The sequence below is a fragment of the Schistocerca nitens genome, chromosome 8 (genome assembly GCF_023898315.1).
Source record: "Schistocerca nitens isolate TAMUIC-IGC-003100 chromosome 8, iqSchNite1.1, whole genome shotgun sequence".
In the NCBI taxonomy this organism is placed as follows: domain Eukaryota; kingdom Metazoa; phylum Arthropoda; class Insecta; order Orthoptera; family Acrididae; genus Schistocerca; species Schistocerca nitens.
In genome coordinates, this window is record NC_064621.1 from 174,874,750 (window position 1) to 175,018,928 (window position 144,179).

A 144,179-nucleotide genomic window follows, 5' to 3' on the forward strand; every position below is an offset into this window, starting at 1 on the left:
GTTGGTGGTAAGTTCTTATGGGACAAAACTGCTGAGGTCATCGGTCGCTAACCTTACACACTATTTAATCTAACTCAAACTAATTTATGCTAAGGACAACACACACCCCTATGCCCGAGGGAGGACTCGAACCACCAACGGGGGGAGCCGCACGAACTGTGACAAGGCGCTTCAGACTGTGCAGCTACCCCATGCGGCAAGGAGAAGCGACAGGATGATGAGACATATGTTGAGACATCAGGGAATGACTTCCATAGTGCTAGAGAGAGCTGTGGAGGGCAGAAACTGTAGGGGAAGACAGAGATTAGAATACATCCATAATTGAGGAGGTAGCTTGCAAGTGCTACTCTGGAATGGAGAAGCTGGCACAGGAGAGGAATTCATGGCAGGCAGCATCAAACCAGTCAGAAGACTGATGACCGAAAAAAGAAAAGATAACGGTACCTCTTTCTACTTTGACTACCCCATGTGTGTCGTGAACAGTTTTTTCTCGCGATAGTCAACACTGGAAGAGTAATCATGTACATGGCTTCAAAATGAGGAAACAATCCTCTTCAAAATGGAACACCAAAACATCTTTTACCCCATCGCTATGAAAAATGAGATTAATCGTATAGATTACACCATTCAGACAGCTGTTTGGAAACATTCACACAATGCCACACTCTTCCAGTTTCCATATGTTGTGATGGCTTCCACATTTTTGGCAATGAGATTTATTGCCTTTGTGTTTTATTCCTACCACACTGTGCATTGTGGGAGCAGCATAGTTTACACCATACGATGCTCAGCTTTCTGTAAGAGCCAATGGATCAAAACGTGTTAATGTTGGTTGAGCACCTGGCACAGACCTCGAAGTCATGGTAGAAGCACAGAGTGTATGACAGTGTACAGAGCTGTAGTCATACACTTCGGATGTGTTACAGCTGAATAACATTGTATTAAACTGCTTAGGAAAGAACAACACAAGAATCCTCTGCTGTGATTGATAGTCTGTTGGATATGGTCCTCCTCCAGTACAGCCAACAAAACTTTACATAGGTCTATGGAAGTGACTTCGACTATTGGCCACCTGCTCTGTTGGAGTGATACGTGTATATGTAATATGCTTGATGTCAACCATGCAGACTGTGGTTGTTTTTTGATATGTCAATAGAGAGAGACATGGTAAAATCTTACAGGAGGTACAGTTATAAGGAATGGTATGAGTGGTTAAAGTTTGGATGCAGATAGTTTGTAGTTTTTTACCTACACTGGATGTTACAAAATAATGATGAGGAGTGTTCTCAAGTGTGCGAAATGAATGTGTATCGGTATTTCATACATCTGAAATGAATTGAATGCCCTTGTGCATACCAGTTGGTAATTTGAACATGTGGAATGCTCTCAAACTACACTGAGTTTGCTAATAAAACTAACAAAAGTGGACTGTATCTATTTTCATGGAATCATGACTGTTTTTCTATTGTCATCATGATTGCATGTTTAAAAGTAGGTGCTACAACACGTTCGGTGTACTTCATACTTCATAAACTCTAATTATAAAGTAGACACCACTTGAATTACAGCTCATTGTGGAACCTGGGAGTGATAATGGTTTTCCTGACGTGTGAGTAGATTACGTGAAACAGGCTGTTCTGTGATGATCAAATTGCTTATGAAACTACAATTCAAGAATCTATTGGGAATGATTTTCTGCCAGATGACAAAACTTTACAGGCAGGTCGGTATACGGGAGTTATAGAACACAAATGTAAAATGTAAGCACGCAGAGAGTATTTGTTTTCGATGTATTGGAAGAGAGAGTTGTGGTAAACTCTTATAAGAAGTTCTATTACAAGACAGGCTCTCACAATGTTTCCTAAAAGCCAGTGTGATGTAGCATCACACTGGTAAAAGGGAACCTGCCGTAGTGCACAAGACAGCAATGTCCTCTTGAATTATGGTTGTTGTCGAAATTGTTGTTATGTAAAATGATTGTGTTTTTTCTGACATATGAGTAAATGGCGTGATAGTCTGTATGCTGTAATGTTAATTCACATGTCTGAAAGGTTTGTAATATACACATGCATGATTATTTATTTACAGACACTGATTTATACCTTAGGGATGCTCTCAGGCTATGTAATTTCTCCATAAGCGGAAAGAAATCACTCCAGCCTCTGCAGTTTGATCTTCTATAATCAGTGGCAGTGCTGTAGGCTTTTTTCACTTCGTTGGATATCTCAAATAACGGAAGGCAGGGCAAGAGAGAGATGCGAATTGCATCCTGCTGTCGAACATAAAAACTATACCTACACTCCTGGAAATGGAAAAAAGAACACATTGACACCGGTGTGTCAGACCCACCATACTTGCTCCGGACACTGCGAGAGGGCTGTACAAGCAATGATCACACGCACGGCACAGCGGACACACCAGGAACCGCGGTGTTGGCCGTCGAATGGCGCTAGCTGCGCAGCATTTGTGCACCGCCGCCGTCAGTGTCAGCCAGTTTGCCGTGGCATACGGAGCTCCATCGCAGTCTTTAACACTGGTAGCATGCCGCGACAGCGTGGACGTGAACCGTATGTGCAGTTGACGGACTTTGAGCGAGGGCGTATAATGGGCATGCGGGAGGCCGGGTGGACGTACCGCCGAATTGCTCAACACGTGGGGCGTGAGGTCTCCACAGTACATCGATGTTGTCGCCAGTGGTCGGCGGAAGGTGCACGTGCCCGTCGACCTGGGACCGGACCGCAGCGACGCACGGATGCACGCCAAGACCGTAGGATCCTACGCAGTGCCGTAGGGGAACGCACCGCCACTTCCCAGCAAATTAGGGACACTGTTGCTCCTGGGGTATCGGCGAGGACCATTCGCAACCGTCTCCATGAAGCTGGGCTACGGTCCCGCACACCGTTAGGCCGTCTTCCGCTCACGCCCCAACATCGTGCAGCCCGCCTCCAGTGGTGTCGCGACAGGCGTGAATGGAGGGACGAATGGAGACGTGTCGTCTTCAGCGATGAGAGTCGCTTCTGCCTTGGTGCCAGTGATGGTCGTATGCGTGTTTGGCGCCGTGCAGGTGAGCGCCACAATCAGGACTGCATACGACCGAGGCACACAGGGCCAACACCCGGCATCATGGTGTGGGGAGCGATCTCCTACACTGGCCGTACACCACTGGTGATCGTCGAGGGGACACTGAATAGTGCACGGTACATCCAAACCGTCATCGAACCCATCGTTCTACCATTCCTAGACCGGCAAGGGAACTTGCTGTTCCAACAGGACAATGCACGTCCGCATGTATCCCGTGCCACCCAACGTGCTCTAGAAGGTGTAAGTCAACTACCCTGGCCAGCAAGATCTCCGGATCTGTCCCCCATTGAGCATATTTGGGACTGGATGAAGCGTCGTCTCACGCGGTCTGCACGTCCAGCACGAACGCTGGTCCAACTGAGGCGCCAGGTGGAAATGGCATGGCAAGCCGTTCCACAGGACTACATCCAGCATCTCTACGATCGTCTCAATGGGAGAATAGCAGCCTGCATTGCTGCGAAAGGTGGATATACACTGTACTAGTGCCGACATTGTGCATGCTCTGTTGCCTGTGTCTATGTGCCTGTGGTTCTGTCAGTGTGATCATGTGATGTATCTGACCCCAGGAATGTGTCAATAAAGTTTCCCCTTCCTGGGACAATGAATTCACGGTGTTCTTATTTCAATTTCCAGGAGTGTATTTTGCTCATAAAAGTAAAAGAAAATGGACAGCACCTTTTTTCGTGGGTAGAAGACATTTATTATCGTCGTGATTGTGGTTTCTTTCTTTAACAGATGCTCGCTTATAGGAGGTGTGTTGACATATGTTCTCCATCGCAGAATGGCTGGCTGCTGGAGGCTTTGGGGGTGGGCCAACTGTGTGTGTGTATGTGTGTGTGTGTGTGTGTGTGTGTGTGTGTGTGTGTGGCTGTCGGAGGCAGTTGTGCTTTGGTTGCATTTTACACGAACAAGCAAGTTGTGTCCGTCATTTATCTCGCTTTGGTCATGGAAGCGTTATGGTCTTCTGTGTTAACAAAGAACTGCTGCCTGGAATATGCAACTGCCATTGTCCCGAGGTGGTCTGTGTGCTGACGGCGAGTGCACCCTCGTCTGCTGGTGGGAGGCTGCTATGCCGCAGTTGGTTCCAGCTGGCTGTTTGGAAAAGCCTGTATCCTCCCGTAGCTGGAACGATGGGGTAAGAGTGCCTCTAATTTCGCTAGTTCCTGACTGTACACCCAGGAGAACGCAGCTTCTGCTACTGCCCCTCTCTCCTGTTGAATCTAATTTCCCTAGTACCTTGTACATATGTTGCATTATGACGCATTGATTGCGAGTTCTGGCTTTTTTCCATGACAATTTCGATGTCTAATTAGGACAGTAAAGCACTTTCCATCAGTTGTGGTTGTGTGTATTGCCTTCGATTACCTCAGGTGCAGGATGATTGTCGAGAAATTCAGGGGGAGGCATATGTAGCGAACTCTGGCGTCAAACAGCAATATATAAAGTCCTCAGCTGTATGCTTACAGGTCATACACTTCTTAAACTCCTCTCTGTCCAACACCACCAGCTTGTAGGTGAAGGGTACAGTTTGGATAGGTCTGCGTTTAGTTTCGAGTGACATTGTGAAATTGTTTCCCAGCAGGTTAACACCAGTTGTTTGGCTTCATCAATTTGTGAGTTTTATTGCGATTTTAGGCTCTCCTCGTGTAGCGCTATGCATATAGTTGTGTAACTGGGACCGATCTTTAATTTTGTGTAAGTAGGACCGATCTTTGCTTCAGTTTCCCGTGCAAAATAAGTAAAGTACACTAACCTAAACTTCCTCTCCTGTATCTGGGCAGGCATTCCATCCAGGAGGATAGGGTTTAAAGCCCCAGAAAGGCCACCATCATTTTAAATTTCCCTCCAATTCCCGGTGGTGGGGGGGAGTCATCACAGCTCTGGGTCAAAGAAATTCCCACCAAAATCCGAAATTCCGCCACAATTCGGAATTCCCGCCAAATTCCGAAATTCCTGCCAATAGGGTAGGTGGAGGAGAGGGGAGGGAGAGGAGGTGGGGAACCATGTACCAGCTGAGGAAAACACATTACGTCATCTGGGGATGGGGGTTCCGTGAAGGTGCGATTAATTAATTGATGAATTTAATTAATTTGCATATCAATTTGATAACAATTTCACATCAAAACTGCACCCGGAACCATAGCGCCCTGCTACATCTCTCATTAGGATAATTGTCCATGTCTCGTTGTCAGAACTTTGCTGCAGTGGTTTGAGGGCCATTCAAGTGAACTCACATTGACGTCTCGGCGACAGAGTTCGCCTGATATATATCCTATGGAACCCATTTGGGTCGCTATCGCATCACCACGTATGCAAATCAGCGGCCCGGTATTTACTTGTATTACATGACCTTGCGTAGACATCTAATGCCACATACCTCCACAAACCTACCAACAAACTGACATACAGAATCAGTGATGTACTGGCTCATCAGTGTAAAGGGGTACTGCTCAGGCCAGCTGCAACATGAACTTTTGGCTTTATTTCTTGGTCTGTGTCTTATTCCACAATCTGAGCAATTACTAAGGGTATTCCTTGATCACAAACGTATGTGAACAGACGGCAGTACATGACAACGAAGAGGTCAAGTTAAACCCAGATTTCATTTCTCTGATTCCATCTAATACGGAAAAATTATATAATTTCCAAAGACTATTTCGGTAATGCATCAAGAAAACTGATGTAACATAAATTTCAGATTTAGCAGTTCACCAAATTTTTCGACGTGTTCCCTTGAAAAGTCTCCATCTTTGAAATTCGATGAACTCAAGACAATGACAACATATTTTCTCAATGAACATGTCTTTAATTTAGTTCTTCTGAATATGTAAACAATGAACCGTTTCTAATGCAAGATCGCTTACCCCAAATTTAAATGTTTAAAGTTTGTTAACAGATGGAATTATAACAGAAACCGAGTACCGAAGAGCTTGAAATGTATGGACTGTATTCAAGTGTAAAACACTTGGAGACTATTCCGATTTATTTTTAAAAATTGACGTGCTGCTGCTTCCCGATGTATTTGAAAACTTTCACAGCCTTTGCCTTAAGACATGAACCGGATCACAAACTAAAAAAGTTTCCGGCAAATCGTGTAGAACTATGTTACTCTTACACCGATAGGTTCATCTGTCTACTCCAAATACCTACGAGTATATCTAAAGTGACTTGCATACAAGATCCATGCTTCCGGTTTCCCAGGGATTAACAGATACGATATTCCGCCGGTGAATAAAAAAGATCTTGGTTTAATGAAAAGGAGCTTAATGGTGAGCCTATTGCAGAACCTGTCGGTTTGCGTGCAAAAATGTATGCTCTCGAGACCCGACCTGGGCTCATAATGTGCACAGCAAAAGGTATAAAATAATCTTCTATTAATAGGTTAACCGTTGACGATTACAGGCAATGTGAGCTAGATTCGGATGTAAAAACTACTGTGCAATTTGTAAGTCAATCAAAGCAACGTGTTGTTTATACCGTTAAATAACACAAACTGGCTTTATGTGCGCAGGACGGTAGTGTGGGGCATCCGAGAGCACACAGAAGTTCCACAACACGACGTGGGAAGGACTCTACTAGTGTCTAAATAGAGCTGGAGGGAACTGATACCATGAATCCCGCAGGGCTGGCCATAAATCCGTAAGAGTACGAGGGAATGGAGATCTCTTCTGAACAGTACATTGCAGTCATCCTAGATATGCTCAATAATGTCGTGTCTGGAGAGTTTGGTGGCCAGCGGAAGTGTTTAAACCCAGAAGAGTGTTCCTGGAGCCACTGTGTAGCAATGCCGGACGTGTAAGGTGTCGCATTGTCCTGCTGGAATTGCCCAACTCAGCCGAAATGCACACTGGACATGAGTGGATGCAGATGATCAGACAGACGTGTTACCTGGTAGACTCGTATCTAAACGTATCAGAGGCCCCATATCACTCCAACTGCACGAACTCCACACCATTACAGAGCCTTCGCCAACCTGAACAGTCCCGTTCCGACATGCAGCGTCCTTGGACTCGTGAGGTTATCTCCGTATCCGTACACGTCCATCCGCTCGATAGAATCTGAAACGAGACTCGTCCAATCAGGCAACATATTTCCAGTCAACAACAGTCCAATGTCGGTGTTGACGGATCCAGGCGAGGCGTAAAGCTTTGTGTCGTGCAGTCATCAAGTGTATACGAGTGGGCCTTCGGCTCCGAGAGCCCATATCGATGATGTTTCGTTGAATGGTTCCTACGCTGACACTTGCTGTGTGAAATATCGTACGGAAAAATCCCCACTTAATTGCTGCATTGGAGATGTTGTGTCCCGACTGTAACACCACGTTCAGCCTCACTTAAATCCTGATAACCTGCCTTCGTAGTAACAGTAACCGATCCAACAACTGTGCAAGACCCTTGTTGTCTTATATAGGCGTTGCCAACCGCAGCGCCGTATTCTGCCTTTTTACATATCTCTGTATTTGAATAAGCATTCCTATACTAGTTTCTTTGGTACTTCAGTGTACTTCCGGATAACATAAATACACTCCTGGAAATTGAAATAAGAACACCGTGGATTCATTGTCCCAGGAAGGGGAAACTTTATTGACACATTCCTGGGGTCAGATACATCACATGATCACACTGACAGAACCACAGGCACATAGACACCGGCAACAGAGCATGCACAATGTCGGCACTAGTACAGTGTATATCCACCTTTCGCAGCAATGCAGGCTGCTATTCTCCCATGGAGACGATCGTAGAGATGCTGGATGTAGTCCTGTGGAACGGCTTGCCATGCCATTTCCACCTGGCGCCTCAGATGGACCAGCGTTCGTGCCGGACGTGCAGACCGCGTGAGACGACGCTTCATCCAGTCCCAAACATGCTCAATGGGGGACAGATCCGGAGATCTTGCTGGCCAGGGTAGTTGACTTACACCTTCTAGAGCACGTTGGGTGGCACGGGATACATGCGGACGTGCATTGTCCTGTTGGAACAGCAAGTTCCCTTGCCGGTCTAGGAATGGTAGAACGATGGGTTCGATGACGGTTTGGATGTACCGTGCGCTATTCAGTGTCCCCTCGACGATCACCAGTGGTGTACGGCCAGTGTAGGCGATCGCTCCCCACACCATGATGCCGGGTGTTGGCCCTGTGTGCCTCGGTCGTATGCAGTCCTGATTGTGGCGCTCACCTGCACGGCGCCAAACACGCATACGACCATCATTGGCACCAAGGCAGAAGCGACTCTCATCGCTGAAGACGACACGTCTCCATTCGTCCCTCCATTCACGCCTGTCGCGACACCACTGGAGGCGGGCTGCACGATGTTGGGGCGTGAGCGGAAGACGGCCTAACGGTGTGCGGGACCGTAGCCCAGCTTCATGGTGACGGTTGCGAATGGTCCTCGCCGATACCCCAGGAGCAACAGTGTCCCTAATTTGCTGGGAAGTGGCGGTGCGGTCCCCTACGGCACTGCGTAGGATCCTACGGTCTTGGCGTGCATCCGTGCGTCGCTGCGGTCCGGTCCCAGGTCGACGGGCACGTGCACCTTCCGCCGACCACTGGCGACAACATCGATGTACTGTGGAGACCTCACGCCCCACGTGTTGAGCAATTCGGTGGTACGTCCACCCGGCCTCCCGCATGCGCACTATACGCCCTCGCTCAAAGTCCGTCATCTGCACATACGGTTCACGTCCACGCTGTCGCGGCATGCTACCAGTGTTAAAGACTGCGATGGAGCTCCGTATGCCACGGCAAACTGGCTGACACTGACGGCGGCGGTGCACAAATGCTGCGCAGCTAGCGCCATTCGACGGCCAACACCGCGGTTCCTGGTGTGTCCGCTGTGCCGTGCGTGTGATCATTGCTTGTACAGCCCTCTCGCAGTGTCCGAAGCAAGTATGGTGGGTCTGACACACCGGTGTCAATGTGTTCTTTTTTCCATTTCCAGGAGTGTACATTGACTTGGGGCAATCACCACATGAAAACGATGAAGATCGATTTTATTGTAAAGAGCTGAAAAATGTAAATAATGTAACATTAGTATGTTCTGCCGAAATGATTAGCATTTGATCGGTATCTGCCCGCAGGTTGAAGGTCAGCATCGGCCGGCCAAAGTGGCCGTGCGGTTGAAAGCGCTGCAGTCTGGAACCGCAAGACCGCTACGGTCGCAGGTTCGAATCCTGCCTCGGGCATGGATGTTTGTGATGTCCTTAGGTTAGTTAGGTTTAACTAGTTCTAAGTTCTAGGGGACTAATGACCTCAGCAGTTGAGTCCCATAGTGCTCAGAGCCATTTTTTTTTGAAGGTCAGCATCGATATGGCGGTGCAGCACAGCTCACCGGTAAAATGTGCTTGCGGCTCTCGCTGTCGCTATAAAGCGAAGGGCATGGCTACTGTGACTTGAGCAGGCGTGCGGGATGCCTCGCAGACGTACGCACGAACAGGACCTTCAAACCGGTGAGTTTGAAGGAGGGGGCATTATTGGCATTAGAGAATGTGATGCATCCATCCAGGAAATTGCTGCTCGTGTGCTGAAGGCCGCAAAACTCAAAGAGATGTGTCAGATTACACCACCCACACCACCCCTCGAGAAGTTCGACGCCTCATCCGAATGCGGTTGCAGGACAGATCTGCATCCTCCTCGTCTCTGGCGCAACAGTGGAACAGTGTAATGCATCGTACGCTATCAGGGATGACAGGTCGTCGCCGTTTATTACTGCGTGGGTTACGTGCGCGTCGTCCACTTCTCCGCCTACGTTTGAGGAATGTGCATAAACGTGCTAGACGGCAATGGTGTATTGAAAGACGTCACTGGGGACAGGAACGGCATCAGATAGTGTTTTTGGACGAATCCAGGTTCTGTTTGTTTGAAAACTATGGCTGTATTTTGGTTCGCAGCAGCATGGGGGAGCGGCATCATTTACTGCGTTCGCATAAGACTTACGGCCCCAACTCAAGGCCTTATAGTGTGGGGTGCTATTGAGTACTACCATAAATCACAGTTGTTGCTTGTCCAGGGCACTGTAACCAGTGTGACCAACATGAATGGCATACTGCAACCTGTAGCCGTATCCTTTCTGCAGACGCCCCTGACGCCATTTTTCAGCAAGACTGTTCACTACTACCTGCTGCTGCAATAAAACTTTTCTTCTTGGTACTGGATGTCAACGTTTTGCCCTGGCCCGCCCCCAGACTCGTCGCCAATCGAAAATGTGTGGGACTTCAGTGATCCATCGTAATTGCTCTGATAGTGAATATGTAAAAACATTGTATGTAAAAACAATGAATGTTAAACACTGCGTGCAGAAATAGTGAATGTAAAACATTATATTTAAATACACTGCATGAGAAAAATAATTCTGGGTATCTTTTGTTTCAGTTTTCAGTAGAGAGAGAGTATGTGACTGCGTGTGTTTCCGTGTGAAAGGAAATCTTTCCACAAACAGTTACCGAGTCATTTTGTACGAGAGGTAACGTGTGCAAGGAGTACAGAATTCGACGTATGAAGTACAGAGGCATATGTGAGCATGCGATACGAGACAAATATCTTTGAAATGATGCCATTTTACGTAAATATCTTTGTCCTTGCGGCCTGTGTAGATTATAATTTTCTTTTCTGCAGAACTTTCGACTTGTTGTCACATTACACAACTGGTTGCCTAAATACTACAATATGACTGGCAAGAGAGGGCGAGAAAGAAGGGGAAAGGGTGGATGGGATAGGGAGGGCAGAGGATGGTACGGGGGGGGGGGGGGGAGAAGGGGCAGGGCTTGTTATGTGCTGCTGCTGCTGATGATGATGAAGGTCTCATTGATAAAGAGAGCATGGCCTCGTCACTGACTTAAAAAGGTGAGCCAGAACGTCCAATATAAACAAATGTGTTAGACGGTGCCCATCCGTACTACTCTGGAGTGTTTTCAGTTAACCTTCTAATGTGTTGAAACGCAAACCGTAAAAACTCTAGGGACACAAACGATACATGGATGTTTCTATAGCCGGCCTGAGTGGCCGAGCGGTTCTAGGCGCTACAGTCTGGAACCCAGCGACCGCTTCGGTCGCAGGTTCGAATCCTGCCTCGGGAATGGATGTGTGTGATGTCCTTAGGTTAGTTAGGTTTAAGTAGTTTTAGGGGACTGATGACCTCAGATGTTAAACCCCACGGTGCTCAGAGCCATTTGAACCATTTGATGTTTCTATATATCGAGATTAGCATCGATGTATTGAATGGCGATACGTTACCGACGCGTCGACGACAAAACACCAAAAACTTCGACATCTTTCAACAGCGGATCATCATTCCACTGCTGAATGCTCAGCCTTCGAAGCGTCGGGGCTCGTAATCCGTGCAATGCTACATTTATTGCTGTCCTCGTGATTTTTTGTAATTTTGAGCTAGTAGGTAAGAAAAATGAGTTTCACAAGGTTATCGTATACTTCAAATACGATTAACTTAGTCGTAACTAAATTCACTGAGGATGCAAAATACTGCATTGAACTTATAAGTAAGTTTCGAGATATTGTCCAGTATATTAAAGGGAGCGTCATGCAAGTGACGAGTTACGGAAAAGACAGGTAGAGACTAAACTAAAGGATGGCCAAATTAATACACATATATATTTTAACTGGATTTGAGGCTCCCCCATTAGTTTCCACCAGCGAGCTAGAATCTGTCAAAAAAATAGCGAAATTGCTAAGACCATTTAAAAAATTAACAAAAGAAATTTCAGGAGACACTTACGTTACAATAAGCGAAGTGTTTCCGTTAACCAGCTGTGTTCGGCACGCAGTCGAAAATATTACACTTATAAATGAAATATAAAAACGAAATAAATAAACTAGTAGGAAGAAGGGTAGAACACTTCGCCATTAGGGCAATTTCAACAATTTCTGACGAAAGATTCAAGTGTAGGCACTTCAAATATGCCGTCGCTAAATCAAGTGTAGTTAGTTACTTAATGTAATTAGTTACTTAAATAAATGTGTTCGAGGATTCAGTGTACCTACAATCAAGAACGACACATCCGATGAGTCAGATAAGGAAGAGTCTGACATCTGAAAATTCCACAACGTGACAAGTAAGTGATCAGCATCTGCTGGAAACATTCGTGAGAGTGGAGTTCAGAGCCCATACTGAAATCAAGATATGAACGTAAACACTTTTCACAAATCTCGATATAAGTAATCTACACGGCACCGTCACGTCTGAACTAAACGAGACTGCGACAGTATTTGCCCGAGCCACATACGAGACTGAAGATATAATAGTATTAGGATCACAACATATGAATTTCCCTGAGTAAATTTATAACATGGTCGCAGCATTTTAGCTGTGAGTAATTTCCTCTCCCCTCCCCCCCTCTCTCACTCTCTCTCTCTCTCTCTCTCTCTCTCTCTCTCTCTCTCTTTCTCTCTCTCTGTATGTGTGTGTGTGTGTGTGTGTGTGTGTGTGTGTGTGTTGAGGTCGTCATTGGCTAGCGTTTGAAGAGCGTGTGGACGTATTATCCGTAGTATTCGTGGATAATGATTTTCCGAGCCTCATGTTGGAGTCAGAAATGTGTAAAAATTAACGATGCGTCTAGAAAGGAAGGAAATGCATTTGGTGATTCAATATTAAATTTCAGTGTGAAAGTTCGGACAATAATTGTAGCACATAGAAGAGAGTTGCGCGTGATCTATCAAGCAAAATAAATGCCCATTCTTTTTACTTTGATTGTGTTCCAACATTCAAACAAAACCTTTTATGAACCATTGCTAAGGCATCCCGTCGAAAAGAAAGAAACTGAGCTATAAGAAGACAACAATGACTAATGGCTATAGGTAACGGCCACTAGTACAAATTCGAGGCAATAATCAAATCCAATTATAAAGTTGAACATTACACAATGTGTATCTTGTAATGTGACGTGCGACAACTGAATGATGTTACTGACCAGAATGGATAGTAGTGCAGCTGATAAATGGATGTCATAAAAGTACTTATTCATTCGAGTGGATGATCGATAGAAATAATAAGAAAGCATTTTGTTGATTCCAGGAGATAAGACCGAAACTATACCCAAATGGAAGGTGGATAGATTATATTACAAAATCTGCAACAGCAATATGGATGTCGGTCCAGGAAAGTCCCCCGTCCTGCACTCGGTATCAGATGACAGGTAAATAGGACGACTGAGCTGAGCTGCTTGCATCAAGTATTCCCGGAGCCATTTAAGATACATTGGTAGAAATGGAAATATTATACGATGAAAACCTTAATCGAACGCCACCAAACTGATACTCTAGCATTTTTTTGCATGTGGGATATTGTGATCTTCAGTGCGAAGACCAGTTTGATGCAGCTCCCTCTACAATGCCCCCCCCCCCCCTCCCACACACACACCCACGCTTCCGACCAATGGTGAATTGGTGATCCCTTGATCTGTCGGAATGTATCCTATCAACCAATTCCTTTACTCAAATTGTTCCATAAATTCCTTTTCTCCTCAGTTCTGTTACGTACTGCTCATCAGTTACGTAATCTATCCCTCTAATATTCAACATTCTCTGTAGCACCACGTTTCAAGAGTTTCTATTCTCTTCTTGTCTAAACTGTTTATCTTCCATGTTTCAGTTGCACACAAAGCTACACTCCAAACAAATACCTTCAGAAAGGCTTCCAAATGTTCGAATGTGTGTGAATTCCTAAGGGACCAAACTGCATAGGTCATCGGTCCATAGACTTACACACTACTTAATCTAAGTCTCTCAGCATCTCCTGATTTAATTTGACTACATACCATTACACTTGTGTTTCTTTTGCTGACGTTAATCGTATGTTCTCCTTCCAAGACACTCTCCATTCCTTTCAAGTGCTCTTCCAATTCCTTTGCTGTCTCTGACAGAGTTACAGTGATTATCAGCAAAACTAAAAGTTTCTATTTTTTCTCCCTGAACTGCAGTTAGTTCACCGATTTTTTCATTGGTTTATTTTACTGCTTGCTCACTTTACACATTGAATAACGTCAGGGACGGGCTATAACCCTGTCACATTTTCTTCCTAAGCGCTTCCCTTTTAAACCCTTCGACTCATAACTGCCGTCTGGTTTCTGTTGTAAATACACTACTGGCCATAAAAATTGCTACACCACGAAGATGACGCGCTGCAGACGAGAATTTAAACAGACAGAAAAAAGAAGCTGTGATATGTAAATGATTAGCTTTTCAGAGCATTTACACAAGGTGGGCGCACGTGGCGACAACTACAACGTGCTGGCATGAGGAAAGTTTCCAACCGATTTCTCATACACAAACATCAGTTGACCGGCGTTGCCTGGTGAAACGTTGTTGTGATGCCTCGAGTAGAAATGCGTACCATCACGTTTCTGACTTTGATAAAGGTCGGATTGTTGCCTATCGCGACTGCAGTTTATTGTATCGCGACGTTGTTGCTCGTGTTGGTCGAGATCCAATGACTCTTAGCAGAATATGGAATCAGTGGGTTCAGGACGGTAATACGGAACGCCGTGCTGGATCCCAACGGCCTCGTATCACTAGCAGTCAACATGACAGGCATCTTATCCACATGGTTGTAACGGATCGTGCAGCCACGTCTCGATCCCTGAGTCAACAGATGGGGACGTTTGCAAGACAGCATGGACTATCAGCTCGGAGACCATGGCTGCGGTTACCGTTGACGCTGCATCACAGACAGGAGCGCCTGCGATGGTGTACTCGACGACGAACATGAGTGCACGAATGGCAAAACGTCACTTTTTCGGATGAATTCAGATTCTGTTTACAGCATCATGACGGTCGCATCCGTGTTGGGCGACATCGCGGTGGACGCACATTGGAAGCGTGTATTCCTCATCGCCATACTGGCGCATCAGCCGGCGTGATGGTATGGGGTGCCATTGGTTACACGCCTCAGTCACCTCTTGTTCGCATTGACGGCACTTTGAACAGTGGACGCTACATTTCAGATGTGTTACGACCCGTGGCTCTACCCTTCATTCAATCCCTGCGAAACCCTACATTTCAGCAGGATAACGCACGATCGCATGTTGCAGGTCCTGTACGGACCTTTCTGGATACAGAAAATGTTCGACTGCTGCCCTGGCCAGCGCATTCTCCAGATCTCTCACCAATTGAAAACGTCTGGTCAATCGTGGCCGAGCAACTGGCACGTCACAATACGCCAGTCACTATTCTTGATGACCTGTGGTATCGTGTTGAAGCTGAATGGGCAGCTGTACCTGTACACGCCATCGAAGCTCTGTTTGACTCAATGCCCAGGCGTATCAAGGCCGTTATTACGTTCAGAGGGGGTTGTTCTGGGTATTGATTTCTCAGGATCTATGCACCCAAATTGCGGGAAAATGTAATCACATGTCAGTTCTAGTATAATGTACTTGTCCAATGAATAACCGTTTATCATCTGCATTTCTTCTTGATGTAGCAATTTTAATGGCCAGTAGTGTAGTTTTTCGCTCTACGTATTTTATCCCTGAATAGTTCAGAATTTCAAATCGAGTATTCCAGTCAACAAGGTCAAAAGCTTTCTCTAAGTCTACAAATTCTATAAACGTGGTTTGCCTTTCCTCAACCTATCTTCTGAGATTAGTCGTAGAGTCAGTATTGCCTCGTGTTTTCCAACATTTCTCTGGAACACAAACTGATCTTCTGCGAGGCCGACTTCTACCATTTTTTCCATTCGTCTGTAAAAAATTCATGTTAGTATTCTGCAGCGAAAATTTATTAAACTGACAATTCAATAACATTCACACTTTTCAGCAACTGCTCTCTTTGGAATTGGAATTATTACATTCTTCTTGAACCCTGAGGGTATTTCGCCTGTCTCATAAATTCTGCACACCAAATGGAATAGTTTTATTATGACTATCTCTCCCACGAATATCAGCAGTTTTGATGGAATGTCGTCTACGCCATGTATCTTGTTTCGCCTTAGATCTTTCAGTGCTCTGTTAAATTCTTCTCACATTATCACACCTCCCATACATTCTTCACCTGCGTCCTCTCTCCTTCTATAGTATTGCCTTGGAAGAGGCGACTGGTGGGAGGACGGAAGGGGAAGTGGTTCTGTGTCATGAGCCACTTTTCAAGTTCGCTCCTTGGCATTTTTCCTCGGAAGGATGGTGGTAGGCGCAATGAAAGACGATTCACGATTAGTTATTTATCTTCATAAGTTACAAGCAGTGTCTTGACACGTTGTTGACATCTGCTGCCGACGCCTGTCGAGGAATTGCGTCGGAAGCGGCCTTCAGCCCGCTCATGGTAGCTGACGCCGCACGCCCGTTCCTCGACGGCTGCCGCTATGGCGGTCGCCTCCCGCGGTAGCTTCGGCGCTCGCCATTGCGATGGCACGGCAGTGAGTCAAGGTGCCGTGTTTGTTGGCGTTACACCCGTCGATTTGGGAGGTGCTCTGTTCCCTCCCGCTCACCGTCGCTTTTCATCTACATCTACATCTACATGTACATTTATACTCCGCAAGCCACCCAACGGTGTGTGGCGGAGGGCACTTTACGTGCCACTGTCATTTCCTCCCTTTCCTGTTCCAGTCGCGTATGGTTCGCGGGAAGAACGACTACCGGAAAGCCTCCGTGCGCGTTCGAATCTCTCTAATATTACATTCGTGAACTCCTCGGGAGGTATAAGTAGGGGGAAGCAATATATTCGATACCTCATCCAGAAACGCACCATCTCGAAACCTGGCGAGCAAGCTACACCGCGATGCAGAGCGCCTCTCTTGCAGAGTCTGCCACTTGAGTTTGCTAAACATCTCCGTAACGCTATCACGCTTACCAAATAACCCTGTGACGAAACGCGCCGCTCTTCTTTGGATCTTCTCTATCCCCTCTGCCCACCCGACCTGGTACGCATCCCACACTGATGAGCAGTACTCAAGTATAGGTCGAACGAGTGTTTTGTAAGCCACCTCCTTTGTTGATGGACTACATTTTCTAAGGACTCTCCCAATGAATCTCAACCTGGCACCCGCCTTACCAACAATTAATTTTATATGATCATTCCACTTCAAATCGTTCCGTACGCATACTCCCACATATTTTACAGAATTAACTGCTGCCAGTGTTTGTTCCGCTAATAAAGGATCCTTCTTTCTATGTATTCGCATTACATTACATTTGTCTATGTTAAGGGTCAGTTGCCACTCCCTGCACCAAGTGCCTATCCCCTGCAGATCGTCTTGCATTTCGCTGCAATTTTCTACTGCTGCAACTTCTCTGTATACTACAGCATCATCCACGAAAAGCCACATGGAACTTCCGACACTATCTACTAGGTCATTTATATATATTGTGAAAAGCAATGGTCCCATAACACTCCCCTGTGGCACGCCAGAGGTTACTTTAACGGCTGTACACATCTCTCCATTGTGAACAACATGCTGTGTTCTGTTTGCTAAAAGCTCTTCAATCCAGCCACACAGCTGATATGATATTCCGTAGGCTCTTACTTTGTTTATCAGGTGACAGTACGGAACTGTATCGAACGCCTTCCGGAAGTCAAGAAAAATGACATCTATCTGGGAGCGTGCATCTAATATTTTCTGGGTCTCGTGAACAAATAAAGCGAGTTGGGTCTCACACGATCGCTGTTTCCGGAATCCATGTTGATTCCTACAGAGTAGATTCTGGGTTTCCAGAAATAACATGATACGCGAGCAAAAAACATGTTCTAAAATTGTACAATAGATCGATGTGAGAGATATAGGCCTATAGTTTTGCGCAACTGCTCGACGACCCTTCTTGAAAACTGGAACTACCTGTGCTCTTTTCCAATCATTTGGAACCTTCATCTGTTCAACTGCGATGACGGTTGTCGTGTAGCTGTGTGGTACGACGATGCTGCACGGCAGGCCCTGGCCCATTCGCCGAAGTATTAGGAACGCTGGTGTCCAAATGGGATGATAGGAAAGACCCTCCATCTATCTGCGGCAGAGGCAGATTTAGGCGTTGAACTCTGCGACTAGTGATTATGTCAAGGTAGCCATCTCTCCCCATACCGGCTATCGTTGCTCAGCAGCGTGCAGTAAATCTACAAGAGACTTGTGCCATCTTTTTACTGTAATCAGGGAATCGAGCTCTAACGTTATGTATGCCATAGATCCGTCTGACCGGCTGCCTTACGAACTAAAACGCTGCGGCTAATGTTTACCCAACATCACCTGTCACGACCGCATGGGTCTCATTGTTATGAAGGCGTAGTGGTTCTCACTTTGCAGTGCTTGCTTAACGAGTTTGTTATAGAAATTTTGTAAGATAACTAGTTACAGTTGTCAAATATTTGAAGCAGTGCATTTTTGAGCCATCAGCTGTACAAATACAATTTTATTCTCTTCCGGTGTCAAATAACCATCTCCACAGGAGGAAAAGCTGTACAATGATTATTTTGTCTGATTGGTAACAGACAAATTAGTTTTAGTTCATCTGCGTTTATGGAGCAACTGTATGAACGTACACTACTGGCCATTAAAATTGCTACACGAAGAAGATACGCAGATGATAAACGGGTATTCATTGAACAAATATATTATACTAGAACTGACATGTGGTTACATATTCACGCAATTTGGGTGCATAGGTCCTCAGAAATCGGTACCCAGAACAACCACCTCTGAACGTAATAACGCCCTTGATACGCCTGGGCATTGAGTCAGAGCTTGGATGGCTTCTACAGGTACGGGTGCCTATGCAGCTTCAACACGATACCACAGTTCATCAAGGGTAGTGACTGGGGTACTGTGACGAGCCAGTTGCTCGGCCACCATTGACCAGACGTTTTCAGTTGGTGAGAGAACTGGAGAATGTCCTGGCCAGGATAGCAGTCGAACATTTTCTGTATCCAGAAAGGCCCGTACAGGACCTGCAACATGCGGTCGTGCATTATCCTGCTGAAATGTAGGGTTTCGCAGGGATCGAATGAAGGGTAGAGCCACGGGTTGTAACACATCTGACACGTAACGTCAACTGTTCAAAGTGCCGTCAATGCGAATAAGAGATGACCGAGACGTGTAACCAATGGCACCCCATACCATCACGCCGGGTGATGCGCCAGTATGGCGATGACGAATACACGCTTCCAATGTGCGTTCACCGCGATGTCGCCAAACACGGATGCGACCATCATGATGCTGTAAACAGAGCCTGGATTCACCCATAAAAATGACGTTTTTACATTCGTGCACCCAGGTTCGTCGTTGAGTACACCATCGCAGGCGCTCCTGTCTGCGATGCAGCGTCAAGGGTAACCGCAGCCATGGTCTCCGAGCTGATAGTCCATGCTGCTGCAAACGTCGCCGAACTGTTCGTGAAGATGCTTGTTGTCTTGCAAACGTCCCTATCTGTTGACTCAGGGATCGAGACGTGGCTGCACGATCCGTTACAGCCATGCGGATAAGATGCCTGTCATCTCGACAGCTAGTGAGTGATACGAGGCCGTTGGGATCCAGCACGGCGTTCCGTATTACCCTCCTGAACTCACCGATTCCATATTCTGCTAAGAGTCATTGGATCTCGACCAACGCGAGCAGCAATGGCGATACGATAAACCGCAATTCCGTGAGGCTACAATCCGACCTTTATCAAAGTCGGAAACGCGATGGTACGAATTTCTCCTCGTTACACGAGGCATCACAACAACGTTTCACCAGGGAACACCGGTCAACTGCTCTTTGTGTATGAGAAATCGTTTTGAAACTTTCTTCATGTCAGCACGTTGTAGGTGTCGCCATCGGCGCCAACCTTGTGTTAATGCTCTGAAAAGCTTATCATTTGCATATCGCCGTATCTTCTTTCTGTCGGTTAAATTTCGTATTTGTAGCACGTCATCTTCGTGGTGTAGCAATTTTAATGGCCAGTAATGTATGGTTGGAGTTGCTTTGGAAATATAGTATCCATGACTCATTATTACACAGTTTTTCCTCTTGTGGAGGTTTTTTTGACTGGAACTGGTAGAGAATAAACGTGTATTTGTACATCTGATAGTTCAGACATGCATTTCTTCAAAGAGTTCTTTTTAGTATGGGACTGGTTGGTTAAAGCTCCTGGCACGCGTCGTTGTATTATCACGTAGCGAAGGTGACGTGATCCTGTCTAGCTCCTCTGCCTAGTGCATTTCAGCTGAGATCCGCTGTCTGTCTTGCTGTCTGAAGCGTCAATATTGTTTTTTCTCCTGACCCTCTCGCGGTGGTGAAATGTTATTCGTCGCACCCGCCTCGTGTGGACACCGTCGTGATGTAAGCGAGATAGCATCGCTCTGGGACTTCGAAAATTTTAAACGTTTGCTGCCCTGTGCAAGGTTGGCATCCAACAGTTTTCAAGTCAATCTCCCTTGTATAGTCCCTCTTCAGACCTTCCGCCTTCCAGCCGGCTTTCCCTTCTGTTGGCCGCGCGGAATTAGCTGAGCGGTCTCAGGCGCTGCAGTCATGGACTGTGCGGCTGGTCCCGGCGGAGGATCGAGCCCTCCCTCGGGCATGGGTGTGTGTGTTTGTCCTTAGGGTAATTTAGGTTAAGTAGTGTGTAAGCTTAGGGACTGATGACCTTAGCAGTTAAGTCCCATAAGAGTTCACACACATTTGAACATTTTTCCCCTTCTTTGCTTAAAACTAGTTTTCCATCCAAGCTCTTGACATTCATTCAGCTGCTTCTCTTTTCCCTAAAGTCCTCCTTAATTTTACTATAGACACTGTGTATCTTTCCCCTAGTTATACGATGTGTTCAAAAAGTCTCTCCGCAGTGCCGTATCATTGTTAGCCGCGCGTGCCGTATGACTGTTCGCCTGCCTGGGTTACTTCCATTCAACTGAACTCTCCCAATGTTTTCATTTATCTCAGCCAGCGTCAGTAGTGTCGTTGGTGTGTGTCGTTACGTGTTGACGTGAAAGTTTTGTGGTGTCACTGCCAGACACCACACTTGCTAGGTGGTAGCCTTTAAATCGGCCGCGGTCCATTAGTATACGTCGGACCCGCGTGTCGCCACTGTCAGTGATTGCAGACCGAGCGCCACCACACGGCAGGTCTAGAGAGACTTCCTAGCACTCGCCCCAGTTGTACAGCCGACGTTCATAGCAATGGTTCACTGACAAATTACGCTCTCATTTGCCGAGACGATAGTTAGAATAGCCTTCAGCTACGTCATTTGCTACGACCTAGCTAGGCGCCGTGTTCAATTGATATTTATATTGTGAAGCATGTATCATCAAGAGCGATGTTCTACAATTATGGATTAAAGTTAAGTATTACAGCAACTGCGTCCGTTTTTCTAAGTCCTCATTTCTCTGACCTGTTCCAGACCTCACGCCAGTCAGCGTGAGCTTAACGCGTGCCTTTCGGCTACCGGTCATAGTGGATTGGCTGTCTGGCCAGTCCACTACAGCACGTTTTATCTCCTTTGTTAGTTTGTTTCGATTTTGTCACTGTTAAAATGCTAACCATTGAAGAATGTGTGTTTTTAGTCGAAGAACTGTTCGAAGCTGGCAGTAAATACACAGTTTCAGTTAGTCATACATTTAATTCAGTTTTCCCGGAGACAACACTCCCACATCGCGGTACTGTGCGAGATTTGATTAACAAATTTCGAAGTACGGGTTCAGTGACAGATGCACCGAGAAGTGGTCGTCCTAGCATTTTGTCTGAGGATAAACTACTCGATATTTCCGATAAAACGACCATGAGTCCGAACAAGTTAGTAAGAAGACTCGCCAAGGTAATCGATGTTAGTGTCGGAACGGCCCACACAGCTGTAAGGATAAAAATTAGAAATTTTCCCATACAAAGTAACAGTCGTGCAAGAACTGAAAAATACTGATCATGGCAAGAGAGTGCATTATTGTGAATGGTTCAAACATTTCGTTCAACAAAATGGAAGGGATATTCTTAAAGAAACGCTTTTCACTGATGAGGCGTGGTTTCATTTATCCGGGTACATGAACTCGCAAAATTCTCGTATGTGGAGTATTGCAAATCCATTGTGTATTCGTGAGGAACCACTTCATTCTGTGAAAATAAGTGTTTCTATTGCAATTTCTAGAGAACTTGTGTCAAGTTAAATACTGAACGGTTATTTTCATCAGGATGGTGCAACCGCGCATACAGTTTGCGTCTAAATGTCACTGCTTACTGATGTTTTTGGTGTTCGCATAATTTCACAGGGACTTTGGCCTCCACGATCGCCTGACCTAACACAACCTGAGTTTTCCTTCTGGGGTGCAGTGAAAGCAACTGTCTATAAAAACCGTCCAAAACCAATCGATGAATTCAAAACTGCAGTATACACTTTCACTGCTTCTGTTACAGAAGAAGTGTTACAGCTTGTGTTTGGAAACATGATTAGACGAATTGAATTGTGTGTTCAACAACAGGGGGGACACTTTCAACATTTAATGTGAAAATTCGTAAGTAAAAATGAATATTCAATAAATTAATAACTTGTATTTCACTAAGTTTCATTTCGATATATTCATTGCGGCATACGGCACGCGCGGCTAACAATCATACGGCACTGCGGAGAGACTTTTTGAACACCCCGTATATACTTTGCTACATTACATTTGTTCTCTGACCTTCCCTGCCTTCCATTTTGCACTTCCTGTAAGCCTCATTTTTTAGAAGTTTGTATTCTCTTTCGCCTGCCTTATTTGCTGCATTTTTATGCTTTCCCTTTTCGTCAGTTAAATTCAGTATTTCCTGTGATATCCGAGGATTTCTACTAGGCCTCGTCTTTATACCTCTTTGATCCTGTGCTGCCTTCTCTATTTCATCTCCCAAAGCTGCCTATTCATCATCTACAGTAATCCTTTTCCCCGTTTCAGTCAATCGTTACGTAATATTCCCTCTGAAATACTCACCAACCTCTGGTTATTTCAGCTTATTCGGGTCCCATCTCTTTAATTGTTTACCTTTTCGCAATTTCTTCAATTTTAATGTACAGTTCATGACCAATAAAATGTGCTCACAGGTTAAATTGATAAAAATTTCAACCTTACGTGAGCTTATTACCAAAACATAAAGCAGCAATTTATACACACGAAGAGTGGTATGGGCCATTGTGGTCATTTGGTGCGTCTAATGTAACTGGGACTTCTCAAGTATAAATCACAACATTTCCTGCGGGCGTTCTCTTGCAGATTATTGTCATGGTTCGGACTTTGAGAAAGGTCATATAATTGGCACAAGGCTTGGGAACACGGTATCAACAGATCAGAAGGCAGTTGGCGGTAGTGCAATGGCTGCAGGGCGCGCGGTGGTCACATGGACTCAGGACAAAAGAGTGGGAAGAAGACTAGGCACGATTCCTTACAGAAGTATTACGTCACGAAAAGATCGGAATATTGTTCGACTGAATCTGACGAATAGACGGATGACATCAGCTGAAGTCTGGGCAGAGATTACAGGCAGAGTGTCAGCAAGCAGCGTCGGGAACAGATCACTGGAAGCTGGGTTGAGATCTCGCGTTACCACGCGTCGTTTACCGCCGACGCCATGCCACAGACTACAAGAGGCCTGCATGGTACGGGGCCACAATCAGCTGGGGCATTCCGTGGTGTTCAGCGATAAGTCCAGCTTCTTCATCTTTTGGCGGTCAGATTGTCGCCAACGTGTCCATCAACGAGGTGCTGGAAGATCACAGAAAGCAGAGATTCTCGAGGTCCGTATTCTCCAAATCCTGGAGTCATCGTGTTGCGAACTACTCGATATGACAACAGGCTAACTTGGTAAGTAATTGTAGAAGGAAGGCAGAAAACCTTTTTGTTTGTTTGGTTTTTGGCCTTCCGAGTTTGTACTCTATTTAGCCATCGAGAAGTTTACATAGAAGACGTAACTGTACACAGAAAATACATATAAGCATATTTACAGATTTGATATCTCAAGCTGTCAGCTTTGCTCCACAAAAAATGTTTAACAAATAGAATAATAAGTAAACTATACATGCCGTGTAGTCTAACGCACAGCTTTCCGGGCGGGAAGGAGCACCTGGTCCCTGGCACAAATCCGCCAGGCGGACTTGTGTCGAGGTCCGGTGAGAGGGCCAGTCTGTGAATGGTTTTTAGGTTTTTATGCGGTTTTCCATCTGCCACGGTGAATGCGTGCTGGTTCCCCTTATTCCGCCACAACTACACTGTGTCGGCGATTGCTGCGCAAACAAGCTCTCCACGTACGTGTACACCACCCTTACTCTACCACGCAAACATAGGGGTTGCACTCAATTGGTGTGAGTCGTTCACCGCGGGGGGGGGGGGGGGGGGGGGAGGGGGAGAGGGGGGAGGGGGGGTTCGTGTCCACCGGGGGCAGAACCGCACAATAACCCTGGGTTCGGTGTAGGGCGGCGGAGGGGTGAAGTGGACTGCGGTAGTCATCGTGGCGTTGTGGACCATTGCGGCTGCGGCGGGGACGGAGCCTCTCCGTCGTTTCTAGCCCCCCGGTTAACATACAACATACAAACTATAGATATTTGATGTGATGCTTTAGTTTCTCCCGGTGTAAACAATATTCAAATAACTTACAGTAATGAGTAATGTAGCCGGGTGACGTCGTCGACAACCGACGATATTTTGACTGGAGCGCACCCTGCCATTTTCAAGGCAAAATTATTGCAAATAAGCCTTGTTCAATGGAATAAAACCTCGCTTTTCAGAGAAGGAGTTTCTCTGAAAAGTGAGGTTTTAAATTCCCTTGAACAGCGCTTATTTGCAACGATTTTGCCTTGAAAAGGTAACACGCACACACTGTAAACATTAGCGCTACATCTAACCAAAGATGACCGACGTCAGAAGTTATCGACAGTGAAATTAGTAGTCACCGAATGAGGTAGTATAAACTCTGTCCCTCCGTCTGTTGACAGGGGAGACAGCAGCAGTATTTCATGCAGAATTTAAACAAAGACAACCAACTCTTTTAGATACGATATTGCAGTGCTTGTGTTATTCTGAATTACGATACAAAGTTCCTTTGGACTTGCATGCATGCAATGTCGTACTTATCCGACGACACCGGGCCAGCAACTTTCAAGTAAAATCTCACACATGTATCGGAATATACATAATGGATGTACGAGCAGAAATTGTAGATGCATGGCTGACGACGTATGGAAGTTTGGGTCTGGCTGTGAGTCGTGCACGGATAGCCAAATGGTAAGGCGACCACTCGCGATAAGCGGGAAATCCAAGGTTCGAGTCCCGGTCCGGCACGACTTTTCATTATAGTCACTCCATTCCACAGCAGGTAGTTGTCAATATTTGCAATTGCGAACACATTTAACGTACCATCTCTGTTGGTCACACTATCAGAACCGTGCAGGAGCGGTTTATTGAGCACAAACGCCACACATCCTTACAACAGCCGGCCAAATCTGCCATTGCCGAACGTTGTCTTAGCACCGACCATCTTATAGAATGTAACAACACGGAGATTCTGGCATGCACTTCCAGATATTGGGATAGTATTATTAAGAAAGCTGTTTAAATTAGCAAGTAACGTTATAAATAGAGATAGTGGCCTTTTGTTTAAATTCTTTCTGGAATCCTGCTATCTCCCTTGTCAAAAAAAAAACTGAGTGATAGTGTTTATCCTACCTCACCCGTTGATTATCAATTTCACTATCGAAAACTTCTGAAGTCGGTCATCTTTCGTTTGTGATGGAGCTAGAGCTTACAGCGCGCGCGCGCGCGAGCGTGTGTGTGTGTGTGTGTGTGTGTGTGTGTGTGTGTTCAAATGGCTCTGAGCACTATGGGACTCAACTTCTGAGGTCAGTAGTCCCCTAGAACTTAGAAGTACCTAAACCTAACTAACCTAAGGACATCACACACATCCATGCCCGAGGCAGGATTCGAACCTGCGACCGTAGCGGTCTCGCGGTTCCAGACTGCAGCGCCTAGAACCGCACGGCCACTTCGGCCGGCTGTGTGTGTGTGTGTGTGTGTGTGTGTGTGTGTGTGTGTGTGTGTGTGTGTGTGTTATCTTTTCCACCTTTCTCTGAAAACCAGGATTTTAAATTCCCTTGCACAGCGCTTACTTGCTGCAGTTTTTCCTCGAAAAACGGCAGGGTGTGCTACTATCGAAATATCGCCGGTTGTCGAAGTCGTCACCAGTCTGCATTCCCTTAAGTCATTTAGACATATTTATGTTGTCGATTCACACCACTTCTTAAATCTAACAATAAGCGATACGGACAAATGAAAATATGAGCCCTCTAGATTTTTCCCTATTCTCTTAATAAAACTAACAGTCACTTTATACTGGAGAATGTCTTTGGAATGAAGACGCTGACTGAGAGAGGAGCTAACCGATAATCATCAAAGTTTTCAGAAATTCAGATCTTTCATTGTCAAATTTGGAACACGAAAACAAGGTGTGGTTTCCATCAGCTTCTGACTCAATCACATTCACATGTAGGGGGATCTTAAATGTTGATACTCTGCAGACGTATACGAAATGAGACATGGTTAAAGCAGGCTCAAATGATGGTGGATATCGTAGATCGGTCCAATGCGTCCTCGTAAACTGAGGCCTTGTAATAATTTGTCTTTGTAATGGTACACAATATCCGTCTTTCATTTGTTGGGACACATTTCACATCTCTTGGCACTGCTGATTTCCGTAGCTTTTCGCTTGAAGTTATTACCCAACCAAGGTATTGTCGCAGAAGAAACTGAGCAGCACAGTCAGTGTAGTGTATTGGATATGATACTAGACGCTTTCATGGAGGGTCGTCAGTTCAAAACTCAGCTGAAGTGCAATATTTTCATTTCTATATTCGGTTCGAGTACATTCTAGAAGTATCCAAAAATGTCAAGTATCATTGTAGTGGAATGTTCTGTAATTGCACATATAAAGTATGTGTTCTGGCCGGAGGTAGTTCGCTCCGCGCTCTTGTATGCGCAAGTGCTCAATAAACCTTCGTTAAGTGAAGTTAGTGTTCGTCTTTCATCTGATTACACCTTCTTCTACGTGACATTATTCTGGTGTAGCGCTGGGTATTGAATCTTGTGATAGCGCACATTATCGACGTCACAGTGGCTCCCATCAGGCCACGACAGAGCCGCCGTTTACGTGGCGAGAAACCCGAGTTTGAGCCATGTTCAACGGATCGCAGTCTATCGGAGAAAGCAGAAGAAGAGGACGTTACGATGACAGCAACTGTGTGACACCACATGAGACATCCTTCCGGGTTCTCTGGTGACGACGGCCAAGATGCAAACAAGTGGCTGAAGGTATATGAGCGTATAGCCAAATTTAACAAACGGGATGACACCGGTAGTTTGGCTAACGAATTTTTCTACTTGGAGGGCATTGCAGTGCAATGGTATGAGAACAACGAGGAGAAGCTCAAAAGCTGGGAAGTACTCCAGGCGGAACTGCGAAGTATTTCAGCGACACACAACGACAGAAGTGCAAGGCTGAAGATAAATTAAAGTGCAGGGCACAGCGTCCAGGACAAACGACAGCATCCTATATTCAAGACGTCTTCGAGCTGTGTAAAATAGTGGATCCTAGAATGAAGGAGGAAGATGAGGTTGCACATCTCATGAAGGGTGTTACTGAGGACATGTATCAAGCCCTACTCCTCACGGAGGTTTCGACTTCATAAAATGGTACCAGTATATCGAGACAATGCATCTGAACGGCTTCCGAACGTCATATCGATGTCTGTGATGGAGGAAGAAATTCATTTCGCAAGTGTTCTTCGTCAGATAGTGAGAGAGGAAGTTCAGAAGGCACTTGGATTGCACTGCGAGCAAAACACGGAGACGCTTCAAGAGGTCATAAGGGAGGAAGTGGAACAGACATTGAACCCAATCTCTCGTCCTTCATTTCCCTTTAAAACGGTAAAAAAGTCGAGACCCAGGCGAAGCTACGTTCCTGCAATGCCGCATGAAGAACCTTTTTCGGCACCAAGGAAAACTGACGTCTGGAGGACCCAGGATAACCAACCGGTATGTTTTCACTGCGGACAACTGGGACAAGTGGTGCGCTGTTGTCGAGAAAGGTGGCGGATGTTTGCTGACACCCGTGCCAGAAGACAGCAGACCGATGCGGCCCCCCACGAATTCCTTTCCTGTGCTAACCTCTTCAACCCAGAGTAGCACTTTCAACCTACGTCCTCAATTATTTGCTTGACGTATTCCAATCTCTGTCTTCCTCTACAGTTTTTGCCCTCTACAGCTCCCTCTAGTACCATGGAAGTCATTCCCTCACTCTTAGCAGATGTCCTATCATCCTGTCCCTTCTCCTTATCAGTGTTTTCTACATACTCCTTTCCTCGCCGATTCTGCGCAGAACTTCCTCATTCCTTACCTTATCAGTCCACCTAATTTTCAACATTCGTCTATAGCACCACATCTCAAATGCTTCGATTCTCTTCTGTTCCGGTTTTCCCACAGTCCATGTTTCACTACCATACAATGCTGTACTCCAGACGCACATCCTCAGAATATTCTTCCTCAAATTAAGGCCGGTATTTGATATTAGTAGACTTCTCTTGGCCAGAAATGCCTTTTTTTCCATAGCGAGTCTGCTTTTGATGTCCTCCTTGCTCCGTCCGTCATTGGTTATTTTACTGCCTAGGTAGCAGAATTCCTTAACTTCATTGACTTCGTGACCATCAATCCTGCTGTTAAGTTTCTCGCTGTTCTCATTTCTACTACTTCTCATCACCTTCGTCTTTCTCCGATTTACTCTCAAACCATACTGTGTACTCATTAGACTGTTCATTCCGTTCAGCAGATCATTGAATTCTTCTTCACTTTCATTCAGGATAGCAATGTCATCAGCGAATCGTATCATTGATATCCTTTCACCTTGTATTTCAATTCCACTCCTGAACCTTTCTTTTATTTCCATCATTGCTTCCTCGATGTACAGATTGAAGAGTAGGGGCGAAAGGCTGCAGCCTTGTCTTACACCCTTTTTAATATGAGCACTTCGTTCTTGATCGTCCACTCTTATTATTCCCTCTTGGTTGTTGTACATATTGTATATGACCCGTCTCTCCCTATAGCTTACCCCTACTTTTTTCAGAATCTTGAGCAGCTTGCACCATTTTATATTGTCGAACGCTTTTTCCAGGTCGACAAATCCTATGAAAGTGTCTTGATTTTTCTTTAGCCTTGCTTCCATTATTAGCCGTAACGTCAGAATTGCCTCTCTCGTCCCTTTACTTTTCCTAAAGCCAAACTGATCGTCACCTAGCGCATTCACAATTTTCTTTTCCATTCTTCTGTATATTATTCTTGTAAGCAGCTTCGATGCATGAGCTGTTAAGCTGATTGTGCGATAATTCTCGCACTTGTCAGCTCTTGCCGTCTTCGGAATTGTGTGGATGATGCTTTTCCGAAAGTCAGATGGTATATCGCCAGGCTCATATATTCTACACACCAACGTGAATAGTCGTTCTGTTGCCACTTCCCCCAATGATTTTAGAAAATCTGATGGAATGTTATCCATCCTTTCTGCCTTATTTGACCGTAAGTCCTCCAAAGCTCTTTTAAATTCCGATTCTAATACTGGATCCCCTATCTCTTCTAAATCGACTCCTGTTTCTTCTTCTATCACATCAGACAAATCTTCACCCTCATAGAGGCTTTCAATGTATTCTTTCCACCTATCTGCTCTCTCCTCTGCATTTAGCAGTGGAATTCCCGTTGCACTCTTAATGTTACCACCGTTGCTTTTAATGTCACCAAAGGTTGTTTTGTCTTTCCTGTATGCTGAGTCTGTCCTTCCGACATTCATATCTTTTTCGATGTCTTCACAGTTTTCCTGCAGCCATTTCTTCTTAGCTTCCCTGCACTTCCTATTTATTTCATTCCTCAGCGACTTGTACTTCTGTATTCCTGATTTTCCCGGATCATGTTTGTACTTCCTCCTTTAATCAATCAACTGAAGTATTTCTTCTGTTACCCATGGTTTCTTCGCAGCTACCTTCTTTGCACCTATGTTTTCCATCCCAACTTCTGTGATGGCCCTTTTTAGATATGTCCATTCCTCTTCAACTGTACTGCCTACTGCGCTATTCCTTATTGCTGTATCTATAGCGTTAGAGAACTTCAAAGTATCTCGTCATTCCTTAGTACTTTCGTATCCCACTTCTTTGCGTATTGATTCTTCCTGACTAATGTCTTGAACTTCAGCCTACTCTTCATCACTACTATATTGTGACCTGAGACTATATCTGCTCCTGGGTACGCCTTACAATCCAGTATCTGATTTCGGAATCTCTGTCTGACCATGATGTAATATAATTGAAATCTTCCCGTATCTCCCGGCCTTTTCCAAGTATACCTCCTCCTCTTGTGATTCTTGAACAGGGTATTCCCTATTACTAGCTGAAACTTGTTACAGAACTCAATTAGTCTTTCTCCTCTTTCATTCCTTGTCCCAAGCCCATATTCTCCTGTAACCTTTTCTTCTACTCCTTCCCCTATAACTGCATTCCAGTCGCCCATGACTATTAGATTTTCGTCCCCCTTTACATACTGCATTACCCTTTCAATATCCTCATACACTTTCTCTATCTGTTCATCTTCAGCTTGCGACGTCGGCATGTATACCTGAACTATCGTTGTCGGTGTTGGTCTGCTGTCGATTCTGATTAGAACAACCCGGTCACTGAACTGTTCACATTAACACACCCTTTGCCCTACCTTCCTATTCATAACGAATCCTACACTTGTTATACCATTTTTTGCTGCTGTTGATATTACCCGATACTCATCTGACCAGAAATCCTTGTCTTCTTTCCACTTCACTTCACTGACCCCTAGTATATCTAGAGTGAGCCTTTGCATTTCCCTTTTCAGATTTTCTAGTTTCCCTAAAAAGTTCAAGCTTCTGACATTCCACGCCCCGACTCGTAGAACGTTATCCTTTCGTTGATTATTCAATCTTTTTCTCATGGTAACCTCCCCCTTGGCAGTCCCCTCCCGGAGATCCGAATGGGGGACTATTCCGGAATCTTTTGCCAATGGAGAGATCATCATGACACTTCTTCAATTACAGGCCACATGTCCTGTGGATACACGTTACGTGTCTTTAATGCAGTGGTTTCCATTGCCTTCTGCATCCTCATGTCGTTGGTCATTGCTGATTCTTCCGCCTTTAGGGGCAATTTCCCACCCCTAGGACAAGAGAGTGACCTGAACCTCTATCCGCTCCTCCGCCCTCTTTGACAAGGCCGTTGGCAGAATAAGGCTGACTTCTTATGCCGGAAGTCTTCGGCCGCCAGTGCTGATTATTTATCAAAATGTAGGCAGTGGCGGGGATCGAACCCGGGACCGAAGACGTTTTTGATTATGAATCAAAGATGCTACCCCTAGACCACGGGTACATCATCACCGACCTCACCCGATCGCCAACTGCGAAAATGAACAAGAAGATGTGGGTGCAGGACGACGTAGGTCACCATCGCCGCAAGCTAGCCGCTGGAGAGGACGCTCCCCAACACGCCGATCAAGATCTCCATCGCCGTTTAGAAGCTCCAGCCGATAACCCAGCCGCCGCAACCTGGAAAACTAAAGGGTGTGACCTTCCTTGGAGGTGAGGCCGCCAAAGAGAAAAACCCTCCGCCGTCGATCATTACAAAAATGATCTGAAACTACGTCGATATCCTCATGGATGGCCGACCAGCCCAAGCTCTTGTGGACTCTGAAGCATCATATTCAGTTATTTCGCCAGTTGCCGAAAACCGTATTCGTCGACAGCAAAACATCTGTGCTGAAGGTGGCTAATAGGAAATATGTAAAACCTACAGCAAGATGTGGGTATAAGTGGCCATACACAGCCCTTAGAATTCATCGTCTTACAAGAGTGTAGTCATGATGTCATTCTCGGATGGGATTTTTTGAAAGCTTCTCAGGCAATTATAGATTGCGGTCGCTCGAAGATTATGCTAGACGATATGAGATACTGTGGACAGGAAGATGCGCATCCGAGTGTGTGGAGACCCTGGGCGCTTAATGAAGTGATCATTCCTGCAGTCAGCACTAGAAAGGTAATTGCCATGTGTCATGGCATCCATCAACACATGGATCTTGTAGTGGAATGTAAGAGAAGTATAACACTGAAGAATAACTTGGTCATCCCAGCCTCTGTCGTCTCGTTTAAGAACGGATTCGGTGAACTGTGGATACTTAACTGTCGTCGAAAACCGCAGATCCTTCTAAGACGCATGTGTGTAGCAAACGCTGAGCCGTTAATTGCCGAACAGCTGAGCGTCATAGAAACCACCCATGCCGAGTCTGTGGGCGAAATTGGCGCCACCACTGCGAGACAAGAACTTCTAGCTCGACTATCACCAGATGTCACTAAGGAACAACAGAAGAAGCTACTTGCCATTCTTCAAGAGTTCTCTGAATGCTTCAATCCACAGGCGAAGAGCAAATTAGCAAATCGACGGTGAGACGCTGGATTAGCACTGGAGGCCATTAACCAATAAGCCAGGAAGCATACTGTGTGTCAACAACGGAACGTCGAATAATTCGCGACGAGATAGAGAAAATGATGAAGAATGATATCATTCAGCCTTCGCAGAGCCCATGGTCGTCATTTTACACTATATTGCGACAAGTTTCCCAGCCGGCGCCTCCTGACGTTGTCTGAAAGATATCCAAATAGTGATATATCAGGATTTGCTGTGGACGCGCTTTAAGAGGACAGATAGGTAGTCTATTGTAATATCGTTTATTGACATTAAACTGGTCGAAAACACGAAAATCTCGAGACCAGCTTTTATTATGGATCATCTGAGAATCTGGATGCGGTTACGACTATTCCCATAAGATGAGTATGTGATTGTCTTGCTGATGTCTTCCGATAGTACAGAATGAAAATCTCGTCAGGAAGAAGGATGGCAGTTGGCGCTTTTGTGTTGATTACAGGAAGCTTAATAAGGTAACTAAAAAGGACGTTCACCCTCTTCCACGAATTGACGATACACTAGATTGTCTGAAGGGAGCTAGGTTTTTCTCATCCATGGACATGTACTCGGGATACTCGCAAATCGAAGTAGATGAGGCTGATCGTGAGAAAACTGCATTCATTACCCTGAGGGTCTGTACGAGTTTAAGGTAATGGCATTTGGTTTGTGTAATGCACCGGCAATGTTTGAACGGATGATGGATAATCTTGTAAGTCATCTAAAGTGGACGATGTGTCTTTGTTATTTAGATGACATTATAGTGTTTGATGAACACATAAAAGACTGAGGGCCGTTCGTAAGTGTCTCCAACAAGGCGGACTGAAACTTAATCCAAGAAAGTGTCTCTTTGGAGCAAAAGAAATTAAAATACTTGGACACCTTGTGTAAAACGAAGGTGTGCGGCCAGATCCAGGAAAGGTAAGATCTGTAACGGAATTTATTATTCCTAAAAGTATTAGAGATGCGAAAAGCTTCCTCAGATTATGTTCTTATTACCGTAGTTTGATCAAAGACTTTTGTATCAAAGCCAGGCCACTCCAAGAGTTGTTAAAAGCCGATGCTAAACTTATTTGGGGTGTTGGTCAACAACATTCTTTCGACGTGCTGCGAAAACTCTGACGACTGACCCTGTACTTGGTCTGTATGATGAGAGAGCACCTACAGAACTACACCCAGATGCCAATGGGTATGGGATCAGCGCTGTTCTGGTGCAAATTTTGAATGGAAAAGAGAAGGTTATAGCCTATGCTACTAGGACACTTACAAAAGCCAATAAAAATTACTCAACTACAGAAAGAGAACGTCTTGTTGTGATCTAGGCCATGTGCAGATTTCGACAATATCTCTATGGAAGGCCATTCACAATTGTTACAGACCATCATTCACTTTGTTGGTTGACAGGTCTGAAGGATCCAACAGGACGACTCGCCAGATGGGCACTACGTCTTCAAGAGTATGTATGACATTACCATAGTGAACAAAAGTGGAAGAAAACACCAAGATGCCGACTGTCTCTCAAGAAACCCTGTGAAAGACCATCAAGACTTTGATGAAGATAGTGACTGTCTCGCTGCACTCCAGGATCTCTCTGCTGAGCAGAAGAGGGACGCCAGGATATCTCAAATTATGCTTGCCTTAAATCGGTCAGAGGATGTGAAAGGACAATTTAAGGTAATTGATGGATTACTTTACTAGAAAAACTTTGAACCGTTTGGAAAGAGGTAGATGCCGGGGATTCCTAAATACATGTGCTTAGATGTTCTACAGAAATTCCATGACACGCCTCAGGCCGGACATTTAGGATTTATTAAGACATACGATAGGATCCGCAAGAGATTTTTCTGGCCAGTTTTATTTAGGAGTGTCCGTCACTTTGTGTCGCACTGTCGAGAGTGCCAGAGGAGAAAGGCAGTTCCTCAGAAACCACCCGCCCGACCCATACCAATTCCACCAGCCGAAACGCCTTTCCAGCGTGTTGGGATTGACCTCCTCGGACGTCTGGAAACGTGCATTGCAGTAGACAGTAGGCGTCGATTACGTGATGAGATAAATGGGATTTTATAGAAGTACTAATTACTATTATCTTCCGTGGTTGCTGTTTTGTGCTGATTCTTATGTTGTAATTTTACAATCGAAGTTTGTATCTTGACATTAAACTATTGTTAGTTTCTACAAATTTTTCTGTTTGTTTGAAGTTGTTATTTAACAGCCAACTTGCTCTTGTACAAATCTTTCGAGGTTAAGTTACATACAGGAGCTCAGGTCTTACTGTAGTTAATTAGAGAAACATCTTTACATTCCACATCATTTTCCCTTACAGTTGGTCTATTGGTCCAACCATATCCAGTCAGACATGGACAGTGCCTTTTTTAAATTAAAGTTTATTGAAGTCTTCGGATTTCGTAATTAGACTCACAGAAACAGATCCAACTGGAGCATAAGCTGCCGCATACAACCGCAACCGGCTTGATGTTCAAGATAGATAAATCCTAAGTTCCGAATATTCTGATTTTTTCTAACTACTTATCGGAGTCTTGAGAATATCTTTGAGATCCACGATACCCTGGAAGAAATTAGTGTAAATGAGTTTCGGAAAGCTAAATTCATACTGATACCGCTGTAATTAATATACGTTGTTTAGCGAGGATTTCGTTGCATTTCATTTGTAGTAAACAGAACTACCATGACTAAAACGGTTTCGGAAATTTTTGATGGGAATAGCTTCTCTGAATCTCCCTGTATGTTAGCAGCAGTCCTACCACACAGCCCTGCGATACTTTCACCTTCTGCAATGTTCCCCTGCTCAGAACGAGTCACTGAATCTCATAATTTATACTGTTTGTTCATTGTGCACTATCGGAAGACATCAGCAAGACAATCACATACTCATCTTATGGGAATAGTCGTAACCGCATCCAGATTCTCAGATGAACCAAAACAAAAGCTGGTCTCGAGATTTTCGTGTTTTCGACCAGTTTAATGTCAATAAACGATGGTACAATAGACTACCTATCTGTCCTCTTAAAGCGCGTCCACAGCAAATCCTGATTCATCACTATTTGGATTTCTTTCAGACAACTTCGCAATAAAGTGTAAAATGATAGTGCTGAAAAGCGAAGAGGGAGAAATGACACATAATGACAAGGAAAATGCCAAAATCATGGCAAAAGCATTTAGTAAACTTTTGAATTGTGAAGAACCCCAGAAACTTTTAGTAATTAATACAGACACACCCATCAAGACTCCACCTGATCTCATAAATCCTCCAACAATCCAAGAGGTATATACAGCACTCAGAGAGATGAAAAATTATAAGGCATGCGGAGAAGACCAAGTTTTTGCAGAAATGTGGAAATACGCCAGTGATACAGTTCGAACATCCTTAGACATAGCCCTGACAAAAATCTGGATAGCAAAAAAGTTTCCCGAACATTGGACCAGAGCCATAATCCACCCACTCCACAAAAAAGATGATAAAAGCAACCCAGATAATTAAAGAGGTGTCTCTCTCTTAGACTGCACATACAAGATTCTCTCCAGAATCCTATACAAGAGGATCAAAGAGCAACTAGAGGAAGAATTAGGTGAATACCACGGAGCCTTCAGGCCTTGGAGAAGCTGTGCAGAACAGATCATCACTTTAAAAGTAGCCATAGCATATTACAAGAAACGAAATCAACCTCTTGCAATAACCTTCGTGGACTTTAAAAAAGCATATGACTGTACCCATAGACGTTCAATGTTAAAATTCTTGAGAAATTTCGGGCTCCATGCAAAATTAATCAAATTGATAGAACTCACCTTAACCAACACTGTATCAATAGTCGAGTTCGGGGGGTGGGGGGAAGTCACTGAGCCATTTATCATAAAAACAGGTTTAAGGCAAGGAGATTGCTTCGCACCCCTGCTGTTCAACTGTGCTTTAGAATACATCATGAGGGAATGGTACAAGATAAGCCGAAAGAACATCCAAATTGGAAGACCCAAAGACAAAATAAGTTTAAATTGCCTAGGATTTGCTGATGACCTTGCTCTCTTGCCCAACAGTATTCAGGAAACCAAACAACAAGTTATCTCACTACAATAAATAGCACAGAAAATTGGTCTTGGAATATCCTTTGAAAAAACAGTCATCATGTTAAATGACCCACCACTCATAAACAAAATTGCCATAGGAAACAACGAAATCAAAATTGTAGATAAATTTAAATATCTGGGATAAATCATAACATGTAACTTCAATGAAAAGCCAACATGGCATAACAGAATAAACAAATTGGATAGAGCACAATATATCACGAAGGACACTTATAACAAAAAGGGCCTGTCAATAGCAACAAAATTAAAACACTACAAACCAGTCACTCAACCAGAAATAACATACGCAAGTGAAATTACCTTCAAAACAGCTAACACTGCGCAAATAGACAAAATACTCAAAAATAGAGAGAAGAATCATCAGAAAGTGCATCAACAAACCGTACCAGAAAGATGGACACTTGTGGAATAGTAAGTACAACATTAAGTGGATTACAGAAATCAAAGAAGATATGGATGAGCTACAGATTTCACTGGAAAACCTAAGAAACGAAACTGAAAAAACTAGGAAACTAACAGACAAAAAAACCATACTGCGGCCGGTCGGTGTGGCCGAGCGGTTCTAGGCGCTTCAGTCTGGAACCGCGTGACCGCTAGGGTCACAGGTTCTAGTCCTGCCTCGGGCATGGATGATTGTGATGTCCTTAGATAGGTTTAAGTAGTTCTAAGTTCTAGGGGACTGATGACCTCTGATATTAAGTCCCATAGTGCTCAGAGTCATTTTTTTAAAACCAGACTGCAAACGAGAATCAACAAACAGACAATAGGAAGGGTGATTTCCGATGAAGAAAGAAGGATAAGATCAGAGAGAATGAAGAAGTACTGGGCTCACAGAAAGCAAAATTCTTTGTATAAAGTTGGCTAGAGTGGTCCATTGAAGGCCATAAAATGTAAATAAATAAATAAAAACGATAGTACTAACTCTACTGCACATTCGATAAGTCGGTAACCTGGGAATTATCGGTTTCATTAAGGAAGCTTAAAAGTCCAGCTGAACAGCTGTTAGCCAGAGTGGGGAATACTGAATTAGCCTTGCCCACCTCCCAGACTTGCAAACCTTATCGCCGCAGGGAGCAACAGAGGACGTGACCTTTGCTAACTTAACAACAAATGCGACGCAGTCTAGAGCTCCCCTAGGGCCGCTAGACAAACTATTAGTGTAGGTGGAAGGGGCGGTACTCGGTGCAGGTAAACACTTTGTGGGCCATGTGGGCCGCTGGTGCACGCAAACCACTATCGATTGAGCAGCCACGCTGCTTGCTGAGTGTTCAGTACACGCCTCGTGGAGTTGTTGACATTACTCCCGTAATTATGCTTCATGCTTGCGGTTCCGTCGTTCCTCTCGGTCACCTATCACGTCATTGCGAACAAACAATTCTCATGACGTCACTTCGCTAATGCCGAGGCCCACGATAAAAACAGGCCGCGGCGCGTACGTCACGAAGGTAGGCCTGAACTCGCTCGCTCTCTCAGCTCAGTAGAAGAAATGCGTTTCTAAACCTGTTAACTCGCAGCTGGGCGTGTACGTACTAACGAGAATAGCATCTTCTACTGGAATTTGCTATTATGAAGTCTTACTGATTAACAGTACTACAACAAAATTGAAGATCAATACTCCATATAAATGGTATACCGGTTTGTTTATAGCATTTAGTCTCTCCTGATTAACAGTCCTCATTTCACACATGAGGCGGTGCCTTATGTAACTGTTAATCCTTTTGTCCCGATTTTAATTTTATTTGAGGCCATCAGTCCCTACGGACATCACACATATCCATGTCCGAGGCAGGATTCGAACCTGCGACCGTAGCAACAGCGCGGTTCCGGGATGAAGCGCCTACAACTGCTCGGCCACAGAGGCCGGCCCCAGTACAGCCGTAACAAATTATAAGTAGGCCTATGACTTCAGATCATTGTAGGATTGCTAACAGTAAGACTCCATAATAGCAGATTTCAATAGAATATGCAATTGTCGTTTGTAGGGACACATCCAGTTACGAGTAACGTAGTTTGTCTGCTGAGTTGAGCGAGCGAGCGCAGGCCTACCTTTGTGACGTAATCGCTGCGGCCTGTCATTCTCGTAGGTGTCGGCTAATACGAATACTGGGAGCAGTTGCTTACGCAGCCCAGCGGTGCACGATATAGCGCTACAATGTGAAAAGAGGTACGCTCTTTTAATCAGAATTAGTTCGAACATGTGGATGGAAGCTTTATTTAATGACCCGGCACAAGACGTTGCTGCTACTAATCATGGAGAAATTATACAATAAAAAAAGCAAAATTGCTTATTTTTAATTAGGATATATGCCAATAATCAATATCATTTAAGCTGAAGGAACGAAAATCAGTACAAAGAACACAGAAGTAATGACACTAGGAGGAAATAAACGGTAAAGATAATGCTGAGCGGAGAAATGTCGGTACATATGCAGAACTTCAGAATAGAAAGCGTCTGGAAACGTTCACGGATATGACACCTTACACTAGTATATGATTCTTTAATGTAATAACCTGCGCATTAATAATCATTATCACAAACATTAATATCAGATACATAAGCGTTGGTAGTGCAGATCCTAGTATAGAGCACGCATCTCGTGGTCGTGCGGTAGCGTTCTCGCTTCCCACGCCCGGGTTCCCGGGTTCGATTCCCGGCGGGGTCAGGGATTTTCTCTGCCTCGTGATGGCTGGGTGTTGTGTGATGTCCTTAGGTTAGTTAGGTTTAAGTAGTTCTAAGTTCTAGGGGACTGATGACAATAGATGTTAAGTCCCATAGTGCTCAGAGCCATTTGAACCTAGTATAGAGTGTAAGGTATCTAGTATATTTTTGATATTCAAGGAAAGTGAAGTGAGTTTTTTTAATTTTCATTGGACCTGTTATATTTCATATTTATACGCTAAACATTTTTCAAACAGTAGTTTTCAATAGGTGTTATGTTACCGCCACAGAGGTTTCGAGCAAAAGCTTGCAGGTTTTCTAAATAATAAATGATGAAATGAGGTGATGTTGGTGGCCCTCAATTACGTACCCTCCTACTCAGAGTTGCAGTATTAAAAGTTTTGGCTGTTTTCGTTGTCTAGGGGCTGGGATACGTAGTTGCCGCATTACAGGCCAAATACTGCTGAGTCTACAGTATACGATATGAATAGACACATGAATCGAATGGTCGAAGTTCCTATCACTCGGCAATTGCGAATTTTGAACGTAACATAGACGTTTATAAATGAAAGATTGCAATTAAATGAAATTTGCAGGTACGACTTTAAATGATGAGTACGATAGTAGAAGTACTTTTGAGAATGAGATATATTTCTGTAAAAGACTTATTGGGGTCGACGGTCCGGCAATTAAGTAAAATATAAGTTGAATAACAGGGAAACAATAGATTCCTACTGCACGTAATTAGCTAAGAACAACAACATAGCTCGCGAGATACTCACTTCTGAACGCATACTACGTCTTCACTGTAGAAGCCACGGAAATCACACAAGAGCACAGATCGGCACTCCGAAATATTTGTATCCTCCGCGACCACGCGCACACTGCTCCATTGTCCAAGTCTTCCCGCCGACTGTGCGTCGCGCCTTCACCTCCAGCACTTCTTCTGCCGCTTCCATCCCACGAGCACTGTGCCTGGCTAGAGCGCCATGTATTCAAGCCAATGCACCCACACAGACATAATAAAACACATTCGAAATACTGGATTTACATTTAAATAACTTGAAATTAAATAAATATTCCTACGGCTGGACCATAAACACGCTCTAACACACATTATTAAATACATAAACAAATTAAATAAACATATATCAAAGGAATAGCAAGAAAAGGTAGGCCAGTAGCCTAAAGTCTCTGTGCTTTCTAAAACACAGTAAATACACTCCTGGAAATGGAAAAAAGAACACATTGACACCGGTGTGTCAGACCCACCATACTTGCTCCGGACACTGCGAGAGGGCTGTACAAGCAATGATCACACGCACGGCACAGCGGACACACCAGGAACCGCGGTGTTGGCCGTCGAATGGCGCTAGCTGCGCAACATTTGTGCACCGCCGCCGTCAGTGTCAGCCAGTTTGCCGTGGCATACGGAGCTCCATCGCAGTCTTTAACACTGGTAGCATGCCGCGACAGCGTGGACGTGAACCGTATGTGCAGTTGACGGACTTTGAGCGAGGGCGTATAGTGGGCATGCGGGAGGCCGGGTGGACGTACCGCCGAATTGCTCAACACGTGGGGCGTGAGGTCTCCACAGTACATCGATGTTGTCGCCAGTGGTCGGCGGAAGGTGCATGTGCCCGTCGACCTGGGACCGGACCGCAGCGACGCACGGATGCACGCCAAGACCGTAGGATCCTACGCAGTGCCGTAGGGGACCGCACCGCCACTTCCCAGCAAATTAGGGACACTGTTGCTCCTGGGGTATCGGCGAGGACCATTCGCAACTATCTCCATGAAGCTGGGCTACGGTCCCGCACACCGTTAGGCCGTCTTCGGCTCACGCCCCAACATCGTGCAGCCCGCCTCCAGTGGTGTCGCGACAGGCGTGAATGGAGGGACGAATGGAGACGTGTCGTCTTCAGCGATGAGAGTCGCTTCTGCCTTGGTGCCAATGATGGTCGTATGCGTGTTTGGCGCCGTGCAGGTGAGCGCCACAATCAGGACTGCATACGACCGAGGCACACAGGGGCAACACCCGGCATCATGGTGTGGGGAGCGATCTCCTACACTGGCCGTACACCACTGGTGATCGTCGAGGGGACACTGAATAGTGCACGGTACATCCAAACCGTCATCGAACCCATCGTTCTACCATTCCTAGACCGGCAAGGGAACTTGCTGTTCCAACAGGACAATGCACGTCCGCATGTATCCCGTGCCACCCAACGTGCTCTAGAAGGTGTAAGTCAACTACCCTGGCCAGCAAGATCTCCGGATCTGTCCCCCATTGAGCATGTTTGGGACTGGATGAAGCGTCGTCTCACGCGGTCTGCACGTCCAGCACGAACGCTGGTCCAACTGAGGCGCCAGGTGGAAATGGCATGGCAAGCCGTTCCACAGGACTACATCCAGCATCTCTACGATCGTCTCCATGGGAGAATAGCAGCCTGCATTGCTGCGAAAGGTGGATATACACTGTACTAGTGCCGACATTGTGCATGCTCTGTTGCCTGTGTCTATGTGCCTGTGGTTCTGTCAGTGTGATCATGTGATGTATCTGACCCCAGGAATGTGTCAATAAAGTTTCCCCTTCCCGGGACAATCAATTCACAGTGTTCTTATTTCAATTTCCAGGAGTGTATATTTATACGCACGATGCTACCGTTTCTTCGTGTAACTGTGGAGTACTTATGGCCTGACGCGATCGATAGTAATCGGCCACTTTGACCTTCAATAACTCGTGTACTATTTAAGTCATATGCCTGTAATTCATACCAATTTAGGTTTACACTAATAGCTTTCTAAAGACATGTAGACCGACGAAATCGGATGAACCGTTTAGATTTCGGAAGTTCGTTGCTGGGTGTTACTTGTATAATTTATCGTCAGATACTAAACTTTAAACTAATAAATACATTGAAAATCTGACTACACCATCGGAATTGTCGTACAAATAATGGTAATGTACATGTTTCTTTTTGAGGTATCACGATTCATCTGGCTACTATAAATTTTCATACGAACTGTGAAATGTCTCCCATTAAGGTTTCACAAAGTCCGCCATCTTTGGCACTCCCAGCGTGTCTCCTTCATCGACAAAGCATTACAATGGAAGTCCCAGCTGCTAGACCATGACCCTCTCGTCCGGTTAACGTTCGCCACCACGTCTTTGCTGCCGGGCTCCGGCTGACCGAGCGGCCCGTGCGGCCACACCAACTCCGAACTTAGAGTATTTTCAGGGCGTTACAATTCAGCTGTTACCTCACAAGCTGTGTAATCTTTTGTCGACAATAGTATTTTCTTTGCGGCAGCATTCAAAGAGAAGCCAGTGAGTGAGTCGGGTGTTGGCTATGGTAACGAGCGATCTGAAATACATTGAGGTTGCAAAATTATTCGACACCTTCTAATGTCGCGTCGGTCCTCCTTTTGCCCGGCGAAGCGTAGCAGCTCGATGTGCCGTGGACTCAGCAAGTCACTGGAAGTTCCCTGGAGAAATATTGAGTCATGCTGCCTCTGTAGCCGTCCATATTTGCGAAAGTGATGCCGGCGCAGGATTTTGTGCACGAACTGATCTCTCCATTATGTCCCATGTATGTTCCATAGGATTCATGTTGGGTGAACTGGGCGTCCAAATTATTGGCTCGAACTGTCCAGAATGTTCTTCAGCCAATTGGGAACAGTTGTGGGCCAGTAACATAGCACATTTCGATTCATAGAATTTCCATCGTTGTTAGGGGACTTGAAGTTCATGAATGGCTGCAAATGGTCTCCAAGTAGCCGAACATACCTGTGTCCAGTCAATGATCATGGAATAAAAAGAATTCCTGCCATATTGGCTACCAGTTTATTGTTTTACAACCATCTAGATCGCTCCCACATGAGCACAATGTGCTCCCTGCAAGAAAGTCAATAATGTTCAGTTCCAGGTAAGCACAGCCCATACCATTATGGAGCCACCACGAGCTTGAACAGTGCCTTGTTGACATCTTGGGTCCGTGGATTCGTAGGGTCTGCGCCACACTCGAAGCCTATCATCAGCTCTTACCAACTGAAATCTGGTCTCATCTGACTAATCAACAGTCTTCCATTCGTCTAGGGTCCAACCGACGTCGTCACAAGCGCAGGAGAGGCGCTGAAGGCGATGCCGTGCTGTTAGCAAAGGCACTCACTTCGATCGCCTGCTGCCACAACCCGTTAACGACAAATTTCGCGCGCTGTCCTAACGGATACGTTCGTCGTACGTCCCACATTGATTTCTTCCGTTATTTCACTCCGTGTTGCGCGTGAAAAAAATACGAGCTTACGGAATATCGGACCAGGTTTGTGATTGGATTCAGGATTTCCTAGAAGAAAGAACACAACATGTCATTCTTAACGGTTCAAAATCTGCAGATGTAGAGGTAATTTCGGGAGTACCGCAAGGAAGCGTGATAGGACCTTTATTGTTTACAATATACATAAATGACTTAGTTGACAACATCGGTAGCTCCGTGAGGCTATTTGCAGATGACACGGTTGTCTACAAGAAAGTAGCAACATCAGAAGACTCGTACGTACTCCAGGAAGACCTGCAGAGGATTAATGAATGGTGCGACAGCTGGCAGCTTTCCCTAAACGTAGATAAATGTAATATAATGCGCATACATAGGGGCAGAAATCCATTCCAGTACGATTATGCCATAGGTGGTAAATCATTGGAAGCGGTAACGACCGTAAAATACTTAGGAGTTACTATCCGGAGCGATCTGAAGTGGAATGATCACATAAAACAAATAGTGGGAAAAGCAGGCGCCAGGTTGAGATTCATAGGAAGAATTCTAAGAAAATGTGACTCATCGACGAAAGAAGTAGCTTACAAAACGCTTGTTCGTCCGATTCTTGAGTATTGCTCATCAGTATGGGACCCTTACCAGGTTGGATTAATAGAAGAGATAGACATGATCCAGCGAAAAGCAGCGCGATTCGTCATGGGGACATTTAGTCAGCGCGAGAGCGTTACGGAGATGCTGAACAAGCTCCAGTGGCGGACACTTCAAGAAAGGCGTTACGCAATACGGAGAGGTTTATTATCGAAATTACGAGAGAGCACATTCCGGGAAGAGATGGGCAACATATTACTACCGCCCACATATATCTCGCGTAATGATCACAACGAAAAGATCCGAGGAATTAGAGCAAATACGGAGACTTACAAGCAGTCGTTCTTCCCACGCACAATTCGTGAATGGAACAGGGAAGGGGGGATCAGATAGTGGTACAATAAGTACCCTCCGCCACACACCGTAAGGTGGCTCGCGGAGTATAGATGTAGATGTAGATGTAGATGTTAGCACTGACAATTCTAAAGAAACGCCACTGCTCTCAGTCGTTAAGTGAAGCCCGTCAGCCACTGCGTTGTCCGTGGTGATTGATAATACCTGAAATTTGGTATTCACGGCGCACTGTTGACACGGTGCATCTCGGAATGAAATTTGCCACTGGTTTAGCTCCAACTTCCGAGTTTAGAGTCAGTTAATTCCCGTGGTGAGGCCATACCACATCGGAAGCGTTTTCAGACGAATCACGTGAGTACAAATGTCGCCTATGCATTGCTCTTTTATACTTTGTGTACGGGATTCTACTGCCATTTGTACTTATGCTTATCGCTATCCCGTGACTTTTGTCGTCTCAGTGGAGTCTGCAGAGCACGCAGATAAAGGTAGACAGGAGGACGAATTTGGAAATATGGTTAGGTAAAGATTAATTACAGAAGTGAAGATGACCAGATACAGCTGTTGTTGCACTGCTTGCTTGTAGGTAATTGTGATGTGTTTGAATAACGGAAGCTTTTAACGAAATTTCTCTTTATTCGTTTCAGTTAGTTTATTTCATTATTCAGACGTGATTAAGGGGCTCCGGAAAGGCTCAAAATCATGAAAAGTTCAATTTTTACTTTTTTGCGTTTTCTGAATCTGCAGACTATTACCTTTTAATAGATATATAATTTATTCAATTCCGAAGACTACAACTATTTTTAATTTTTTTTTTTTTTTGAAATGTGTTCTACATGGGCGTGACCCACTGTGGCGCTGTTAAACTGCTGTCAAATGGTGTTATTATTAACGTCCGTGTTCATCAGGTACATTTTAGTGATGTGAGGTAAAGTATGTGTTGTGGCTAACCTGTGATGGTTCAATATATATCGCTGGAGTGATTGTCGATTGTTTCATGTTTATTTACTCTGTCGTTATCTCGAAAATATTCGTAATTAATTCTGTTTCTTGAGTCTCTGTTTTGTTGAAGTATAATAATGAGTAAAAGTAAAGTTATTAGAAATCCTCTGAAGGCTTTTAAGAAAAGGAGAAATGTTGGAAAGCCAAAGGTATTTAGAAATATGGGAATAAAGATAGGTTCTAACATGGTACGAGCAATGCTTGCTTTAGACAAGGAACGCCTTCGGGCTGCAGACAGGGCTGTAAAGAGTCTAGAAATACAAGCAAGAGTAAACAGGAGGAGGAACAAGAGGAAGCTGGAGGAGGAGTTTGCAGAGGATGAAGATAATCCATCCTATGGACCTGGAATGCACTAAAAAGTTAATCCAATCTTTGTCGCTCGATTCCCAAAACTTTTATTTTCTCATACTAATTACATGTTTTCTAAGGATCTTCCAAACATATTTGTTTCAAACTTTCAGTAAATGTTACACAGTACCTTCTGCATAATTGAACACAGCCTTTTTCCAAAAAACTGTATATTTTTGAATATATAAATAAAAAATTGCAAAAAAATGTTGTGAATTTTCATTACAATTGAAAAAAAATCATCTTCAATAACTGAACTAAAATTTTGTAAAATCCCTGTGTTAAGTTGTAGCCCATATTCCAATAAATAATCTGTAAAAAGTTCAACATCCTACCTCAAATACTTTGTGAGGAAAGATGTAATTTATAAGCGTTATTTTAACATTGCAAGTATAGGGCGTTCCGGAGCCCCTTAACTTAAATAAATTTACCAGTTCACATGGCTTGCACTCAGAGGTTATAGATATTATAGATTTACCATTACTATACCAATTCATAGTTAATTTTCAAGAAATGAGTTTGCTTTCGCAATACAGCTTTTATAGAGTTTGATTCTTTCCAATCATTTCGCAAGTTCAATTTCCACCACCATCTCCTCAAGAAAGAATGTCTTTTTTCTCATTGTGTGTTTCGGCGCATTGCACTCTGCAGAGTAAAGTCGCTAAACTCAAAGAATGATCTGCTTAGAATAGTTGCACATCCTTGCATTGCACTGCACAAGGCTACTTCTTTCCTCTTAGTCTGCTTGCTGCTGTGGTGCATATTTTATGTTCATCACTTCGAGCAGTACCGAGTTTTCGTTGCCACAGGTGAGCCAAATGAAATTTGTTAGGGCCAGCTTTGCATTACAAGCAAATACAGATCATTCAGTTAGCTTTGTTTTACAAAATGATGATCGGGATCAGTCCAGGTTAGATTCAGTTCAGCTTACATTTCTTATTCAAACAATTCTATTGTCACAGTGCAGTGTTATATTCACGTGTCTGTTATTCAGTGGTTGAAAGTTTGTTTAGTCAGACTGCACATTTATGGAAACATTTTGGTTATTTATTCTTTCAAGGTTCAATTATGTTAGTTTTGTGTGCTGGAACTGCAAGACATTTATTGTGACGTCATGCATTGTAGCACTGCTCAATGTACCGCACAATATATAGTTTCACAGGAGACATTATTTACTTTAGAATCTTTCTAATTAATTTGGTTGAAGTTAATTAAAATAGTTATACAATTTCAGTTTTGGAGACTCAATTACCAGACAGAGTTTCCGTAACTAAGTAACTCGCATTGCTCAGGGTTACAACACCGATACACGAGTTACTTCACTTTTAGTTCACAAGATTAAACTTGGAAAATTTATAAGAGTTGTGAGATGGTGTTTCGTAGCCATTAAGCACGGTTGGCCCAGATGCAGGGCTTTCCTGGTAGACGTGGTAAAGATGTGTAATCCAGCATTAGGGTAATCAGAAAAGGCAGATATCTTGGTGGTCATGTAAGACATTGGACTGTGTGAAGTTACGATTACCACAAGAATATGCAGGAAGTCTATAGTGGAAAATAGTTTCTATGATTAGACGAGGCGAGAAAAAGGTTTGTAATTATAGCAACGTAGTAACGGTTATCGGGGATTTATCAGGATATGCAAATTCCCTTATGTCTCTTGCAGAAGGAATGTGTCCTCTTTTTACGCCATAAGGGACCTATAAAACGTAGCCGTGATAGTTTGTGGGAGAAGCCCACGTAAGCTCGAATTAGGCTCGCAGCATGTGTAAGTCGTATTACTGTAACCTACGTCAAAAGTTTTTATGCAATCACCATAACCTATGGTCCACAAAACCCAGTATTACTAAACAGAAATGCAGAGATGTGAAATCAGTTGCCTCATTACGAGTGCCGATTTGCCTAAACGGATTTTACTTTATTCAAGTATAACACATTGATATAGGATCAAAACAAGTGAATCGACATACTGGTGATAAAAAGAACAATAGTAATTTGATACGATTAAAGGAATATAGCAGGAGTAATATATTTGAAATATTATGCAAACAAAGCTAGTACGTAATATCAGCTTTTAAGTAAATATGGGATTTTGGTACTGCTTTCAAACTTCTGTGTCAGTTGATGATTGGGTTATTTGATTTTAAATGGATGGTCATTTTAACTGTAGTATTACTCATCCAGTTTTTGTTTATTTGTCGTATTCGAGGAATCCAAATGGACGTGAGTTATGTATGTTGTTAACTAGTAAACCCAGTTAGTAGGAATTCAGTATCGGATGAAAGCTATATAACTCTTTGTAGATGTTCCAAGAACTATTCTCACTGGATTTTGACCATAATGACGTCGTTTATTTAGCTTACGAACGATAACCACTAACGCTGCTCTAAAGCACCGTACAGCTCAGAAGTTAAAATATCTTATAATTAACAACACACTACTAATTATATGAGTGAGCTTCTCACAGGCAGATTATGTGCCAGTCGCCAATAATTAGATGGGAGACAGAAAAGCTGAGCGTATTCATATTTCACAATTATGGAATTAATGTAGGAAGATTAGTGTTTAACAAACGTTGACAGCGGGTTCATTGCAGACTAAGCACAAGCTAGGATTACGAAAAGATGTTGAATGAAATCGGGCATGCTGTTTTCAGAGGAACCATCCAGACATTTTTCAGGAGCGTCTTAGCGGTAAAAAGAAAACACTAAATCTGAATGGCAGGACGGGAATTTGAACAGTCATCCTCCAGAATGCGAGTCCAGAGTGACAGCCACCTCGCTCTGTCTTTTGGCAATAATGGTATGAATCCATGTTGGTGTCAAGGTCAATAGTTTTCATCTCTTGAGGCTTTAAGTCATAAATACACACTAAGCTTCTTAGTAAGTGGCCTTTAAGGCCTAAAGAGAAGGAGTTCCATTTGTATTAAAGATATTTCTCTGTAATAAAACAGGAAAAGAACAGTTCTTGTATGAAGTAAGGGTACAGGGTGTTTGCGATGTGATATGATAGGTAAACATGCTACATATATGTAATTGTCATACCATAAAGAATACACCATACGACTAGTGAAACGACTTGATTACGAAATATTAAGTTGTTAGATCTCTTTTCACAGTTACGAAAGCAATAATATTTGTCACGCCATGTTTTTAATAAGTATTACATGATTAGTTAATGAAGCTTCCTGGCAGATTAAAACGGTTCGTCGGAATGGGACTCGAACCTGGGAACTTTGCTTTTCGCGGGAAAGTGCTCCACTGACTGAGCTATCCAAGCACTACTCACACCCCACCCTCCGCCGCCACCCCACAGCATTACTTTTACCAGTATCTCATCTCCTAGCTTCACAAAACGATTTTCGCTCGTAGGTTGTCAGTCGCGCTTGTCAAGCTCAGCCGGTAGAGCCAAGGTTCTCCCTGTCCGGTACACAATTTGGGTCTGTTGGGGAGTTTCCAAAAAGCGCACACTCGCCTGAAGAGTGAAAATTCGTTCTGGACAGAGTTAGTTAATACCCAGCTGCTTAAAGAGTCGAATTCCTATGTACAATGCAGCTTCAAACGTCTGATTACTCTATAAATGAGTTATTTGTTAAATATTTGACGTTGAGCAAGTGAGCGAGAAAATGTTTAGAAAAGATTTGAAATTATCCTTAAAGTATTCTGAAAGTCGCTAAGTGCTCTCATTATGAAACACTGGATGAATATATCCGGAACAATTTGAGCTACATCTGAAGCAAAACCAACTTTTTCTCGCACCACAAGGTTTATGACGTCGTATCTCCTTGTAATATTTCTGGCTTTACAGCCATCATACTCGACTACAAGAAGCTCATCTTAGAGCAGTTGAGAAGGCGGCAGTGGCAAGATGACGTAATGTGGTGTGTGGAACCAATGAAGATGGTTTGTTCGGTACGGGTATCGTGAGAAAGACCGCCTAAATTGTGGTCCTTCTCCGCGATTGGCTGCTGCGTTCGGAAGTTGAGCTCCAAAATTACACTCCTGGAAATTGAAATAAGAACACCGTGAATTCATTGTCCCAGGAAGGGGAAACTTTATTGACACATTCCTGGGGTCAGATACATCACATGATCACACTGACAGAACCACAGGCACATAGACACAGGCAACAGAGCATGCACAATGTCGGCACTAGTACAGTGTATATCCACCTTTCGCAGCAATGCAGGCTGCTATTCTCCCATGGAGACGATCGTAGAGATGCTGGATGTAGTCCTGTGGAACGGCTTGCCATGCCATTTCCACCTGGCGCCTCAGTTGGACCAGCGTTCGTGCTGGACGTGCAGACCGCGTGAGACGACGCTTCATCCAGTCCCAAACATGCTCAATGGGGGACAGATCCGGAGATCTTGCTGGCCAGGGTAGTTGACTTACACCTTCTAGAGCACGTTGGGTGGCACGGGATACATGCGGACGTGCATTGTCCTGTTGGAACAGCAAGTTCCCTTGCCGGTCTAGGAATGGTAAAACGATGGGTTCGATGACGGTTTGGATGTACCGTGCACTATTCAGTGTCCCCTCGACGATCACCAGTGGTGTACGGCCAGTGTAGGAGATCGCTCCCCACACCATGATGCCGGGTGTTGGCCCTGTGTGCCTCGGTCGTATGCAGGCCTGATTGTGGCGCTCACCTGCACGGCGCCAAACACGCATACGACCATCATTGGCACCAAGGCAGAAGCGACTCTCATCGCTGAAGACGACACGTCTCCATTCGTCCCTCCATTCACGCCTGTCGCGACACCACTGGAGGCGGGCTGCACGATGTTGGGGCGTGAGCCGAAGACGGCCTAACGGTGTGCGGGACCGTAGCCCAGCTTCATGGAGACGGTTGCGAATGGTCCTCGCCGATACCCCAGGAGCAACAGTGTCCCTAATTTGCTGGGAAGTGGCGGTGCGGTCCCCTACGGCACTGCGTAGGATCCTACGGTCTTGGCGTGCATCCGTGCGTCGCTGCGGTCCGGTCCCAGGTCGACGGGCACGTGCACCTTCCGCCGACCACTGGCGACAACATCGATGTACTGTGGAGACCTCACGCCCCACGTGTTGAGCAATTCGGCGGTACGTCCACCCGGCCTCCCGCATGCCCACTATACGCCCTCGCTCAAAGTCCGTCAACTGCACATACGGTTCACGTCCACGCTGTCGCGGCATGCTACCAGTGTTAAAGACTGCGATGGAGCTCCGTATGCCACGGCAAACTGGCTGACACTGACGGCGGCGGTGCACAAATGCTGCGCAGCTAGCGCCATTCGACGGCCAACACCGCGGTTCCTGGTGTGTCCGCTGTGCCGTGAGTGTGATCATTGCTTGTACAGCCCTCTCGCAGTGTCCGGAGCAAGTATGGTGGGTCTGACACACCGGTGTCAATGTGTTCTTTTTTCCATTTCCAGGAGTGTATAATCTTGTGTTATTAATATCAGAAAAACTAAACAGTGTATTTACTTGCATTTGATATTAAAGCGTCTCTCAATTGCGTACTGTCATTCCATTATTTCACAAGTATTGATAACAATATAACCAGCACAATAAAACTGCTAAACGAAAAGGCAGACGAAGCACTTCCGGTGATCGAATCGCGACTGACTTGGATGGCGAGCAAAGTGGTTCGGTTGTAAGATGAGAACTGGTTCAGCAGTCCCAGAGGACGAACTTGTTATCTCCCGAGACATCCGTTAAGTCTAGTGTCTAGTTTGTAAATGTGAGAGCTGGACTGATAATCTTGGAGGACAGACATGTTGACTGCCGCGGTCGGCATCAGGTTAAGACTTTATTATCAATGTGTGGTTATTTGAACATGTAGTTGAGAACAGCGTGATAGTAATTATGAAAATATGCGTTCATTATTTTGTTGAAGAATGGAAATTATTTGCGACTCTAAAGTGGAATATAATTTTGCAGTTTCTCGTATTCTGCTAATAAAAACCGAGTGGCATCCCTTATAAACAAACTAATTGAAAATTTAATTATTTATGCAATATCAGTTCCTCGCAGAGAGTTTATTAAGCATTAAGATAACGGACTCACGGCCAACTTGCTGTTTTCTACACGGGGGACAATATCTACAGAAGACTGCAGGTTGGTGAATATTAATTAAAACTTATGCATTCCACTCCGGGCGGTGACAGCAAATACGTACCTCGCCTGTACTGCAGTCTTAGTACAAATGCTGTCAGTGAAACGTCATCTGTGATAACACAGAGGAGGTACGAAGGAAAGAAATTTTAGAGGGAAGGGGTTTGTCATAAGCACTAAAGTACCTCTCACTCTCTCTCTTGTATAACTTAACGTATCCTGAACCACAAGTTGTACAACGATGTAATTTTGCAAGCACAATCAGTGACATATGTACTGTAGATACTATCTGCAAAGTGTGTCGCGGATGGAGTCAGTAGTAAAGAAGTAATAAATTAAAACGTCACGCGTGATGCTGAAATTTCACTGCTCGCAATTTTAAGCAGAAGTTAGTTTTTAACACATCTAAATGTGTATGAAATCGTGTCTCCTGAACTATTTGTCGTACAATGATATAATTTTGCCGGTATACTCAGTGGGTACGAGGGTTAGTCAAAAAGTCGTGCCTCCTACTTTTTCTCCTGAAATCAGGTTTGTTGAGTGAAAAATTTGAATTTGGCGCTATTCCTCAGAGCTTTTTGTCCAGTCCACTGCAGTAGTAACTTCCTGCGTCGAGAGATGCTGGTACTGCCGTCGCGCAAAATGGCCGACGTCGATGTTCGAATTAGATTCTGTGATAGAATTCTTGAACGCAGAAGGCGAAACGTACATTCGCATTCATGAACGGCTGAAAAGTGAATGCGGTGATGCGACAGATGACATCAACACTGTTAGACGACAGATTCGTCTCTTTAACGAAGTTGAAGGGCAAACGTCATTGGCTGACGAAACGCAGAGTTGCAGGCCGTTGACTTCAGTGGCTGCACAAAACATCCAGCGAGTCGATGATATCATCCGTGATGGCCGTGGATGACAGAAGATCATTCGCGCGGCGCTAGCTCTCTCAGTAAAGGCAGTGCGATGAAGATTATTCAACAACTGGGATACTCAAAGGTTGTGCAACTTCAGTAGCAAGAATGTTAACCAGTCAGTTAAACAGAGAAGAAGAAAAAATTGCCTTCCAACTCTTGCAGTGTTTCTGTTTCGAGGGACAGGAGTCTGTGGAAAAAATCGTGACCACAGACGAAACACTGGTTCAATTTTTTGAATCAGAAGCAGTTAGGCAGTCAATGGACTGGCATCACAGAAACTCACCGAAGAAGAAATAGTTCAAAACTGTACGATCGGCAGCTAAGTTGTGGCTACAGTATTCCGGGATGCAGACGGTGTTATTATGGTGGATTTTTTTGGAACAGAAATACACAGTAAATTCTGCTCAATGCGTCAGAACGCTCAAATGGCTTGAAGCACATCTTCAGCGAGTTCACGCAACAAAAGCTATAGCGGATGCTCTTTTGCATGCCGATCCAAGACTGCACATAGTCGTCACGCCATTGCAGAGATCGTGAAAACTGGATGCCAAGTCTTGCCTCATCCCTCATATGGCCCTGACCCGCCACCATCAGTCTTCCACCTGTTGGGGCCGATAAAAGAAGGTCACCGTGGGGTTCACTTTGAAGATGAGGAGGCCGTGGAAACGTCCCTGCGTCAATGGCTTCGGAAGCGGGACCGTGGGTTTTACCACACTCTAAAACATGCTCATTTCAAAAAATTGACCAATACTGTGGAAATGATGGATATTACATCGAAAAGTCATAAATTAATGTTCAGTGTTGAGTTTTCAATCTATCTAGTCACATTTGAAGTTCTTGGCAAGTAAAAAAAAAAGTAAAAAAAAGCATACATTACTTTCTAACTGGGGCTCGTATACGTGGATACTGTCTGCTAACTTTGTTGCAAATAGAGTCGATAGTAAAGAAGTAACAATTAAAACCTGTCTGATGCTGAGGTTTTACAACATGAACAGTCAAAATGTAGTACGTGCCAAACTGTTTTTCCTTTCATATTTTTGTGGGATGATTTTAGCGAGAAGAACTCTGTTAAAGGTTTGAAATTATGTGTAAAGTTTGTTGGAAGCCTCTAAGTGCTCTTAGTCTCAAACAATGGATGAATTGCGTACTGTAAGTTAGGCTGTATCAAGACAAAAGCGCAGTTTGTAACCGTAACTCTTGTCTTATTGTATTGAACTGTTAACAGAAGATTATATTATCTGTTAATGAGCAAATTATGAAACATTTCAATTTTTTAGACTCTGTCAATAACTACACGGAACAATGAAAATCAAATTTTTGTTGCTGCTGGAAACCACTGAGTAGCCAACCTTGGGTCTGTATTGCGGGTTCCAGGATAGTTGCCTAGTAATATGGAAAACTTACTATATGTGTGACATTAAATTGGAAAATTTGACAACAGTATTTAAACCAGGAGACAATGATAATTGCATTTCCTATTACACATTACTGTAAAAATGAAGAGGACTACTTGACATTTTTAAGAGTCTTTGGAATTATAAAACAGGTGTGGTTCTCACTATAAAGAAAATGTTCGTGTTTATGATTTATCACAGAAAACAAGCTCGATTTTCGTTGGTTGTTCATATCCTGTACGATATTTCGGAAACCTGATTTTATCCATTGTTTGCAGTGTTTCTTCCATGACTGTATTACTTTCGTAATAACAAAGAACAGATGCCTTCAGCCACAAATCATGATTTATTAAAATGCACGATGCATTTCGAGCCCTGAGGGTTCATCTTCAGGTGCTTTGATAGTCTACATCAAATTTACATTTCATTTAATTCTGGTCTGTTTCTAGTAGTAGTTGTATGGCTCTGGAGATTGTTTATGTACAGATACACAGTTTCTATTGGACAGCGCATTTGCGGAAACATTTTGACACAGCACATTTTCCAACACAATTCCAAACAAATTGACTTTCTTGAATGTTCTGCCACTTCCATCTTCCATTTTTAAGCGCTGTGAATGAATGTTCGATTCTTAGTGAATTCTGCAAAAAAATCCACCACTGTCATTTTGCTCTGAGATTGACTTTTAAAATGTTTCTCAGCAACAGCATCTTGCAGTTTTTAAATTTGTTGGCATCACGGTCTTGGATTTTTCACTTTCCCACTTTTCTCGTTCTTTAATTTTTTTAAATGTACTACAATCCATATTATTATTTTTTTAAAACTCCTAGCATCTGCCATGTTTAATTTTATACATATTCCTTCAAATTCTATCATTAATTTTTTTTATTTTCCCGACATCTTTAATTCTTAAATTTACCACCATCTTTGATTTTTAAATTTCTGATCATCTGCCATCTTGATGATGTTATACAGTCAAGGTCACTGACCTCACGTGACGTCACCAGGATCACGAGCTATGGCGATTGTCTGTGCGCACGTGATGGACACGTGGTGAAAATAACGCAGTGACCTTGAATGTCAAATGAAGCTCAAAGTTCTCCAGAGCATCAATCAACTCATAGGCGTATGTGTTTGTAGCAGTTTATAGTAATATAAAACAGAACGATCACATATCATCAGTAGTAGATAAAGCATGTGGCATACTCCAGTTCATATGTAGAACAATGGGAAAATGCAGTTAATCATGTGACCAGTCCTAGAATGTCACTCAAGTATGTGGGAACCATACCAAATAGGACTATTAGGGAATATTAAAAGTGAACAAAGAAGGTCATCACAAGCAGTTACAGATTTGACTAATGGAAAATCTTCATTGTCTGTCTTTAACTACAATTTTTGTTCTCTACGGCTCCCTCAAGTAATATGGAAGCCATTTCTTGACATCCTAACATATGTAATATCTCCGTATCGCTTCTACTAATTATTGCTTCCTAAATATTACTTTCCTGGTTGATTCCACGTAGAGTCTCCTCATTTCATACCTTATCACCCCATTCGAGTTTCAGCATCCTTCTGTAACACTACATCTCAGTCACTTCGATTCCCTTAATTTACAGTTCTCCCATAGTTCATGATTGATTTCTGTGTGATGCCATGTTACAGACGTAAATTCTCAGATATTTCTTTCTCAGATTAATGCCTATCGTCGATATAGGTGTGAAACTCCTCTAACATTTAGATTGTTACCCTGACTGAGAAAACTAATTAAGAGCCAGACATGCCTATGTTCCAAGCTGTAAATTAGCGTGCACAACAAATTATTAAAGGGCCTAGCTATTGATCTTAAAGTGGAGATTTGCACAGATAAATTATTTAATATGGATAGTAGGTGTATAACAGAAACACTCGATTAGCACAGAAGGGTATTTAATAAAAACGTAGTGTAACCTCCCCACAACACATTCTTTTAATACAACTATATTTATTAGTAATGGTGCCACAGCTAAGTGTGACCTTCCCACAGAAATTTTAAAAACAATATTTATTAGAAATGGTGCCACAGGTAAGTATAAACTCCCCACAAGAATATTAATGGCAAAGACAATTAGATGAAAGCTCGCTATCTGACTCAAGTACAAGTTCCCATTAAATAATGAACGCTGATCCCATGATAATGAAACTGTAATGATAACCTAAACTCAATTCAACCGAAAGGTCGGTGTTTGCCCTGTGCGAAACGAGAATAAATTTCTTACCTTAGTGAAACTGCATGTCAAAATTCTGCTCTTATTGTTCTCTGGCGCTTGCATGAAAAGCATTGGAAGTACCTTTTTAAAAAAGTCTTTGTTAAAAGGAAATGGAAGGAAATTTGAATGATTGTCTCTAAAATTGGTTTTAAATCAAAATTATAATTGGGGGCGATTTTTTGAAAGTTAAATTACAATGAGTGTTCGTTACATTATCTGATGAGCGCAAAGCTGCATGATTATTTATTTAAATAAAATTATACCTCATCCTGAATCTCGACCATTGCTGTGCCGACGCCCGCCGACTGCTCTCCGCTACTACTACTCACATACTCCTAGTACTACTGAGGACTGACTACTGCAGACTGACTGACTGCTCGCTACTGCGAGTCGAGCGCAACTGCTCTGGTCAGAGATTCTACAATGTCTCAGCATCGCTGCCGCACAACATACGTGTTTCATAACCCTCCACTGGGGGGGGCAAAAATTTGGCAGCGATGGTGAGTCATTTGGACTTGCCATCGTAACAAATTTTTCCTTTAATTAACAAAATATTTAGATGTATCACATGAATTAAATGTTGTGCGCATGCACCGATTACAAAACATTACAGACAAGACAAAATATAAGTACAAAACAAATCAGGAAAATGTATATACAAATTATTTGACAGATAATAAAGTGTACACACACTGAAAAATTCTTTAGCAGTTTCATCATGTTGACAAGTGTCATGAGTGCACATGCACTGCAGTGGAGAACATATCAGTAAAAGACGAAATGTATATACAAGAGTAACAAATGACATAAATCATAAAAGGTATACAGAATGAACACAAATCATATCGAAAATTGAGAAGAGTGCACAGGCACTGTAGTTCAGTTGAAAACATATTCACATAAGTGCACATGCACTGAAAACTTTTGAACATTTTTATAACAAATAAACGCAAGAGTAGAAAAAATCATCAAATCACAAAAAGTATATACAATATAGATGACAAGAGTGCACACATACTGCACTTCAAAACAAATCGAAAATGTCTTTAGTATTTTGACAACAAATGGCAAAAATCATGTCGACAAGTGACACAAGTGTACTCGCACTAGAGTTCAACAAATCGAGAAAAAATGTATAGGCCATGAACATAAATGGTGTTAGTAAAAATGATTTTCACTATTAGGATAGGAAAAGAAAGGATTGCATCATGGTTGTAGCACTTTAGTTTGCACATAGCTGCACTGAAAGTCCATATCTTTCCACAGAATCACAACTAAGTGATACAATCTGCAGTTCCGTTCCCAGAAGTATTTATCAGCTTATCAAGACAGTGAAACGTCGTAGTAGTATTCCATACTATCATTTGGCAGTATACCAGGTACATCAAACAGTGCGACCAGAATAACGTCTTCATCGGTTACGGTGGTGGACAGCATGTCGTGTCAACACCACGCTCTTAAGAGGCGGCACACAGTGCTCCATAACAAAGTCTTGATTAGTGATTACATAAGTAGTTTCTTCGCCTACAGTGGTGGACAGCATGTCGTGTCAACACCACGCTTTTAAGAGGCGGCACACCAACGTAGAATTAGTGCAAAAACCAAATATAGTGCTCCATGATAATGAGGATGGACAAGACAAATGGATGTTACAATAATTTCAGGTAGTTAGGTCAGAAGGTGAAGGACATTAACTAACACACAAGTCTTGATTAGTGATTACATAAGTAGTTTGCGGTATCCATACTCTAGTCATTGAACATTTCTGTACCATGAATGTAGTATTACAGAAAAATGTTCATTAATTAATTTAAAGACAAGAGTGGTAATCAATCGCCATCAAGTATTGAGTATTACAAAACATTTTTCCTCATTCAAATGACATATTTACAAGTAACTATTAACATTCAGTGGCCTAGCAACTTTCGATTAGTACAAAATATTTATCATCATTCAGTATTAATATGGGAAGTCATCATTGAAAACACTAACAAAACGTTAAGTTACATTAATTATTGGCACTCAGTGGCCAGCAAGTATTGAATAGTATAAAACATTATTCATCATTCAGTATTCTTCATATCATTAAGAAATCATTATTAAAAATCAGTTAATTACAGTCATAGCCTTAATAATCATGGGCATAATAAGTAATTACATTAATTATGGGCACTCAGTGGCCAGCAAGTATTGAATAGTATAAAACATTATTCATCATTCAGTATTATTCATATCATTAAGAAATCATTATTAGAAAAATCAGTTAATTACAGTCATAGCATTAATAAGCATGGGCATTATAAGTTACATTAATTATGGGCACTCAGTGGCCAGCAAGTACTGAATAGTACAAAACATTAGTAGCATTAATAAGCATGGGCATAATAAGTACTCTCATTACAATAGATAGTGGCAATTATGTTTTGGTATCATTAAGAAGTCATTATTCAAGTGACATACTATTCAGAGCTGATCAGTGTTATTCAGAATTATCATAAACTAGTGACATTATCTGGGACTGTTAATACATTTTGTTTTTTCTGCTAGCAATGCATTGCTTTGGGTAATTATAAGGGAAAACAAGAAGAAATAAGAGAAAAAATTGCTTCTAGGTTGTTCCTATAAATGAAAAGATTGTGTAACGTCATTCGTCATGAGTCAGCTGTAGCAAGGTTATCACATTTATAAATGATAGACACAAGTGGGTAAGAAAAAATGCAAGTACTAGAACAGGTATAATAAGTAACAGGTTTAGTAAGTATCATAAAAAGCTTCTCCTGAAAGAAAAATACAAAATGGATTATTGAGCTGAAAGAAGAAATGCAGACTATGCTGAAAAGTAGTGAACTTCGAATTAACAGGTAGTGAAATGTGTATAAAAAATGTGTTCCATAGCTGTCCTTTCCAAAACCTTCAGTCATCCTACTACGCAATATAACACCTGCTGTCAAAGTAAACTGCAACAAATACTTAAATAACTACATAGCATAAATACATAACTTCAACATTATCCTCATCTGTAAAGAAAAAACTTCATTATTCATATCATCATAACTTCATCATTATCATCACCTGTAAACAAAAACTTCATTATTCATAGTACCATCTTCTTCATCATTATTCTTCGTCAGCATTAATTATCATCTGCAAAAATCACTTCATTATTCATCACATAACTATTCCTTATCCCTAGCATATTTCATCACTTAAAACTAAAATGTGTAGTTCTGTCTGACAGCTTGCATCAATCGCTTTGTATTCTGAAAGAAAAAATTAGTTAATACTGCTATTCTGTGATGTGTATAATATATTCTGGTTAATGCTTGTTAATTCTGATCCATTTACTCGTCCTCATTAGCTTATTGCATCTTCTTTCGTTTATTCCATAGGTGAAATTCCCACTTCTGTTTAATTCATTTCCTGTACGCATCATTTATTTCTGAAATTGATGAACAAAGATTAATGTCTTGCATTTAAATCATATACCCATTAAATAGTGACTGGTTAATGGTGACTCAATTAAGCATACAACATAACATGACAGAAAACGTAATATCTCAAAACACAGACAGTGTTTAAAGGCAAAAAGTGTACAGAGAATATCGTAATGCAGCAGCAAAAAAGGAAAATGTTAAACAGTCACGATGTTGAGATATCACAAGGCAAAATGTCAAAGTCAAATGGTGTGTGTTATACCTTAACTAGTTCACAGTGCATACAAACAAAACATGAAAACAATCGTACATACATAAGAAAGACAAAATGTGACATTCGTTGTGTTCAGCTTATATGTAGTGTAGTTAATAGATGCGATAATTAAAGACTTCAATGGAGAGAGAATTTGATAAAATTAATGCGTCATTATAGAGAATTGCATAATTATTCATAAAATGCGTAAGTTCATCTGAAAAAAATGCACGGTCTAGTGTGTAACGACAAGAAGAGCGACCTCCTAACCTTACCTTGCCGGGCACTTGCCAAGAAAAAATACGATAATCATCAGTAATTAGTAATGTCAATATAATTGCATAAGTGGTCATAAAATGTGTAAGTTCATCTGAAAAAATGTGCACGGTCTGATGTGTAACGACAAGAAAAGCGACCTGCTAACCTTACCTTGCCGGGCACTTGCCAAGAAAAAATACGATAATCATCAGTAATTAGTCATGTGAATATAATTGCATAAGTGGTCATAAAATGTGTAAACGGCCTCATAGCATGTTACATCGTAAAGTGGTTTCATTCGATAAAGGGTTTAATGTTTGACACATGATGGTTGCCTTTCGATTTTCTGGTTCTCAGAGTTTCGACGTGTACAACATTGGGGTGAGGAATGTTGCGAATCCGATATGAACCTGCGTATAGAAGTTCAAATTTACTGCACTTACCTTTTAATTTGCTGGATAAATAGTGTGTACGTACTAATATCTTCTGTCCAACGTGAAAATCTCGGTGTCTACAAACCTGTTTTTGCTGTCTTCTCCGGCGCTCTGCGGTACGTTTGATGTTGTTCAGCGCAATGTCAATTATCTCGTGGTGTCGTAATCGACGAGATGTAGGAAATGTTACTAATTCTTTGATTTTGTTTGGTGGTTCAACGTTTTTCAGTATAACAGACGGAGGTAGCATAGTGGATTCATTTGGAATGGAATTAATTACATCTTGAAATGAGTGTACGTGTGTGTCCCAATTAACATGTCTTTTGTGGCAGTATATTCTACACAGTTTACCAATTTCTTTCATTAGTCGTTCACAAGGGTTCGAAGAAGCGTGGTACTTGGATATATAAATCGGAGAAATGTTTCTAGCTCGTAACATGCGTGTCCATATAGCAGAACGAAATTGTGATCCATTGTCAGAAATTACTTTCATCACATGCCCTACATGAAATAGAAAATGTTTTACAAATGCTTTCGAAACAGTTTTAGCAGTAGCTTTGCGTAACGGAGTGAAGGTAACAAATTTTGAAGTGAGTTCAACAGCGACAAAGATGTAGCAAAAACCTCTATTAGTTCTCGGAATTGGACCAAAAATGTCTACTGCGGCCATATGTCTTAATTTAACAGGTACAATGGGATATAATGGAGGAATGTGTGAAGTGGTGTCTGATTTAGCTTTCTGGCAAATTTTACATGACGCTAAAACTCGTCGTATACGTTTTTCCATGTTTGAAAAATAACAGTTCTGTCTCAATATAAGAAAACATTTTCTTGCTCCATAATGTGCGTAGCTTAAATGCGTGTACCAAATTAATTTGTTAACCAGTTCGTCAGGAATGCATAGTAACCAATTGTTACTGTCTGGATGAGAGCGGCGAAACAGAATGTCATTGCGTACAGTGTAGTGGTTTCTAATCGTAACATTATTCTTATCTTGCCAAAGGTGTTTAATTTCTTTCCATACATTGTCTTTACTTTGCTCTTTTGCTATGTCCTGTAATGACGATGAAATAAAATTTTCAAATGCAACTTGTTGAATGTACATGACGCTGAAATTTGCTCTGCAGAAGTTGGTTGCTACGTCTTGCTGATTGTTGCTGAGAGAACGAGAAAGTGCGTCTGCTATAACATTTTGTGTGCCGGGAATGTGAACAATCGTAAAATTAAATTCTTGTAAATATAGTTTCCATCTACTTAATCTATCGTGTGTGAATTTAGCTGAAAGCAAAAATTGTATAGCTCTATGATCCGTGTAGACGGTGGTATGTCTGCCATAAAGAAAGTGTCTAAATCTCGTAAAAGCCCAAACAACACATAATGTTTCCAATTCTGTGACGGAATAATTTCGTTCAGCAGGTGACAAAATGCGGCTTGCAAATGCGACGTTTTTAATTACTATTGAGCCATCTTCTTTAATTTCCTGAAAAATGTGTACGCCTAAAGCTGTGTTGGAACTGTCGGTGGCAATAGAAAAATTTCTGGTAAGATCTGGGTGCGATAAAAGTGGTGCATTCAACAAAGCATATTTCAAATAACATTCTCGTGAACAAAATTCTGCGTGTCAATAAGTATTGCTTACGTTACTGGAATAGGCTACCTGTACTGTGTCTGGTCAAATTCTGTCGTACGTGCTGTTATTTACAGGACGATGCTGTGGTATTTTGACTATTTAAACTGTACTATTATTTCTTCCTGACATCTTACGCTATGGATGACACCTATTGTCTGTTTCATTCATGATTATATGTTGTTGCTAACATTCTTGCTGCTGAAAAGATCGACTGTAATAAAATGTACGCTGAAAATTGTCCTCATTATTTTTACGTCTATCGTAATAGTCATTCCTATACGGTGCATTGCGATTGGAATTGAAAAACTGTCTTCTCTGTACGTAGTTATTTCCTTTGCTGCTGTGTGTTACTATTTATTGTAGCTGGGACTACACGTGCACGCGGCGAAACATTAAAGCTTGCTTGACCTTGTAGACTGCATTGTTGGTTGCGTATGCTAAGCGGCTGGTTTTCATGCTGTTGTGGTGGAAATCGTCTATTGTTACTAAAAATGTGGTTGCTGTTACTGCTGATTTTACACATACTGATGATTACGATTTTTTTTTTTTTTGTTATTAAAATTACGGCGGTAGTTGTCATTACGCGAGTGCCTAATGAAAATTGTCACATTCGGTAAAAATTGTTATGTCCGGTGTTCAGTACATATTCTTAATTCTAGGTAGAGCAGAAGTTAAAGAGCTGTTTTGACAGATATAAAGGATAGTAGAAGAGAAGGCAGCAGTGCAGAAAACTAAAGATGAAACAGCACTACTACAGCTCGGGGCCCTATGCTCGCTACGGCACATATTCATTAAAGCGTAATGAATCCCCTGAGGTCAATTACGCACTGCAAATAAATTTCAGCTTTTGTGTTACAGGCAATGTCGGTAAAAATTCAGAAATAAATTGCTGTATCCATGCTAATTGTCGTTTCTGTATTACACTCAATGCTGATGAAAATACAATGGCAAATTGTCGTATCAGGTTCAAAGTTAGTCTCTGCATTACAGGTAATAGTGGTGAAAGTACGAAAATAAATTGTCTCATACAGTGCAAATCGTGTATCTGTGCTCTGTCATTATTATGTTCCTTAGATTTTTTTACAAATGCAAATTGCTCGTAATGTACGTTCTCGTCACTGAATTTAAGAAAACGTTCAGATTTGTGCGAGAATCTGTTTGTCTGTGTCATTTCGGATTTCAAATTGCGTATCCTTTCAGGTTTTAAGTCGCGTAGCTTTTCGGATTTTAAGTCGCGTAATCTCTGTAAATTGCTCACATTATACGCGCTGCGTGACTCTGACAAATGCTCGCAATGTGGCGGATCCTGTAACGTATTGGTGACGGCAATAGTTTTCAATTCTGTTACTTTAATACTCTCGTCATTTTGGTTGTTATGTAGTTCACTTTTACTATCGACTTCCGTATTCAGAGTGTGTTTAACTTCCAGTGACTCTAAATTAAACTCGTCGCGTATCTGTACTGCGTTTTTAGGGCATTGTTCAGTGACTGCATTGATGGCGTCTTTATGTGAATCTGTTGTGCCTACACGTGTACTACTTAATTCTTGTGCAACAGTGCCAACTTCTTCATTACTGTTATTAGCACAAGCCTTAGTATCCACACGTAATTGTTCTTTAGTGTCCTGACATTGCACGGTAACATTTGTGATCTGTTCACTAACTTGTTTGTTCTGTTCGTTAATGTTGTCTTGTTTTTTGTTCGTCAGTTCGAAACTTTCATCAATTGTTTCACTAAGTTGTTTGAAATGGTTGTCGAAACTTTCATTCTGTTGTTTGAAACTTTCATCAATTGTTTCGCTAAGTTGTTTGAAGTGGTTGTCAAAACTTTCATTAAGTTGTTTGAAATGGTTGTCGAAACTTTCATTAAGTTGATTAAATATTTGTTGCAAGAATGCTATATGTTCAGCAGTAAGACAAGTGGTTGAAACGCACTGACTGTTAGTGAACGCAGGATTGTCATCATTGCACTGCGTGTCACTAGTACTATTGGTGAAGTTATTTAATTCGGTCATGTCGTTCATGATACCTCGCGATACACTATTCACAGTCTTTCGCGGCATTTTCACAATAGTCACAATTAATCACAAAACAAATAAACACAATGCAAAATCAACACACAAATACAACAGAGCAACGAATTGCCGTTGATCTGAGGAAAGAAAGTCACAAGATTAGTAAAAGCGTTGCGCCAAATTATAATTATATTTAAGAAATAAGAGCAGAAATCTGACTGTTTTTCAAAAGATTCTCACGAAATGCGATCCTGGACTGGGTGTCGCCAAGTGTAACCTCCCCACAACACATTCTTTTAATACAACTATATTTATTAGTAATGGTGCCACAGCTAAGTGTGACCTTCCCACAGAAATTTTAAAAACAATATTTATTAGAAATGGTGCCACAGGTAAGTATAAACTCCCCACAAGAATATTAATGGCAAAGACAATTAGATGAAAGCTCGCTATCTGACTCAAGTACAAGTTCCCATTAAATAATGAACGCTGATCCCATGATAATGAAACTGTAATGATAACCTAAACTCAATTCAACCGAAAGGTCGGTGTTTGCCCTGTGCGAAACGAGAATAAATTTCTTACCTTAGTGAAACTGCATGTCAAAATTCTGCTCTTATTGTTCTCTGGCGCTTACATGAAAAGCATTGGAAGTACCTTTTTAAAAAAGTCTTTGTTAAAAGGAAATGGAAGGAAATTTGAATGATTGTCTCTAAAATTGGTTTTAAATCAAAATTATAATTGGGGGCGATTTTTTGAAAGTTAAATTACAATGAGTGTTCGTTACATTATCTGATGAGCGCAAAGCTGCATGATTATTTATTTAAATAAAATTATACCTCATCCTGAATCTCGACCATTGCTGTGCCGACGCCCGCCGACTGCTCTCCGCTACTACTACTCACATACTCCTAGTACTACTGAGGACTGACTACTGCAGACTGACTGACTGCTCGCTACTGCGAGTCGAGCGCAACTGCTCTGGTCAGAGATTCTACAATGTCTCAGCATCGCTGCCGCACAACATACGTGTTTCAGTAGTTACCCACAGAGATCATGAATGGAATGTGGAATGCTTTACAGAGCCTTTATACAAACCCTAAATAATGGATATGCTGATTTGCTGCATTAGTTGAACCAACAAGGTAGGTTGGTTTAAAGAGGGGGGGAGGGACCACCAACAAGGAAGTGCCCCTCTGTCGTGAATGCCAGTCTGAAATTTACTCTATAATCTTGTTAGCCCTAAACGAAAAACTGTGACTGTTTATCATAGTAATTGAAAACCTCATATATTGACCACAGAAATGCTAGACCTTAGACGATTGATCGTAATGATTTCCGCAAGAGCAGAGAAAGAAAATGCACTATCAGGCCGATACTGCTGATTATGCTCGCCGTAATTATTGCCCTACAGCTGTGCAGAACGCGGCCACTGTGTGAAAGGTTCTGCGGTAGAGTGCAGCGGTCGTGCGGTCATTGCGGCAACTCTGGATTCCCTTATCTGCTAAGATGCGGGCCACTGTCCATCTCCAATGTACGCTGCTGATATGCTCACAATGCACACTCCTCCACATCTCCGAACGAACTCTAAAGGAAGCTTTCACTAATGCATCTTGCCATGGACTCGTATCTGCTCTCTTCCAGATCTGTCCACCGACCTTTTCTGTACATACCCGTCAATAGTGGAAAATGCATACGTGGCCACCCATTAGTGGGGTTCCTTCGAGCACATAAAATCCCACCAAGATAGCACATCGCAAAGAAACGCCGCCGGCCCGGGTGGCCGAGCGGTTCTAGGCGCTACAGCCTGGACCCGCGCGACCGCTACGGTCGCAGGTTCGAATCCCGCCTCGGGCATGGATGTGTGTGAGGTCCTTAGGTTAGTTAGGTTTAAGTAGTTCTAAGTTCTAGGGGACTGATGACCTCAGCAGTCAAGTCCCATAGTGCTCAGAGCCATTTGAACCATTTTTTAATGAAACGCCAATCACATTATGCAACGGCCTTCTGCATCTAAAAAGAAACTGCCATGTCAGCTCCGTTTCCTTGACGTCACTGACAATTTTTTCCAATGGCACGTTTTCACGCTCAGCAAGTAGCATCGCATCAGAGGTACTGTGAAATTAGAAAGCTTCTCACGAGGCTAGGCCATTATTTCTGGCAAACAGTGTTTCTTTCAAAAATCGTAAGATGCTCATCTTCAAAAAGGTGTCTCCAAAACCTGAGTAAACGCCGCTCTGCTGTCGCTAGAGCCACCTCCCGTCCTCAGTACGGCAGACGGCCAGACGCCGGCTGTAAAACGCACAATGGTCTGCTAGTCCCCTCGCCTGGCCCCAGTATCCCGACTTACCACGAAATAAACACCTGAGACTCCAGCCTGAGCCGATAGTAAAAAGGCCATTTTTTCGCTACTTTCACTGTCCTGCCCATCCCAAATCCAGCGTTCTGAACCTTCATACACGCACAGACAGAAATCATCCAGAACCAGCACCATGTGCAAATACAACGAAATAAAGCTCGAAAGACCTCAGTTCGAACAACCACTCTGCACGGATATACATTAATAAAACATTGCATTCGGATTCCACTCTGTTATAAACCTCCAGTTACTGAATCATCCGCCGGCCAGTGTGGCCGAGCAGTTCTAGGCGCTTCAGTCTGGAACCGCGCGACTGCTACGGTCGCAGGTTCCAATCCTGCCTCGGGCATGGATGTGTGTGATGTCCTTAGGTTAGTTGGGTGTAAGTAGTTCTAAGTTATAGGGGACTGTTGACCTCAGATGTTAAGTCTCATAGTGCTCAGAGCCATTTGAATCATTTCTTTTTTTTTACTGAATCATCCGGAAATTAAATGAAAAGGGCGTGCGAAATCGCCTGTCACGTTTCACAGGCAGATTTGTTTTGGCGAGTAATGCTGTCTTTGCTTGTATTAATCTGCATCTTGTGTCCGTACTTCAGCCTTCATGTGCTATCGATCTTCCTAGGTACCATAATTCCTTCCCTTAATCAATTCCTCCACAACTTTCATATTAAATTCTTCGGTAATTTCTATTTTGCCACTCCTCAGTATTTCCGTTTGCCTTTAGTTTGATTTCTATCCATCTTCTGTGCTGAATAGAGTTTTCAGTTTATTCATCTGATACTGTTCTCCCTCTTGATTTTCAAAGAGGAAAAAATGGCTCTGAGCACTATGGGACTTAACTTCTGAAGTCATCAGTCCCGTAGAACTTAGAACTACTTAAACCTAACTAACTTTAAGGACATCACACACATCCATGCCCGAGGCAGTATTCGAACCTGCGACCGTAGCACTCGCGCAGTTCGAGACTGAAGCGCCTAGAACCACTCGGCCACCCCGGCCGTCTTCAAAGAGGACAGCCACTAATCTTCTCAATGATATAACTTCACCCTTAATATTTTAATCGTGTTTCTGCCACTTTTCTATATTTTATTTTATTGCTTCTTTGATTTGCTGGTTGAACAGCAGTGGAGAAGGATCCCACACGTGCCATACGTCCTTTTAATCCAAGCACTTGTCTCTTAGTCCTCCTTTCTTCTTATTGCCTGTTGATTCCGATACGTACTAAGTATTATTCGTGTTTTCCTGTAGCATGTTTCGGGCGATTTCAGATGTCTTGGGCCAGTTTCCGTTGTCGATCGCTTGTTCTAAGTGAACAACCCTTATGGAAGTGTTTTTATTTCTTGAACTCTTGCTGCCATCGTCAAGCTAATGTCACAACTGCCTTGTACGCCTTCTGCTTTTCCTCATGTCAGCCTGGTTGTCGTCTAACAGGCCCTACATTTTCTTCTTCATGTTTATACAGAGTTCCAAATGTCCAACAGCACATTCGACGAAAGAGGAAAATATGAAGAGTGAAAGAGTCCTATAGTCCCCTTTCGTTATCATTTTATTTGCTTTCCAGTGCACTTTGCATCCTGCAGAACAATTCCAGTGTTTCCGTTGCTAAACTTCGTACCGGGTAAGGCTGAGCTATGATTCAATCTAGCCGTAGTCTGTTTCTTCCTACGATTTGCAAGCATCATATGGCTGTTACGTTGGTTCTTTTCAGACTAGCAAATGCGTCTGTAATGCCACTACAAGTCTTCCATGTTTTTATATGTAACCCAGCTCACGACTATGATTCCATAAAATGTTTATCCCTTGTTCTCCTATTCCAAAACTCTTTGGCATGCGTGAGTGAATGACTGTGGGTGTGTTTCATTTGGCTGTACGGTGGTTTAGTCTGCTGCAGAGAATCAGCGGTAGTCTTACAGAATGGCCAACCCTTGTATTTTTCAGGTAGGCAAAGAGGTTTGTTCGCTTTGTGTGAAAGTTACCGGTGTTAGGTTGGTTTTCCTCGCCACGGGGTTGTATGGGAAAAGTTTTAGTGTGAGATGAGCAGTCTTTTTCCAGCTCTCCGAGGATCTGCAGTCGAGGTCTCTTCGAAGAAGGGTGAGTTGATTTAACCACGTGGCGCTTTAGCTCATAGAGAGAGGGAGCTACACTCCTGGAAATGGAAAAAAGAACACATTGACACCGGTGTGTAAGACCCACCATACTTGCTCCGGACACTGCGAGAGGGCTGTACAAGCAATGATCACACGCACGGCACAGCGGACACACCAGGAACCGCGGTGTTGGCCGTCGAATGGCGCTAGCTGCGCAGCATTTGTGCACCGCCGCCGTCAGTGTCAGCCAGTTTGCCGTGGCATACGGAGCTCCATCGCAGTCTTTAACACTGGTAGCATGCCGCGACAGCGTGGACGTGAACCGTATGTGCAGTTGACGGACTTTGAGCGAGGGCGTATAGTGGGCATGCGGGAGGCCGGGTGGACGTACCGCCGAATTGCTCAACACGTGGGGCGTGAGGTCTCCACAGTACATCGATGTTGTCGCCAGTGGTCGGCGGAAGGTGCACGTGCCCGTCGACCTGGGACCGGACCGCAGCGACGCACGCCAAGACCGTAGGATCCTACGCAGTGCCGTAGGGGACCGCACCGCCACTTCCCAGCAAATTAGGGACACTGTTGCTCCTGGGGTATCGGCGAGGACCATTCGCAACCGTCTCCATGAAGCTGGGCTACGGTCCCGCACACCGTTAGGCCGTCTTCCGCTCACGCCCCAACATCGTGCAGCCCGCCTCCAGTGGTGTCGCGACAGGCGTGAATGGAGGGACGAATGGAGACGTGTCGTCTTCAGCGATGAGAGTCGCTTCTGCCTTGGTGCCAATGATGGTCGTATGCGTGTTTGGCGCCGTGCACGTGAGCGCCACAATCAGGACTGCATACGACCGAGGCACACAGGGCCAACACCCGGCATCATGGTGTGGGGAGCGATCTCCTACACTGGCCGTACACCACTGGTGATCGTCGAGGGGACACTGAATAGTGCACGGTACATCCAAACCGTCATCGAACCCATCGTTCTACCATTCCTAGACCGGCAAGGGAACTTGCTGTTCCAACAGGACAATGCACGTCCACATGTATCCCGTGCCACCCAACGTGCTCTAGAAGGTGTAAGTCAACTACCCTGGCCAGCAAGATCTCCGGATCTGTCCCCCATTGAGCATGTTTGGGACTGGATGAAGCGTCGTCTCACGCGGTCTGCACGTCCAGCACGAACGCTGGTCCAACTGAGGCGCCAGGTGGAAATGGCATGGCAAGCTGTTCCACAGGACTACATCCAGCATCTCTACGATCGTCTCCATGGGAGAATAGCAGCCTGCATTGCTGCGAAAGGTGGATATACACTGTACTAGTGCCGACATTGTGCATGCTCTGTTTCCTGTGTCTATGTGCCTGTGGTTCTGTCAGTGTGATCATGTGATGTATCTGACCCCAGGAATGTGTCAATAAAGTTTCCCCTTCCTGGGACAATGAATTCACGGTGTTCTTATTTCAATTTCCAGGAGTGTATTTGTTATTCAGTCTCACCGACCTCGAACGTTATGCAGCTTTTGGCCTCGTGTTTTGTCTTATAAAGATTGTTTTGCTGGATCGCAGCAAGGAATGCAAGTTTTTTGCAGACATTCAGATTGATTCCTAATGCAGACTTTGGTCCGTAAGAAGAACGTGTGGTGTGGTGTGTGTGTGTGTGTGTGTGTGTGTGTGTGCGTGCGTGTAAGTGCAATCTAACTTCTGCATCATTTCAGTGCAGTAATGTGTTCATTGTATTACATGTTTATTACCTTATAAATAAATAAATAAACTTTTTTATTTTAAATTCAGTGCATTAGTATTTGTAAAATGACTCTTTCATATAGTGTTCATTAAAAAATGACGATCATTCCACTTGGGACCTGTGGAATGGTACATTAGCTTATTTGTTTTAGTTGTAAATATTTGTCATCTATTGTTGTTTTTCTGACATGTTCAACATCCTGGAGGACCTCCTCACTACGGATCAATTGGAATGAAAGTAAATCTAATCTAATCTAATCTAATCTAATCAAAGGTGTTGCAATTGTTGATGCGATCTCACGTAGGAAGTGCGCCCTCGGTTCAGTGTAAATGTTTGTGTGCCTCCGACTGCGTGTGTATACATTCTAATCTTTTCCGAATCTTGATCATTTTTGCCTCTTTGTGGATTTTCTTTGTTTCATTACTATAGGTCCATTGGAAACCATCCACGTGGGTTAATATTAGAGTTTGTTGGCCCTCTGCCATTATCCTTTGTCTATTCAAATGTGTCCTCTGTAAAATGTTAATTGTTCGCGGCTGCGTGGTTTACTGTTGCTAAAATTTGGCCACGGTACGTAGAAATTGTGTCTCCGTCAACCACGTGGCCACACGAGTTAACTGTGAGCCTAACTTCCATGTGGCCCCCTGCCTCTGTCCTAGAGTTCGCTTATTGCTCTGACTTCGGAACATTAAATATATCCTGTCCGGATTATTCAGTTGTATTTGTGGTTTCGGATTACATGTTAAGCACGTAAGGGTGTATGTGTGGCCCTCGGTGAGTCTGTTTCTCCAAAGTGAGGTTCAACTTCCAGATTTATTCTTTTAGTTAATCATTTTTCAACACAGCGGAACAAACCTCCTAGCTTCGTTGCATGTTGATGTTCGGGCCGTCCTTGCTGTTCTTTGAATGAATGTGGGTCTGAATGCGAGTATTAAACCTTTCCAGTCCCCCTCTATTTACGACCGCAATTCTAAATGAAGAGATTCTGTTGTGAATCGTATAGCGTTTCACAAGCAATCGTACGTAGTTACCAGGCAACAGCAGTTATATAGATGTCTTATATCAATGTCTTAAGAAATAAATAATTTTGTTTCCAGTCTTATCCAGTGTACCAATGTTACGTCTCCTTTACCTATGCCATTTACCTTGTAGTTTCCTTGTTAGCCCATCCATAGCGCTTCCATGCGCACAGGTCCAACAATTATTGTTCGCTTTCTATATAAAACGAATTCTTGAGAATAGATCTCGTTTTCAGGAATGTTGCTGCAAGCTGCCCTTATTCACGATGTTCACACACTTTTTGCTTTATTTTAATATTTGATTCATGTGAACAGTCCGTGGATCATATTAATAATTACATCTCTCATTTTTTATGAGTGACATTACAATGAATGTTCTTTTACGAGTTTTTTTTCTTATGACTAAATTAATTAATTTTCCTACTCAGTCGAACCTCTTGTTTGTCGTGTGGCTAGAGTTGGTGGCGACCCGATCTGTTACTTTGATTTTAATGTCATATAGCATTTCCATTTGCGTGTGGCTCTTTCAGCCATTAGGATATAGCTCAGGGCTCCACTCAATTCCTAAACGCCACTTAAGTGCACGTCTCTTACAAGAGTGAAGCAGTACAACGATAAAAAATGACTGAAAACACTCTTCCGCAAACCAGCATCGTGATTTCTGTATGGGAAAGGAGCCAAATTGCAACCGCCTATAATTTTTACGTACTCTGCGCAGTTTTGTTTATCAGTTGGACACATCTCTTCCGTCGGCTTATAGAGAGCAAGCCACGCCATGTGTGACACAAAGAGGCTACCACATCCAGTATTAACCAAATTACTGCTGTGAAAACGCTACCCGGAGTTTCTTACACTAAGAAATTTCTTAATTACATATTTTGCTCATTATAGTATGCTAAGTATCTTATTTTGAAGCTCTAACGTGTTCTCTAGATCTTTCTGGTATATATTTTCATTTTTTGTGATTAACTTTTAAAGACCAAGTACCTACAGAGACAATTTGAGTTTGTGTAAGTTATTTCATTGATGGCGTAATACTGTTAACTGAGCCTTACGGCAGTTTCTGAATACCGGATACGAAACACCTTTTGTAGAACCACTGCACGTCTCGTACTCCAATGTAACGTGTAGCCCGACGTACCTATACTTCCATCTCAGCGGTGCCGAGAACATTCGTTTTGCTCAGGTATCGGATGACATGTTTTCTAAAATAATGTTTGCTTTCTCGTACTGGCACGTTGTAAGATACTGTGCAATAGATATCGATAACACAACGAGGACTTTTCTGTCGAGAGAAAATAATTTCCGTCGTCTTACGTAAACATTAACATGACTTGCGCACACACGCAACTGTTCTCCGAATGGAAGACGGGAGAGACCGATAGGAGACCCGGCACGTATACGTGGGTTTTTTTCTTTTCTTTCCTGGAGACAAAAGTTCCGTAGCGAGAAGAAAATTTCACAAGGGCGTGCGTTCCTCGCAGTCTGTTGGACAAATCACGAGCGAACGTTTCTCTCTTGTAACAACACGCAGCTATACCTCAATACAACTGTAATAAGTGAGAGTTCCTTTCAGCCCAACTAGAAAGAAGGCTGGAAGTTATAAGTACATTCTCGGTCGGTGACGTTCAGCACAGAGGGCTGAAGTGCACCAGAACAGAAAATGTAGCGAGCATACCCCAGTGACGAATGCAGCCAGGCCAATTAGATACTATCTAAGACAGAAAAAAATGAAAAAGCGACGTACCACGAAGAAATTATCCGAATGGGACGGCAATAGGTAGATGTTATGTAGATAGAGAGACAAATAAATGATTACAGTTTCAGAAAAATTGTGTGATTTATTCTAAAGAAAGAGTTTCAAAAATTGAGCAAGTCGATAACACAATGGTCCACTTCTGGCTCTTATGTACTTGGTATTGACTGACAGAACCTTTGGATGTCCTTCTGAGAGATCTCGTGTCAAATTATATCCAACTGGCGCCTTAGATCGTCATAATCCTGAGAAGCTTGTAAGGCCCTGCCATCTGCGCTCAAAACGTTCTCGATTGGGGAGAGATCCAGCGATCTCGCCGGCCAATGTATGGTTTGGCAAGCACGAAGACAACAGGTATAAACTCTCGTCGTTTGCGGGTGGGCATTATCGTACTTAAATATAAGCCTAGGATTGCTTGCCACGAAGGCCAACAAAACTGGACGTAGAATATCGTCGACGTACTCTGTGCTGTAAGGGCGCCGCGCATGACACTCAGAGGAGTTCTGCTGTGAAGAGAAGTGCCACCCCAGACCATCAGCCCTCGTTTTATGGTCGCATGGCGGGAGAACAGTAAGGTTGGTACCCACCGTTGTTCGAGGCGTCTCACGACACGTCTTCGACGATCATCGGGGCTCAGTTCATCACTGAGGACAATTCTGTTCCAGTAAATGAGATTCTAGGCAGAAGACCTGTTTGGAGACGCTCTGGAGAGCGGTGGAACACCAACCTAACTGTCGCTCGCCATACGGTTCGACAACGAGGAGTGATGATCTGGGTTGAAATTTCTTTTGGTAACAGTAGCCCTTTGGTTGTCATATGCGGCATCCTTACAGCACATCAGTACGTCGACGATATTCTACGGTCCGTTTTGTTGCCCTTCATGGGAAGCCATCCTGGGTTTACACTTCAGCCGCCCGCACACGGCGAGAGTACCTTTTTTTCACATTTGCCAAGCACTACCTTGGCCAGATAGGTCGTCGGATCTTTCCACAGTTGAAAACGTTTTGAGCATAAAGGGCATGGCCGTCCAATCAGCTCGGTCTTTCGACGAACTAATGCACCACTTGGACAGAATTTCGCACGATATGCCTCAGAAGGGCACCAGAAAATCTGTTAATGACAAAAGCGAATAACTGCTTGAATGAAGTTCAAAATGGCTCTGAGCACAATGGGACCTAACTTCTGAGGACATCAGTCCCCTAGAACTTAGAACTACTTAAACCTAACTAACCTAAGGACATCACACACATCCATGCCCGAGGCAGGATTCGAACCTGTGACCGTAGCGGTCGGGCGGTTCTAGACTGAAGCCCCTAGAACCGCTCGGCCACAACGACCGGCTTTCTTAACACAGATCTATGGTACTTCTTTCGACAGAAAAGCATAATTTTGTAACACAAATTGAGTGATTTAACGCTTCAGTGCCGGCCGCGGTAGTCTAGCGGTTCTGGCGCTGCAGTCCGGAACCGCGGGACTGCTACGGTCGCAGGTTCGAATCCTGCCTCGGGCATGGGTGTGTGTGATGTCCTTAGGTTAGTTAGGTTTAAGTAGTTCTAAGTTCTAGGGGACTTATGACCTAAGATGTTGAGTCCCATAGTGCTCAGAGCCATTTGAACCATTTTTTTGAACGCTTCAGTAGGTCTCACAAGAAATTAGGGAGAAAAATACACTGAATATGGGAATGTTTGTGATCTGTTGTTGCGGTCGCTTCAACAGCGGACCACCCGCAAGTTTACACTGTAACGAAAGTCAAGGAATTCGTGATACTTAGGCCTCTCTCGACAGAAACCTTCGTCGTCTAGACAACATATACTTCATCATGCTATAAATCAGGCTGAATGACATTCGGAGATAAATCATTCTCTTAGGTAAAAAAATGTTTAAACCTTTCTAAAATCTAATGCTTAAGCATATACTGCCGACTGCCATTGATAACACGCAATATTCGATGTAATTGTACCAATTAATTTCTCGTCAGATCTGCAGAAGTGTTATATCACCAATTTGACTCATACAGGTCTACTTTGCTGGAGTAAAAAAGAAAAATCACTGTTCACACCTTGTGGCCCCTCATATTAACGACATTGATGGTGATTATCCAGGAATATATCTAGCATACCTCGCCGTTTACTGAAACACTTGGAGCCTGGTACCATTCAGAATTCTGTAACCGTCGTACTTTCGTATGATCATGTGCCTTATCTGTGAAATAAAGTTCGTATAAACTTACGTATACTTGGAACCGATGTTGCAATTTTCATAAATTTGAATATGAATGTGGTAAACCGTGAGAAGGAACTGAACTACAAGCGACATGACTATAAAATTATTTTTCAGTCACAAATATTACAATTTCTATGCGAGTGATTTGCAATTCTTTTCTACATCTACATCTACATCTACATGACTACTCTGCAATTCACATTTAAGTGCTTGGCAGAGGGTTCATCGAACCACAATCATACTACCTCTCTACCATTCCACTCCCGAACAGCGCGCGGGAAAAACTAACACCTAAACCTTTCTGTTCGAGCTCTGATTTCTCTTATTTTATTTAAATGATCATTCCTACCTATGTAGGTTGGGCTCAACAAAATATTTTCGCATTCGGAAGAGAAAGATGGTGACTGAAATTTCGTAAATAGATCTCGCCGCGACAAAAAACGTCTTTGCTTTAATTACTTCCATCCCAACTCGCGTATCATATCTGCCACACTCTCTCCCCTATTACGTGATAATACAAAACGAGCTGCCCTTTTTTGCACCCTTTCGATGTCCTCCGTCAATCCCACCTGGTAAGGATCCCACACCGCGTAGCAATATTCTAACAGAGGACGAACGAGTGTAGTGTAAGCTGTCTCTTTAGTGGACTTGTTGCATCTTCTAAGTGTCCTGCCAATGAAACGCAACCTTTGGCTCGCCTTCCCCACAATATTATCTATGTGGTCTTTCCAACTGAAGTTGTTCGTAATTTTAACCCCAGGTACTTAGTTGAATTGACAGCCTTGAGAATTGTACTATTTATCGATTAATCGAATTCCAACGGATTTCTTTTGGAACTCATGTGGATCACCTCACACTTTTCGTTATTTAGCGTCAACTGCCACCTGCCACACAATACAGCAATCTTTTCTAAATCGCTTTGCAACTGATACTGGTCTTCGGATGACCTTACTAGACGGTAAATTACAGCATCATCTGCAAACAACCTAAGAGAACTGCTCAGATTGTCACCCAGGTCATTTATATAGATCAGGAACAGCAGAGGTCCCAGGACGCTTCCCTGCGGAACACCTGATATCACTTCAGTTTTACTCGATGATTTTCCGTCTATTACTACGAACTGCGACCTTCCTGACAGGAAATCACGAATCCAGTTGCACAACTGAGACGATACCCCATAGGCCCGCAGCTTGATTAGAAGTCGCTTGTGAGGAACGGTGTCAAAAGCTTTCCGGAAATCTAGAAATACGGAACCAACTTGAGATCCCCTGTCGATAGCGGCCATTACTTAGTGCGAATAAAGAGCTAGCTGCGTTGCACAAGAACGATGTTTTCTGAAACCATGCTGATTACCTATCAATAGATCGTTCCCTTCGAGGTGATTCCTAATGTTTGAATACAGTATATGCTCCAAAACCCTACTGCAAACCGACGTCAATAATATAGGTCTGTAGTTAGATGGATTACTCCTACTACCCTTCTTAAACACTGGTGCGACCTGCGCAATTTTCCAGTCTGTAGGTACAGATCTATTGGTGAACGAGCGGTTGTATATGAGTGCTAAGTAGGGAGCTATTGTATCAGCGTAATCTGAAAGGAACCTAATCGGTATACAATCTGGACCTGAAGACTTGCCCGTATCAAGCGATTTGAGTTTCTTCGCAACCCCTAAGGTATCTACTTCTAAGAAACTCATGCTAGCAGCTGTTCGTGTTTCAAATTCTGGAATATTCCATTCATCTTCCCTGGTGAAGGAATTTCGGAAAACTGCGTTCAATAACTCCGCTTTAGCGGCACAGTCGTCGGTAACAGTACCATCGGCACTGCGCAGCGAATGTATTGACTGCGTCTTGCCGCTTGTGTACTTTACACACGACGAGAATTTCTTCGGATTTTCCAAGTAGAACAAGGGCTGCATTGTTGTTGTCATTCAGTTGAGACTGCTACTAAATATCTTGGACGAATAAGTAAACATATCTTTAAAAAAACTTAAATAAATTGAAGTATTCAGAGAACGGATACAAAATGCAAACTGACAACAGCAAGAAAAGCTTTTCTGAAAAAATGTGGTAAGATCAAATATAAATTTAAGTCTTAGGAAGTTTTTTTTCTAAAAGTATTTGTCTAGCATGTAGCCTTATATGGAAATGAAACGTAGAAGATAAGCATCACAGACAAGAAGAGAAGAGATGTTTTGAAAATGAAGTGCTGCAGATGAATACTGAAGCTTATATATGTGGAAGGGATAACTAATGAAAAGCTACTGAATAGAATTGGGGAGAATAAAATGTGTGGCACAAGTAGACTAACAGAAGGGACAGTTATTGGTAGACTCCAAGGAATAATTAAAGGGGTAACAAAAGGAAGTGTTGAAGAAGGGGAGAAGTAAAAATTTGTAGAGGGAGACCAATGCCTCACTACAGTAAACAGGCTCAAGAGGATGTAGGTTGCAATAGTTACGCAAGGATGACAAGGCTTGCTCAACATAAACTTATGTAGTTTGATGCTCAAACAGTTTACAAAATGTTCACAGTTGTCGATGATAAATCAGGTACATATCTCTTATAAGTGCCAGATGTACAGGGTGTTTCAAAAATGACCGGTATATTTGAAACGGCAATAAAAACTAAACGAGCAGCGATAGAAATACACCGTTTGTTGCAATATGCTTGGGACAACAGTACATTTTCAGGCAGACAAACTTTCGAAATTACAGTAGTTACAATTTTCAACAACAGATGGCGCTGCGGTCTGGGAAACTCTATAGTACGATATTTTCCACATATCCACTATGCGTAGCAATAATATGGCGTAGTCTCTGAATGAAATTACCCGAAACCTTTGACAACGTGTCTGGCGGAATGGCTTCACATGCAGATGAGATGTACTGCTTCAGCTGTTCAATTGTTTCTGGATTCTGGCGGTACACCTGGTCTTTCAAGTGTCCCTACAGAAAGAAGTCACAGGGGTTCATGTCTGGCCTCCTGTATGTTTCGGATAGCCCAAAGCAATCACACGATCATCGAAATATTCATTCAGGAAATTAAAGACGTCGGCGGTGCGATGTGGCCGGGCACCATCTTGCATAAACCACGAGGTGTTCGCAGTGTCGTCTAAGGCAGTTCGTACCGCCACAAATTCACGAAGAATGTCCAGATAGCGTGATGCAGTAATCGTTTCGGATCCGACAAATGGGCCAATGATTCCTTTGGAAGACATGGCGGCCCAGACCAGTACTTTTTGAGGATGCAGGGACGATGGGACTGCAACATGGGGCTTTTCGGTTCCCCATATCCGCCAGTTCTGTTTATTGACGAAGCCGTCCAGGTAAAAATAAGCTTCGTCAGTAAACCAAATGCTGCCCACATGCATATCGCCGTCATCAATCCTGTGCACTATATCGTTAGCGAATGCCTCTCGTGCAGCAATGGTAGCGGCGCTGAGGGGTTGCCGCGTTTGAATTTTGTATGGATAGAGGTGTAAACTCTGGCGCATGAGACGATACGTGGACGTTGGCGTCATTTGGACCACAGCTGCAACACGGCGAACGGAAACCCGAGGCCGCTGTTGGATCACCTGCTGCACTAGCTGCGCGTTGCCCTCTGTGGTTGCCGTACGCGGTCGCCCTAACCTTCCAGCACGTTCATCCGTCACGTTCCCAGTCCGTTGAAATTTTTCAAACAGATCCTGTATTGTATCGCTTTTCGGTCCTTTGGTTACATTAAATCTCCGTTGAAAACTTCGTCTTGTTGCAACAACACTGTGTTCTAGGCGGTGGAATTCCAACACCAGAAAAATCCTCTGTTCTAAGGAATAAACCATGTTGTCTACAGCACACTTGCACGTTGTGAACAGCACACGCTTACAGCAGAAAGACGACGTACAGATTGACGCACCCACAGACTGCGTTCTCTTCTATATCTTTCACATCACTTGCAGCGCCATCTGTTGTTGAAAATTGTAACTACTGTAATTTCGAAAGTTTGTCCGCCTGAAAATGTACTGTTGTCCCAAGCATATTGCAACAAACGGTGTATTTCTATCGCTGCTCGTTTAGATTTTATTGCCGTTTCAAATATACCGGTCATTTTTGAAACACCCTGTAAATCACCTAATAAAAATTGTGACAAACAGTGTATGTTGTTGAATATAAGATACAAATGGAGAGAAAAAAATTGCAGCCACTGGGTTATAGAATCATCTTTTGAGCGAGTAAACAGCAGGTTTTTAAGTGTTCGTTTTGTTTTCTTAGGGCAAGTACCTCTACTAGTGAGCAGTATAAATTATTGACACTTCGTTGAGATTAATCTACACTGCACTGTCTAGAGCGTCCCTTTCCCTCACGCCGCGTATTTGGTCAGCGTGTCATCGTGTTACGACACAACAATCTAAGCGGCAATATAGGGAGTGATGCCATTGCACTGCAAAGGCGAGAGAAAAGCCTGCATGTATATTTCAGTTTACTGAAAATGCCTTTGTTATGCGATATTGTACCTCGAATGGCGAGCGATGTGTGAGGTAATTTCCGACTGCAGTGAAGAAATATCTCAAAGAGAAATGTCAAAACGACAAAAACATAAAAACCCGGATTTCCATATTTAGTTTCAAATTCGTCAAATATACTGTTTCGACAATTCAGCAGCTTCGTTCTGTTGGACAACGGAACCGGCTACATAAAAGTTGGTATTCGGCGTATGGAAACTGATCTGTTGCTTCATGAATAATAACCAGAGGAGAAAAAATGTGAACAACCGCTGCTACGGTGGATATCGTTAACATTGCAAAAAACTGGCCTGCGAGGCAGCGCAGAAAACGAAACACCTCAATGTATCGTCCGCCTTTAGGAAATAATACGTTTCACTCCAATACTGCAATATGTGTGTAGTAGTTTTTTGTCTGAGGGTGTTTATTTTCACCATCATTACTATAAAGTATAAATTATAATTTTACCTTGCGAACTTGTAAGAGGGAGGGGACGAATATTTCGTAATTTATCACTTTGTGACAAGAACAATTAGAGTACCATTGCAGTCACTGCTGATGCCTAGCGTTATATGCTGCAATTCCAACGAATACACTGCTGTTGTTACTGCACGGCGTTCAGTCGGGATATAGAGGATATTTCGTACGGAAAATCTAACCACAATAGTATGAGAGGCACCCACATGCCTTGCTCATACTGTGACATCAAGCAGTCAGGCCTGCAAGATGAGTGGTTTGCCAAGCGAGTGGATCCATTCTTATTTACCGAGTAACATGAACTCTAGTACTCACACTTCCTCCTATATTATTAATACGCAACGGAAACACGCATCTGACTATCAGTGATTTACAGAACTCTGACTGTTCGCTACACACTGGCAATACCACATTTTCTTTCTTATTTTATTTAACGGCTTTTGTCAACACGTGGCCACCGCACTGAATATGAATGGCGCACACATTATAAATTCGGGACATTATGACAACATACAATTCGAAGGAAAAGTCCACCAATCTTTTTCTTTTCACTATCTTATTTATTCCGATAAATTCTCTAACCTAAACACACAAATTCTATAACCTACAACAATAACACATGAGAAATTCCGCCCAGTGGGCATGGCTTTACATTAGTGAATCTCTATATTATGGTCTCGTACTTATTTAACGCTACAGTGCACTTTCTGGATAGGATGGTGGATCTTTTATTATTTCTCACACTTCGACTCTCACAATCGTCATCACGAAACTATCCTCCAGGCCGAGCGGTACAGAAGGAACAAGCATAACCCACTAATCTTTTGAAACTACCTCGCTACTCTCCCATGCAAACCACACATACCCAAATTACATGACATACACCACACTACAATACGAATACAAAACACAAAATAGTCACAACATTATCACTTTCAACTTTCCCACTTCAATTAGTATTTATCCCAGTTTCACACGACACTGCCCCACTTCGTAATTCTACTTTCCTACTATGAACTCTGGAGATATTTGCACGTCTTCCTGTGCAATGCAAGCCAAGTGACGTTGCTGGATAGACGGCCGACTCACCTTGCTTCTCTCTCAGAGTTTGAATCTCGCGTCACACGGAATCCTATTACGCAAAGTAATATTTAGCACACACGCGAGTCCTCAACTGATACCATGGACGAGTACTTCTCTTTATCCTTTATCTCATACACAGATTGAGACTCACACAGTACTCACCACGTGAAAGTACTCGTCTCTAATTTCAAGTCCTGCACACGCCATTTCTTAAATATTTCAACTTATGATACACACGCTATTTCTTAAATATTTCAACTTATTGTACACACGCTAGTAATTCAGCTTAACTTAAGCACACGGGAGTATTTCAACTTATTGCCACATGTGGTTTCAGTGTGACCGTTGGTCACTTCCGAAGATTACTACAATCCCATTAATATTACCTGCCTGACATTTAATTCTCCCCACAAAAGTTCCTGAGATAGAGAAATTATTATTTCAAACTACTCTTAAATATTCCACATGCATACCATGTCTCCACTCTTTCGTCATTACGGAGCACAACTAAAACAGGTCTTAACAGCACAAGATCCAGCGGCAGAGTGCTGAAACATGGCCGTTCTCTAGGTCCTCTCACACCTCTGTCGAAGTGGGGGGAGCACCTTGCTACCGTATTGGTCAGCCACATTTCAGGCGCTCAAAGCTCAGGTAAATTTCATCTCTTTGGTCCCACCAAAGGTGGGCAAAGGATCGACTCAAAGATGATCATATATTCACATTCACTATCTGCGGTTAGCAGACGACCATACATTCATTCATTTCACAGATCTCACCAAACTGGATGTAGGGATTTATTTTGTGGGAGAGCACGTGTGATCAATTAAATAAATAAATTTTCATTTTTTCCCACACTGGTATCCGGCTTCGCTGCATTAATTGAAATTGAGTTATTTTTTTTTTACAAAAAAGATGTGTTGTTCTGACAATAATAATGAAGTAAGTTGTACCTATTTTCAATGTCGGGCGGTACTGTACCCTTTCAAGTAAACCATGTAAGCTTGTCAATGCGAACGCTACAATGTTCTGATCAGCGCAGGCAGCCGCGAACTCTTACGCCAAACTGTTCTTCAATCCATTTGATCTTACTGCCAGGTTGTAAAGGAAAGTAAATTATCTTTGTGGTCCCATCAGACTGACAATTTTAGCAGACGAAATGTGGTTTAAAAAGTGAACGAAGTCATGGGGTCCAAGTCTCGACTAATTCAAACAGAAATCGATCGTCGACAAGTCTGTGCTTCTCAATATGATTTCTGTGGATTCGTGTGGCCTGGTGGACTGGCCCTTCCACATTATCTGAAAGTTTCGTGATCGATTCTAAGTAGAGCAACAAATTTTATCACACATCAAAAAACATTCTTTAGCTATGGCAAGCTAAGTGAGGAATGCCGGCCTCCACCGTTATTCGGATTCCCATTCAAACATAATGTTTCCCACTGATAACTGGGGTGAATTAGGTAGAAGAGGTACAGCGGTAGAAGTGGTAACTAATGGAAACACCGACACACGAAATTTAATATTCGTATCATTATCGAAAAATAAAAAAAATTAAAAGAAAGAGCGTCCGTTTATGGCTTTGCAAAATTTGTTTAGTATTACACAATTCTCTGTTCCTTTTTCTTACTTCCTAGATTCTTTCAAGCTTATAGAACAAGACCGTGAATAATGACAATAATTTTCTCTTAGGGCTTCTATTCGTCTAGTAGTATCATGCAAGTTAGTAATTAAGCCTATCTTTATAGCAAAACTCGGTGATTTGAGCAGACATTTCAAATTATTGAATGTGCTGGTACTATGTCCCAATATGCTGTCTTGTGATTATCATAAGTTTTTTAAGAAAACTTATATTTTGGATGAATTAGGCGTTGCTGTAAAGGTTCAGAATCAATTGACAACATTCTTGGTTGGTCGATTTGGGGAAGGGGACCAAACAGCGAGGTCATCGGTCCCTTCGGATTAGGAAAGGATGGAGAAGGAAATCGGACGTGCCCTCATCAATGAACCATACCGGCTTTTGCCTGACGCCATTTAGGGAAACCACGGAAAATCTAAATCAGGATGGCCAGATTTCAGTTTGAACCACGTCCTCCCGAATGTGAGTCCAGTGTGTTAACCACTGCACCACCTCGCTCGGTCAACATGTTTGACAATGCGTTTTAGTGTTGTAACCTCCCCACACGTAATAATAAAATGAATTTAAATATGAATAATGAATGTGATTCTAATTTAGTGTAACCTCAGAACAAAATTGGTTCCCATTTATAATCTTCGTGCAGAAATGCATTCACATTTAATGTACCCACAAAATTCTTTTCTCATTTAACATAAGCTCGAAACAGAAAAATTCCTAAACCCCAAAATTAAAAAAAAAATAATAAATTCAGTAACCTGGTAAAATTAGGACGACAGCAGTGCTGCGTCGTGGCCCTGTAAGATCATTCTGAATAAAAAGCAAAAATTCTTACCTCAATAAAAACGGCGAATATATCTCCTCTTACTTAACATTTTTCCGGCACAGCTCCGTGCAGTGCTGGCCTATACATTTGTGATTTGTGAAAGGAAGCAACTGATTTTTTTAAAATGAATGCTTTTTTTAAGAAATTATATTACAAAAATTATTATTAGGACATTTTTTTAAAACATTTGGATGACAGTTCAGATACATTACTAGATATGCGCGAGGCTGCTTTTTACCTTATACAATAATACTCAGGCTCCGGACTCCCGACCAGAGCAGACTGCAGACAAGTGCAGACAACCTCAGAGCAGCGACTAGCAACAAGCAACAACTAACTGCTACAGCTACACAGTTCCTACTCAGTCAACACTGCTCTCTGGTCAGCGATTCTCTTATACCTTGCATATCGCAGGCAGCGCATACCTCTTACATAACCCTCCACTGGGGGGGGGGGGGGGGGGCAAAAATTTGGCAGCGATGGTGAGTCAATTGGACTTGCCATGAGCAACAAATTTTTCTTAATTAACTAAGTTTACAGTCACAGAATATATACATATATATATAAGTGCAGAACATGGAATGAAATATAGTGCACATGCACTGAATACAGAACATATCAAGCAATGACAAAATGTATACGCAATGAGTACAAAACATATTAACAAATGACATAAAGTGCACACGCACTGTAGTACAGAACATATCAAGCAATGACAAAATGTATACGCAATAAGTACAAATCATATTAACAAATGACATAAAGTGCACACACACTGTAGTACAGAACATATCAAGCAATGACAAAATGTATACACAATGAATACAAAACATATTAACAAATGACATAAAGTGCACACGCACTGTAATACAGAACATATCAAGCAATGACAAAATGTATATGGAATGAGTACAAATCATATTAACAAATGACATAAATTGCACACACACTGTATATATATATATATATATATATATATATATATATATATATATATATATTTTACCATTTTACAAGAACTAGGACAGGAAAGGGAAGGATTGCATCATGGTTGTAGCACAGTAGGCTGCACGTAGCTGCACTAAAAGTCCATATCTTTTTACAGAAGCAAAACACCAAGTGAGACAATCTGAAGTTCTCTTCCCTGAAGTATTAATCAGTGTAGCCAAGACACTGAAATGTCGTATTAATATTCAATGTTATCATGTTGGTAGTAAATTAGGTACACCAAACAGTGGGACCATAATAACATCTCCATCGTTCAAGGTGATGGACAGCATGTCGTGTCAACACCACGTTCTTGTAAGGTACACCAACGTAGAATTAGTGCAAAAACCAAATATAGTGCTCCATGATCATGAGGATAGACAGGACAAACGGATATTGCAGTAATTTCTGGTAATTAGGTCAGAAGGTGTAGGACATCAAGTCTTATGCCAGTCATCATTGAGAATTACACTAGTCTATCAACTGATTTGAGTAATTGATGGCACTCATCGCCTAGTTACTGAACATTTCTGTACTATGTATGACGTATTACAGAATAATGTTCATAAGTGATCTGATTATAGTGAACATTGGCACTCATTGGCCAGTTACAAACCATTTTTATGCATTATTCAAAAGTGATCAGTCAAAACAAGAGTTAATTAATGGCATACTATTTACATAATTCTGCTAGTTATAGTAATCATTGGCACTCATTGGCCAGTTACAAACCATCAGAAGTCATCCTTCAAAACAGGAGCTAATGAGTGTAGCATCAAGCTACTAGTATTCATATATATAGTATGTAAGTGACATAATACAAATATAAGAAACAGTGGCATTCATTGGCCAGTTACTAAACATGTAGCAAGTATTGAATATTACAAAACATTTTCATCATTTAAGTGACATACGACATATTTAAAATACTTATTGGCACTCATTGGGCAGTTACAAATCATCAGAAGTCATCATTCAAAATGAGAGTTAATTATTAGCATAGCATTTATAGAGTATAATAAAATATTATTTACAGAAATTATTGGCATAGCATGTATGCATTATTACAAAATATCATTCACTATTACTCAGAACTCATCATTCAAGTGACATATGACATATTTAAAATGTAACACACTGCAACTATTACTCAAGGTCTGTGATTAGAAAACATCATTCAGTATTACTCAGAACTCTCTTAAACTGGTAGCATTATTTGGGACTGGTAATACATTTTTTTTGTGCTAGCAATGCATTGCGTTGGGATCGATAAATAATTGCTGGGGGATAACAATATTTGCTTTTGACTTATTGCTGCAAATGAGGATAGGTAACGTCATTCGTCATGAGTCAGCTGTAGCAAGGTTATGAAACAAGTAGAGTATATGTGATCACATTCATGAATGACACACACAAATGGGTAAAAAATGTAAGTACTAGAACAGGTTTAATGACCAACTGCTTATAGCACATTAATTTCATGAATAGCTTCTCCTGGAAAAAATACAAAATGGACTATTAAGCTGAAAGAAGAAACGCATATTATGCTGAAAAGTAGTGAACTTCGAATTAACAGGTAATGAAACATGTACTCAACATGTATGTACTCTAGCTGTCCTTTCCAAAACATTCAGTCATTATACCACGCGACATAAGACATACTGTCAAAACGAACTGCAACAAATACTTAAATAACTACATAGCATTTCTTAACTAACAGTAAATATATAAACTTCATCATTATTCTCATCTGCAAAGAAAAATTTAAAAGTGGTGCGTTAAGTGGCCATATAAAATTTATCACTATCATAACCTGTAAAGAAAAACTTCATTATTCATATTAGCATAACTTGATTACTATCATCACCTGCAAAGAAAAACTTCATTATTCATAGTACCATATTCTTCATCACTATTCATCATCATTCATTATCATCTGAAAAAATACACTTCATTATTCATTGTTCAAATTACCATTTACTTCATACAACTATTCATAATATAGAGTTTCTTATTTCTGGCATATTTCATCACTAAAACTAAGATGTGTAGTTCTGTCTGACAGCCTGCATCAATCGCCTCGTATTCTGAAAGAAAAAATTCGTTAAGACCGCTATCATACGATGTGTAAAGTATATTCTTGTTAATGCTTGTTAATTCTGATCCATTTACTCTTCGTGACGAGGTATTGCATCTTCTTTCGTTCTTTCCGAAGGTGAAATTCCCATTTCATAGTAATCCACTGTGGTTTGTTTAATTTATTTCCTTTACACGTTATTGCTTTCTGAAAATGATGAACAATGATTAATGTCTTGCATTTAAATCATTTACCCATTAAATAAAAACTGGTTTCTAGTGATATAATTAAGCATACAGCATAGCATGACAGAAAAAGTAATATGTCAAAAACATAGACAGTGTGGAGGTGCAAAAATGTAAACAGAGTATCACAATGTAGCAGCAAAAAAAATGTAATATAGTCACGATGTTGAGATATCATAAGGCAAAATGTCAAAGTCAACTGGTGTTTGTTACATCTTAAACATTTCATAGTGCATACAAACAAAACAGGAAAACAATCATACATACATGAAGAATGGAAAATGTGCACGCTCTGATTGTAACGACAAGAAAAGCGACCTGCTAACCTTACCTTGCCGGGCACTTGCCAAGAAAAAATATAATAATCATCAGTAAGTGTTCATATAAATAATTGCATCATTGGTCATATAAAAATCAGGAAACGGCATTACAGTGTGATAAATCATAAAGTATGTTCATTCAATAAAGGGTTTAATATTCGAGACATGGTGATTGCCTTTACTTTTTCTGGTTCTCAGCGTTTCGGCGTGTACTACATTGGGGTGAGGAATGCTGCGAATTCGATATGGACCTGCGTATAGAAGCTCAAATTTACTACATCTACTCTTTCCTCTGTTAGATAAATAGTGTGTACGTACCAATATCTTCTGTCCAATGTGAAAGTCACGGCGTGTACAAACCTGTTTTTGCTGTCTTCTCCGGCGCTCTGCGGCACGTTTGATGTTGTTGAGCGCAATGTCAGTTATTTCATGGTGTAGTCGACGAGATGTAGGAAATGGTACTAATTCTTTAATTTTGTTAGGTGGTTCAACATTTTTCAGTATGACAGTCGGAGATAGCATAGTAGATTCATTTGGTATGGAATTAATTACATCCTGGAATGAGAGTATGTGTGTGTCCCAATCAATATGTCTTTTATGGCAGTATATTCTACATAGTTTACCAATTTCTTTCATTAATCGTTCACAAGTGTTCGAAGAAGCATGATACTTGGATATATAGATCGGAGAAATGTTTCTTGTTCGTAACACACGTGTCCGTATAGCAGATCGAAATTGTGGTCCATTGTCGGAAATTACTTTCAATATATGCCCTACATGGAATAGAAAATGTTTTACAAATGCTTTCGAAATAGTTTTAGCAGTAGCTTTGCGTAACGGAGTGAAGGTAACAAATTTCGAAGTGAGTTCAACAGCGACAAAGATGTAGCAAAAACCTCTATTAGTTCTGGGAATCGGACCAAAAATGTCTACAGCGGCCATGTGTCTCAGTTTAACAGGTACAATGGGATGTAACGGAGGAATATGTGAAGTCGTGTCTGACTTAGCTTTCTGGCAGATTTTACATGACGCTAAAACTCGTCGAACACGTTTCTCCATGTTGGTAAAATAACAGTTCTGTCTCAGTATTAGAAAACATTTTCTGGCTCCGTAATGTGCGTAACTTAAATGAGTATACCAAATTAATTTGTTAACAAGCTCGTCAGGAATGCATAGCAACCAGTTGTTGCTGTCAGGGTGAGAGCGGCGAAACAGAATATTATTCCGTACAGTGTAATGGTTTCTAATGGTAACATTATTCCTATCTTGCCAAAGGTGTTTAATTTCTTTCCATACGTTGTCTTTACTCTGCTCTTGTGCTATGTCTCGTAATGACGACGAAATGAAATTTTCAAATACAACTTGTTGAATGTACATGACGCTGAAATTTGCTTTGCAGAAGTTGGTTGCGATGTCTTGCTGATTGTTGCTGAGAGAACGGGATAGTGCGTCTGCTACAATATTTTGTGTACCGGGAATGTGAACAATTGTAAAATTTAATTCCTGTAAATAAAGTTTCCATCTGCTTAATCTGTCGTGTGTAAATTTAACGGAAAGTAAAAACTGTATAGCTCTATGATCTGTGTAAACGGTCGTATGTCTTCCATAAAGAAAATGCCGAAATCTCGTAAATGCCCAAACAACACATAATGTTTCAAGTTCTGTAACAGAATAATTTCGTTCAGCAGGTGACAGAATGCGACTCGCAAAGGCGATGTTTTTAATTACTGTAGTGCCATCTTCTTCAATTTCCTGAAAAATGTGTACGCCTAAAGCGGTGTTAGAACTGTCGGTGGCAATGGAAAAATTTCTAGTAAGATCTGGATGTGATAAAAGTGGTGCATTCAACAAAGCTTCTTTCAGGTTCATAAATTCAGAATGTGCTTGGCTATCCCAGGACCAAATAGTGTTTTTACCTGTCAATTGACATAATCTAGGGGTGTCTAAAGCAGAGTAATGAATAAATTTACGAAAAAAGTTAATTAAACCCAAAAAGCTGCGTAGTTGTTTCTTCGTCGTAGGAACAGTAATGTCACGTAAAGCTTGAAGTTTTTCCGGGTCAGGCGCAATGCCTTCTGCTGAAATTACATGTCGAAGAAATTTTATAGAAGTTTTGCCAAAGTGCGATTTACTGAGATTAACTGTGAGTCCTTGTGCACGAAAAGTTCGTAACAGTTGTTCAAGAATCAGATTGTGTTCAGACCATGTAGCTTCTGCAATAAGAATGTCGTCTACATACGTTGTGATTCTCTCTTTAATGCAAAAATCTGTATCGGATGTCGTCAAAAGTAATAACATTTTCGTGAACAAGATTCTGCGTGTTAAAAGTATTGCTTGCGTTGCTGGAAGATGCAGCCTGTACTGTATCTAGTCAAATTCTATCTGACGTGCTATTATTTTCGGGAGGATGCTGTGGCATTTCAACTATTTGTACTGTTCTGTTATTTCGTCCTGACGTATTACGTTTGGGATGATATCTACTGTCTGGTTCATTCATGATAATATGTTGTTGCGGATGATTTTGTTGTTGGTAAGACCGACTGTTATTAAACGTACGCTGAAAATTGTGCTCATTACTTTTACGTCTGTCATAATAGTCATTTCTCTACGGTGCATTGCGATATGAATTGAAATGGTGTGTTTTCTGTACGTACTGATTTCCTTGTTGCTGTGCGTTACTATTTGTTGGAGCTGACGCTATACGTGTAGGCGGCGAAACATTAAAGCTTGGTTGACCTTGCAGACTGCATTGTTGGTTAGGTATGCTAACCAGCTGGCTTTCATGTTGTTGCGGTGAAAAACGTCTATTGTTACCAAAATGTGGTTCCTGTTGCTGATAATTTTGACGATACTGATAATTAAAATTTTGTCTGTTATTAAAATTCTGGTGGTTGTCGTTCCTGGAGCGTCTAATGAAAACTGTCACTTTCAGTAAAACTTGTCGTATCAGGTTTTCTTTATTCATTCCTAATTCTAGATAGAGCGATAGTTGAAGAGTTGTTTTGATAGCTATAAAGGATAGTAAAAGAGAAGGCAGCAGTGCAGAAAACCAAAGATGAAATAGCACTACTACGGCTCGGGGCCCTGTGCACACTACGGCACATATTCATCGAAGCGTAATGAATCCCCTGAGGTCTATTACGCGCTGCATATAAATTTTAGTTTCTGGGTTACAGACAATGGCGGTGAAAATTCAAAAGCAAGTTGTTGTATCAAACCCAATTCTTGTTTCTGCATTACAGGAAATGTCGGTGAAAATTCAAAAGCAAATTGTCGTATCCAGTCGAAAGCGTGTACCTGTGCCTGTTATCTTTAAATACTTTAAATTTTCTCACGGATAAAAATAGCTTATAATCAACGTTATCGTCTCTGAATGTGTCAACAGGTTCAGGATTGCATGAGAATCTGTTTGTCTGTGTCTCTTCGGATTCTAAGTCGCGTGGTCTCTGTAAATTACTTATGTTATACTGGCTGTGTAAGTGTGACAAATGTTTGGAACATGGCGTATGCTGTGACGTGTTAGTGACTGAAACATTTTTCATTTCTGTCACTTTAACACGTTCGTCAATTTGGCTGATCTGTTGTTCAAATTTCTTATCGACTTCCGTATCCAGAGTGCGTGAAAGTTCTGGTGACTTTAAATTAAACTCGTCGCGTATCTGTGTCGCATTTTCAGAACATTGTTCAGTGACTGCACTACTTTCATCTCTAAGTGATTCTGTTATCGCTGCATCTGTATTACTTAATTCTTGTGCAACAGATCTAATTTGTTCACTACTGTTACTAGCACAAGCCTTAATTTCCTCACATAATTGTTCTTTGGTATCATGACGTTGCACGGTAACGGCTGTAATCTGTTCACTAAGTTGTTTGTTCTGTTCGTTAAGGTTGTCGTGTTTTTCATTCGACAGTTTGAAACTTTCATTGAGTTGTTTGCACGATTTATTAAGTTGTTTGAAATGGTTGTCGTGTTTTTCGTTCGACTGTTTGAAATGGTTATCTAGTATTTCATTCCGCTGTTTGAAACTTTCATTAATTAGTTGTTTGAGATTTTCATTACGTTGTTTGTACGATTCATTAAGTTGTTTGAATGGTTGTCAAAACTTTCATTGATTTGTAGTAATAATGCCATGACTTGATCCCAGCCAATATTACCTACTCTATTCTCTGTACTGTTTGATGGCGTACCTGCAATTGTCACGTTTTGTGTAACCATTTGGTCATTCTGTGATTCTCGAAAAGGTTTGCCAATCGGATGTGCACTGTGGGTCACTACCTGGGAATCAAATAAACTTGACGTGTTTTGTGTATATTGTTCCCTTCCGTTAGAAACAATTATCTGTTCGCTACGTAAATTTTGCAAATCAGGTGTGTTAAACTGGGCAGTGTTCATTGTAACAGAACGTGCCGCGTCATCAATTGTTACATTTACTCTGGACATAATTGCATTAGTTTGCTCGTCATTAGGATCAAAATCAATGTTAGTGATCGGTACGCACTGGTTGTAAATGGAGGATTATCATTATTACACTGAATGTCGCAAGTATTATCGGTCAAATTATTCGAGTCGGCTATTTCACTCACTGCACATCGCGATGTACTGTTAACAGTTTTTCGCGGCATTTTTCACAAATCAAAATTAAGCACAAAAATGAAACAACGACAAAGCAAAAAAAATGGAACAAACACAATTACAACAAAGAGCAATAAATTGCCGATGATCTGTGAATGCAAGAGTGACAAATTAGTAAATGCGTTGTGCCAGATGCAAACTGCATTTAAGTAAATAAGAGCAGATATATGACTACTTCTCAGAGATTCACAAAGAAATACGATCCTGGCCGGTTGTCGCCAAGTGTAACCTCCCCACACGAAATAATAAAATGAATTTAAATATGAATAATGAATGTGATTCTAATTTAGTGTAACCTCAGATCAAAATTGGTTCCCATTTATAATCTTCGTGCAGAAATGCATTCACATTTAATGTACCCACAAAATTCTTTTCTCATTTAATGTAAGCTCGAAACAGAAAAATTCCTAAACCCCGAAATAAAAAAAAAATAATAAATTCAGTAACCTGGTAAAATTTGGACGACAGCAGTGCTGCGTCGTGGCCCTGTAAGATCATTCTGAATAAAAAGCAAAAATTCTTACCTCAATAAAAACGGCGAATATATCTGCTCTTACTTAACATTTTTCCGGCACAGCTCCGTGCAGTGCTGGCCTATACATTTGTGATTTGTGAAAGGAAGCAACTGATTTTTTTTAAAAATAAATGCTTTTTTAAAAATTACTTTATATTACAAAAATTATTATTAGGACATTTTTTTAAAACATTTGGATGACAGTTCAGATACATTACTAGATATGCGCGAGGCTGCTTTTTACCTTATACAATAATACTCAGGCTCCGGACTCCCGACCAGAGCAGACTGCAGACAAGTGCAGACAACCTCAGACTAGCGACTAGCAACAAGCAACAACTAACTGCTACAGCTACACAGTTCCTACTCAGTCAACACTGCTCTCTGGTCAGCGATTCTCTTATACCTTGCATATCGCAGGCAGCGCATACCTCTTACAGTGTATAAGGCGAGATCATAAAGTTCCGCTCGAAGATCGAACAGTCCAGAGTCGGTATGCCAATCAGACAAAGTCCCAGTAAGCATTGAGGCAATCATACCATCGACGCCCCAGGTTGAAGATACCAGTTTGGCAAAACGTGGTGTCCTGCCGCGTGAAGAAGTCCGTAACTGCCTGCTGTACATCCTCGTCTGGCAGGAATCGTCGACTTTCAAAGCCCTTTTCAAAGGGGCGAAGGCGTGATAACCGCATGAGGAGGAATCAGGACTATAGAGCGAATGGTCGAGTTTTCTTCCACTTGAGTTCGCGTAACTTGTGCGTTACAACTCTCCCGATATGATGACGTGCGTTATAATGAAGCAGCAGCACCCGTTGGCGCGCACCATTCCACAACAGCGTTTCTCGGCAGACATGCTGCCCCATACACATTCTTCACTATCCGATGGATGTCATCTGCTGTTTGTTCTTCGGCAGTCAAGAGAAGAACAACAGCACGTTGGTCCTGTTTGGACACATTTAGTAATAACGTCGCCATAGTTCACGTTTTCGTATTTTCCACACGCCTGTCGGAAAGACGCAAATTCCACACCAATCCATTGCCGACACGTCGATGCTTATATACCCGCATAGGAGTCGCGCTACATTGCATAAACGCTGCAGTAACGCCCTCAGATGGAAAATTTTGATCGCCCCTTATATGAGAGCTAGCTTAGCAACCGCAGTTTCGCTCTCGTTGTCGGAATGGTCCGCGCAGATTTAATAAAATTGTTATTCTGTTCACAAACTGCAACATTTGCCGAATTTTGCACGCTAATTGAGGTCATGGAAGCATGGTCTTTTCTGAATATACTTCTGAACAAAAAATGAATCTGGCAGCTACAGCCAAAGATCTTTGTTAATCCTGCCTTTTGATTTCTTGTGGCGATACTTCCATAGACATATATTTAGAAGTGAAATACAAATTTTCATAGATTTAGCTTTAAAAAGTTTTAATATAAAGAAATATTTTCATAAAAATTTTCATCCTCTATTTCACCCCCTTCGGGGTTGAATTTCCAAACACAGTAAATCACGTATATATTTTATTTATAAACGAGAAGCCAAATACAAATTTTCATAGATTTATCTTCGAAAATCCTTTCGTAATGAAATATTTCCATAAAACTTTCATCATGTATTTCACCCCCTTAGGGGCTGAATTTCCAAAAACACCGAAGCCCGTGCTTTTTATTTCTAAGCGAGAAGTCAAACGCCAATTTTCATAGATACTTTAGTATTTATTTAATAATGATTTGTTTTCAACAAATTTTCCCCAACTATTTCTCCTCCATAGAGGTTAAATTACCAAACATGCTGAAACACGTATTCCTTTAATTCTGATCGAGAAACCAAATACCAATCTTCGTAGCTCCAGCTTGAAAATAGCATTAACAGAGACATATTTTCAAAAACCTTTCATTCCTTATTTCACCCCCTTTGGGGTGGAATTTCGAAAAATCCATTCTTAAACGACGCCTACAGTATAATGTCAACACCCTCTGCAAATTTCAAGTTTTTATTCTTAGCGGTTTGGGACGGGAGATGATCAGGCGGTGAGTGAGCCTGTCAGTCGGGACATTGCCTATTATAAACACGTAGAGACTACGAAGTAGAGGCCTTTAATTTTAGACTATCATTTCAGACATGCTATCAGTGACATTAATAACCACGATAATCTGCAATTCAAATATTTATTTTTCTTTGGGTTTCGTTAGGTCTATTGTTTCCACGTCAATCCTCGACGTCCAGTATGTTCTTGCGTTAATAATGCAACTATACGGAAAATTCTTATAAAACACATCATAGGTGGCTTAAAATAATCTTACATTTAAATTAATATTTTAGTTGCTGCGTCCTACCGTGGAGCCTAGTAGAGACGATAATCAGAATGGAACAGTTGTCGCTGTCCTAGCGCTTGATACATACAACCAGTGGACGAAACTGTTACGCAGTCGGTTATGGCCTGTGGCCGTGGCCAGTGGGTATAAAGCAAGAGCCCTCTCATCTGTCACGTCAACATATACGGGCTGTCAGTACTGATCTATCTGGTTATCAGCTTTTGGTTTCAGTTACAGGTTTAACAATCAGGAACAGCAGAAAAATTTCATCTGGATACGAGCTCTAGCTTTAGACATAGCCTGGTTTGCATATAGGCATAAAACAATGTTAACACCGATAAAGAAATATACTTACGATTTTTTCCTCGTACTTCTCTGAAGTTATCATTATCGGCGCGTTAGAGGTCCACCGAACTCCCTTCACATTCTGGTGTAAACAAGTTGACAAGTAACTTGAATTATTAACTATCGTCGATAATTTGCCCGTCGTCTGATTCACAGAATTCCGTGTGATGTATAAACAAGTTTTATTTCAGTGTGTGAGATGTTTCAAGTCATGTGTGTGAACAGCAGCATCTCAAGTCGTATTGCTGTTCTAGCGTCCCTTTTCATTTATAGTTCGTAATATAAATATCTACGACAGTAATCAATGTAATACACCCAAAGAGGTAATAGAGAAGCAAAGTGCATGTTAGTAAACCATGACGAATCGTCTTTGTTTTTAGTATATAAAACCGATAACATAATCGGTTTTGAGTTCTCTCTGACTCTGACTGTGAAACTGATTAGACTCTTGTATTGCCTTGGGTGTCGTCCTCTCTGTAGGTGACTGACATTATTGAAACAATATTCGAGTTGGATTAAATGTGTGTCGTGTTGTTGTTGTTGTTGTCTTCAGTCCTGAGACTGGTTTGATGCAGCTCTCCATGCTACTCTATCCTGTGCAAGCCTCTTCATCTCCCAGTACTTACTGCAACGTACATCCTTCTGAATCTGCTTAGTGTATTCATCTCTTGGTCTCCCTCTACGATTTTTACCCTCCAATGCTAAATTTGTGATCCCTTGATGCCTCAAAACATGTCCTACCAACCGATCCCTTCTTCTAGTCAAGTTGTGCCACAAACTTCTCTTCTCCCCAATCCTATTCAATACCTCCTCATTAGTTACGTGATCTACCCACCTTATCTTCAGCATTCTTCTGTAGCACCACATTTCGAAAGTTTCTATTCTCTTCTTGTCTAAACTATTTATCGTCCATGTTTCACTTCCATACACGGCTACACTCCATACAAATACTTTCAGAAACGACTTCCTGACACTTAAATCTATACTCGATGTAAACAAATTTCCCTTCTTCAGAAACGCTTCCCTTGCCATTGCCAGTCTACATTTTATATCCTCTCTACTTCGACCATCATCAGTTATTTTGCTCCCCAAATAGCAAAACTCCTTTACTATTTTAGGTGTCTCATTTCCTAATCTAATTCCCTCAGCATGACCCGACTTCATTCGACTACATTCCATTATCCTCGTTTTGCATTTGTTAATGTTCATCTTATATCCTCCTTTCAAGACGCTGTCCATTCCGTTCAACTGCTCTTCCAAGTCCTTTGCTGTCTCTGACAGAATTACAATGTCATCGGCAAACCTCAACGTTTTTTATTTCTTCTCCATGGACTTTAATACCTACTCCGAATTTTTCTTTTGTATCCTTTACTGCTTGCTCAATATACAGACTGAACAACATCGGGGACAGGCTACAACCCTGTCTCACTCCCTTCGCAACCACTGCTTGCCTTTCATGCCCCTCGACTCTTATTACTGCCATCTGGTTTCTGTACAAATTGTAAATAGCCTTTCGCTCCCTGTATTTTACCCCTGCCACCTTCAGAATTTGAAAGAGAGTATTCCAGTTAACGTTGTCAAAAGCTTTCTCTAAGTCTACAAATGCTAGAAACGTAGGTTTGCCTTTTCTTAATCTTTCTTCTAAGATAAGTCGTAGGGTTAGTATTGCCTCACGTGTTCCAACATTTCTACGGAATCCAAACTGATCTTCCCCGAGGTCCACTTCTACCAGTTTTTCCATTCGTCTGTAAAGAATTCGTGTTAGTATTTTGCAGCTGTGACTTATTAAACTGATAGTTCCGTAATTTTCACATCTGTCAACACCTGCTTTCTTTGGGATTGGAATTGTTATATTCTTCTTGAAGTCTGAAGGTATTTCGCCTGTCTCATACATCTTGCTCACCAGATGGTAGAGTTTTGTCAGGACTGGCTCTCCCAAGACCGTCAGTAGTTCCAATGGAATGTTGTCTACTCCCGGGGCCTTGTTTCAACTCAGGTCTTTCAGTGCTCTGTCAAACTCTTCACGCAGTATCGTATCTCCCATTTCATCTTCATTTACATCCTCTTCCATTTCCATAATATTGTCCTCAAGTACATCGCCCCTGTGTAGACCCTCTATATACTCCTTCCACTTTTCTGCTTTCCCTTCTTTGCTTAGAACTGGGTTTCCATCTGAGCTCTTGATATTCATACAAGTGGCCCTCTTTTCTCCAAAGGTCTCTTTAATTTTCCTGTAGGCAGTAGCTATCTTACCCCTAGCCTCTACATCCTTACATTTGTCCTCTAGCCATCCCTGCTTAGCCATTTTGCACTTCCTGTCGATCTCATTTTCTAGATGTTTGTATTCCCTTTTGCCTGCTTCATTTACTGCGTTTTTATATTTTCTCCTTTCATCTATTAAATCAATATCTCTTCTGTTACCCGAGGATTTCTATTAGTCCTCGTCTTTTTACCTACTTGATCCTCTGCTGCCTTCACTTCATCCCTCAGAGCTACCCATTCGTCTTCTACTGTATTTCTTTCCCCCATTCCTGTCAATTGTTCCCTTATGCTCTCCCTGAAACTCTGTACAACTTCTGGTTTAGTCAGTTTATCCAGGTCCCATCTCCTTAAATTCCGACCTTTTTGCAGTTTCTTCAGTTTTAATCTACAGTTCATAACCAATAGATTGTGGTCAGAGTCCACATCTGCCCCTGGAAATGTCTTACAATTTAAAATCTGGTTCCTAAATCTCTGTCTTGCCATTATATAATCTATCCGAAGCCTTCTAGTATCTCCAGGGTTCTTCCATGTATACAACCTTCTTTCATGATTCTTGAACCAAGTGTTAGCTATGATTAAGTTGTGCTCTGTGCAAAATTCTACCAGGTGGTTTCCTGTTTCATTTCTTGGCCCCAATCCATATTCACCTACTACGTTTCCTTCTCTTCCGTTTCCTACTGTCGAATTCCAATCACCCATGACTATTAAATTTTCGTCTCCCTTCACTACCTGAATAATTTATTTTATCTCATCATCTGCAGAGCTAGTTGGCATATAAACTTGTACTACTGTAGTAGGCGTGGGCTTCGTGTCAATCTTGGCCACAATAATGCGTTCACTATGCTGTTTGTAGTAGCTTACCAGCACTCCTATTTTTTTATTCATTATTAAACCTACTCCTGTATTACCCTTATTTGATTTTGTATTTATAACCCTGTATTCACCTGACGAAAAGTCTTGTTCCTCCTGCCACCGAACTTTACTAATTCCCACTATATATAACTTTAACCTATCCATTTCCCTTTTTAAATTTTCTAACCTACCTGCCCGATTAAGGGATCTGACATTCCACGCTCCGATCCGCAGAACGCCACTTTCCTTTCTCCTGATAACGACGTCCTCTTGAGTAGTCCCCGCCCGGAGATCCGAATGGGGGACTATTTTACCTCCGGAATATTTTACCCAAGAGGACGCCATCATCATTTAATCATACAGTAAAGCTGCATGCCCTCGGGAAAAATTACGGCTGTAGTTTCCCCTTGCTTTCAGCCGTTCGCAGTACCAGCACAGCAAGGCCGTTTTGGTTAATGTTACAAGGCCAGATCAGTCAATCATCCAGACTGTTGCCCCTGCAACTACTGAAAAGGCTGCTGCCCCTCTTCAGGAACCACACGTTTGTCTGGCCTCTCAACAGATACCCCTCCGTTGTGGTTGCACCTACGGTACGGCCATCTGTATCGCTGAGGCACGCAAGCCTCCCCACCAACGGCAAGGTCCATGGTTCGTGGGGGTAGGTCGTGTCGTGTCGTGTCGTGTCGTGTTACTGATTTAAAAACAATCACTACGATGATTTTTTGAATAAATGTAAATATGGCTGTCTTTCATAAACGGTATCGATTCGTAATTTTAATTAAGTAATTGTTGAAAGCCATTTTGCTCTATTTTCATTACTTTTTTTTACTATTTCTGAAGTAGTATCTGCAGAAATTTGTACAAGAAGTCCGACTGCTTTTGAGGTTAAACTGGGGAGCATTATATTTTTTATCTGTTGTTGGCTAACCACCTCAACATGAGTTTCAATTAGAAAAGAATGGGAACTGTCGATCTCGCACCATACGAACACAATCAGTAGACTGTCACCATTCACTAACCCCACATGAGAAAAGCATGTGTGAGTCACGAATAGCTTAACATGCTAAGTGGAAAGTAAAATTGTGGATCAGTTAGTAAATAAGTTTACGAGCTCCACATCATTTCATACAAAAAGCCCTCATCACGAAGGTTTTAGATATTACTGACTGTGATGCTCTTATATGACTATTTTCCCTCCAAGTTTTATGGCTGAAGAAAACAAATCTTCCCGTTAAACCGTTTATGCTCAAAATTCATTTTTTGTAAATTCTTGAGTTCAGTTGGTATCATTTTTTTTGTTTTTTTTTCTATAAAGTGGACTAGAGAAACATGAGACTGCGATTTGTTGGCAGTACTGCATCTCCTTACATGTTATGCTGTTTGATGGGCACTAAAGCTTTGCAATTCAACACAGTAATAAGGCGAAGGGTTTCGCGAATTGTGTCACTGACTGTACGGTGGGTGGTTGCGAAGGGGAAACAGTGGAACAAGCGCAAAGACAGAAGTACTTGTAGAGTTCTACTGGAAGTCAAGACAGCGTTATTAATTGATTAAACATGCGAATCATTATCTTTTCCCTCCTTTTTACAGCACTTAGGCGATAAGCATTAGTCGACCTCTTTTTAGCAATTCTCAATTCCTTACAAGATAGATTTTGCAAGAGCTAGTAAACTTGCGTTGGGACTTGAGCCATGCCGGCTGGCATCGATCAATCTGGGCGTTATCTTTGGTGGTTCTTCGCGCGAGGAGCTTTGACCGCCACGAAGGTTGACAGAACCTGCGGGTCGAACTGGAAGGGGCACGTGCGGGGCGCGGAGCCGGTTTACCTCCGCTGTCTGGAGCCGACAGTAAACGGCTTTTGCAGAATACAGACATTATCCTGCGAAGACGGTGTTTTGGATGGGCTGTGGTGGCGATGACACTCTAGACATTTGCCTTTGCCGGGCGTGTGGAGATTCTGAGTGCCACTTTGCCATCGATTCATCAAATATTTTGGAGAGACACTTTCTGTGGTTTCTGTGCCTTCTTTTAGTGCTGCGACTAGTTTCCCCTTCCCGGAAGGTCTGCTGTGTTTGCTGTTTATGGGGGTTCGCTTGGAAAGAATTTAAGTTCACCATAATCGAAGCAACTCTGCTTCATTACAGACGTTAGTGTGGAATTTTTGTGGTCTGTGCTACAGACATCGTGGAGTTACGTTAGTCAGAACCGGCAGTTTAAATTAGTCATATTTCGAGTGGCTGAATGTGGACCATGCTGAGGGCTGAATTGTGTGTTGTTCTTTTTGAATACAATCAAGCCTCATTTAATCACATTGTCTTTCCACAGTAATAATTTTAGTGAAGTATTTGTAAAACAATTTTGTGGGGGTTGTTAGTTGACTCGCCCTGAGATTTTCTGTGGGAAATTCTGCTTTGCAGTTGTAGTTGTTATCGACAGCCTAGTAGACTGGGTCTGACATCTTAGATTCGGTTGCTTAGCTATCTGACATACTGTAATTTACGTTAGCAAGAGCTGCCCGATTCCTTACTTATGACTACTGTCTTACAGAAAATCATGTCAGAAGTCAGCTAATTTGAATTTCCTTTCATTTCAGAATAGTGATTAATGACTTTTCCTACTGCATAATTAGTAAAAATAACTATTTGCCAATTAACTTTGGGGTCACGTTAGATTTATTGGTTTTCTCATTCCTGAGTAAGTGTGCTACCCAGTTCTTAAGTGCTTCGTTGCTTATCACCATATTATCTGATTGGGCAGATGGAAGTTTTTGATTTATTTATGTTTGGCTTCTAAGTGATAATATATTGAAATACATGCCGCCCTTTGTAAAGCAGTGCACTGTTACTATCTTATAAGGTTAGTTCTTAGTCTATGTAGTTCATGTTGTACGGAAACTGCGCCACCCACCAGCACACCCGTGGGTGGCGAGTTCACACCACCCACCCTTCCCGTCCCGTTATCCCGCCTGTCGCGGGGCTGAATTGTATCTGAATAACTTCTCCTGGTTCTGAACTTACGACGCCAACGGACGTGACGCATCGCTTGTGCGGCTGTTAATTATGACCAAATTTGCTGCAATCATTTATGATTTTATATTTAAAAGCCAACTGAAAATTTTTGTAAATGTTAAGGTTTTGATTATTAACACGCAGCTTGGCTGTGTTTGACAAATTGCTTTATTTCTTAACTGTTTAAAAGCTCTTTTGCCGACGTCAATTGCTAATCTCATTTCCTCGTTAATATTTGACAAGCTGTTTAATTTCTTACTTATTTTTGAAAGCTATTTCACTGACATCATAAATTGTTGACTTTTATTTCAATAAAAGATTATGTATGTTTTCAACTTCGAACTTCGAACAGTAGACGTACAGTTCCTGATCAGTAAAAAATGCCGCAATGTCGTAATATCTTGCGTTAAATCCGAAACCTCACCGTTTTGTCTCAAGCAGTGACAGCATGAAACTGTATTTTCAGCAAACGTCCGTTACATGAGGATGTTAAGCTTGACTGCCCCATGAATCTTCTGGAGAGGAGTGGACTTTGAACTGGCAGCAAGTTTCTTCCCCTCCTTTGTGCTCATTGTCATCCAAAACACAAACGCGAAACCGCTATGAAAGCACGAGATTCCATTCTTTCACTTTCGCCAATGTGTGTCTGGTTTACAATGTTAATTACGATCTTGATTTTCGATAACAAGAGGTGTATTCTATTCAGGACCAGAGCGGTGCGTTTTACGTGGAAGCGATCATCGCATCAGTCGAGCGCAGATAGAAGGAATGTAAACGACACACGTTATTGAAAAGATCAAGCATATTAACTCATACCTGGAGTACAATGATAAAATGACACAAGGCGAGATCAGTTTACTGGTACAGACTTCATGGTTCAATGACAGAAAAAAACGTACTATGAATAGTGTAGATGTACGCACACTTTAGTTACCAACATTAGCCACCTAATCACCTGACAAGGTGTGCACTCAAAAACTAGCAGAATGCCATCCAGCTAACAACTACAGCCAGGAAATGAACCATGCGGACAGAATGCCTGCCACCAGGCTGCCTTAGGTCGTTTGTGATCGCCGGCATTAGGAATAAGGTAAGGCTTCACTGGTACACGCACACACATTAACTGTCACAAATTTAAAGAACGTCTGGATCAAAAGAATAAGCTACTGCACGAACGAAAGCTTTTTATTAACTATCAATTTCGATCAATAGATCATCATCAGATCCGTGAAGAAATGCTTCAGTGCACTAACATTGTTTTCAGTCTGGAACCGCGCGACCGCTACGGTTGCAGGTTCAAATCCTGCCTCGGGCATGGATGTGTATGATGTCCTTAAGTTAGTTAGGTTTAAGTAGTTCTAAGTTCTAGGGGACTGATGACCTTAGATGTTAAGTCCCATAGTGCTCAGAGCCAGCCACTGACATTGTTTATATCATAACGTTAGTAGTAACATGCAGTCCTTACACTTCTTTCGCAATTGTATGGTGGTGTATGCAAATACTGACAATATAATAGGTACAACGAGAAAGTAGAGGGTTAAATTTATGGCCACTTTATTGATAACAAGAGAACAAAAAATATTCAATTTCTTTAACAAAAATCCGGTAACACAAAGTGCATATTTTGCAGATGTTAAGAAAGTTCTACAGGAAACTTCCTGGCGGATTAAAACGGTGGTCCGGACCGACAGTTGAAATTCGGACCTTTGCCTTTCGTGGGCCATGTGCTCTACCGATTTTTTTAAAAATCATCTCATTTTGTTCGTTACTGTTCGTCGCATTTATTCGGGGCTGATGCCTCATGACACCCGTTGATGTTCATTATTGATCCATTTACTCAGTTTTTTTTATTACAGAGGGCAGCCAACGCTCTGACCGAACACGCCGAGCTACCGTGCCGGCACCAAATGAGCTTCTCAAGCACAACACACGACGCTTCCTCACAGCTTTCCTTCCACCAGTATCTCGTTTCCTACCTTCAGAACATCACAGAAGCTCTACTGCGAAACTTGAAGGACTAGCACTCTTGGAAGAAAGGATGTTGCGGAGACATGCTTTAGCCACCGTCTGCAGGATGTTTCCAGAATGAGCTTTTCACTCTGCAACGGCGTGAAAATCTCATTCAAGACCCGCGGAAGTTCGGAATTACACACAGATACATACAAAACAGACAAGAATTCAAGTAAAAGGTACAAACAATCAAGGGCTTCCATAAAAAAACACAAAAGATGGGAGGAACATGCACAGAAGAAAGAAGAGAGCAAGAACGAAGATGTATTGGGAAGCCAAGAAAAGGAAAATCAAGTGTTTCACGTGGTCGTGAGTTGGCCATATCCAGGTAATAATAATATTATGTCCACTGAGAGGTAAACATGTAGCATTAGAGCTATAATGGTCCAAATATATTGTTTCTGTCGTTGTTGTGTTCTTCAGTCCAAAATCTGGTTTGACACACATCTCTAAGTTACTCTCTCCTGTACAAGGCTCTTCATCTGTGCATATCTACCGCAATCTACAGGTGACAGGCAAAATATTTTGAACAGTGGTAGTAATGGGACGGTTGTGTTTGACGGTCAACAACGCAGGTAAGTGTCGCGCTGGACTGTGCGTGTTCAGTACGGACTAGGCATCAGTGCAGGTTTTTTACGAGCAGTGCATGCTTCGTACGAGGGGCGTTCAGAAAGTAAGCTCCGATCGGTCGCGAAATGGAAACGACTATGAAAATCCGATAAAGCTTTGCACAGATGTGTTGGGTAGTGTCTCTAGTATAACCCCAGTTAGCATCACGTCGCTCTTCTCATTTCTGAGCTCGCAGTGAGTGCGTAAAGATGTCTAGAAAATAGTGTCTGCCGCCAAGTACGAGGGCCTGGTGAGAAATTTCGCCTGAAGCTATGCAGCTAACATTACATAACTGTCGTGCTGTTTCTTCTTCAAGACAATTCTCAGCCGCATTCTGCAGGGGCAATGAAGATGCTCCTGCATCGTTTTCAAATGGAAATGTTAGATTACCCACAATACAGTCCGCAATTGTCTCCCCCTGAGTTTCATCTCTGGTCACATGAACCGCTGTCTTTGAAGACAACATTGTGACACAGACAACGAGGTGTAGGCCAGCGTGCAGAATTGGCGGAAAGCACTGGCGGCTGCCTTCTATGATGAGGCTATTGAAAAGTTGGTACAACGCTATGACAAAAATCTAAGTCAGAACGGCGACTACGTAGAGAAGTAGCTGAAAGGTGTAGCTAATTGTTACAAGTAAAACATTTCTGATGTTCACTGTGGTTTCAATTTGGCAATCAATCGGAGCTTACTTTCTGAACAGGCCTCGTATTTGCATTCAGAGGCCGAGGTCGGCGTGCAATGAAAAACCTAATAGAGTTCCAAACAGGGCAGATTGGGAGAGCCCAATTAGCTAGAGCATCAGTAACCAAGACAGCCAACTCATTGAATGTTTCAATAGCAACTGTTTCAACAGTCAAGGCAGCCTACACAAAACATGGAAAGACATCATCATGTAAACGTAATAGTGGATACCAGTAAAAACTAAATTACAGAGATCGTTGTACGCTAACACGAATTGTGTCAAAACAACACAAAACTACGGCGGATAAAGTGACTGCAGAGCTGAATAGCCATCTTCGAGATCCAGTATCTATCGACTGCGTCCGCCGAGAACTCCGTGAAGTGAATATCCATGGACGAGCAGCCATACCGAAACCATAAGTGATGACAACCAACGCAAAGAAGCGTAAAACATGGTGTCAGTAGCATAAATCCTGGACGGCTGATCAGGGGAAACACGTCACATGGTCCGACGAGTCAACGTTTTCGTTGTTTCCAAAAGCGGGCCGAGTTTACGTCTGGAGAACGCGAGAAGAAGCCTACAATCCTGATTGCTTGATTTCAAGGGTTAAACATGGATGTGGAAGTGTGATGGTGTGGGCAGCCATATCATGGTATTCTGCTGGTCCCATCATTACTCTCAAATGCCGTGTTACAGCCAACGATTATGTGAACATTTTAGGTGATCAGGAGCACCCCATGACTCAAATGTTGTTCCCGAACAATTATGTCATGTTTCAGAATGATAATGCACTTACCCACACAGCCAGGACAGTGGAATCGTGATATGAGGAGCATGCAACGGAACTGCAGCGCCTTCCCTGGACAGTGCAGACCCGGACTTGGATATTATCGAATCCTTGTGGGCGGTATTGGAGCGCAGACTCCGAAGCAGATCTCCGCCTCCCGCGTCACTGCAGAAGTTTGGAGAGGTTCTGACTGAAGAGTCGGCCGGTGTGGCCGAGCGGTTCTAGGCGCTACAGTTTGGATCCGTGTGACCGCTACGGTGGCAGGTTCGAATCCTGCCTCGGGCATGGATGTGTATGATGTCCTTAGGTTAGTTAGGTTTAAGTAGTTCTAAGTTCTAGGGGACTGATGACCTCAGATGTTAAGTCCCATAGTGCTCAGAGCCATTTGAACCATTTGATCGAAGAGTGGCATAACATTCTACAGGAGACTATATAATCATTATACGCCAGTATTCCAAGAAGAATCGCAGCTGTATTACGAGCAAATGGGCGTCAAACGCCATATGAATAAACCATTCCCAAGTAAGTACAGGTGTTCACTTTGTTTTTCCTATCCATTTGAACATTGTTATAATATTCAACCGCCAGTATCCCTCAACAGTTTTAACCGCTAAACTTCCCGCCATCACCAAAGTAACGCTTCCTTAATTCTTCTACAATTTTTTCCACTAAACTTCCATTCACTAACATACTGACGATTCCTTGGTGCCTCTGGACGCGTCTCTCCTTGTAGTCAAGTTATGCAACAATTTTCTTTTTTTCCATTTCTGTTCAGTACCTCCTCATTAGTTATTCAATCTACCCATCTAAGTTTCAACATTCTTCTGCAGCACCACATTTCAAACCTTCTATTCTCTTCTAGTCTGAACTGCTTTTGATCTACAAGATTACTCCGCACAACACAACATTCCACACAAATACCTTCAGAAAAGACTTCCTGATATATTCACAAAAAACTTCCCCTTCTCTAAAGTCCTGTTCTTATTATTGCCAATTCCCATTTTATATCCTCTCTATTTTTGCTTTTAGTCTGCCATTTCTGAATCTAAACCTGTCAGCATTACCTCATTTACTCTGAAGAGCCAAAGAAACTGGTACAGCTGATTAATATCGTGTGGGGCCCCCGCGAGCGCGCAGAAGTGCCGCAACGCGACGTGGCACGGACTCGACTAATGTCTGATACTTCAGAGGGAACTGAATCCTGCAGGGCAGTCTCTAAATCCGTAAGACTACGACGGGGTGGAGATCTCTTCTTAACAGCACGTTGCAAGGCATCCCAGATTTGCCCAATAATTTTCATGTCTGGGGATTTTGGTGGCCAGCGGTAAACTCAGAAGAGTGTTTCTGGAGCCACTCTGTATAGATTCTGGACGCGTGGGGTCTCGCATTGTCCTGCTGGAAATGTCCAAATCCGTCGGAATGCACAATGGACATGAATGAATGCAACAGACCAAACAGGATGCTTACGTACGTGACACCTGTCATAGTCGTATCTATACGTATCTGACGTTCCATATTACTTTAAGTGCACACGCCCCTCACCATTACAGAGCCTCTGTCTTCTTGAACAGTCCCTTCCTCAGATGCAGCGTCGCTGGACCCATGAGGTTGTCTCCATATCCATACGTGTCCATCTGCTTGATACAATGTGAAACGAGACTCGTTCGACCAGGCAACATGTTTCCAGTCATCAACAGACAAATGTCGTTGTTGACAGGCCCAGGTGAGGCATAAAGCTTTGTGATGCGCAGTCACCAACGTTACACGAGTGGGCCTTCGGCTCCCTCCCGAAGCCCATATCGATGATGTTTCGTTGAATGGTTCATACGCTGACGCTTGCTGATGGCCAGCATTGAAAACTGCAGCAATTTTTGGAAAGTTTGCACTTCTGCCTCGTTGAACGATTCTCTTCAGCCACCGTTAGTCCCGTTCTTCAAAACATGGCTCTGAGCACTATGGGACTTAACATCTGAGGTCATCAGCCCACTAGAACTTAGAACTAGTTAAACCTAACTAACCTAAGGACATCACACACAGCCATGCCCGAGGCAGGATTCGAGCCTGCGACCGTAGCGGTTGCGCGGTTCCAGACTGAAGCGCCTAGAACCGCTCGGCCACACCTGCCGGCAGTCCCGTTCTTGCAGGATCTTTTTCCGGCCGCAGTGATATCGGAAGTTTGATGTTTTACCGGATTCCTGGTGTTCACAGTACACTCGTGAAATGGTCGTACGGGAAAACCCCCACTTCATCGCTACAGCGGAGATGCTGTGTCTCATCGCTCGTGCGACGACTATAACACCTCGTTCAGACTCACTTAAATCTTGATATGCTGCAACTGCAGCAGCAGTAACCGAGATAACAACGGCGCCAGACATTTGCTATCTTATACACGCGTTGCCGACCGCCGCACCGTATTCTGCCTGTTTACGTATCTGTGTATTTCAATATGAGTGCCTATATCAGTTTCTTTGGTGCTTCCATGTAATTCGACTACATTTGATTACCTTGTTTTACTTTTTTGATATCCACCACACAACCACTTTTCAGGACGCTGTCCATTCCATTCGACCGCTCTTGCAAGGCTTTTGACGACTGAAAGAATAACGGTGTTATTGGTAAACCTCAAAGTCTTGTTTCTTTTCCCTGAACTTCGATTCTCTTCCCAAATTTCTCCTTAGTTTGCTTTACTGCTTACTCGTTGTACAGGCTGAATAACGTTGGCGAGCGCCTACAACATTGTCTCATCCCCTTCTCAAATACTGCACTGCCTTCTTAGCCTTTTTTTTTTTATTTATTTATTTATTTATTGTTCCGTGGGACCAAATTAAGGAGAAATCTCCGTGGTCATGGAACGAGTCAATACATGAAATTATAACACGATATTAGAAACAGATAAAATGAAATATAGAAAAAAAACATATTCAGGTGACAAGTCATAAGTTTAAATGAAGACAATCAACAATGTAACACTGGAATTTGCTTAATTTTTTAGCTCTTCCAGGAGCTCCTCGACAGAATAGAAGGAGTGAGCCATGAGGAAACTCTTCAGTTTAAACTTAAAAGAGTTTGGGCTACTGCTAAGATTTTTGAGTTCTTGTGGTAGCTTATTGAAAATGGATGCAGCAGAATACTGCACTCCTTTCTGCACAAGAGTCAAGGAACTGCATTCTACATGCAGATTTGATTTCTGCCTAGTATTAACTGAGTGAAAGCTGCTAACTCTTGGGAATAGGCTAATATTGCTAACAACAAACGACATTAAAGAAAATATATACTGTGAGGGCAATGTCAGAATTCCCAGATTTTTGAATAGGGGTCGACAAGAGATTCTCGAACTTACACCACATATAGCTCGAACAGCCCGTTTTTGAGCCAAAAATACCCTTTTTGAATCAGAAGAATTACCCCAAAAAATAATACCATACGACATAAGCGTATGAAAATATGCGAAGTAGACTACTTTTCGTGTTGAAGTGTCACTTATTTCAGATACTGTTCTAATGGTAAATAAAGCAGCATTTAGTTTCTGAACAAGATCCTGAACATGGGCTTTCCACAACAGCTTACTATCTATCCGTATGCCTAGGAACTTGAACTGTTCCGTCTCGCTTATAACATGCCCATTCTGTCTGATTAAAATGTCAGTTCTTGTTGAATTGTGAGTTAGAAACTGTAAAAACTGAGTCTTACTGTGATTTAGCATCAAATTATTTTCCACAAGCCACGAACTTATTTCATGAACTAAATTATTTGTTACTGTTTCAATATTACACACAAGATCCTTCACTATCAAGCTGGTGTCATCAGCAAACAGAAATATTTTTGAATCACCTGTAATACTAGAAGGCATATCATTTATATAAATAAGAAACAGCAGTGGCCCCAGCACCGACCCTTGGGGAACGCCCCACTTAACAGTGCCCCATTGGGACTGAACATCACTACCACTCTCAATATTGCGGAGAATTACCCTCTGCTTTCTGTTCTTAAAGTAAGAGGCGAACCAATTGTAAGCTACTCCCCTTACTCCATAATGGTCCAACTTCTGCAGTAATATTTTGTGGTCAACACAGTCAAAAGCCTTCGTTAAATCAAAGAAAACACCTAGCGTTCGCAACCTTTTATTTAATCCGTCGAAAACCTCACAGAGAAAAGAGAATATAGCATTTTCAGTTGTTAAACCATTTCTAAAACCAAACTGAACATCTGACAGCAAATTATGTGAATTTAAATGCTCCAGTAACCTTGTATATACAACCTTCTCGATAACTTTAGCAAACACCGATGGCATAGAAATAGGTCTAAAATTGTCAACATTATCAATGTCTCCCTTTTTATAAAGTGGCTTCACTACCGAGTATTTTAATCGATCAGGAAACCGACCACTCCTAAAGGAAAAGTTACAGATATGGCTAAGTACTGGGCTAACATACATAGAACAATACTTCAGTATTCTGCTAGATACCCCGTCATATCCATGAGAGTTCTTGGTCTTTAGTGATTTAATTATTAACTCAATCTCCCTCTTGTCGGTATCATGGAGGAGCATTTCAGGTAACAGTCTCGGAACACTTTTTTCTAAGAGCGCTATATGATTCCCTGTTGGAATTAGGTTTCTATTTAGTTCACCTGCTATATTCAGAAAGTGATTATTAAATACTGTACATATATGCGACTTATCAGTAACACGGACATTCCCACTACGCACTGATTCTATATCCTCGACCTGTCTCTGCAGACCAGCAACTTCCTTTACGACTGACCATATGGTTTTAATTTTATCCTGAGACTTAGCTATTCTATCTGCATACCACATACTTTTTGCCTTCCTAATAACATTTTTAAGCACCTTACAATACTGTTTGTAATGGGCTGCTGCATTTAGATTTTGACTGTTTCTAACGTTTTGATATAATTGCCACTTTGTTCTACAAGATATTCTTATCCCTCTAGTCAGCCACCCAGGCTGCCTGTTTGTGCTAGTACCCTGTTTTAAACGTTGTAACGGAAAGCAACTTTCAAAGAGCATGAGAAAGGTCTTTAGAAAAGCATTATATTTATCGTTTACTGTCTCAGCGCTATAAACATCTTGCCACTCTTGTTCCTTTATAAGGTTTACAAAGGTCTCTACAGCAACCGGATCAGCTTTCCTGAACAGCTGATGACTATATTTAACACGAGTTGCAGCATAAAAATCTTTTAAAGTTAAAATTTGCGCATCATGATCTGAAAGGCCATTCACCTTTTTTCTAACAGAATGCCCTTCTAGTAATGAGGAATGAACAAAAATGTTGTCTATGGTTGTTCTACTGTTCCCTTGCACTCTCGTTGGAAAGAATACGGTTTGCATAAGATTATATGAATTAAAGAGGTCTACCAGCATCCTCTTCCTTGCACAATCACTTATACAATTAATATTGAAGTCACCACATATAACTAACTTTTTGTATTTCCTATAAAGTGAACCAAGAACCTCCTCTAGCTTTAGCAAAAATGCTGTGAAATCGGAGTCTGGGGATCTATAAATAACAACAGTTACAAGTTTAACTCCGTTAAATTTAACCACACCTGCACAACATTCAAACACCTTTTCAGTGCAGTACTTTGAAACATCAATTGACTCAAATGCGATGCCGTTTTTCACATACATGGCTACTCCCCCACACCGCAAAGAGCTCCTCGAAAAGCAGCCAGCCAACCTGTAAAGATACACCCCAGCTCGTCAAAAGTACCCGTCCATCAATTAGAGAGATCCCCTTAGTATAGGGTATGTCCATGGATCGCGTCTATAACTCCTGTACTCTGACGGTGATGTTTCGATGAGGTTTATGAGGGTCTATGGAGGAATGGCAGCACGTTATTCCCCAAGAGCCGAAACCAGAGAAGCTATTGATGCTGGATACTGATGTCTGGAGCGAAGTCGATGTTCTCACTTATCCCAAAGGTAATCAGTTGGGTGCAGGTGGGGACTGTGCGCAGGCCAATCCTTTTCAGGAATTTTATTGTCCACAAACCATTGTCTCACAATGCTACACTACTGGCCATTAAAACTGCTACGCCACGAAGATGACGTGCTACAGACGCGAAATTTGACAGGAATAAGATGCTGTGATATGCAAATGAATAGCTTTCAGAGCATTCACACAAAGTTGGCGCCGGTGGTGACACCTACAACGTGCTGACATGAGGAAAGTTTCCAACCGATTTCTCATACACAAACAGCAGTTGACCGGCGTTGCCTGGTGAAACGTTGTTGTGATGCCTCGCGTAAGGAGGAGAAATGCGTACCATCACATTTCCGACTTTCTTAAAGGGCGGATTATAGCCTATCGCGATTGCGGTTTATCGTATCGCGACATTGCTGCTGGCGTTGGTCGAAATCCAATGACTGTAAGCAGAATATGGAATCGGTGGGTTCAGGAGGGTAATACCGTGCTGGATCCCAACGGCCTCGTATCACTAGCAGTCGAGATGACAGGCATCTTATCCGCATGGCTGTAAAGGATCGTGCAGCCACGTCTCGATCCCTGAGTCAACAGACTAGGACGTTTTCAAGACAACAACCATCTGCACGAACAGTTCGACGAGTTTGCAGCATGGACTACCAGTTTGGAGACCATGGCTGCGGTTACCCTTGACGCTGCATCACAGACAGGAGCGCCTGCGATGGTGTACTCAACGACGAACCTGGGTGCACGAATGTCAAAACGTCATTTTTTCGGATGAATCCAGGTTCTGTTTACAGTATCATGATGGTCGCATCCGTGTTTGGCGACATCGCGGTGAACGCACATTGGAAGCGTGTATTCGTCATCGCCATACTGGCGTAGCACCCGGCGTGATGGTATTGGCTGCCATTGGGTACACGTCTCGGTCACCTCTTGTTCGCATTGACGGCACTTTGTAAAGTGGACGTTACATTTCAGATGTGTTACGACCCGTGGCTCTACCCTTCATGCGATCCCTGCGAAACCTACGTTTCAGCAGGATAATGCACGACCGCATGTTGCAGGTCCTGTACGGGCCTTTCTGGATACAGAAAATGTGCGACTGCTGCGCTGGCCAGCACATTTTCCAGATCTCTCACCAACTGAAAAGTCTGGTCAATGGTGGCCGAGCATCCGGCTCGTCACAATACGCCAGTCACTACTCTTGATGAACTGTGGTATCGTGTTGAAGCTGCATGGGCAGCTGTACCTGTACACGCCATCTAAGCTCTGTTTCACTCAATGCCCAGGCGTATCAATGCCGTTATTACGGCCGGAGGTGGTTGTTCTGGGTACTGATTTCTCAGGATCTATGCACGCAAATTGCGTGAAAATGTAATCACATGTCAGTTCTAGTATAATATATTTGTCCAATGAATACCAGTTTATCATCTGCATTTCTTCTTGGTGTAGCAATTTTAATGGCCAATAGGTGACATGACGATAGAGTGCGTTATCATGCTGATACAATCAACGATTGCGAAATGTTTCTCTACTGCATGCTGTACACAACACTGCAATATGAGATCACATGCGTATGCATTAAGCGTTTTCTTAAGTGCAGTGAGGAAACCACACCCTAAAATCGAGAAACAGTCCAATACACATAACAGCACCTCCTCTGTACTTCACTATTAGCACTACTCATGACGGCAGATAACTTTCTCCAGGTATTCGTCGAACCCAAATCCTCCATCGGATTACCACAGAGCTAACGCAATTCATCAGTCCAAATCACTTGTTTCCCATCATCCACTACTAGTGGCATTGTTCTTTAAGTCACCTCAAGCTTCGCTTAGTACTGTTTACAGAATTTTTAGCTTACGAGGAGCTGGTCGGGCATTGTTCCTCACTCTTTTTAACTCACTGTGCGCCGTCATTGTACTCACTGGATTTCTGGTAGCACTTTGGAACTCAAGATTGATTCCTTACGCTGATTTCACGCGATCTTATTCAACCATCCTCTGCAACGCTTGACGGTCCCTTTCTCGTCTTGGTTTAGCCATGGTTGTTCGTTGGCGTTTCCAATGCATCGCCTCATCACCAACAGTCGACTTGGGCAGCTCTAGAACGAGTTAGATGTTCCTGGTGGGTTTGTTACTCAGCTGACATCCAACTACTAGTCCTCGTTCGAAGTCGCTGAGTTCTCCTTCTCTGCTGACAATACAGAACTCTCCGCCTCGTTTTATATGGTCGGGTCGGACTCTCGTGACATCTAGTGCTCACTACCACATTTCACGAGGATGTCCGGATTATTTTTTTCAGAGAGTGTAGATCACCTACAGAGTTATTCTAAATGAGGGGTCCATTTTCAAAAATTCCTATGTATTCAAGTACAAATCCAAAATGAACAAGCTTTATACCAATAAAAAGAGGAAGTTTCCAGGTTGTTGACTGGCGGCGGCGGGCAGGCGATGATGGTTTCAAGAAGCGACCGGTAGAGTTCACGCGGCAGTAGGGCCGTCATTCTGTTTCATTGTCAGTTGTGAGTGAGATGGCAACTGTGGAGCACAAGGTTTTCTGCGTTCTCGAATTCGCGAAAAGTGAGCCGCAAATTGCACTGTAGAAGGCATTTCGTCCAAATTCGGTATTCAACCACCAACTCGCAAAAGCATTAGCCAATGTTTAAGCGATTTAAACAGACTAGGAGTGCGTGTGAAGGAAAAAGCACAGGCCGACCGTGTGTGTCAGAGAATGATGTCAGACGGATTCAAGAAAGTTTTGCCCCCCCCCCCCATTATGAGTCCATTCCCTCCGTCGGCTCCTCCCCCCCCCCCCACTTCGTTTTTCCTCTCCTTCCCCCTTTTCTCCGCTCATCTGTCCAGGTCCCCCCACCCCCCTCTGCCCTTGTCTGTGGTGTGACAGCTTCATGCCAACTGTATAGTGCAGTGTTTTTACGTTGAATGATCAGTGTTGTGCGTCTTTTCCGAAGTGTTGCGAACAGAAATCATACTGTTGCTGGGTGTGATTTTTATCTCTCTTGCGAACAGAAACCAGACTGTCGCCGTGTTTTTTTTTTAATTGTCTGTCTACTATTTTACCTGTCTGCTTCCTGTGTATTTTACTAGCATCGCCCCTTTGTTTTATGTTTTAACTTCAATTTTCCGCCATTTTACAATTTAAGTCACCGTTCTGATCGTCTGCTTTTATTGTTTATTATCTTCTTCTTCTGGTTTAAACATTCTGTAGGCTGAGGAGCGGCGTACTAAGCTGTTGCCAGCCCGCCCCCTTTGGGGGGAATCGAAACTTAATGAGGAAAAAGAAAGAAAGTTTTGTGTGTAGTCCCAGTAAGTCTAGCAATACAGCCAGTCGAGAACTTGGAATACTCCAACCAACTGTATGAAAAGTTCTGAGACAGCGTTTGCTATACATGCCCTACCGATTACAACTTGTGCAGGCTCTCAACCCCAATGACAAAGAGAAGCATCTCGCATTTTGTCGTTATGTGCTAGCAAAGATGCAGGATGACGCATTTCTACAGCGTGTAATTTTTAGCATGAAGCGACGTTCCCCCTTAGCAGAAAAGTCAACAGACACAATTTTCGCACATGGGTTTGGAAACTGCGCATTCACTATTGCAACATGAAAGAAACTCACCGAAGATCAACATGTTCTGTTCCATATCCCGTATGAAGGTTTGTGGACCATTTTTCTTTGCCGAAAGAACTGTAATGGGAATCACATATGTGAACATGTTGGAACAACGGTTGTTCCCTCAAGTTATGGAAAATCCCCGGTACTTCATTTTCCAACAGAATGGACCTCCGCCCCTTGGCGCCGCGATGTACGAGGCTTTTCAATGACTCCCTTTCTCAGTGCTAGATCGGTCGCAGGATACTTAAGGACTTGGTTCTGCACTTCTGGCCACTGAGATCTCCTGACCTCACACTCTGCGACTATTCTTATGGGATTATGTGAAGGAAGCTGTTTACGTCCTGCCTCTGCCAACCACTCTGAACGATCTGCGGAACTGGACCACTGCTGCCATGCACTCAGTAACAGCAGATACACTTTCGCATGTGTGGGACGAGTTTGGCTACTGCGTCAATATTTGCTGTGCAGCCAATAGTGACCATTGAACATTTATAACATTTGTCACATTTATAATTATTAAATAATTATTGAAAACTAATTAATTACAAATTATTACGAATTATTAAATTTATTAAATTGATATCAAACGTTATGCAAAAGAAAGCTTTGAAACTTCCTCTTTTCGTTGGTATAAAACTTGTTCATATTGGGTTTCTACTTGAATAAACATGAAGTTTTGAAAATGGGTCTATCATTTAGAAAACCCTGTATTTAAAACAATGCAACTAATAGAAATTCTCTCCTTCGGTGAACCTATACAGGCGTTTCAAAATGTTGCTGCTGACAACTGCTGTTTGTGGGTTCAACAGCTACATTTTCACGGAAAGTCGATGTCGATGGGCATCAACGTGTTATGCTCCTCTGGTTGGAACGCTTGCTGTAAGAGTATCCAGTCACAAGGGTTACTACAGTAAATTCTAATGCTAGCCTTGTTGTGTTTTCTTAAAACTGTACATGCCAATATCGTTAAGACTGTAGTAATTTTGACTGTGAAAGGGGTTCCTAAATCATGGTTATATTGTCGGATTTCGCTGAACAGAGATTGAAATAAACAGATATCAACACAATTCCCTTTATTGTCACATTCTTAGAAAGGGGATTTAATGCACAATGCTGTAATGAATACTGTGGAGTTATTGTGTAGAGTGATTAAGTCTGCCAATTTTAACAAACGGTCGCCCATCCAATTTGAACATGCACTGTCACTAGCGATTGCCGCGCGGGATTAGCCGAGCGGTCTAAGGCGCTCAATCATAGACTGTGCAACTGGTCCCGGCGGAGGTTCGAGTCCTCCCTCGGGCATGGGTGGGTGTGCTTGTCCTTAGGATAATTTAGGTTAAGTAGTGAGTAAGCTTAGGGACTGATGACCTTAGCAGTTAACTCCCATAAGATTTCACACACATTTGAACATTTTGAACTAGCGATACGGATAATAGGGTGCTAACTGTCATTATAATTTTTAACAACCCTCTTTCAAATGTCAGTAAATGAAAATTTTACAGACAGAGCAATGCCTCACTCCAGTGAGAAAACTATGATTAGCAGGACTGAGAGGTAATGAAATTACATACTCATAATGAGATGTCCCAGTGCGATTCGTTAATATGAGGTGCGAAAATAAAGTAATGAGACTGATTTTCTTTGCAAGATGTGGCAACCCTGCAGACTTGCGTAGGCACAGTATCTTTGACCTTGGCCTATAAGCTGTTTCTAGTCCAAGCGGCACATCGATGCAACTGTTCAGTCGTGAGTTGTGCTGTAATAAGTTAACATGTGTTTGTGTCTCTCGTCACGGAAATGGAACCGCAAAACATTGCGCAACGGTGTGCCATTTCTTTTTGCGTTAAACTAGGTGAAAACGCAACGACAACTTACGGTAAGCTTCAGAAGGCTTTTGGAGAGGAGGTTATGTCAAGAGCTCACGTTTTTTGTTGGCATAAAATGTTTCTTGAACGCAGAACGAATGTTGAAGATCAAGACCGCAGTGGACGACCATCAACCTCATGAACGGACGTCAACTTGGCCAGGGTGCGTGAACTCGAACGATCTGATCGAAGATTATCCGTGAAAATGATTGCAGAAAAACTGATCATCAATCGAGAAACGGTTCGTCTAGTAATAACTGAAGATTTTGGGATGAGAAAGATTTGTGCAAAAATGGTCCCCAAAAATCTCACACCACAACAGCGAGAAACACAGAAAAATTTGGCAGCCGATCTGTTAGAGCAAACGGAAATCAATCCAGAATTGCTGAGCAGTGTTATCACTGGCGATGAAAGTTGTTTTTTTCAGTACGGTCCAGAGACAAAACGCCAAAGTTCGCAGTGGTGCTCAAAGGGATCGCCCACACCAAAAAACGTTCGCATGTCAAAGTCAAAAGTGAAATGCATGCTTGTGTGCTTCTTTGATTCCAAGGGAATTGTTCATAAAGAGTGGGTGCCTCCTCAACATTGGTGATAATTGGATTCTGCATCACGATAATGTGCCATCTCATACTGCTCTCTCAGTACAGCAATTTTTAACCTCAAAATAAATTTCAGTACTACTGCAGCCACCTTATTCACCAGTCGCTCCGTGCGACTTTTTTCTATTTCCAAGAGTCAAAACGGCGGTCAAGGGACACCATTTTCAAACAACACAAGATGTCCAAAAAGCTGTGACGTGGGTCTTGGAGGGTATTACAGAAGATGAGTTCCAGAAATGTTACCATCAATAGCAGAAGCTCAGGAAAAAGTGTGCAGTCAGAAGAGAACTACTTTGAAGGAGACAACACTAAACTTGACTAAAGCGGTAAGCAACTTTTTTTTCATATCAGTCGCATTACTTTATTGTCGCACCTCGTATTTCTGTGATGTACACTGATGAGCTAAAACATTATGAACACTGCCTATCGCGAGGCTGAATGCCTCCTGGTGGTGTTGCGGGCACGAGACGCAGTAGGAAAGATATAAGCAGAAGACGGACCAATGGCGAAGATACGGGCCGTAAATGCGGAAATCTACTGATGTGAGCGGTTTTGTAACGCTGCGGCTGAACACGAGAATCTCTGAAACGCCGAAGTTGGTCGGCTGTTTGCGTATTACTGTCGTGAGCTCCTCTGGAATGTGGTTCAAGGATGGTGAATTAACAAGTAGGCCGCGTGGTACTGGACATCCACATCTCGTCACAAAACGCAGGTGTCGGAGGATCCCCAGCTGTGTAATCCAGCGTAGGAAGAGACCTGTGACAGATCTGACGACAGAGTACAATGTTGGTGCAGGAACAAGTGTTTCAGAGCACACTGCTCAAAGGACATTGTTGAAGCATGGAGCTCCACATCACACGACCCCAATGTGTTCCTGTGTTGACCCGACGACATCATTAGTTACGATTACAGTGGGTACAGCATCACTGAGTTATCACCATGGATCAGTAGAAACGTATCCCCTGGCGAATGAATCGCATTTCTTGTTACACCAGGTGGACGTTTGGGTCCTTACGCACTGTGATCCAGGCGAATGACTGCTTGAAACGTGCACCATGCTACTCATGCAGGCGGGTGAGAGTCAGAATTATGCTGTGGGGTTCACTGAGTTGGGCTTCTATGCAACCTATGAGAGTAATCGGTGACAGCAGTGAACTACATGAACACTATTGCAGACCACCTGCATCCCTTCATGGTTGAAGTCTCTCTGATGGCGAGGACATCTTCCAACAGGATAACCCTCCGCGACACGTGCCCAGAACCGTGCTGCAGTGGTTTGAAGAGCATGATAGTGAACTCACATTGGTGCCTTAGCTGCAAGTCCCCTAATCTGTACCAGTGGAATACATTTCGGGAGACAGCTGCGTGCCCACAAACCGCCGTCCCGTAATTTACGGGAATTAAGTGACCTGTTGCCTCATATTTCTGGAAACCTATCAACGACTTGTAGAATCCATGCCAGGCACATTGTTTGAAATGCGAACAAGCACGCTATTAAACAGGTGGTGATAATGTTTTGGCTCATAGATGTACTTTCTAACACAGCCGTGAATGTGTAACAATAATAAAGCAATAACAACGCTGATGCAACCATACAGGAGTAGCACATCAAACAAAGCTATACATACACATAATGAAATACAGATTTAGCAATACAACATTACGGCTCAGGAAATTACAACACGTTTCTGGATTCTGCTAGAAGTAGAAGTTGTCCTTTTGATTCGAAAGTATTAAAGCTCCAGAAACTAATTTCAGTTCTGTACGTTACTTAAACTTGCTTTGTAAATATCTCACATATAGTGAACAAAAGGACTTGGAAGAGAAGTTGAACGGAATGTATGGTGCCTTGAATGGAGGATATAAGATGAACATCAACAAAAGCAAAAATAGGATAATGGAATGTAGTCGAATTAAGTCGAGTGATACTGAGGGAATGAGATTAGGGAATGAGACACTTACAGTAGTAAAGGAGTTTTGCTATTTGGGGAGCAAAATAACTGATGATGGTCGAAGTAGAGAGGATATAAAATGTAGACTGGCAATGGCAGGGAAAGCGTTTCTGAAGAAGAGAAATATGTTAATATCGAGTATAGATTTAAGTGTTAGGAAGTCGTTTCTGAAAGTATTTGTATGGAGTGTAGCCATGTATGGAAGTGAAACATGGACGATAAATAGTTTGGATAAGAAGAGAATAGAAGCTTTCGAAATGTGGTACTACAGAAGAATGCTGAAGATTAGATGGGCAGATCACATAACTAATGAGGTATTGAATAGGATTGGGGAGAAGAAAAGTTTGTGGCACAAATTGACTAGAAGAGGGGATCGGTTGATAGGACATATTCTGAGGCATCAAGGGATCACCAATTAAGTATTGGAGGACAGCGTGGAGGGTAAAAATCGTAGAGGGAGACCAAGAAATGAATACAGTAAGCAGATTCAGAAGGATGTAGGTTGCAGTAGGTACTGGGAGATGAAGAAGTTTGCACAGGATAGAGTAGAATGGAGAGCTGCATCAAACCAGTCTCAGGACTGAAGACCACAATAGCAACAACAGTGAACAAAAAACTACTTTAGAAAGCCGAGAAATATTTTCGGTCCAGTCTTTTACTAACTTTGTCAGTATTGCGACACTGAGATTAAATTTTAGAATATGGAGAAGGAAATCTGTCTCAGACTGTATGAATTAGGTTAATCACAACTTACACACAAAGCATACATTCCTGCAAATTATACAAGTACTGATCCACACATGTACAACTAGAAAGGTGCTCTGCCTGCAGGCAGCGAGTTGGATATCATCTTCTCGGTCGTCCATGCAGTCTCCCTCTATGTAGCTCACACATAGCACCTTCTGAGACTGGAGTTCAGTTCTTTATGCCAATGCAACCTCTTACCACGTGCCATAGAAATCATGTCTTGTTCTTAAACTATTAATACAGTAATATCATTCATCCAAGGCTTATTCATAATTCTACGAGGGGCAATCAGTAAGTAATGCAACATCTTTTTTTCTGAAAGAAGGTTCGTTTCCAATATACCGTATTGTTCCCCATTCTATTGACTATAAAACCCTATTTTTCAAGGTAATCTCCATTCAATGTGACGACCTTACGCCATCTGTCTGGAAGGGCTGTGTGGCTGCATGATACCACTCTACTGGTCGACGTCAGAGCCAACGTCTTGGACCATCAATGAGCTCCCCGTCATCCACATACTGCTTCCCACGGAGTGCATCCTTCACTGGGCCAAACAGATAAAGACGGAAGGTGCGAGACCCGGACGGTAGGGTGAAGGAAGAAGAACAGTCCAATGAAGTCTTGTGAGCTTCTCTTGGATGAATAGACTTATGTGAGCCCTTGCGCGTTTCAGTGTGAACCTTCGATCACCAAGAGTGAGAGTGTCCGCACGTTCTAACATTGCAGGAGTCACAGCTGTGTGCGGCTGGCCACCACGCGAGAGATCGGATAGGTAAGAGCGACCTTGTTACGATGATGACCGACGTCTGGTCTAACGACTCACGGTGGGTTTTTTACTTCCAGGTCTCCATAGACGTTCTGCAAACGCCTATGAATACCTTCCATACCCTGGTTTTCCGCCAAAAGAAACCCAATGACAGCTCTCTGTATGGAACACACCTGCGTTACAGACGCTATCTTGAGGGCTACCCACAGCACCACTACCTATTGGAACTTCATGCAGCGGGAATACTTGACGATGTCCCACAACAAGTTCCGCATTTTTTCAGTGGCGATTGACTGAGAACAAAAAATATGTTGCACTACCTACTAAACTTCCTGCTTACAAACACCCAGCTAGCCTCTCCGTCGGTGTGTTAACTGCTAGATGGGTCTCTTACGTCTTGCAGGGATCTCACACCTTGACTTCCACCTTTTCCGTTGGCGCTTATGCGTCTCTCTACCATAAAGGTACTTCTCCACTTTTCCCTACCTGTCGTTACAACTACTTCACTATAGTTCAAAATTTTGCATAGTTCAATGATTTTATATTCTTCACGCAAAATTTATACGTGTTCACATTACTTTTGTGATTCATAAATAATCTGTTTCACATTGTTATTTACGAATTTCACTTATATACAATGTGTGACAAAAAAGGGAAGCACCCAGAAGACATGCTTGGATGTCAACGTAGCTTCATACATTTAGACACCATCGACAGGTGTGTGAATGACTAGAGCTGCAGTTCTCTGTGACACCTGGAATGGCCGCCAGTATGCATTAGTATTGTTCATGATGCTATCAGACCTGTTGGGGTAAATAAGGGGCGTGAACAGCATCACATTTTGGGTGAGCACGATAAAGGACACAGAGATGCCGCGTACTCGTGTGAAACAGAGTAATCAGCACCCAATGGAGTTTTAAACGGGCGTCATTGTGAGTCTTCATTTGGCAGGCTAGTGAGAACAGGTATTCTCATTGTCGAAGTTCCTGTCACCTACGTCTGATCATCACAAGGTAGTATCGACATATTGTGAACCAAGTACATCGTAGGCCCTTCAGATCAGCATCTGCTATACGATAACAAGTGATTCACAGCCTGCATCATTCAGTGCCATGCCGTACCATCGCTCAGAGACTAACAGAAGCTCGACTACGGAATCAGAGTCCCAGTTGCAAGCAGCCGTTAACAGCAGAACACGACCGGATATGTCTGGAACGTTGTCGTGCTTGGGAATCACAGGGTGCTGAATGGCGTCGGATAGTGCTCAACGACGAATCGCGTTCAACACTACTCCGGATGTCCGTCGGCTAGTGTGTCAGTCACCTGGGTGCCTATTCTGTACCTTTCCGCCATTGTGCCGATCGTTTCGGTACTCAAGAGCACCGAACGGTCTAGTACTCGAATTAGAGCCCCTGCATTATTCAGAATGCATTTCGGTAGCGATACTGTTCGGGTCTAGAGAACCGAAGGGCTGTTGTCGGTTCGCGTTGCGCAAGCCAATCAAAAGCAAGCTGCTGCAGATCCGAGAATGCGCACTGCAGCGCCATGAACACAAAGCGGCTAGCAGACGACACAGGCGCGCTATTCTTCCAAGTATCGAAAACTGCGTTTACGTTGCCATAACGCATGACGCCGCATTCCATCGAGCTGATGTGCCCGGCTTCATCGCTCTTGCCTCCTCCTTAACACTATCGGGCATAGTATATCCATTTCCATGATTCTCAGCTGAAATGCATAGAAATTTTTACAGTTTGCCTGACCGCATGTTTCCATGCATGCATAATAACTACAGCGTATTTGACTGTATTCTGCAGATTGCCGTAAAGGCCGCATTATGTCATCTTATTCCCATTCACACTGACATCGGGTTATGGATTTTACGTTTCGGAAAATGAGTTAGGAATAGTGTGTAGTACCACATTGTACTAATATACCTATACAAACACCCGAAAAATTGATTCTGAGAGTTTCAAAGAATAAGAAGATAAACAGAATGTGGTTATAACGCGCTCCTAGATATTCAAATGATTAAGTAGCCCACTTCCCTATATGATACGTCAACGATTTTGGTCTTAAAAACAAAATTGAAAATACGCATTTTCGAGAGCTCCTTGACTTCGTCGAAGTTTATAACATGCATGTCATGAATGATAATGTTTCGTATATGGTGCTACAGTCTAAAAATATTACGGCGGAGACCTTTCATCTCTGTCTACTGTTGTTGAGGATTCGATCGCAGATAAACATTTGTGACAAACAAGATTATGAAGATGACTGCTGCTAGTTACATTCCCAGTAATTTAAGTTGTGCTCTTAGATTCCTGTCTAACCGCAACTAGGAAATCGCTACATATTCGGAAAAAATGGAGAATTATTTCTGACAAGAAAAAATATAAAGGTAACTGTCGGTTGTTTCACTCACAGCAATTTCATCTCCAGCAATTACGTATTTCGTTTTTTAAACACACAGAAATCACGAAATCATTAGTGAGGAAGTGCGCTCTTACATGTGAGTAATAACGAATATTGCAGAAAAATCTTAACTTACACGAATAACAATGTCTCAGAACGCGTTGCATATATGAAGTGGAAAAAAAATTGTTTGCACCCATCCATGTGCGAACCCGGGTGCTTTCATATGGCATTCCCGGGCGCTAAACACTTTTTTTCTATTAATCCCATTTTGTTCGGTTGTTTTGTATGTGCTTGGGGCGGACGTCGCAAGACACCCGTTTCAGTTCGTCGTTGATCCATTAACTCAGTTGTTTTTATTCCAGAGGGCAGCTAACTTGGCCACGCCAAACAACTGAAACATAGCGCTCAATTCTTGTACTATTGTGCAGAGGAACGTAGGCGCCCTTCGTTGAAAAACGATGATGCGTAAGTCATAAATGCGTGATAGTTTGGAAGCTTTCCAATTTCAGGCTTCACATCATTGCTTTCCTTTGTTACTTGAAATCTATAAACACGTTTCGATTATTGATAACTAAACCATTTATGGGAAAAAGTATACAAAGTCACTAGTAACGTCAGTTCACACTCATGTAATATACGTAATCAGAGCCGATGTCTTGATATTTAATTATCTTTAAACTCTTATTTGCATAAAAATAACACGTATTTTGAGAGAATATTGACCGAAAACATTTTTTTCTTTGGATGAAATCATTCACAGTAACAACCTAACCTAACCATATTTCTAACGAAGGAAAATAGTCTTTTATGAACTCACTTTCCAACCGGATGCGTTCTCTGGTGATTCTTTAGTAACAGAATCACTAAATCCAAAGCTAAAACCGATAAATATGTTTAAAATAACAAATTATAGGTGCACATAAACCACAGCTCACCGATCGACAGCGCCACACGGAAATCCAAAACCTCTCGGTACAATTGTCGTAAAATCGGTGGGAGGACCATTCGGTAGCAAGTCTCAGAAGCTTACTGAATAGGATATTTCGGTCATGAACCGAAAATGACGTCACTACCGAGACAAATCTGCTACACCGATCGGTATGAACGATACAGAATAGGGCCCCTGGAGAGACGTCCCATTCTTCCGCTGTTTACGAAAAGCTCAGCAATGTTACTCGTGGCGTCTTGGTGTGGGGAACCATCGGGTACGTCTTCAGGTCACGACTGTTAGTGATTGAGGGAACTCTGACGATAAACAGGTAAGTTACAGACATCCGGAATCCTCACGTATTACCACTCATTGTATCGTGGTGCCATTTTTCAACAGAACAATGCTCGTCCACATGTGGCGCGTGTCTCTATAAACTGTCTGTGTGATGTGGCGGCACTCCCGAGGACAGCGAGATACACAGGCGTGTCATGTGTGGAACCAGTGCGGACATGAACTGTCACAGCACCAGTATCCAGGATGTCAAGGACCAGTTAAAACAGTGTTGGGGCAGATAGCCTCAGCAGACGAATCAGCGCATGCGTAAAGGCCAGTCGTGGTGCAACATCGTACAAATAAGTTGGCTCATACTGCCTAGTTTTTTATAAATTTGGTTCGATATTGTAATCACTGAAATAACATCATACATCCTCTCAACTAGTGTGCTTTCATTTCGTTTCGTTCTCCCCTTCTGGGTACTTCACTTTTTTGTCGGGCAGTGTACAAATAAACATCCATAAGGCCAGTCGTGGTGCAACATCGTACAAATAAGTTGGCTCATACTGCCTAGTTTTTTATAAATTTGGTTCGATATTGTAATCACTGAAATAACATCATACATCCTCTCAACTAGTGTGCTTTCATTTCGTTTCGTTCTCCCCTTCTGGGTACTTCACTTTTTTGTCGGGCGGTGTACAAATAAACATCCATAAGGCCAGTCGTGGTGCAACATCGTACAAATAAGTTGGCTCATACTGCCTAGTTTTTTATAAATTTGGTTCGATATTGTAATCACTGAAATAACATCATACATCCTCTTAACTAGTGTGCTTTCATTTCGTTTCGTTCTCCCCTTCTGGGTACTTCACTTTTCTGTCGGGCGGTGTACAAATAAACATCCATAAGGCCAGTCGTGGTGCAACATCGTACAAATAAGTTGGCCCATACTGCCTAGTTTTTTATAAATTTGGTTCGATATTGTAATCACTGAAATAACATCATACATCATCTTAACTAGTGTGCTTTCATTTCGTTTCGTTCTCCCCTTCTGGGTACTTCACTTTTTTGTCGGGCGGTGTACAAATAAACATCCATAAGGCCAGTCGTGGTGCAACATCGTACAAATAAGTTGGCTCATACTGCCTAGTTTTTTTATAAATTTGGTTCGATATTGTAATCACTGAAATAACATCATACATCCTCTTAACTAGTGTGCTTTCATTTCGTTTCGTTCTCCCCTTCTGGGTACTTCACTTTTTTGTCGGGCGGTGTACAAATAAACATCCATAATGATAAAGTGTCAGACTACCGAAAAAAGGTCGTGTTTTCGTTCCCTGATCTGTCTTAGGATTTTTATTGTCACTTCCGACAATGAATATTAATGTCGAGTTGCACCGTGCTCGGGAGTCCACTTTAAAACTGCAGGTCCTCCTATACCTGGTTGGATATTTCAGTATGTAAGTTGGAGGAAGGCAGCTGTATACCATATCAAATGGGACCAAGCCTAGTAAAACACTGTGGGTTGGCATGAGGTTTACCTTTAAGAAATTAAAAATACACAGCATATGTAAGCATAGTGTACATGTGAGGTAATGTGTTACTGTTACGGCCGGCCGAAGTGGCCGCGCGGTTCTGGCGCTGCAGTCTGGAACCGCGAGACCGCTACGGTCGCAGGTTCGAATCCTGCCTCGGGCATGGATGTGTGTGATGTCCTTAGGTTAGTTAGGTTTAACTAGTTCTAAGTTCTAGGGGACTAATGACCTCAGCAGTTGAGTCCCATAGTGCTCAGAGCCATTTTTTGTTACTGTTACGCACTTCCAGTTCCCAATTTCATTCTTCAAAGATGTACTCTTGGGAGAATTTGTTATGCATCTTGACAGGGGGCTATAGACAATTTCATGGGCATTTCTCTACTGTTTGGATGTCATGAACGCATAAGCGGCTTTGTACTGTTTGAAATTATCAGAGCGTAGTGTCAGCATAGATGCTGTGTCGCCTGGAGTCTTCCTTGGAGCCGGCAGGGGTGGCCGTACGGTTCTAGGCGCTACAGTCTGGAACCGCGGGACCGCTACGGTCGCATGTTCGAATCCTGCCTCGGGCATGGCCTTGTGTGATGTCCTTAGCTTAGTTAGGTTTAAGTAGTTCTAAGTTCTAGAGAACTGATGAGCTCAGAAGTTAAGTCCCATAGTGCTCAGAGCCATTTGAACCAATCTTCCTTGGACCACCTCTGCTTTGCAAGATGCCCGGGAGATGCGCACTGTTAATCGTGAGGTGAGGAGACACAGTAATCGGCAGTTGTGCGTCATAAGTAGTAGTACGGCAGAATAGGCTAAGTGATACAGTTATATTCTGAGGAAGTGGAACATATTGATTTACTGGTTAATTGTTTGAGATGAGGAAAGAGATTGAAAGATTTTAAGAATCATATTTTATTACCATTATTTTGATGAGTAATAGAACAGGATTTAATTTAAGGTAATGGATTAGGGATTTTGTACTTTATTGTGGCAACTTGCAGTTACGTATTCTTGGTTCAGACATACAGAGACTTGAGGATAGGGAAAGAAAAATAGCGGTGCATAATTTTCAATTTGAAGTTTGGAGTCGCAGTAACTGTTGAATATTTAATGTCATTTTTACGAGTTGCTTTTTTGAAAAGATTTCATTTGATGTTAAAGACTATTTATGCTTGTCCACTCAAGAACGGTAATCTTTTTTGTGTATTAATGTTTGTGAAGCAAAGAAAGAAGTAATTTTTCAATACAGAACTTTTGTAATCCGAAAACTAATTACGTTTGATGTTAAAATTTGTCCCAAGTCATTTCCGCATTCAAAATCCGTGCCAAAACATGAGTAAACATTTGTACATACTTAGATTTGTTATTAACCAAGTATGCTTAGTCTTTTTTTAAAAAAAGAGAGCACATTTCACCAGGCGCACCTCAGTAGTTAATTGTAGCTCAGAAAATGAGACGCTCTTTCAAGACAAGAGCTGTGTCACGATATTTCCATTATGCAACAGCTAAGACAAAATTCAGCACTAAAAAAGGGAATATTGAGATTTTTCTGGGGCCATTTTATCAGTTTAAAAATTTAATGGTTGACGGTTATTAAATTCAGATAGTATTCTTGCCATTACGAATGTTTAAAAAGCAGGGAACTAGATAGGTACTTTCTCGCAGTTAGATTTTGTAGTGCATTGTTGCAGTCGAATTCTTATGTTCAAACCCTATGAATTCTTATGTTGAAACTTTAGTTTGCTGTTTTTTATTTAATTATCAATCGTCAAAGCAAAAAATGTATGTTGTACAAACCTTTGTGACCGAGCGAGGTGGCGCAGTGGCTAGCACACTGGACCCGCATTCGGGAGGAGGACGGTTCAATCCCGCGTCCGGCCATCCTGATTTAGGTTTTCCGTGATTTCCCTAAATCGCTCCAGGCAAATGCCGGGATGGTTCCTTTGAAAGGGCACGGCCGACCTCCTTCCCCGTCCTTCCCTAATCCGATGAGACCGATGACCTCGCTGTCTGGTCCTCCCCAAAACAACCCAACCCCAAACCATTGTGAGACAAGGTGGTCAATGCCTTCATACATAAATTTGCTTAGGACGAAGAGAGGCATGCATGGGCCAAACATGGATCAGTAGGCAATCAAAAAAGTGACACCATGAAGGCAGTAACCGTCTTGTCTCACAGAATGATAAATGTATTTACAGTTATTGCGATTACTTCAGAGATTATAAACAATTTTTTTACATATGTTTTGTTTCATTTGACGGCGCCATATATATATGCTCTTTTTTTCTTTGGAAGTGCAACAATTATATTCTCTTCAAAATCTGACGCAATTTCCCTAGTTTTATAAATGTCATTCACAAACTTACACCTCGCTCCGCCCGTTAAACTGCAGAGCGCAAGAACCCCGCTGATAAATCTCTTCAGTAGCTGAGCATCGGTTCCTTCAGAGTTGGTGCGAAGCTTTTTGAAATTCAGTATACACCATTGTATCTTCCCTATCACCTTCCGCGCTGTATACTTATTTTCAATTGACCTAATTTCTGCTGGACAAATTTCAAGTTTCTCCAAATATTGCTTCCATCTTCTCGCTTTATTTTAAGCTTTCCTTACCCAGTTTTTCAGACAGTAACGTGCAATCTCGTAACGAGCTCTGAGGAATTCTGCAGCAATATTCGTTCCCGTGAGAAATTACACGATTAAAAATTGTAGGCCTGGTGCGTCATCGAATCCATGTTAGCGTGTGCACGAAACTCTCTCATTGTTCCCCTGTTACAGTACCATTAAGTCGTCTAGAATGTTTTCTTTCATTCAGCATCCCACAATAGAGGGATAACGGGCGTGGTAGCGAAGCGCACTTCACGTAATTTTCGGCCGGGATGTTTGTCGAGAGCCAGGCAGCGCGCATGAAGGCCTCGTTGATGGATGAATGCCAGCAGTGCGCGTCCGCACATGAAAGAGAAACCGTTGCTGCGTTATTACACGCTCGGAGAGTAAGCAATGAGTGGGGTGCCGCAACGCCATCGATCGCCATAGCGACATTTATCTCCGGAACCGGGACGGTGCCTATGGGCCGCTCGATATATGTTTATACTTCTACTTCTTCCATTAAGCAGGCGGAGGGCAGTTGTCGCAAATGCATCCTGAGCCAAAACTCAGAACTACTTCAGTGATTCACTTAGTACAAGATGTTCAGAAACTAAAGCAATCTTGTGGAAGTATGTTTCTATGTTGCAGGTGCGAGCCTTGTTTAATTGAGGAAGAAAATACTTTGCACCATGCAGCTGAGAGTATTTGTTGTTTGTCAGTGAATTCGGCAGTACTAATTCCATATGCTACAGAAGAATGCTGAAGATTAGATGGGTAGATCACATAACCAATGAGGAGGCATTGAATAGAATTGGAGAGAAGAGGAGCTTGTGGCACAACTTGACTAGAAGAAGGGATCGGATGGTAGGACATGTTCTGAGACATCGAGGGATCACCAATTTAGTATTAGAGGGCAGCGTGGAGGGTAAAAATCGTAGAGGGAGACCAATAGATGAATACACTGAGCAGATTCAGAAGGATGTAGGCTGCAGTAGGTACTGGGAGATGAAGAAGCTTGCACAGGATAGAACAGCATGGAGAGCTGCATCAAACCAGTCTCAGGACTGAAGACCACAACAACAACAATTCCATGTGGTTCAACGCCCTGATGCAAGTCTTTCAAATGGACGCCACTTCGGTGACTTGCACGTCCCTAACCTACCCCAGTGGATTCTTCCGGGGGAAAGGCCCTGCAGTGTAACAAAGAGTCCAAACCATGTGTCGTTCCTGCTGAATCTCCACGTCATTGACAGGTGAAGCCTAGGTTTAAAAAAAAATGGTTCAAATGGCTCTGAGCACTATGGGACTTAACATCTTAGGTCATCAGTCCCCTAGAACTTAGAACTACTTAAACCTAACTAACCAAAGGACATCACACACATCCATGCCCGAGGCAGGATTCGAACCTGCGACCGTAGCAGCCGCGTGGATCCGGACTGAAGCGCGCCTAGGTTATTCAAATGCATGGTGATTAAAAGAAAGTGTCATATTCCCACAGGAGGCTGTATTTGACAAAACCAGAAGAACAGTTCCTTTAATGGAGAGTCCGATAACCAGTACCTGCTGGAATATGTTTTTTGAATATCCGTCGCAATGCATAGCCTGCATTTTATTTACACATGAGCCAGTATCTACAAGAGATGGCGTAGCAAATTACCACTACACCGACGTGTGGATAGATGCAAAATACTGGAGCAATAATAGTGGTGAGGCATAAGGATAGCTTCAGTATCAATGCGTGGGCAGAAATCGCCGATGACAGACTCATAGATCCATACACTTAACCAGACAGGCTAATCAGTGCTGCGTACCACCGATTTCTTAGTGATGAACTACGGGCGCTACTGGAAAAGCTTATCGTTGCAGAAAAACGGGACGAGACGCTATTTCCTATGAATCGTGCGACGGTACCTCACCGCAACGTTTCATTAGCGATGGATTGGTGGAGGGCGTCCAGTAGCATAGCCTCCCCGTCCAACGGACCAGAATCCTTTGGATTTCTGTCTGTGGTGACATTTAAAGGCATTCCGTATGCCGAAACCATCGACAATGAGCAGACGTTACAGGTTAGGTTAGGTTAGGTTAGTGTTGTTTAACGTCCCGTCGACAATGAGGTCGTTAGAGACGGAGCGCAAGGTCGGGTTAGGGAAGGATGGGGAAGGAAATCGGACGTGCCCTTTCAAAGGAACCATCCCGGCATTTGCCTGAAACGATTTAGGGAAATCACGGAAAACCTAAATCAGGATGGCTGGAGACGGGATTGAACCGTCGTCCTCCCGAATGCGAGTCCAGTGTGCTAACCACTGCGCCACCTCGCTCGGTGACGTTACAGGAGCATGTGACCAATGCATGTGAAGCAATCCTAATAGATCCAGTAGCATTTGAAGAAGTACCTGATTCAGTGTGAAGAAGGACTGAATGTGTCAATGTCCGTAGCAACTACGAGGGCAGTTCAATAAGTAATGCAACACATTTTTTTTCTGAAACAGGGGTTGTTTTATTCAGTATTGAAATACACCAGGTTATTCCCCAATCTTTTAGCTACACAACACTATTTTTCAACGTAATCTCCATTCAATGCTACGGCCTTACGCCACCTTGAAATGAGGGCCTGTATGCCTGCACGGTACCATTCCACTGGTCGATGTCGGAGCCAACGTCGTACTGCATCAATAACTTCATCATCCGCGTAGTGCCTCCCACGGATTGCGTCCTTCATTGGGCCAAACATATGGAAATCCGACGGTGCGAGATCGGGGCTGTAGGGTGCATGAGGAAGAACAGTCCACTGAAGTTTTGTGAGCTCCTCTCGGGTGCGAAGACTTGTGTGAGGTCTTGCGTTGTCATGAAGAAGGAGAAGTTCGTTCTGATTTTTGTGCCTACAAACACGCTGAAGTCGTTTCTTCAATTTCTGAAGAGTAGCCCAATACACTTCAGAGTTGATCGTTTGACCATGGGGAAGGACATCGAACAGAATAACCCCTTCAGCGTCCCAGAAGACTGTAACCGTGACTTTACCGGCTGAGGGTATGGCTTTAAACTTTTTCTTGGTAGGGGAGTGGGTGTGGCGCCACTCCATTGATTGCCGTTTTGTTTCAGGTTCGAAGTGATGAACCCATGTTTCATCGCCTGTAACAATCTTTGACAAGAAATTGTCACCCTCAGCCACATGACGAGCAAGCAATTCCGCACAGATGGTTCTCCTTTGCTCTTTATGGTGTTCGGTTAGACAACGAGGGACCCAGTGGGAACAAACCTTTGAATATCCCAACTGGTGAACAATTGTGACAGCACTACCAACAGAGATGTCAAGTTGAGCACTGAGTTGTTTGATGATGATCCGTCGATCATCTCGAACGAGTGTGTTCGCACGCTCCGCCATTGCAAGAGTCACAGCTGTGCACGGCCGGCCCGCACGCGGGAGATCAGACAGTCTTGCTTGACCTTGCGGCGATGATGACACACGCTTTGCCCAACGACTCACCGTGCTTTTGTCCACTGCCAGATCACCGTAGACATTCTGCAAGCGCCTATGAATATCTGAGATGCCCTGGTTTTCCGCCAAAAGCAACTCGATCACTGCCCGTTGTTTGCAACGCACATCCGTTACAGACGCCATTTTAACAGCTCCGTACAGCGCTGCCACCTGTCGGAAGTCAATGAAACCATACGAGACGAAGCGGGAATGTTTGAAAATATTCCACAAGAAATTTCCGGTTTTTTCAACCAAAATTGGCCGAGAAAAAAAATGTGTTGCATTACTTATTGAACTGCCCTCGTACATGCGGCTTTGTTTGTAGTGTTTGCTTCTAGGTAACAGACGGATGTGAATGATAAAACAGATTGGCCTTTATCTCCGGCCGTATCATTATACAATTTTTTTTCAGGTTTTTACCAATACTTCCCAGATACTTTTATTGTACAAAGCTTTTACTCTGTAAAGCTATTCTGGTAATTTCGGTGGCTGGAGGAACAGGACTTCCGCTCAGGTCAATACAGTGGTATAAATACAAAGTTAAGTAGGGGTAACACAGGCGTGCGTTTAATAATGAATAAGAAAGTAGGAGTGCTGGTAAGGCACGATGGACAGCCTAACGAACGCATAATCCTAGCGAAGATAAACACGAAGCCCACGCCTACTACTGTAGCACAAGTTTATGTGCCAAGTAGCTCCGCAGATGATGAAGAGATTGAAGAAATTTATGATGAGATAGTTAAAGGAGACTGGAATTCGATAGTAGAGAAAGGAAAATGGTTGGTGAATATGGACTGGGGGGTGGGGGGGAAGGAATGAAAGAGGAAGCCGCCTGCAAGAATTTTGCACAGAAGGTGATTTAATCATTGCTAACAGTTGCTTTAAGACCCATAAAAGAAGGTTGTATACGTGAAAGCGACCTGGAGACACTAGAACGTTTCAGAGTGGTTTTAAAATGGTTAGACAGAACACAGGAGCCGGATTTTAAACTGAAGACATTTCCAGGGGCAGATATGGATTCTGACCACAAGTTATTGGTTATGAGCTGTAGATGAAAAGTGAAGAAATTGAAAAACGGTAATAAATCAGGGAGATGGGAACTGGATAAGTTGAAAGAACCAGAGGTTATTGAGAGTTTCAGAAGGAACATTAGGTAACAGCTGACTAGAACAAGGGAATGGAATATGATAGAAAAGGATTGGGTAGCTTGACGAGACTAAAAAGTGAAAGCAGCAGAGGATCAAATAGGCAAAAAGACAAGGCCTAGTAGAAATCCTTGGATAGCACAAGAGATGTTGCATTTAATTAATGAAAGATGGAAACTTAAAAATGCAGCAAATGAGTAAGGCGAAAGGGAATACAAACGTTTAAAAAATGAGATTGACATTAAGCACAAAACGACTAAGCAGGAATGGCTAGAGGACAAATTTAAGGATTTAGTAGCTTATTTCACTATGGGAAAGATAGATACTGCGTACAGGAAAATTAAATAGGCCCTTGGGGAAAGAGAAGCAGCTTTATCAATATCAAGGGCGTAGGTGGAAACCAGTCCTAAGCAAAGAAGGGAAAACTGTAAGGCGGAAGGAGTATATAGAGGGTCTATGCAAGGGAGATGAAATTGAAGGCAATATTATAGAAAGGGAAGTGGACGTAGATGAAGAGGAGGTGGGAGATGTGATACTGCGGGAAGAGTTTGACAGAGCTCTGAAAGATCTAAGACCAAACAAGGCCCCGGTGGTAGACGATATTCCGTCAAAACTACTGACAGCCTTGGGAGAGCCAGCCACCACAAAACTCTTCCATCTGATGTGCAAGATGTATGAGACAGGCGAAATATCCCTTGACTTCAAGAAGAATGTACTAATTCCAATTCCAAAGAAAGCAGTTGTTGATAGGTGTGAAAATTACCGAACTTTCAGTTCAATAAATCATGGTTGCAAAACACTAACACGAATTCTTTACAGGAGAATGGAAAAACTGGTGGAAGCCTATCTCGGAGAAGATCAGTTTGGATTCCGGAGAAATGTAGGAACACGCGAGGCAATATTGATCCTACGAGTTATCTTAGAAGATATGTTAAGGAAAGACAAGCTTACGTTTATAGCATTTGTAGTCTACATCTACATCTACATCTACATCCACACTCCGCAAGCCACCTGACGGTGTGTGGCGGAGGGTACCCTGAGTACCTCTATCGGTTCTCCCTTCCATTCCAGTCTCGTATTGTTCGTGGAAAGAAGGATTGTCGGTATGCTTCTGAGTGGGCTCTAATCTCTCTGATTTTATCCTCATGGTCTCTTCGCGAGATATACGTAGGAGAGAGCAATATACTGCTGGACTCTTCGGTGAAGGTATGTTCTCGAAACTTTAACAAAAGCCCGTACCGAGCTACTGAGCGTCTCTCCTGCAGAGTCTTCCACTGGAGTTTATCTATCATCTCCGTAACGCTTTCGTGATTACTAAATGATCCTGTAACGAAGCGCGCTGCTCTCCGTTGGATCTTCTCTATCTCTTCTATCAACCCTATCTGGTACGAGTCCCACACTGCTGAGCAGTATACAAGCAGTGGGCGAACAAGCATACTGTAACCTACTTCCTTTGTTTTCGGAGTGCATTTCCTTAGGATTCTTCCAATGAATCTCGGTCTGGCATCTACTTTATCGACGATCAACTTTATGTGATCATTCCATTTTAAATCACTCCTAATGCGTACTCCCAGATCATTTATGGAATTAAAAATGGTTCAAATGGCTCTGAGCACTATGGGACTCAACTGCTGTGGTCATTAGTCCCCTAGAACTTAGAACTACTTAAACCTAACTAACCTAAAGACATCACACACATCCATGCCCGAGGCAGGATTCGAACCTGCGACCGTAGCAGTCGCACGGTTCCGGACTGCGCGCCTAGAACCGCGAGACCACCGCGGCCGGCTTATGGAATTAACTCTTCCAGTTGCTGACATGCTATTTTGTAGCTAAATGATAAGGGATCTATCTTTCTATGTATTCGCAGCACATTACACTTGTCTACATTGAGATTCAATTGCCATTCCCTGCACCATGCGTCAATTCGCTGCAGATCCTCCTGCATTTCAGTACAATTTTCCATTGTTACAACCTCTCGATACACCACAGTATCATCTGCAAAAAGCCTCAGTGAACTTCCGATGTCATCCACCATGTCATTTATGTATATTGTGAACAGCAACGGTCCCATGACACTCCCCTGTGGCACACCTGAAATCACTTTTACTTCGGAAGACTTCTCTCCATTGAGAATGACATGCTGCGTTCTGTTATCTAGGAACTCCTCAATCCAATCACACAATTGGTCTGATAGTCCATATGCTCTTACTGTGTTCATTAAACGACTGTGGGGAACTGTATCGAACACCTTGCGGAAGTCAAGAAACATGGCATCTACCTGGGAACCCGTGTCTATGGCCATCTGAGTCTCGTGGACGAATAGCGCGAGCTGGGTTTCACACGACCGTCTTTTTCGAAACCCATGCTGATTCCTACAGAGTAGATTTCTAGTCTCCAGGAAAGTCATTATACTCGAACATAATACGTGTTCCAAAATTCTACAGCTGATCGACGTTAGAGATATAGGTCTATAGTTCTGCACATCTGTTCGACGTCCCTACTTGAAAACGGGGATGACCTGTGCCCTTTTCCAATCCTTTGGAACGCTACGCTCTTCTAGAGACCTACGGTACACCGCTGCAAGAAGGGGGGCAAGTTCCTTCACGTACTCTGTGCAAAATAGAACTGGTATCCCATCAGGTCCAGCGGCCTTTCCCCTTTTGAGCGATTTTAATTGTTTCTCTATCCCTCTGTCGTCTATTTCGATATCTACCATTTTGTCATCTGCGCGACAATCTAGAAAAGGAACTACAGTGCAGTTTTCCTCTGTGAAACAGCTTTGAAAAAAGACATTTAGTATTTCGGCCTTTAGTCTGTCATCCTCTGTTTCAGTACCATTTTGGTCACAGAGTGTCTGGACATTTTGTTTTGATCCACCTACCGCTTTGACATAAGACCAGAATTTCTTAGGATTTTCTGCCAAGTCAGTACATAGAACTTTACTTTCAAATTCATTGAACGCCTCTCGCATAGCTCTCCTCACACTACATTTCGCTTCGCGTAATTTTTGTTTGTCTGCAAGGCTTTGGCTATGTTTATGTTTGCTGTGAAGTTCCCTTTGCTTCCGCAGCAGTTTTCTAACTCGGTTGTTGTACCACGGTGGCTCTTTTCAATCTCTTACGATCTTGCTTGGCACATACTCATCTAACGCATATTGTACGATGGTTTTGAGCTTTGTCCACTGATCCTCAACACTATCTGTACTTGAGACAAAACTTTTGTGTTGAGCCGTCAGGTACTCTGTAATCTGCTTTTTGTCACTTTTGCTAAACAGAAAAATCTTCCTACCATTTTTAATATTTCTATTTACGGCTGAAATCATCGATGCCGTAACCGCTTTATGATCGCTGATTCCCTGTTCTGCGTTAACTGTTTCAAATAGTTCGGGTCTGTTTGTCACCAGAAGGTCTAATATGTTATCGCCACGAGTCGATTCTCTGTTTAACTGCTCAAGGTAGTTTTCAGATGAAGCACTTAAAAAAATTTCACTGGCTTCTTTGTCCCTGCTACCCGTTATGAACGTTTGAGTCTCCCAGTCTATATCTGGCAAATTAAAATCTCCACCCAGAACTATAACATGGTGGGGAAATCTACTCGAAATATTTTCCAAATTATCCTTCAGGTGCTCAGCCACAACAGCTGCTGAGCCAGGGGGCCTATAAAGACATCCAATTACCATGTCTGAGCCTGCTTTAACCGTGACCTTCACCCAAATCATTTCACATTTCGGATCTCCGTCAATTTCCTTCGATACTATTGCACTTCTTATCGCTATAAACACGCCTCCCCCTTCACTGTCCAGCCTGTCTCTGCGGTATACATTCCAAACTGAGTTTAGGATTTCATTACTGTTTACGTCTGGTTTCAGCCAACTTTCTGTCCCTAGTACTTACTATATGGGCGTTGTGACCGTTTATTAATGAGAGCAGTTCTGGGACCTTTCTATAGACGCTCCTGCAGTTTACTATTAGCACATTAATATTGTTATTCCCTGTTGCATTTTGCCTATTCCTACCTTGCCGCGTCTCAGGAGGCGTCTTCTCGGGCCTAGGGAGGGATTTTTCTAACCTAAAAAACCCCCATGTGCACTCCACACGTACTCCGCTACCCTTGTAGCCGCTTCCGGCGTGTAGTGCACGCCTGACCTATTCAGGGGGACCCTACATTTCTCCACCCGATAGCGGAGGTCGAGAAATTTGCACCCCAGATCTCCGCAGAATCTTCTGAGCCTCTGGTTTAAGCCTTCCACTCGGCTCCAAACCAGAGGACCGCGATCGGTTCTGGGAAAGATACTACAAATAGTTAGCTCTGATTCCACCCCGCGAGCGAGGCTTTCCGCCTTCACCAATTCCGCCAACCGCCTGTACGAACTGAGGATGACCTCTGAACCCAGACGGCAGGAGTCATTGGTGCCGACATGAGCAACAATTTGCAGTCGGGTGCACCCAGTTCTCTCTATCGCCGCCGGCAGGGCCTCCTCCACATCTCGGATGAGACCCCCAGGCAAGCAGTTAGAGTGAACACTGGCCTTCTTCCCCGACCTTTTCGCTATTTCCCTAAGGGGCTCCATCACCCGCCTAACGTTGGAGCTCCCAATAACTAATAAACCCCTCCCCCCGTGTGCCTGCTCGGACTTTGCTGAAGGAGCAGCCACAGCAGTCTTCGAGAAAGCTTTTGACAATGCTGACTGGAATATTCTCTTTCAAATTCTGAAGGTTGCAGAGGTAAAATACAGGGAGCGAAAGGCTATTTACAAGTTGTACAGAAACCAGATAGCAGTAAGAAGAGTCGAGAGGCATGAAAGGGAAGCAGTGATTCAGAAGGGAGTGAGACAGGATTCTAGTCTATCCCCAATGATATTCAGTCTACACATTGAACAAGCAGTCAGTGACAGCAAAGGACTTGGAGGAGCAGTTGAACGGTATGGACAGTACACTGAAAGGAACAAAAGCAAAGCAAAGATAATGGAATGTAGTCGACTTAAATCAGGGGATGCTAATGGAATTTGATTAGGAAACGAGACACTTAAAGTAGTACGTGAGTTTTGCTTATTTAGGTAGCAAAAAAACTGATGATGGACGAATTAGAGAGAACATAAAATGTAGACTGGTGATGGCAAGAAAATCATTTCTGAAGAAGAGAAATTTGTTAACATCGAACATAGATTTAAGTGTTAGGAATTCTTTTCTGAAGGTATTTGTATGGAGTGCTGCCATCTATGGAAGTGAAACATGAACTATAAAAAGTTTAGACAAAAATGGAATAGAAGCTTTAGAAAAGTGGTGCCACAGAAGAATGTTGAAAGTTAGATGAGTTGCTCACGTAACTAATAAGGAGGTACTGAACAGAATTGGGGAGGCTAGAACTGTGTGGCTCAACTTTAACAAAAGAAGGGATCGGTTGATAAGACACGTTCTGAGACATCAAGGGATCACCAATTTAGTATTAGAGGGGAGTGGGGTGGGGTGGGGTGTGGGTAAAAATCGTAGTGGGAAACCAAGAGATGAATACAACAAGCAGATTCAGAAGGATATAGGTAGGAGTAGTCATTCAGAGATGAAGAGGCTTGCACAGGATAGCGTAGCATGGAGAGCTGCGTCAAACCAGTCTTCGATCTGAAGACCACAGCAATAACATTATTTTGTTGTCCGACCGGGAACCTACCCCGCGACCCTGCGGTTCCCAGGCACGTGCTTTGCCACTAGACCACAAGGTGTGGCAGTACATTAGATGTAAAAGCTATGCAAAGACTCAGAATGTTTGGTGAGGTGGCACCAAACACAAACGTCATCTAGCGACTGTATGAAAAGTCCCAGAGGATCTAAAAATTGCTGATCCAGCCAAAAGTGTTCGACCAAAAATTCTCACACCTGATAAGTTGATGGAGATGCAATCTGCGAGAGTTAAACTATAGACCAGTACAGAATTCGTGTTCTTCATTAGTTGTTACTTGAAGACGATGGAAAATTTGTAATGTTCTGTCAGTGTATAACGTCATCTATAACGTTAGGTGGGATAAAAATCGATGTACGCGTTTGATCTGATGCGGATTATAAGAATGCAAAATTTCACTCATTGGTCCTTCAGAAAAGGTATATTGGTAGCAAACATTAAAAACAGGTATTTGATCTGAAATGTCATGTAGATGAGTCTTCATTATTTCTACAAATGTCCACTTTTCCATCATAACATGTGCGTCTGGAGAGGCGAGGACTAGAATAAGCAAAACGTGTCATAGGGTATGTTGAGCGTGTAGTTACTTTGAGACGAGAACGTTATCACAAGTCACGAAGAGAAGAAGGATAGCATCAAACTAATTTCGAAAAAAACTATGGTTGTGTGAAATATCAGTCATGTTCAGCTAGCTAGTAGTTTCCTGTATGTGATCTGCAGGCCAATGCATATTTATGTAAAGCTGAAACTTAGCTGTTATATAATTTTTGGGACTCCCCTTTTCTTTTCAAATTCTGAGTTGTCGGTTGAGCATTTAGCACATCCCTGAGATGTAACGGTTCTGAATCCTGTGACCTATACAGTGAATAGTTTGCTCCTCATGAGATTATGTGAAATCAAAAAGTAAATTCGCGCGATGGATAGCTAATTAAACATGTGAGCTAAAGAGGAGTGTCCCATTTAAAAATGAAATATAAGTACCACAGTTCATATTTATACTCATATATTGATAAAGATTTCCACCATGATATTAAACGATACAAGGTCACCATAACAATTCGATTTGTTGCTAGATGCAGTAACATGATTCTGCCCACTGAATTAAAATAATTGCAAAAGCGTACAAGGATCTCAAAATGTTTTCGTAATACTTTGGCGCGGGTGGGTGCATTTGTAAGAGAAATGATACAAGAACTGTGTCCATGAAAATCGCCAATGATTGCTGAATAAGTTAATAGCCTAAGGAAAAGACGCAGAAAAGTAAGTACAACCATCAGGTCTCTCGTCTAAGTGCATACTGAGTACAGTTAGCTGTATGTATTAATTCAGGAAAACGGAACTTTGACGTGAAACAAATAACTTCGTAGTCCTCTCGTCACTATATACACAAATGCGGGCCATGCTTACCACTCTGCTGATAGTCAGTTGTATGGGATGGTTGCAGCAGTGGCTGAGAATTCAGTCCTGGCACAAGTGATCAGCTCTACACCGAAGACATGTCCCTCTGTAGTAGCAAAGTGTGGTCATCTCTTCCTGAAGAGCTAGAAGGAAGTGGTGGATTGTGTAACGCCCTGAAACACAGTGTTTTTCTCCTCTCCTCCAATAAATCTAGCTGGTTCTGCCAGCGCTGGAACCTCGGTAGCCAACAGCAGTTTATTTTCCAAGTTCAAACCAATAAAAAGTGTTTTTGCCCAAGCTCTCTCTTAGGAAGGAGCAGAAGGCAGGAATTGTCCCCCACTATCTGTGCATATTCGAGTTTTGTCCAATAGAAATGGCTGCACGTCCACATCTGGATGCCTCCAACAACGCTACGAAATTATTTGTCATGAGCAACCAAAGACCTCCTTACAATGTTTAAACATCTGCACCTGCAGCCTCCTCTGGCCCCAACGGTTCACGCTGAATGTGTCATTTTTCCTCTCTTCCGTTAGCTCATATTATCTTTTCTGAAAGCGTGCTTTAGAGTCCCCACACACTGGAAGTTTACCATGTGCTGGGAACCTTTGGTGTGCCACTCCCCAATGCACACTTCCAGTAGTCCATCCATTTGTCATAAAACAGTGGTCAGTTCCCAGTGTGTACCTGACTGTATCCAGGCTTTCAGGAGAAACTTTTTCATTGTCTGCATTCCGTGGTCCCCTCAGAGCTCTTGTGTGTTCTCAAAGTTGGCTAGTCATGCCAAGTTGCAGAAAAAGTCCACAAAGACCCATCACTGTACAGTGTTAAATTAAACAGAACTAATTTGATTTGCAGCCATCAGTGTTGGATTTAGTTGTGTGCATTCTTTCACACATTTTAATAATTCTAATGGATTGACTATCTTGAGATGGTACCTCTCAGAAATGGCTGCGAGAAACTTGAACAACAGATGCAGCCAGGCGCGTGGGTCCTGCTGTAACAGTAGCAGCCGAATCAACGAGTGTTGTGACAGACATAGTGCGTGTTTTGACAGCTGTGGGGCCCACGCTATGCCCGATGAGCTTTGTGGCAGTGTCAGTAGGTGGCAGCACTGCTGAAAGTATGAGAAGCCTTGAGTACAGGTCAATCAGCCAGTGGCTCTGATCGCACGGTGAGATAAACCCGGCAGTTAAGGTGGACTTCGAAGAGCATCCGCCATGGCTGACCTGAATAGCCAGCCGCGGTGACCGAGCGGTTCTAGGCGCTTCAGTCCGAAACAGCGTGACTGCTACAGTCGCAGGTTTGAATCCTGCCTCCATCACGGATGTGTGTGATGTCCTTAGGATAGTTAGGTTTAAGTGGTTCTAAGTTCTAGAGGACTGATGAACTCAGATGTTAAGTCCCATAGTGTTCAGAGCCATTTGAACCATTTGACTTGAATAAATAGAGAAACTGTAACATATGGGAGACTCTAATAAAAAAACAAACCCAACCAGTGGCAGAGAAGCCAGTAATATGGTTTTGAATACAAAATTTAGATGAGTGCATGAGTGGAAACTCCATCTCGCTATGAGATTTATTTTTCAAGTTATTTAATGTCCCTGCAAAATACTAACGCGAATTCTTTACAGACGAATGGAAAGACTGGTAGAAGCCGATCTCGGTGAAGATCAGTTTGGATTCCGTAGAAATGTTGGAAAACGTGAGGCAATACTGACCCTATGGCTTATCTTAGAAGCTAGATTAAGAAAAGGCAAGCCTACGTTTCTAGCATTTGTAGACTTAGAGAAAGCTTTTGACAACGTTAATTGGAATACTCTCTTTCAAATTCTGAAGGTGGCAGGGGTAAAATACAGGGAGCGAAAGGCTATTTACAATTTGTACAGAAACCAGATGGCAGTTATAAGAGTCGAGGGACATGAAAGAGAAACAGTGGTTGGAAAGGGAGTGAGACGAGGGTGTAGCCTCTCCCCGATGTTACTCAATCTGAATATGGAGCAAGCAGTAAAGGATACAAAAGAAAAATTCGGAGTAGGTATTAAAATCCATGGAGAAGAAATAAAAACTGTAAGATTCGCCGATGACATTGTAATTCTGTCAGAGACAGCAAAGGACTTGGAAGAGCAGTTGAACGGAATGGACAGTGTCTTGAAAGGAGATGATGAACATCAACAAAAGCAAAACGAGGATAATGGAATGTAGTCGAATTTACTCAGGTGATGATGAGGGAATTAGATTAGGAAATGAGACGCTTAAAGTAGTAAAGGAGTTTTGCTATTTGGGGAGCAAAATTACTGATGATGGTCGAAGTAGAGAGGATATAAAATATAGACTGGCAATGGCAAGGTAAGCGTTTCTGAAGAAGAGGAATTTGTTAACATCGAGTATAGATTTAAGTGTCAGGAAGTCGTTTCTGAAAGTATTTGTATGGAGTGTAGCCATGTATGGAAGTGAAACATGGACGATAAATACACTCCTGGAAATTGAAATAAGAACACCGTGAATTCATTGTCCCAGGAAGGGGAAACTTTATTCACACATTCCTGGGGTCAGATACATCACATGATCACACTGACAGAACCACAGGCACATAGACACAGGCAACAGAGCATGCACAATGTCGGCACTAGTACAGTGTATATCCACCTTTCGCAGAAATGCAGGCTGCTATTCTCCCATGGAGACGATCGTAGAGATGCTGGATGTAGTCCTGTGGAACGGCTTGCCATGCCATTTCCACCTGGCGCCTCAGTTGGACCAGCGTTCGTGCTGGACGTGCAGACCGCGTGAGACGACGCTGCATCCAGTCCCAAACATGCTCAATGGGGGACAGATCCGGAGATCTTGCTGGCCAGGGTAGTTGACTTACACCTTCTAGAGCATACATGCGGACGTGCATTGTCCTGTTGGAACAGCACGTTCCCTTGCCGGTGTAGGAATTGTAGAACGATGAGTTCGATGACGGTTTGGATGTACCGTGCACTATTCAGTGTCCCCTCGACGATCACCAGTGGTGTACGGCCAGTGTAGGAGATCGCTCCCCACACCATGACGCCGGGTGTTGGCCCTGTGTGCCTCGGTCGTATGCAGTCCTGATTGTGGCGCTCACCTGCACGGCGCCAAACACGTATACGACAATCATTGGCACCAAGGCAGAAGCGACTCTCATCGCTGAAGACGACACGTCTCCATTCGTCCCTCCATTCACGCCTGTCGCGACACCACTGGAGGCGGGCTGCACGATGTTGGGGCGTGAGCGGAAGACGGCCTAACGGTGTGCGGGACCGTAGCCCAGCTTCATGGAGACGGTTGCGAATGGTCCTCGCCGATACCCCAGGAGCAACAGTGTCCCTAATTTGCTGGGAAGTGGCGGTGCGGTCCCCTACGGCACTGCGTAGGATCCTACGGTCTTGGCGTGCATCCGTGCGTCGCT